At 38.6% G+C, this 143,538-nt stretch overlaps 8 protein-coding genes across 16 annotated transcripts; 5 read left to right on the forward strand and 3 right to left on the reverse strand.

The window, feature by feature from the left end:
- Positions 1-6,506: 6,506 nt before the first annotated feature.
- On the forward strand, positions 6,507-11,356 carry LOC148836809 (COP9 signalosome complex subunit 7b-like). The gene is made up of 6 exons (XM_088913864.1): positions 6,507-6,668; positions 7,333-7,408; positions 7,501-7,589; positions 8,348-8,553; positions 9,011-9,116; positions 9,357-11,356. Exons 1-6 carry the CDS (start codon positions 6,507-6,509, stop codon positions 9,507-9,509), a joined length of 792 nt encoding a protein of 263 aa, XP_088769990.1. The 3' UTR covers positions 9,510-11,356.
- Positions 11,357-15,402: 4,046 nt separating this feature from the next.
- On the forward strand, positions 15,403-26,929 carry prss56 (serine protease 56). The gene is made up of 16 exons (XM_088914536.1): positions 15,403-15,496; positions 17,465-17,623; positions 17,953-18,153; positions 18,549-18,602; positions 18,704-18,893; positions 19,190-19,298; positions 19,917-20,073; positions 20,452-20,594; positions 20,895-21,054; positions 21,924-22,112; positions 22,791-22,961; positions 23,769-23,953; positions 24,296-24,812; positions 25,861-25,920; positions 26,113-26,222; positions 26,693-26,929. Exons 1-16 carry the CDS (start codon positions 15,403-15,405, stop codon positions 26,864-26,866), a joined length of 2,673 nt encoding a protein of 890 aa, XP_088770662.1. The 3' UTR covers positions 26,867-26,929.
- Positions 26,930-29,588: 2,659 nt separating this feature from the next.
- Positions 29,589-39,025, forward strand: chrnd (cholinergic receptor nicotinic delta subunit). Of its 2 annotated transcripts, XM_088914793.1 has the most exons (12): positions 29,589-29,714; positions 31,312-31,457; positions 32,375-32,419; positions 32,917-33,026; positions 33,670-33,825; positions 34,349-34,464; positions 34,959-35,159; positions 35,912-36,023; positions 36,565-36,679; positions 37,172-37,382; positions 37,756-37,874; positions 38,241-39,025. In XM_088914793.1, exons 1-12 carry the CDS (start codon positions 29,657-29,659, stop codon positions 38,421-38,423), a joined length of 1,572 nt encoding a protein of 523 aa, XP_088770919.1. In that variant the 5' UTR covers positions 29,589-29,656; the 3' UTR covers positions 38,424-39,025. The 2 variants fall into 2 exon arrangements, with proteins under 2 accessions (XP_088770919.1, XP_088770920.1); XM_088914794.1 differs by lacking the exon at positions 29,589-29,714 and having other exon boundaries at positions 31,396-31,495.
- Positions 39,026-44,383: 5,358 nt separating this feature from the next.
- Positions 44,384-55,746, forward strand: chrng (cholinergic receptor, nicotinic, gamma). The gene is made up of 12 exons (XM_088913901.1): positions 44,384-44,435; positions 46,408-46,547; positions 47,463-47,507; positions 48,309-48,418; positions 49,271-49,426; positions 49,632-49,729; positions 50,659-50,859; positions 51,398-51,512; positions 51,990-52,104; positions 52,702-52,915; positions 54,673-54,806; positions 55,582-55,746. The coding sequence occupies exons 1-12, from the start codon at positions 44,384-44,386 to the stop codon at positions 55,744-55,746; spliced, it is 1,545 nt and encodes a 514-aa protein (XP_088770027.1).
- A 3,500-nt stretch (positions 55,747-59,246) lies between these two features.
- LOC148836813 (phospholipid scramblase family member 5) lies at positions 59,247-63,877 on the forward strand. The gene is made up of 8 exons (XM_088914203.1): positions 59,247-59,269; positions 59,740-60,155; positions 60,622-60,696; positions 61,075-61,267; positions 62,040-62,172; positions 62,807-62,906; positions 62,998-63,056; positions 63,193-63,877. Exons 1-8 carry the CDS (start codon positions 59,247-59,249, stop codon positions 63,217-63,219), a joined length of 1,026 nt encoding a protein of 341 aa, XP_088770329.1. The 3' UTR covers positions 63,220-63,877.
- A 425-nt stretch (positions 63,878-64,302) lies between these two features.
- Positions 64,303-75,542, reverse strand: eif4e2 (eukaryotic translation initiation factor 4E family member 2). 4 transcript variants are annotated; one of them, XM_088913149.1, is made up of 8 exons: positions 75,422-75,542; positions 72,236-72,350; positions 70,767-70,901; positions 68,340-68,444; positions 67,741-67,893; positions 66,999-67,135; positions 66,255-66,333; positions 64,303-65,594 (listed from the first exon to the last, which is right to left on the reverse strand). In XM_088913149.1, exons 1-7 carry the CDS (start codon positions 75,535-75,537, stop codon positions 66,285-66,287), a joined length of 810 nt encoding a protein of 269 aa, XP_088769275.1. In that variant the 5' UTR covers positions 75,538-75,542; the 3' UTR covers positions 64,303-65,594; positions 66,255-66,284. The 4 variants fall into 4 exon arrangements, 3 of the variants coding, with proteins under 3 accessions (XP_088769275.1, XP_088769273.1, XP_088769274.1); XM_088913147.1 differs by having other exon boundaries at positions 66,259-66,333; positions 66,999-67,153; XM_088913148.1 differs by having other exon boundaries at positions 66,999-67,153.
- Positions 75,543-78,332: 2,790 nt separating this feature from the next.
- Positions 78,333-89,089, reverse strand: capn10 (calpain 10). 5 transcript variants are annotated; one of them, XM_088914543.1, is made up of 13 exons: positions 89,001-89,089; positions 87,582-87,795; positions 87,065-87,196; positions 86,778-86,974; positions 86,332-86,552; positions 85,057-85,189; positions 84,270-84,436; positions 83,193-83,504; positions 82,865-83,063; positions 82,275-82,533; positions 81,775-81,968; positions 81,290-81,335; positions 78,333-79,595 (listed from the first exon to the last, which is right to left on the reverse strand). In XM_088914543.1, exons 2-13 carry the CDS (start codon positions 87,708-87,710, stop codon positions 79,566-79,568), a joined length of 2,019 nt encoding a protein of 672 aa, XP_088770669.1. In that variant the 5' UTR covers positions 87,711-87,795; positions 89,001-89,089; the 3' UTR covers positions 78,333-79,565. The 5 variants fall into 5 exon arrangements, with proteins under 5 accessions (XP_088770669.1, XP_088770666.1, XP_088770668.1 ...); XM_088914540.1 differs by having other exon boundaries at positions 86,778-86,992; XM_088914542.1 differs by having other exon boundaries at positions 86,778-86,992; positions 88,974-89,017.
- Positions 89,090-100,806: 11,717 nt separating this feature from the next.
- LOC148836816 (uncharacterized) lies at positions 100,807-128,029 on the reverse strand. Its single transcript, XM_088914204.1, has 31 exons — positions 128,020-128,029; positions 127,507-127,638; positions 126,584-126,843; positions 125,615-125,696; positions 124,112-124,713; positions 122,832-123,396; positions 122,313-122,512; positions 121,531-121,911; positions 120,801-121,084; positions 120,226-120,497; positions 119,738-119,875; positions 118,943-119,202; positions 118,711-118,795; positions 118,132-118,299; positions 115,802-115,939; positions 115,018-115,274; positions 114,336-114,414; positions 110,456-114,013; positions 109,696-109,940; positions 108,949-109,113; positions 108,592-108,719; positions 108,052-108,320; positions 107,080-107,288; positions 106,614-106,767; positions 105,449-105,795; positions 104,866-104,995; positions 104,165-104,333; positions 103,582-103,776; positions 103,103-103,233; positions 101,223-101,422; positions 100,807-101,088 (listed from the first exon to the last, which is right to left on the reverse strand). The coding sequence occupies exons 1-31, from the start codon at positions 128,027-128,029 to the stop codon at positions 100,948-100,950; spliced, it is 9,954 nt and encodes a 3,317-aa protein (XP_088770330.1). The 3' UTR covers positions 100,807-100,947.
- Between the last annotated feature and the right edge of the window lie 15,509 nt (positions 128,030-143,538).

Consider the following 143,538-nt stretch of genomic DNA (forward strand, 5'->3'; position numbering starts at 1 on the left):
AGAACATCATTAGAGGCATTTAATATGAATCAGTAGTCTCTTCTAGTTTAAGATTTTTATGTTCTAATGTCCTGACAAGTCTCTTAATTGCATGACACAGTTTTCCAAATCATGTTGTGATCCTGATCCTGATAAGGCGTACGCAGGAAACACCTGGGTGAAGTTCCCAAATGAATAACCCTCTGACAATAGTATCAACACAATGACCCAAGTGGTTCATTTTCAGTTGTTATTCTTCTTCATGAATATCACTTTAAGACTCAGGATGTCCAGCTGGAGGCGTCTCTGTGTCTCTGTGCCCAATGGAAGGCAGCACACTGTACTTATTGAGGGAGGATGGGATATGGGTCATGAGCACGGACGGGCTCTGAATCGGAGGTGAGGGGGTTTGTGGATTGTGGGGACGTTCCCAGGGTTGCTCTTTCTCCAGGGAGCTGTTTCTGCGCTGCCGGCACTGCCAGTCTTCCAGAGCTGGGACGTCAATGGCCGGGGGAAGCTGTCTAGCCTGGTAGTTCTGCCCGTCGGTGCTTCTGGGGGCTCGCCCTCCCAGGGTAATGGGGTTCTCTGCCAGGTTATTGCGGGGCAGCAAGTTTGGGAACCACTGCACTGGGCTGGACGTCTGCAGTCTGGTCCGCTGCCGTCCCTTGGCAGATTTAGGCCTCGCCGCTGGGGCTGGGCTGCCCTCCTGACCTGAAGGAATGCTGTGGAATGGAATGCTTTTTGAGCGAGGCCTCTCCATGGGCACCTGCGCGGTCAGAGAGAAGTCCGAAGTTAAAACGTGCAATTTCACCTGGTAACAAATGGTTACCTAGTAACACAAGTTACAACCTGCGCTGTCACCCAATATCACATTATAAATAATGTGAGATATTGAAGTTTATATCCCACAAACATTACATTTCTGCTTTTATAGCTTTTAATCACAGTAGGCACACACAGATTAAGTCTGTCACAGCACGTAATTAATCTGATTTCCATTCGTTATTCAAGGAGCAACCCAATGAAATAGGACAGACAGGTCCGAATAAATCAGTGGCCACACAGAGTAAATATATTTCAACCAGGCATCTGATTACAACCAGCATATCATTTCTTTTGTTATTGCATTCTTATTGCTTTATTTCTTTATGGTAGCTTACTGTCAAGGATCCTGTCAGGATTTGTTATTGCATGTCCCCCCCCCCCCCCCCCCCCCCCCCCCCCCCCCGTTATTTGCTGGGTTAGTAATTGAGATGCAAGGCCTATATTGCCTTGCTATATTGTTTGTCAAGTCATCTCTCGGTTGGCACAGAGTAAACAAGAGGCAATATACTGTATACAACAGTAGCTGGACAAACACACTCTGTCACACATGAGGCAGTAATGGTTACCGTTAGCGTAAACATTAAAGGCCCAGATAATATCACTGGCTGAACCTGGTCCACAGACACAGGAGAAGTATATAGCCTTAGCAGGATATTTCACTCACACTTCAAGAACTACAGCTTAACATCTACTGGGCTGGGCTCTGAAAGTTGTGTATGAAGAGGTGTGCACGGGAAATGCAGAATACTTCTCATTTTCCTCGTGCTGATACCACTGTGACTCCTCCCACTCTCTCAATTTAATCAACAGCTTCGAAAGGTCTTTTAAGAACAGTTCTTTATGAGCATAACAGATCATCATGGCAAATAAAATGAGGAATTATTTCATAATACCTGAATGTCAATATCTCAATTTCAATACAGTACATGCAGTAGAATAGAGTGCAAGTGTTTTACAGAGTTGGGAGGGAAATAGTTCATGATGTAACAAAAAATGTCTGGTAACAGCTCTGATTGATTTTCATGTGTAAATATTGTGAAGAACTTTATCTGCGCTACAGTAAATGAGAAATCATTTCAAATTAAAAATGTTAATTGCTGAAACTGCCAAGCTTAGCTTATATAGTTTTACTTTTATCCCTACACATACAGTACGATTTTACTTTTATGAGCCATAGCACAATTAGCAATAAGAAAATTATATGAGGCACTTAAACCTACTGTTATACACCTGAGAAAGTTCATCTGTATTGAATACTTCCAAGAATTTGACCTAGACAGACAGAAGCTTGTAACTCTCAAACACTAACAGTAGATGGAAGACAATATAAACATACAGTCAATAGAGTAAAATAGACATTTTGTCCAGCTGCACTAATCAATATTAATAATCCATTAACTTAAGCAGTGCCTTTCTGGACACTCCACTCAAAGTGCTTTACAGATGATGGGGACTCCCCTCCTTCACCACCAATGTGCAGCACCACCTGGATGATACGACGTCAGCCACAGTGCGCCAGAACGTTCACACATCAGCTATCAGTGGGGAGGGGAACAGTGTAATGAAGCCAATTCATAGAAGAGGATTATTAGGAGGCCATGATTGGTAAAGGCCAAGGGGAAATGTGGCCAGGACACGGGGGTTAATACCCCTACTCTTTTTGAGAAACAACCTGGGAGTCAGGACCTTGGTTTTACAGTACGTCTTGTCTGAAGGATGGCACCTCATTTTACAGTATAATGTCCCTATGACTGTACTGGCACATCACGATCCATACACTGGAGGGTCTCCCTACTGGTCACACTAACACTTCTTCCAGCAGCAACATTAGCCTTCCCAGGAGGTCTCCCATTCTCGTACTGGCCAGGCTCACACCTGCTTAGCTTCAGGTGGTTACCAGTTGTGATATAGATTCTTTGATCTATTAGTTATTAACTACCAAGTGGGCAACATGTGCAGATGGTCCTCATTTTATTTTTATGTGTACTTGTGTTCTTAAACAATATCGTTGAGCAAGCATCTTACAATGATGTAGCACGTTTATTGTTTAACAGTTTTGCTATCCAACTCTAAAACATCTGAAAATAATTGGCTGTGCCAACAAATCTAATGAAGTACTGTATTATTAGCAGAAATAATCACTAAAAACCAGAGCCTTTTTATAACTGTTGTTGGCCTGGGTTTGGCAGTGGAATCAGTATTGCTTCAGGTTAATCATTAAGCCAGCCTTCCTGGAGTTATTGTTCAGCAAAATGTGGTTTTCTAGCATATAATACGCTGTTCCTGGGCATATAACACACATTAATCTTCAAACTGTTAATAGATCACCCACAGAAATTCAAGCAAGCTTTGCTGGTTACTGCAAAGGGAGAGATTGCCATAATACAATATTACACTTTTAAATGTCTGAGCAATGGCAAAGCTACATGTCTAAAAACTGGTAGGACAGTGAGACAAATCTTTTCTCCTTTAATCAAAGAGTAGCTTGTTTGCATTAAGTCCAGTGCATAGATTTCCCAAAAGTAAACAAGTTTGAAGACTATGTTGTGAATTGAAAGCTTCACAATGTCTGTAAAAGAAAAAAGGAATGCTTAATTTTTAAAAGCTAAATTTGTCATTCGCCTTACAAATAAACTTTTTATTTACAGTGTGCAGCTCACATCCAGTCAGAAAATTATTTTAATAACCGATTAAACGATCTTTTCCAATGTATTTGCCTTTTATTTTTCTCAAGGGAGGAAATAAACAAAGAAGAAAGGTTTGTTTTACATCCAGCATGGTTTTGGGATATCACTGTATTTTAGAACATTGTTTTGGATAATATTATAACACCGACACTCATTAATGCAAATCTCCCTGTGCAATTTCAAAATGCTTTGGCTGGGATATAAAAAAAGAGAGGTTTGCTAAGGAAATAAGTAAAAAAACAATTCACCTTTGTTTCTTTTCAATTCAGAAGTTCTCTTATCCAGTTACAGTCGCTCCATTTTGTCTTGATACCTGAAAGTGGCATAAAAAAGTCCTTAAATGAGCAAAAGACAACACCTTGTTCTCTCTGACTTAAGTGTCTCCTCTCCCCTGTGCCCTCACTGATGGAAAAGCTTCCTTGGATACTCTATTTACCTTAAGTAAACCCAAGCAGGTAACTAAATAACTATCACTGTGCACACACTATTAATAAACAGGGGCATTCTGAAAAAGAAAGGAAAATAAAATGTAGCTCCTTTTATTGTTATGGTCACTAGTTCAAGCTCTTCTATAAACTATAGTAAAAGGTAGCACTGGTTTCTCCTTCCATTTCTTATTTATCATACAGTAGCTGTGCCATGGTGTCAGACCACTCAAGTACACAGTAAAGGAAGATGGAGATGGAATTTTTTACACACAAATCAAAATGACAGGAATTCCAAATCTACACAGAAGACATCAGCAGTGGGTGCAGACTGTGTTTTTACTGATGAACAGCACTTTCACTTTGGTGCAGATTCTGTGTTGCTGTAGAAAGCAGGAGTTGAACTGCTTACTTCAATATTTGTATTGCAATTTGAAACACAGTTCACTGTGCACAGTGTTGTCAGTTTATACTCAACAGGAGGGATTTTAATTGCCTAGTATTCGATCATGATGGTCTGTGTTGCTTGTGGAGCACTAACCATTGATTACAGCTCTTGTGTTTTCTCTGGATTACCGTTTTTTTAATGATTCAAAGAATTTCAGGACAGAAGTTTGACTGAACCAGGTGGTCCTGTTTGAACTGCTGTTAGGGACCACTTGTCACTTGCTGATGTTATTGACTAAAAAGATTGACTAAATCTGGATTTAGACATGGTTTTAACTTATACAGCATGTCATTTTTATTTATTTGCAGCAGAAGTGAATTATATTGAAAATTTCCTCAGATTTATATTTCCATAAATATATAAACTTTTTCAATATATGCACTACTGTGGCAAGCAAAGCATAATGTAATATATTTTATGTACATTTAATGCTAAAATATCTTGAACATATTTGTTATGTTTGTAAAATATAAACCATCAATGAACATATAGAACACATAAAATTTAGTTAATATCTAAGCACTTTATAATCAGATATTTTGTTGTGTACTTGAGATATCAATTTATGTACCTATTGTCAGCAGGCACTGAATATTAAATTTTAAATTACCATATGTTAATTATTTGAGGTATTCAGGCACACATAATAGTATTTAGTATTAATTTCCTTTTTAAATAACTAGAATAAACAATCAGAAAGGAGTAATACAGAACCTACAAATATTTAACCCAAAAAAATAAGCTTGCAGAAAATAAAAACAAAAACAGGTTGTTGTACTGCAAATCTCCAGAAGGCCCGCAAAGACGTGCAGCCGCTTTTGCGCATGCGTCCACGGAGTACACGCAAGCTGGAAGCGCTGAGCGGTGGTGTGCCTGCCTGCCTGCTCTGGAAGAAAAGGTATAGGAGGAGATTCTAGAAAGATCGTCATAGCCGCTTGACAACCGGTAAAACGCTAAGCAAAACAAAACAAAAAAATTGTTAAAAAACACGAAGCACAACACAACACGAGGAGGACTTCAGGTAGCTTGTAGATTTATGCGCCCTTTAAACGAATAGGTGAACCTCCAAACCGTTGCAGTGACCAGTGAAATATTAGGTCGATTCCGTTATGTTGAAGCTGCGTTCAATCAATAATTTATAGTTAACATATAATTTCCGTATATATACAGACACCATAGGTTATGTTGTTACACGATATAAATGTCATGTTGATGGATGGATTTATTATACTATGATCCTGAGTTACCTGAGTGAAGGGAGATGAGTCTTGCGCTGTTGCACGGTAACTGTGAGCATACCTCATTAACTCGTATTTAACTACTGCCTCCCGTTTTGAATGGAATCAAACTAATTCTGCGCTCTGGTGTTGTGCTTTGATGTTCTTCCTTTGATATCTTCAAAACGTATGTCCCACAATCAAACAATATGTGATTAACCCTGCTTTGGACTTGAGACGAGGCATTTTCGCGTTTTTCTTAGTCAGGGTCTTGGATTTTACAATATAGTACAAGGACACTCAAATTCTGAAATAATATTTTAGTTTGAGGGGGAAAAGACCAGTCTTTCATACATCAATTTTTAGGATTTTTGAAAAAGGCCTCTCCAGTGCTCCACCATCCATTTACTATCCTAACTTCCCAGCCTTCCACACATTGTCCAGTACTTGCTGTAGCAAACTATAGGATGAGGTGTTGAGCTCTTGTCTTTCCATCACAATACAACCTATGCCTTTGTGATTAATCTGTGACCTGATATCTGTATTTAACACCCTGCTTTAATATTGCTGTACTGTACCTTGTTTTAAGTAGGTACATTATTTTCCATTCATTTTCACATGCATTCACAATCATCCATTAGAAGTGTCTCACCCAGTTTACCATCAAGACGCTGTCAGATCTATCTGCATACAACCTGGGGGGCATCTTGGGAAGTTCTGGTCTCCAATGTTGTAATCACTAAGTGGCATAAACAAACGTGGCACTTACTTTAATTTCAAAGTGGATGTGACTTGCTCTGGTAATATTAGGTACGGGTGAAATAAGATAAAGCTCGAAATGGAGCTCAAGATGAATTATTGACTGTCCATCACATGTTTTTGGTAACTCTTGTCATTTTCCCACTGTCTGTAGATTTTTCCCATTATGGCAGGGGAACTGAAATGGCCCAGCAGTTCTTTGGAGCAGTTTATTTTACTAGCACAAAACACTAAAGGATCAGCGTTGATTGCTCTCATTAATCAGGTGCTAGAAGCACCTGGAGTGTATGTCTTTGGAGAGCTTCTGGATTTGCCCTGTGTTCAGGAGGTGAGTCTGGGAAAGTGTTTCATAGGACTTTGTGAAATAATAAATACATGTCCTTGTTTTAGCTACTGTAGATTAGACGGGCCATTTTAGAATAAAGAGGTGATAAGCATTGAATATGGATAGGACGGTCACAAAGTCACAGCAAACAATATAGGAAAGGGACACATACTGAGAAGAACCCAGAGTAAAACAACTAGATCATGATCAGAATTGAGATCTACAGTAGGTGATTAATGAAGAAGTATTGAACCTTTACAGAGGAGGGTACTGCTAATATCCTAGGACATTAAGTGCAACCACATTCCAAACTCAATAGTAACCTCTTTAGATGAGAGAATATCCTCACTAGGAAAAACATGTTTTCTGATGATGGTTGTATTACAATTGTGAATCAAAATAAATTCCCCACCTTTCACACTATGTTAAAAGTGTTTAAAGTTCAATATGGTAGTGCATTTCTCTTGAGATGTTGTCATGCACTACAAGGTTTAAGCAAAAAGTAAGGGAAGGTACAATTTACTGTATGTCAACAGTGCATTAATGCAGTTCAGAATAAATATATTTGCATTTGCTAATAATTATAAGATCTCATCTTGTAAATTGAGATTCCACTGCTATGATGTAAAAAAGCTTCAGGTTTAAAATGTTTCTTATGTTTCTACAGCTTTCAGAAGGTCCCAACAAAGGATATTTTCAACTCTTAAACGTGTTTGCTTATGGTACTTACCTTGATTACATAGGTAAGATACAACCTGTAGTTCACACTTTCAGTAGATGTACAGAAAAGAAAGCATGTAGTGCATTTTCATCAGTATCTCTTGTGTCATTTCAGCAAACAAAGAAACACTGCCTACCTTAACTCACACCCAGCAGAACAAATTGAAGCACCTGACCATTGTGAACTTGGCAGCACGAATGCAGGTAAATTTAGTTGTCAGTAGGTGGCACTGTAGTATGGCTTTTTGTTTTTTTTATTGGTAGAGATGTTTGTTGCAATTGTCCCTAAGGCACTCAATTCAACTTTAAAATCTCAATGTGTTTGGGCTAAATAACTAAAACAGCATCTTGACAGTTGGCCTCTTAAAGGTAAGTTAGGAGACTGTGTTCTGGTGTGGGGAAAAGAAATGTTACAGCCCTGGATTCATTATACTGAACATTAAAAGAAATGTATCCTTCTTTTATGCATGTATATGTTTAGAAACATAAAGTTTACATATTTTTTATATTGGTTAAATGGTATTGTATCTATTTGGTTAGTTGGTAATTGATACTTGACTATGACAAGGTATGGCTTTGTTGCAAGACTGTTGCATAAGCCACTAAATCACCTCATTATTGAGAGAGTGGATTGGGCACAGGTAGTGAGGGGATTTAACCTATTGTATGTCGCGCTTAGTGTGAATCATTAAGGAAAAACACAAGGAGCCAATATGTGGCACTCATCAATGCCTGCATGCCATCGATATGCTTTTTTATATTACTTGATGGGCTTGCTTATTTAATCTTTTTAGTATTTAGGTTTTGTCATTGAAACATTGGGGTATACTGTACATATTTTTACTGTTAAGAGTGTGATGGAGTTCAGCGCAGCAATGTTTTCAACACTAGTTTTGTAATTTACAACAAAAATACAATTTGACCTGCAGTGTTACTTTTTGATTTTTATGTGTGATCTTTAGCAGAGCATTCCTTACTCAGTGCTGCTGAAGGACTTGGAAATAAAGAATCTGCGCGAGTTAGAGGACTTGATCATTGAAGCTGTCTACACTGATGTCATCAGGGGAAAGTTGGACCAACGTAGGCAGCTCCTTGAAGTGGATCTCTGTGTCAGCCGGGATATCCAAACCAAGAACATCAGTAGCATCGCAGACACACTCCAGCAGTGGTATGTATTGATTTTTCCCCTTCACCCTTTTCTGTGCTCTCCTGTCACAGCCAGACCCATAATTTTTAGTCCTTTTTTTACTTGTTCCTTCAGAAATGTGAGATGTAGCAGATCCATTCTAAATATTTATACGGTATGCACCCATACAGTAATAATACATGTGAATGATGTGCACTTGTGCAGCCTATGAACATGCACTTCAGCTGGATCTTGGAGACTCAATTTCAATTCATTAGAAGTATAATTTAATGCCTTGGTTTTTTACCAGTGTTAATTACTTAAGTTCATCTTTGAAAATGTATATATTCTTCTTTAAAACTAATCAACAAAATGGTAGTTTTTTACACCATTGACTTTGAAAACAATGTTTCTTCCCAGCTGGTGTGCCTTATGTGCATTTAATTTCTTGGGGATTACATTGTCCAAGTTTCATTGCTGGCTTCCTGCGTTTTTGCAGGTGCAGTAGCTGTGAATCGGTCACATCAGCGATCGAACTACAGATCAACCGGGTGAATCTGTGTCGAAAGAATCATCTCAGAGCTCAACAGCGATCTGAAACAGAAGTAGGTTCATCATTAGGGACTATGAATGCTAATAAAAGAAACATGAAATGTATCTTCTGGAGAGTAAATAATTTTACCTGTCTGCTCCTTGGTTTTTGGTTCAGGCTCATAAGGATATACTCGAACAATGGTGCTTTTTTCTAGAATAAGTATGTTGATGAGAAAAGTTTTGAAACCCTAAAGCCTAAGGTTTAGGTTTGCTGTCATATTGCAGCTTGTTTTATAAAACATATATTTTAGGTGAGTAACATCAAGAAAACATTGAAGGCCACAGCCTTGCCCTCCTCACAAGAAATGGACTCCTCCTCGCTGGATTGGGAAGGCTCCCAGCCCAGCGAGCAAAGGCCGCTGCCGAAGATGATGTCCAAGACGAAAGGACCAGTCCAACACTAAGGTCGCGGATCAACCTGTGCTCCTCGCCTGTCCGTAAGCCTTACTGATGGGAATCTTGCTGCACCACTGTGGAAAACCCTGAGTGTTTTTGCGAAAAAATAAAATAAAAATTGTAGCAGTTAGAGCGATTTTGTTTTTCCCCCTCCTTTCAAATTTAATTTGTTCCGTCCCCATATTTTTCTTCAGTGTGCTACAACGGACTAGGAGTTACAAGAGTAAATGAGGCACATTGTATTCTAAATTTGCTGGTTTCAGTAGGATGGTCAGTAGTTTTTAGTGGAACAAAAAGGTGTGGGCATAAAGGGAGGAAATTGAAGGAAGTATAAAAAATACAGGAATGTTGTTGTTGTGTTGTGTTTGTTATTGTAGGAAGCTAAACTCATATGGATTTGAATTAAGAACATTTTGTCACTATTCCCCTCAGGGAGAAACCCTGAGTTAGTCTGAGGAGTTTCAAAGATCAGCAGTATAAATATTGTACTGCATATGATTTCATTTTCATACTGGATTGTTTTGTTTATATGTGGAAGTCTTGGTGTCTTAAATTAACCTTTAATCAATGGAGAATTATTTGATTTATTTTTATTTCATGAAATACAACTTTAAATAAAGAGAAAGAAATAGACTACCTAATTTAGTTTGACAACTGCAATACTTTTTTTTTTCTTCCCTACAAAAGGTATTTACACCTTGCAGTTTTCTAAAATTGACCAAAATGAAAACCTGTATTACAGTACCTGTTTTCAGAGATACAGTTTAAAGTGGTTAATGATGTGTAATTGTAATGTGCCACTATATCTGTCAAACCTTTGCTTTTTATTTAATACAAACTTTGTAGTTGCTTGGCATGCAGCTCTGTCTTGAAGAAGCCCTTTGGTCAGTGGTTTCCAATGTCTGCTTTATTCACATCTTTAAAATGAAGTGTTGCTTATTCTTTTTACAACTTGCTCTTATGTGCTACAACCTATTTTGTGTTGGCACTCAATGCCGTAAAATGCAAACTAATTTTATTTAGCACAATATTTGGTATGTACTGTACGTCTAAAATCCATATGTGACCACTAAGTTCTTTTAAAATTAAATGACTGCTTTTCAGCTTTACTCAGGCAGTGGTCCCTGAGGAAAGAGCCAATGTTATAAACTAACAACGTCTGGTCTTTTAACATGATTTTTTGTCTACGTACCCCAGTGACCTACTTTTGGTTTCATTCGCCAGATCACAATGGGAAAGGGTTCCATAACTGTTGACAGTACCTGGCTGCTCTTCATCATGGGTGTTGAGGTTTTCGTAAATGTGTGCGTCCGTTGTGTTGTTTTTTTATGTAAGACTCTGATACGCCTGAGTCGTACAAAACCCTGGCCTCTCTGTGCGACAGCTGCAGCTGGCTTGAAATGTGCGTCATCCCCCACACTGTGAAGATATGAGAGTTATTTTACTTTTCAGGACCCCTTCAGGGACAGTACAGGGAGACTGCCTGTACGGACAATCGCCAAGGCCCAGACGCAGCGCCCCCCTGCCGAGGGTTAATCACGGGAATAAAATAACGATCTGCACAATTAGCTCAAGTTCAAGCCTGCAGGCCCCGGGATTTTGTGGACCCCTTAAATGAGGGGAGGGGGAACGAGAGACCCCTCACACTGAGCCGACGGCTGTTTAAAAAAAAACAAAACGTTACAAAACCCATTACTTTTACACAGCTGAGTTGAGTTTGGCAAAATAATAATAATGCTTTTCCCTTGGGAAATATGTATAAAATGTGGAGTAATTGAAGGGAAATTTAGGACACTTAGAAAGAAAAATGTTTAATTAGAAACAGTTTATGAATATATGTGAATTGCAAGGGCAAGCAGTTAAAGGCTCATCTTTAATTGAAGTTTACAGAATGTTGCATGTAAATAAAACAAATCTCAGATGCTATGCGAGTCTTGGTGAGTAATGGGATGGGAGACCTCCAGGGAAAACCAGATTGGTATTGTAAAGAAATGTTGGTAGACCAGTAGGTGGCACTATTCCCTATGCATCATAATCTCTACTGAGAACAGTGTGCTGCAGAAGGTGTTATCCTTTGGATGATGTGTTAAACTTTGGTTGTGATCCCATGGTCTAAGAGTAGGTGAGTTAACCCAAGTGTCCTTGCTAAATTTCTGTTTGGGTTTGCGAAATCTGGTCTTTCTAAAATTTCTTCTTCAAATGAAATGGGACAGCTGGCAAATTATTATTAGTGAATGAATCAGTCTCCTATTAAGAAGACAATTATTACATTATTTTACCAGCCCTTGCTTTTCTTTAAGTTCTTGAACAGAATTACATGTAATTTTGGGGAGTTGTAATTGAATTGTAAGTTATCACTTAACAGTCTTTTTACCCTATATCGGAAGCCTATATTTAGTTTTTCGGAAATACTGTGACAGAAGCTGTGCATGAAAGCAGTTTTTTGTATTTGTAAATAGAAATCACCCAAAGTCATATTTTTGTATCTCTTGAGCAAAGAGTGTTTTTAATTAAATCACAGCAGAACAAAAGAGTAAGCCACCTGTCCCTAACAGTGATTGTCATTAAGCTGTACACCAATTTTTGGATTGAAATGTTTTTAAAATACAGTGAACAACACATGGCTCTTGGGTGTTTGGCCCCAGGGGTTCCTACAGTACTTTGCAGCTGAGCTAGGATCTCTGCTGACTGTGTGTGACCCAGTGCTAGTCAATCAAGACTTGTCAGCTCCTCCTGGAGTACATTCTAATGAATAAAGGGCTCTTTCTGTAATAAGAGAGGAGAGTTTCACCAAGTGAACTGCTCTGGAATGATGATGGTTTTTATGTGTAATTTAGTTTCTCGTAGTTATGGGGATTTTACATTATGGTAATCCTTTTAATCTCAGGGAAAAATGTGAATAGAAATTGACCCGAGGCACCAGTAACTTTAAAAGGTAATAACATTTGTTTTCAAATCCATCAAAAACTTTTATGCTCAGGGACCAGTAACCTGTAAGCAGTCATTACAGAGTCACTGACTTGAAACTTCTCTCAGGAAGAGTTTGAATAGGAAAAAAAAACAGACGTGTGATGAGGACAGTTTTAACAGACTTCTGGAGAAGTACACGCCTGATATGTAAAGGGATGTAGCCATCTGAGCCTCTTTATGTATTTTTCTGATTTCCTTCCCCTAAAAAACATAGCAAGACAACAGCGTGACAAAATTCAACCTTCTCAGTAAGAAGACTGGTGACTTATCTCCTACTTTACTTAGCATTATTCACCTTTTGCTCATTTTTGTTAGCATATTCATTACATACTCTCCTACAGTGATCCCTTTGGGGACAGAGCACAACAGCTTGGCCCTGGAACAGGCCTTCAGTGCCCACAACATTGGGGAACAATGGAGGACAGTTTAATCAAAGCACATCAAAGGCGGAGGGATGAAAGACGCCGCCCGCGTTTTCATGCCATCTCGCTCTGCCTGGGTTAGCTAACAGTTCTGAACTCCATTGTGCAGTGTGGGTGCACAGAAGGGGCTGGAAACAGTTCAGTGTTTTCTTACACAGTCCCGAACCGGGGTGGGGAGGCAGGATCTTCTCTACAAAAGCATCAGCCGACCATTAGGAAGCGTGTGTTCTTCTTGATGTACAGAAAGATTGGCGATGAGCTGGTTACACACACTCCCACACGTATGTTGGCATTGCAGATTATGCTGTCATCATGAGCCAGTCAGCACTCAGGGGATTTTATGTTTCTAGTTGCAATATTTTGCTCGTTATCAATTTTGTACTGGTGTTAACAGCACAATATGCATATAGGCAATTTTTTTAACGTTGACTCCAATTTACAGTGTATTTTGCATGCACTTTACAGTGCGTTTTATACAAAATGTGCGACTGGTACCGTATGTAACTTGACCTCAAAGGTAGGACAATCCCTTAATAATTGAATATCAAGCTGATGCATACTGATGTATATATTTAGAATGTAATTGCCTGCTAAGAATCAAAAAGAAGAGTGAAGCCTTCTGTGCCTTGATAGGATGGGTTTTTGTAATATGAATGACTTTTTTGACTCTGGATATAGTTGACAGTTCAGATGTCAGCAGGATGACCGATACTGTTCCAAATGACACTGGCTTCTCACACAGGTTACCACAAGATCAGCACGGGTGCCTAGAAGAGGCAGAACCAGGTATCCATCATCCCATCACTAAGTTAGCCAGGCCATACATGGTACAGGTGGGATTTTGCATTGTCGACTCCATGGTGCAGGAAACTTGTGGTTTGAAAGTAATTCTGCATCCCTATCCTTCTAGTATAGGCTTTAGGATCCTGCCACCTTTACCAGAAATAAATAACTGTCTTATAATGAATGGACAGATTATGAAGTGGTCTATGCTTTAGCTGAGTGCAGTAAAGTGAATTTGAGAAACCTATGTTTATGGAAATAACATCCCATTCAGACTGTATCCTATCTTGAACCCATTATCTTCAGAACTAGGTTCTAGGTACCATGACTCTATATTGGACTAAAAACTATTGAGTATGAATGGGTGTAACATACTTTTAAAGGAAATATCCAAGACAGGAAATCCTTACCTGACAGGAGCATTACCACCTTCTGATATAGTCACATCAAATATCAGAAGCTAAGCAAGTCTGGGCCAGGTTGGTTCTGGGGTAGAATTTCTCAAATTCACCTCTAATTTCTCTAAGGGTTTTGGAGAGCCCTAGTCCAGCAGGTTTTCTAGGCAGCCTCTAAATCACCAATTTCTAAAGGCATGGAACAATTTTACTCTCATCAATTAAACAGGTGGTCTCAAATAGGTAGAGATTATTTTGATAAAAAAATCTAGTATCGTATGAAGTTCCCTTCATTTAAATGTTACTATGATGTTAAACTGTATACATCTCCTGGCACTTCTTTTAAAAGTAAAAGTGTTAACCCAAGTGTCCTGACCAATTTCCACTTGTAGAATCTTGCTTTACCTACATTTATTCAATTGGTGGAGCAGTTTCTCACTTCTCCTCCTGACCTGCCTTGTAGCATGGCTGCTGGTGCCGAGTGGCTAACGTGTGTCGTCCAGATGGCTCCTTCACTTCAGTGAAGATTGAAGTGGATCCCCTTAGACTAGTGAAGCTCCTTGGGATCCAGAAGGATGAAAAGTGCAACATAAGAGCTAGGAAGAGTTGTTGTTAGTATTACCTGAATGTATTATTGTTTTTGTGAAACAAAATAGAGCTGTGTTGAGAAATACTACAGTAATCTGACCTGGCAATATTGTATTGTGAGAGAGAAAAGTATGAAAATGATCAATTGGGGCGGCTTGTCTGTGATCGTTAAGGGACAGCTTTGAAGTGGGGAGGCTCACAGGGACCGGGAGACAATGCCTCCTTTGAGAGACAAGCAGAATAGCAGACGTCCCCCCTTTCTCTCATTCTCTTTCCAAGCACTACAGACCACAGCCATCTCTTCCCTAACTTTCTTTCCAGTGCTAATGAATTCAAACAACAACTTCCCCCCCTCCTTTTCCACAGAACCAAGCCCCTTTTTAATTTCTAGCCTTGGCAAGTTTTAGATGGTTTGCTGTCACCGTCTTAATGAATTCAGCTGTTTGTGCATTGGCGATGGAAACACCCCCTACTAACCAAACAGCCCCCCTTCTGCTGTACCCCACTGGACTCTATATATACCCCAGGCAGCTACACGCACCTCCCTGTCCATTGTTCTTGAAGTAAACTTGTAGACAGATGCCCCTCAAGCAAGTCTGGGAGAAAGCTGAGAGACTAGGGAGCTGGGAGACTGCTACTACAGAAACCCTGAAACAAAAAGGCCCTGGGGATTCCTAAAGGCATCAGACTTCAGACATAAAGACTTAGGTTCCAATTTTAAAACTTTTTTTTAATAACTGAGAATGTTGCTGGTCTATCTTCTGCAAATCTTGGATTGCAGTTTTGCTGCACCTACAGGAAGAGAAGTCTATAGGCTGCCTCAAAGCACTTTACAAGGTAGAAACATTTCCTACTCTTCTCTTGGGTGGCGTGTCTGCATGTGTCGGCTATATCGTGTGTGTTTTAGGATTTCTGCTGATGGGGCAAAGGTGGTGCTGTGTTGTCACATAAATAATATGGATATTTACTGGATTTAGCAAATAAATTAAATGACCCAAGAAAAAATCATATTGAACATTTGAAAAAAAATCTTGCAGACTTTTCCAATTTATACATTGAATTACATGTGAATATTAAATTTCACTGCCTACATTGACTACACTGTTTTACTTTGATCAGTACAACTACAGTATGATCATTCTAAGTAAGTGAATTCTTAAAACAAAATACTATGCAGTTTTTGAAAAATTAAATAAAGACGTAATAGGATTAGTTCTGGGTGAAGAGTTTATCTCCGTAGAAACATACAGTTGAATATTTCTATTCATTAAAATCCTGTTAGTGCTAGGTTTAGACTCAATACATAAAATCTTTGTAAATGTTTTGAGACCTTATAACACTACTGTCAAATACTGTAAGCAATTTAAGTTATCAGCATAGTTATTTGAAAAGTCAAGCTGCAACAATACCACCAATTCTGGAAATCAAATAGAACATCTTTAAGTAGTGAGCTGCTGTGTGAGGTGAAATGATTCTCAGGTTCAAACTTGGCAATAGTATTCATCCGGTACACTTTCCTGTCATTTGTATTTCTTACATGCTGATCTCTTGTTAAACTAATTTTGTGTATTTCATTTCTGTATATAGTCTTTTCCAGTCTGCAAACAATTACAGCAAATATACTGTACAGTAGTTTCCAAAATACTTCTCAACACTGAATGAAAGTTATAGACTGTGGAAAGCATGGTAATGTCACACTGTAATACTATTCTGATAGCGCTGGAGTATGATGTTAATGTGTCTGGCAATGCGATTTTGCAAGTGTTTTTATGGAAACTGTGATAACTGGAATAGTACTTCAACAAAGGAAAGAACACTAAGGTAAATAATCATATACATAGAATTATAATAATACAAATACAAATATATATCAAATTATGCTTCTAAATATTTACTGTGATACAACATGGTAAAAGCAGATTAAAGTAAAGTTCAGTGATATGGTGAAAGAATAGAAAGGCAAAGGAAAGTTAAAGCAAAATAAATGCAGGAATTAGAAAGTGAGATCCTTGTGAACATGACTTGCAGATTTACAATGGTTAATTTGCAAAACTGTGCCTTCTCCATATTATATTTCCCATAGAAAGTCCATTCTTGGATTTCTATTTTCTCTTCTGTTACTTTTGAAATGAAATTGCATTACACTATTCATTGCATTGAGAAGAAACGTCCAGGCTCATCAGAAAGCCTTGTCCTGGGTGTCTAAGTCTTGAAACAGCTCAGAGGATGTTAATAACTTTCTGTTTACTTGGACTGGAAGAGCTGTATTTTAACAGTTTTCCCTGCTTTTCTCTGCTCTATGCAAAAATAGCTCTCCTGTGAAGGTTTATTACACCATAGTGCAATGGAAATAACACCGTACGTGCACCATACTATGAGCTTTCTTGTGCAATATCTCCAATGTAGACGGAACCATCTAACACTTCAGAAATCTTTCACTATATCTCTTATCCCTGTATCTCTCCTTATCTATCTCCTATTCTAATGGCTCTGAGACTGGACCTCAAAGGCAGCAGTCCATTAGGTTTGGGACATTACCTTTAACTGTCAAAACACAAGACCACAGGAACAGGGTTAAAACGGAAATAGAAGACCCTTAACCTACAGCAGCTTTTCATTTGTGTTTAAACTCGTATGTCTGATTTGTGCAGTGAGGCATAAGGATTTGTTCAAAACAGCCTTGCCTTTCCCGTTGAGACCTCTTACCTTCCTAGTACGCAGTATTTCCAAGTAGTCAGTGTCTTGTGTCTGAGCCCCACTGCTGACAGCTGCCACCCTGCTTTCTCTCTCCCGGTGCCCGGGCAGCCCTGTCAGAGCGCGGTACGGTGGTGCTGGAGGCGGCCCTGGCCAGTGCCCTCTCCGCCTTGGAGCTGGCAGTGTCGGAGCGGAGCCGGGCGGAGCGGGGCTGCAAGGGCTGCCCGCCCTGCCTCTTTCAGGACTGTGGACAGCGCACGGGACCTTGCGGTAAGAACACGCTGTTGGACCTCGGGGTGTGTGTGGGGATTAGGGCCAGACTTCAGACTTCAGACATCAGACATGGTGCCTCCTGGTTTTGTTTCTGACTGATCTCTCAGCTGCTCAATTAATCTACTTGCTGGAAGGTTATATGCTCCCCCCCCAAAAAAAAAACTTGATAAGAATTGCAATCAATTGTAAGGATTCCAGCTAATTGTAAGGTATGTAATTAGCAAATTAATTTGCTAGAGAAACCTGTTAGCTCTTAAGGCTCAAAGTCTCCACACATAGTTCACGCTAAACACATTATCTACGTGAGCTTGTACTTTATTTTGCAGATGCATTACAAGCTGGCTCTTCAGAGCCCAGCTGTGAGGTGATTGACCAGGCACAGAGGCTATCGGATGAGAGGGATCGTAACTGGGCACTGAGCCAGGCATGTGGGTACTACCAGCGACGCTGCCAGGCTGGAGAGGTGGGGAAGGAGAGCTGTATCAGGATCATGGGAGAGAGCTGCAGCGCCCGTGTCCTGCAGTGCAGTGAGTAGAGTTCTGATTAGCCTTTTGATCACTGGCACCGATTTCAGTGGACAACATGCAAGTAGACAGATTGTTTTTTCAAAGCATTAAAGAGCATGAGCTCCAATTTAGTAACCAATCACTTATACAGTATTGTACGTCCATCATACAGATCTAATACAGTCAAAATAGTTAATATATGTTGCCTTGATGAACAGGCATGAGTCCCTTCTCTTTTATTTAGACTGCATATCTGTTAAGAGTAAACAGTGAAACACAAAGACAACGATTATTATCTGTTTTGCCCATTAGTGTTAGGAATCAAATGTAATTTATAGTTAAATGCACTGGCAGGTAGATGGAGAGAGAGACTGACAGCCATATCTTTATGACTGACTGGGTGTTTCGTCTGACAGGATTGCTGAACACCATGCAGAATCTGGATACGGTGTCTGAGACTAAAGGCCTAGGTACCTTTGCCTGTGTTTCAACTTTCACTTCTGATAATCATCTGAGCAATTTGTGGGACATTACTTTGACCCATTCCACTTTTCTGGTTCTGTTCTCCCAGGAGTGTGTGGGAGAAAGATGGTGGCAGTACAGAATGTCACTCAGCCACGCTCAAGAATAGTGGGGGGCTTTCCTGCTGCCCCTGGTGCTTGGCCCTGGCTGGTCAATCTGAGGCTGGAGGGAGAGCTAATGTGTGGTGGAGTACTTGTGGATAGCTCCTGGGTCCTGACAGCTGCCCACTGTTTCACTGGGTGAGTTCCTTGCCATTCTTGTGATGTTTATTGATTATAAATCAGCACTAGTTACTAATTTGGCAGCGCATGAAAGCAAAAAGAAGTCAAGTGGAATGTGCATGCATATTTATACAGTATGTGCTTGTGCGCTTTAGTGTTTTGCGTTGTTGTATGTGGGAGAAAATGCTACATTGAGCTAAATCTGGAGGTTGGAATTTCACTGATTGCCTTTACATCTTGCTGTGGGATTGCCTTGTTAGGCTAGTGTTTTTTGCTATGGTAAGTTTGCGAGCAGACTCTTATTTTTCTTGCAGGAGCCGTAGTGAAAATTCCTGGACTGCGGTGGTGGGGGAGTTTGACATCACAAAGACTGACCCTGAAGAACAAGTCATGAAGGTCAACCGCATCATCAGTCACCCCAAGGTCTCGACCAGTCTCGTCTCAGTGTGTGTCAATGTGTCTCTGTCCTGTGTGTCTGATGGCAGTGTTTGTCCTTTCCCTTTCTGTCGGTGGGTCTGGCACACCCTTCAGTCAGGTCTTATCAAAGTCTCACCATTGCTTGACAAGGTTACCATTTAAAGGTTAAAGATTAGACAGAATCAGCACGGTGATAAAAGGCACGATTCTGTAGAAAGTGGTACTTGTAGGTGAAAATATTCCCAGACAGTCCCGGACATGACTACTAAAGATAACCTTGTCACAGCAAAACCAAAACTGTTTAAGAAAATGAAATCTGGATAAATGACCAGTAACCTGATTCACATCAGTCATTTTGTCATTTTTGGCTGCTTGCAGAGTCTTGCTTTTGTGAGGTGTACAACTGCCTCCGTGGCCTGATTGCAGTTGTGTTTAAAATCACTATACAATGTGTACTGTGATTATTGTCTGTTTTCTGTACATTGGGTTAGTGCGCACTTTACACTCTGTTAGAATTAGAAATCCAGTAAGCTCAATTCTGAACACTGGACTAATACAACATTAAAAGATTTTCCAGTGTTGGGATGGAGGTGACTTTGTCTGAGAGTTTTCTCTTTTCTGCAGTTCAACAAGAAGACCTTTAACAACGACATTGCCCTGGTGGAGCTGACGTCTCCCGTGGTGCTCTCTGACAGGGTGACTCCTGTGTGTCTGCCCTCAGGGGAGGAGCCGGCCGTGGGGACACCCTGCTCAGTGGCTGGCTGGGGCTCTCTCTATGAAGGTAAGGGGGCAGCAGCCTTGCAGGGCTTTGAAACTAAGGGTTTTAGAAAGATTATTACTAAATGCTTTACTAAATTGTAAACTAAAGACTGAAGTGATAAACTACAGATCATCACTAAATGCTTTAAAAAATTATTTATATTTTATAAGCTTATCAATTATTATTTAGATCCAGCTTTATACTGTTGCATACTATGTAGTGAGTATATTGATTTTCTCATTTGAATACAGTTGAAATCTGAGCTACTGTATGTTTTCTTAGGCCAACTAGTTGCAGGGTCAGTGGGAGGTTCATTTAGCTCTAAAATTTCCCGAGTCTCCTCTGGGCACATGGGCACTGATGGGAAAATGACTGACCTCACCGCTCCTGTCTTTCTAGATGGCCCCTCTGCTGATGTGGTCATGGAAGCCAAAGTGCCCATTCTCTCTCAGAACACCTGTAAAAGTGCTCTTGGCAAGGAGTTGGTCACCAACACCATGTTCTGTGCTGGCTACCTCTCTGGGGGCATTGATTCCTGTCAGGTGCGTTCTAGCTGTACTTGTGCACCATAGATTCTGCCAATATCACTGACCTGGAGAGTGGAAAGACTGGTATGATAAGAGTTTGACATAGCATGTGAGATCTATACAGCCTTCAGAAATGCCTCCTGTTCAAGGTAAAAAATGTATATAAGGACATTTTTAATGAAAAAACGTTAGGAAGCTTTGCTCATATAATATTTTATATTGCGTGGTGTATGTGTTACAGATAGATTTTCCTATTGAATTGTGTCGCTCAGTTAGAGCTCCTTTCCCAGCTCTGTGCGTGCTCTTTTCGAGCAGGGTGATTCGGGAGGCCCCCTGACCTGCCAGGACCCTGTTTCAGGACGGTTCCAGCTGTATGGCATCACATCCTGGGGGGATGGCTGTGGACTGAGGGGGAAGCCTGGGGTGTACACCCGTGTGACCGCGTTCTCTGACTGGATCCGCAGTGAGATACAGAGTAAGGCACAGCACTTGATTGTGGAGATGTGAGATGATCTCTTGGGGTTATTCTTATATCTAGTGTTCTGTGCTGTAAGGTAGTGTATGTTGTATTTAAATAAATTGCTTTCTCCTGTCAGTCATCTTAGAAAGCTTGGATTTCTATGTGCATATTGATGGTAGGGCTGCATTGTCACCAGAGTAAAACTAAAGCTTTACACCATAGCACAAAATATGTGATGCAAAATTCAGTAATATTATTCTAAACCCAAGTCTGGTAAGGCTTCAGGATCATTAACTGTCCTTAGCACATTAGTAGCATAGATCTAACAAGTTGTCAGCAGCTATATCACCCTGCAACTCACAACTCGCCACCCACTGAAGCTAAGCAGGTGTGAGCCTGGCCAGTACCTGGATGGGAGACTTCCCAGCTAAGGTTGCTGCTTTATGAGGTGTTAAAGGTACCAGTAGAGGGCACTCACCCTGCGGTCTTTGTGACTGCTAATGCCCTAGTATAGTGATGGGGACACAATACTGTAAAAAGGCACTGTCCTTTGGATGAGATGTAAAAGATCCTGACTCTCTGTAGTCATTAGAAATTCTTCAGTGTCTCTTGAAAAGAGTAGAGGTGTTACCCCAGTGTCCTGGCTAAATTTTCCCTTGGCCTTTATCAATCATGCCCCCCCCCCCAAAAAAAAACCCTCTATGAACTGGCTTCATCATTCTCTTCTCCTCCCCACTGATAGCTGATGTGTGGTGAGCATTCCTCTGCACTTTGGCTGCCATCACATTCAGGTGGATGGTAGTGGTAGAGTGACCAGAAAAGTGCTATATAACACTGATAGTGTAAGGAATTCTTATGATAAGTCCCATACTTTTCTTTTTTAGAGTCCATGGGGAGTAGGGAGCCTACCTGTCCCGAGCTGCTGCGCACATCAGAGCTGTCAGAGGAGCAGCAGAGGTCAGAGTTCAGTGCCCTGTGCCGCTTTTATGTCAACTCCTGCTCCCCGCTAATGGGCACTACCGCTTGCACCCACCTGGCCGAGGACAAGTGTCGCACCCGCTACAAAAAGTGCCGTGAGTGTTTCTGCACACACGCCAGCTCACCCCCGCGTGAAACTTGCCGTGCTATCGTCAGAGCAAAGCCTGGGTCCCGCCACTCTCCCTTCTCAAGGCAGGGCCAGACGTGCACGTTGAGGCGCACTGCTTCATTTCACCTGCTGTGCCTACTGTGCACTCATTCGTTTGTACAAAGGGCTTCTCTTGGCCCAAACATGACCTCACTTCATATCCACAAGCACTCATCCACATTTCTTAAAAAGGAAAGTCAGGAAGCGCTGCTTGACATTTGCCTGAGCTCCTGACCGTAAGCAGTGAATTTCAGCGTGATGGCCACTGTCAGGGTTTTTTCTCAGTGATTCAAGAAGGACCCTTAGGCTACTTTGACATCCTGAAAGCCATTCCTCTCTTGATATATAATGCTTATGGTGCTCTTTACTTTATTTTCACTGTTGGCCTCAGATTCCTAAAATAGCAATAATAGCTTTAAATAATAACATTTTTTTTTCCACAGTCAGTCTTTACTGACACTGACACTCAGCTAGAAAAATAGATCCTACAAAGCAGCATTTGTTCTAATGCTTAGAGGTGTCTTCCGCGGATAATCAAACTGCCAGCACTGCCCATTTGTGAGGCCTGGTTGAGCGCAGGGGGTGTGTTTGTGCTCACTGGTGCTCTCTGGTGTTTTGTTGGCAGAACTGCGCTCCTTTCTGCAGACTCTGCTGGACCTCCTGCAGCGAGCAGATGACTACATCAGAGAGAAGGTGGACCTGTCCTTCTTCACAAAGACTCTCCCTCAGCTGGTGGAGCACATCTACAGCACTGCCTTCACCACACGGGAGCGCAGGGAGGCGCCTTCCCAAACAGGTACAGCACTCCCACGTTTACTTACTCTGACTGTCACAGAGCTGTGTGTGGCCGACTTGAGACAGTTTATACTAACATCTGCTTTGATATGTATTTACATTTTTTGCTCTTTTGAAAATTGTGCAAACCCTGAATATTGATTGCCTGAAGCCATACATTTTTTCCACCATGTTTTGAGAACATTTTGCCTTTGACTGCTTCCATTTTGAAATTACAAAATAAATTCCCCGAGAATTGACACAGATATGGATTTTGGTTCATGTCACAGATGAGCATGCTGTTACACACAGTCATTGATTCTACTACCAGAATGCAGCAGTCTGGAGCTTGTCCCTGAAGTCAGGACCTCACCCTTGACATGGGTGTCCATGAGTCCATCACAGCGCTCACAGACAGGAAACACGTTAGGGACACCAGTAAACCTACAGGAGCTCCAGTAGCATGTTGTAAGCTTGGGTGTTAGGGCAAAGGCAACAAGATCCACACATACTGTAACAGCAAATGAGATTTTGCTATGCCAGGAAAGGGGCCTAAATTCATGTCACAATGACAGCAGTGGCAACAGCTCGGCAGGTGGACCTTATGTCATGCTGTCTCCTCTCCTTCCTCTCTCTCTCCTTTCAACTGGAACAGGAACTAAAATACTACAGACTCAACAATATAACTTCACCGTGCTAAGCAAGTGCAACAAAACAACTGCGCAACTCAATTGAACAGGACGTACAGTACACACATCTTCCCTAACATCCAGCTGTATTGTCTTTGGAAAAGGCCTTTCCCTTGGCTAACGAAGGTATTATTTTAAAGAGCAGGTAGCGCTGTCTGTCCGGCCCGGAGATGTTGCTGGCCGCACAATCCCCCTTTTTAAGGAGGTGGGACCTCTTGTGGAGGACTGGGCTGAGTACCTCAGGGGGATAGCTGAGGATCTGGATAACCAGACCAACCATAAGGACCACAAATCACCACACCAGGAGAAGACCTTATTTCTACAGGTACTGTACGTGCATCAAGTGCTGAGACCCCTACACCTTACAGCTCAGTACTTAAGTCCTTTTCTTAATCCTTATTTGATATAATACATCATTTGGTGTGTATAGATAGTTCCTGGTTATGTTCTTCCTTAACTGGACAAAAAAACTGAAAAGCTTCTGAGATTTCAGCCTTGGACAGAAATGTAGTCTGGTTTGTGAAGTGGAAGTCCAGTCCTGGTTCAGAGTGGAGGATTAAAAGGACATTGTAATTTATATAAAAAAGAAAAAGCTGCAATTGATATCATTTACCTTTTCATTTTATTAGTTCGTAGCTAAAATGTTTCTCTGCCATTTGGTTTGCAGGCTGAGGCCCCTGCTGTACACAAGCTGGAGAGGGAGTATCGCTCTCTCATTGAGCTTCTGCACTCCAAGCTGGGTTCTGGGGTGGCTTCATCAGCAATGGACAAGGACATAGAGCTTCTTCAAGAGAAAAAACCTCTGCAAGGTATAGATGGAGAGCCAGGCCTAAAAAGGACATCAACACTCACTGCTTCTCCCGAACTTCAGGAACCTACCCTAATATCCGCCATTTCTGCAGCAGGGGAACTCAAAGCCAGGACAACGAAGGGAAGTTATGGAGAGCTTACTACTTCTATGCCCCTGGGGTCTGATCTAGCACATGCAACAGCTGCATTTGAACAGCATGAACCCACTACAGTCAAGGCATCTACTGTAGAATATAAACCAGCATTTTTTGAGTCTTCAACCCAGGCACCCGCTCTCACAAGAGGTGGATCGAACACATTACCCTCTTCCCCCACAGGGATTGTTTTTGCTGCATCCCAGCCAGCCACAGAGTCATCTTTCACAAAACAGATGGGTAAGATTCCTTTGCAAATGTGGATAAACAATGTTGAATGTATTTAATTTCACATTCAAATGAATTCACTCTTTTAAGACGAGACCTGGCAGATCTTAATGGACTAGACCACTCACCCCTCAACATTTCTAGCACGGGACCCAAACTCACAAGTTATTGCCTTTCTTATGACCCATCTTTCCAGGGGAGAGGGTGATGAACTGTACTACTCTCCAGTCCTCCCACATACTCTAAATCAGGGATATGATCTTCTACTCCACTACCCCTAGAGTCTTCTTGGTTTGGTTCCACCTGAAGCTTATTACATAGTTGGGCTAGTTAATTAATTAACCACTTAGTTGTAATACTTCAAATCTGGCTTAGAGGTATTTCATGAATAACTGTACCTTTAAGGAAGTTAATGTTTTAAGTAATCAATGGTAAAAGACCTTAAGAATTAATCTATATTTCTATCAGAAAATAATTGTTAATTGTTAAATTGACTACTCAGGTTGAAACAAAGCCCAAAAAATATACTTCCCTTAGAAACTGAGTTTGATAGCCCTTCGCTTTCTATAAATGGACTATATGAGTTTCAATATATAGTTTAAGAATGTATGGTCTAGAAAATACCCAATACTGTTTACCCAGACTGCTTTCCATACTGTACAATGCAGTAACTGCTACTGAATTTCAGAAATTGAAGTGTAGTGCTGCCTAATACCATTTTAAATTCAAATTATGGATTCTTATAGACTTGAATTAAACTTTTAAAATATTTAAATAATGTCAGACCAGTGTTTTATTGGTCGGACTGTGTTGATGGCAGTATTAAGAACTATTATTAGCTTGCCATTACCTCAGATGAGAGAATGTATGAAAAATTGTTGCAATGTCAGTGGCTGAGATCCATTATCATGAATTATGATCCCAGTGGCCCTAGGCATTTAGGAGTGCAGGGTGTCAACTACTATGCCATTTGTCTGGGTTTCTGCAGTGTTAGGTACTGAAGATTGATCTCTCTGGATTCCCAGATGTAACCCTTACCCAATGAATATATTGTTTTCAGAGGTCTATACGAGACATCGAAATCTGCGCAAGAGACAGGTGTCTGGGACCAGCAACAAAGGTAAGAAACAAATAATATAAGAGCTCTTTGAGTCTGATTTTAACAGGAAGGAATTTGGACTGTAGTTTAGAGTTGAGGAAAAGGCTATGTGTGAGTATTAAGAGATCAGAGATGAAAGATTGGAAAGCTGTTAGTACTAAAATAATAATAAGTCATATGGCTAAATGCTAACAGCTTGCTCTGATGTTGCAGCACTGTGCCCTGGTGTGAGTGAATCTGCACAGCACGTTAATATGGTCAAAGAGGCATACCGCTGGATACTGGGAATTCCCAGCAAGAACCTCTGTATGACCTTCCAAGAGGTGAGCTCCCTGTCATATCTCTCTGTGATACAGTTTCTCTTATTTTTCTTTGCAGTTGATTGCCAGTTTCCCTTTAGGTCCCAACCTCACATGGGACCTAAAAAGAATCAAAAGCAGCTCAACTCTTTGAAGTGAATAAGAAACCTAGAAATATCTTTTATATTAAATTGAATCCACCGAGTCGTGTAACCTGAGCTCATGTGGAGCTCAGTTTGCTGCGCTGTGACTATCAAGCACCGGGATAAATAAAAATATGTTCACCAACTGTGATGGGAAACCTTTTGTGGAGAACTGGACACCTGTTGGCTTAAGTGATAGCGATTCCACTGTGTCTTACCGCAAGCTTTTCTCGGAACTACAGTGCGTCCATTTTGCTTCTTTTGGTTTGGTGGAGAAGTATTGTTTTGCAAACATCATGAAAGACATTTAGGTTCTGCAGCGCAACAGATGTGTGTCCTGCTTGTTAACAGGTGCTTGTGGACATCGCCTCCAAGAATGAGAAAGGCCTGTATGAGGCGCGGGTTCGAGCCACAGTTGGTGGACGGCCTTTCACGTTCTACAGCCTGGTGGGATTGGAGAGTGAGTCGTTCTACCGCAGCATGCCTCGGGTCATTGCTCTGGCGCTCGATGCACTTAAGACATAAGGTTAGAATGGCCAAGCATGTCTAGCAGGCATGGTGCAGGGAATCTCAGCCTCTCCATGTGGCCTGTCTTTGAACGACACAGTCCCCCGACAAGCCAAAATGATATATTAAACATATATGAAACAGCAGGTTTATGAATGTGGATTCCAGCTGTGTGGCAGAGTCCGAACTTTATCTTTACCCAGACATCTTCCTCAAGTTTCACAGCAGGAAGATGGACAACAGATCTTGGTTTTATGCACATTAGATGTTCTTATTTGTATTTATAATTGTCCCAATCTGAATTGATCTACATGGAATCCTTTCTTTGAACCCTTTGAACCCTTGACTTTCTTCCTGTTGTCCTGATTTGCTTTGATGGTTGCTTATGCCTTGTTATAGATTTTTGTTGTGCCAACTCTTAAATATTTAAGGGCAGTACTTTTTCAAAGTACTGCAAAATATATGAAACTGTTTTAGAAGAAAACATCATTCACAAGAGCCACCAACTACTAATACAAGAAAAACATTGATCCTGAATTTCAAGTTCTGGAATTTCTAGCCAGTGTTGAGTGCTGAAGTGAAATTCTGTAATCAGAGTCTACCAAATTAGGTGATCTCGCCTGTCTTTAGATCCAGTTCTCAGTCTTATGTTAAAACCTGTTTATAGATATGTACAGACGTCCACATGATAAGTTAAATAATTGTTTTGACAAAGGTTGAACCTTTAAAAAAATACAAGACTGTAAATGTAATGTAATTCTTAATTTTTATGATATATTTATTTGTATAGAGAAGAATGCTTTGTATTTTTGTTAAAAAAAATAAAACCCTCATTTTTAAAAAAGTCATGCTGTACAGTATTTATGATGTTGGAAGAACTGCTAAATAATCCTGTATTTCTATTGTATAGTCATAAAACAAAAAAAGCCCCAGCCACATTTTACAATTACTGGAGACCTGGAGGAGTGACAAGTTAGAAATATGTTACCTGTTTCAAGTTTTCTTATTCAGGTGAAGGATTTTTCCACTGGTATCACAACAGAGTTAGTTATGAAAACTAATCTTTAATTTAAGACAAGGCAAACAAATGTGTTATAAAATATAGTGTAAAAATGTAAATAAAGTGAGATATTATAGGTTTAGAAATACAGTACATTGCTTATCATTCCATACACTCATCCTCATTTCACATTAGTGTTCCTGTTATGTGGTTCCCAATTAAAGACAACTTAACATTTTTTATTCACTATCCTTACTAGAGATGGTAATGTAGGGGCTTGGGGAGTTAAAAATGAAAGCTGACAATTTGAAAGTGTCTTTGTACAAACCTCACTACAGGGGTTTAAGTTGAAAGCTCTCACAAAGAAACTGAGAAAAGGAGCTGTTCTTAAAAACTTGGCTCAAACTATAAACGTTAGTAAATTACTGGACTTTATTAATGTGAATTGCAACAATTACGCACACATTCAAACAGGAAAATGAAGTGTTTGAATGTTCATGCTCATTTTGGCTTTATTCTGCTCCTCCCATCCAGAATACACAATATATGTATTGAACTCAGGCTCGTTCTGCTGCCTTCCAAGAGCAGCTGTTCTGATAGGTGATTGACAGCATGGTGCCCATCCCCCTCACTGATGCAAAAAATAGACAGAAGAGCATCAAGCAGGCACACACTCCCACTGACCTCTGACATGTTTCCCTCAAGTTCAGCAGGAGCAATGGAGAATTTTAGTCTTGTTTTATTGGTATACAGTATGTTGGGATGATTCCTTTTTTTTCTTGCCTAAGTTCTTAAGAAGACATTTTAAGACTATTCTTTTCCATTTTGTTGTCCTGTAAGACAGGACAAAGAGCTGCATTGATCTTTCTCTGTTGTTCTGTGATATAATGTGTACTACATGAAGGAAATAGGCTGGATTCTAGGATTTTTCTGTAACATCTCTACCAAGAAACAGCTTTTTGTTTTGTTTTAAATCAGATATGAACTTAATAAGAGGGCCTGGTATTCACGATTTCAAGGTTCCTGATTCAAATGGAAGAATAATTGTAGAACTGTAAGATAATCATTCCCTGAAAGGTTTTATGTCTTACAATTTTTTGGAAGGTTTTTCATCCATTTCTATGATCGGTAAGCCATGCGTCCTGGTGAGTGATGCCAGTCCTTCACAAGATCATGTGGAAAGGAGAAAATTCAGCCTCCCGAATGCCTGGAGAATACTCACATGAGCACATGCAGGGAGAACTGGCAATCTGCTTGGTCATCCAGGCCATAATCAAACAGGAACCAAGACTCATGAAGCAACAACACTAACTGCCACTCCATAGCCTGGATGTTTTTAAAAATAAAATAGATCTCTAATGGGATTTTATAACACTTCACAATGAAAAAAGCAGACTATGGATGTCTTTTTCATTTCCTTCCTACAGTAATAATAGCTTAATTATACAGAAATTTGAAAGACCAGAACATTGTGTGAGATTCCTGGAGCATCATCCATTGGACACAGCTTGGGAATTTCTTCCAGACACCTGTAATTTAGGAGATACTTCCTATTTCTAGGAACCCAATCCTTGCCTCATCATTCCTGCCACAATTCCAACAAAACCCCTTGACATGCTGCCTATCACTCACAGCAGCCTGGGCCGCAAGTGGAAGAGAGAGATCACATATCTGTTTTCTCTCCCCTGTTTGGCACCTGTTTCCTTCCGTCAGAGCAGGATGGATTTCAGGGCTCATGTTCTTCAGTAAGCAGATCGTTATAGAGTGCAAGAGAGAGTCTTTGCACACTGGAATACTAGGAAACAGCCATGAGCAGTTTCTCCTTTTCTCTTCATCTGCTGCTTGTGCTTGTCCTTTACACAACAGGTAAGTCTTAGATATGACCATCATGGATTTATACTGGTGAATGAACCTAAAAAGGGAACATTTTGTAGTTTTCGTGACAGGAATTCCAATTTAAAAAATGGTCTACGTAAATACTAGAGTTAAAAGATTCAGAAGACCCTCATAGGCTTTTTTATTTTAAGAAGTTATTTTCAACTTTAATGTTAGAGTAATATAAAGATTTAGGTGAAGTCTGATTTTTACTTGATTACACTTGAAGTATGATCTTCTGTAGTAGAATCATTCCTGTAGATGAACCTTGAAGAAAAAAAACAAGTTTTAAACACCTGCAAATCCTCTTTATTAATATTTAATAATTGAGCTGTGTTCAAAGAAATATTTCCTGGTCCAATTCTGTTACTCTCGTTACGTACTCTTTATGGAGAAAAAAAAAAGAAAGATTAAAACATTTTTAGTTAACTGCACTACAAAGCCAAAGGCAACAAGTGTGGGCTATCACACAATTAATTCTTACATCCACTCTCACAAGAATATAGTAAATATTTAGAGTAAGAAGATCAGGATACAGGATTTTAAGAGATCATTTGGTGTCCTTTGGCAAAAGATGATTCTTTTTTAATTATCATGTTGTAAAACGAAGAATGTTGGAAAATGTTAGAGAAATATCTAATCTTTGAAACTTCATTCCCTAGAAACTAAGTTCATAACTAGTTTAACTAAAGTTTAAACAAAGTTTATGATGAAAGCTGCTACATAGAAACAAACTGTAGGCCTAGAAGCAACTCCTTGTCATGAGCTCAGCTCAACTGCACCTTAACTAATAATACTGGATCTGATATGTTTAGTGGAGAATGTTTTCCTTGCTTTATTGTATCTGTCATTTATCCGAGCTATATTTACTCAATTGACTTCAATGGATGTTTTGCTTGGAAGGTAAGATGACCTCTCAGTGTATACTATGACCTTATAGTCAGGGAGGTCAAACTTTTGTCCTGGACGGTAAGCATTTCTGCAGTTTTTCATTCCAACCCAGCTGCTAATGAGCTAAAGCAATTTGTTATTGAATCACACTCCCATTAGTGAATGTCTTCTTCTATTCCATATTAAATATTCCTCTTGGCTTCCCTGAATGCTGTTATGTTGTCTTAGAGGTTTTTTTTTTGATTCTTCAAAATTATTTGAATCCTTCACCTTTTAAATCCTTACCGGTTTTTAATGAAGTGCTCAAATATTTTGATGTGAACACTTGGTTCTACTGTGCCTTGCATGTCCTAGTCTTCCTTGTAAAGAAGATCTGGTGTAAATTATAACATTCAAACTGAACATAAACCTATGATTCCTATGATCCCCTTTTGTTGAGGAATCTCAAGGACATAAGTATGTCTGACCCACTGCAAAAGATAACTGATGGTTCGGAACACCTGCAGTTGTAAATGCAGGAGCCCTTGTGCTTTTCTGGTGCTAATGGAAGCAGGACAATACTAACTGTAACTAGTTCTATTTAATTATTAAAAGCACTAACTACAATTAAGTCCACTGTCAAAGACAGCTGGCAGCTTTTGCAAGGACATGTGATGCATCTGTCCTTTACCTTGTTGTGTCTCTGGATGCTTCACAGATACTTGGGGCCGCAATCAAGAGGAACGCCTCATCCAGCACCTGTTCAAGGAACGTGCGTACAACAAGGAGCTCCGACCGGTCAAAAACAAAGATGATGTGGTGAAAGTCTACCTTGCCCTTATGCTCTCCAACCTCATCTCGCTGGTGCGTCAGATTGTAAACTAGCACACACATCTACAATAGTATGCATTTATTCATTTTTCATCTCAATGCCATGTAATAAAAACTGTCCAGAAGTATAGCAGGGTTCAAAAGTGTAACCAAAAGTTTAGAACTCAGTATATGTTAGACCAGAGCTCCCTACTCATTAGAACTTAAAAATAGTTGTTGTGTACAAACAAGAGAGGCCACTCGGTCCACCTACAGTAGATCATTTGAAACTTAATTGCTAATTCATCTAAGAATATCATTCAGCTGGGTAGCTTTTGCCAAACTGTCAGAGCCCTTTGTGGATAGACATGGCTCCGAGTCTTAATTGCATTTCTACATAGTGTCATTTCCACTTGTGTCCCCTGGTTTGTGTTTCATTGTACCCCCACTCCACCAGCCAGTCACCCATGGCCCTGCAGAGTTTATAGGGTACTCCCAAGCAACTAAAGACTTCAAAAAGTTGAAATTATGACAAGTTAAGTCAATACGTAATTCAATTAAGTAATGAGGAGTTATGGAAGAATATAAACTAGAAGACCCTGTGGTTGTCTGGCACCAGGAGTAAGGAGCACAAACTTAGTACAAAAAATGAACTCAGAATGAGTGGTTACAGCCTACTATACTGTATATATCACACGCTTACAGTAATTCTGTTTGATTTTTTACTTTTTACTATTCCCTTAGCAAATCAATATTTTTAAAATCTCTTCCTACGATCTGTAAAGTACACTGATTTGATTACTTATTTTCCCTGCACATCAGTTTCACATTCACAAAAGTTAAAAGCCAGCCACTCAGAAATTTACCAGAGCTGATACTTTTTCTAAGTTCCCTTAAAGTTCCTCAAATGTTTTTGAATAATTTCTCTACTGGGGGAAATCTATCATCTATTTCTTTTGGCTATCTTTCAGAAAGAGGTAGATGAGACTCTCCTTACAAATGTATGGATGGAACATGTAAGTGAAGAAGTCGAAACACTAAAATGCCATTTAGTGATGTTGTACTCGTACTTGGCCAGCAGCCATATCACCCTGCAGCTCACAACTGGCAACCCACTGCAGCTAATACAGTGATGGGACACTATACTGTTGCAATGCTCTGTAGAAAGCAAAGGGCATGAGAAGGCACAGAAAGGTCCACTGCAACCAAGGGAGTCTCCAGTCATGACGACTACTCGTACTACTGGACCCAGGCTTCTGAGGTCGAGACAGTGGGACTGCCCCAGTGCAACAGTCTCCCACTTCAAGAAGCTCTCCCGCACAGGTTTCTATGTGCAGCTCATCTTCCAGACACTTCCTGTGGTCTTCTTCCGCATCTTGAAAATACACTATATTGCGTGTGAATTCAAGAAATGTAAATGATAAAATACTCAAAACTGTTTTTTTTTCATAAATGGTTTTATTAATTTTTTTATCTGTACACAGTTTTGAAGTAATTCTTATGTGTCTTCAAGGGTTGGTATGATGACAGGCTGTCGTGGAATGCCTCAGATTTTGATAACATCTCAGTTCTGCGTCTACCACCTCAGATGGTCTGGTTACCAGAGATAGTTTTGGAAAATAAGTAAGTTTTATATTAATTGAAGTGAATTACATTCTTGGTCTTCATATTTCTGAATGGCCCCACATAAGATGTGAAACCAGAGTTCTTGAACCAACTACATATGCAGCATAGCCGATATTTACTCAATATTTGGCCTCGGTGTTTTGTGTGTCATGCTAAATACTAAATATTATCAAAAGTATACTAAGATAGGTGTTTTATGCATGTCAGCTGCACTGAAAACATACTGTATGTAGAAAAGCAAAATAATCTCTGTATGTTAAAACAAGACCCTGGAGTTTCTTTTGTACATAGGGAAGTCTGCATGCCTAAGCACTACTTTGTTCACAATGTTTTATAACGTTGTGAGAGAAACAGAGATAAATAAGCAATGAGTCAGAAGATGGACAACCTACTTCAGTAGGATGCATGTGTAGTTACATTTTTAGTAGCCCTTAAAAAAGACCTTTATAAGAGTGGTGAAATTTAAATATGCATCCTTTAGCAATTTTTTGTTAGCTTACTGTATATTCACCATATAACTAGAAAGGTTTAGAACCACTGTTTCTGCATACAGTATGTAGGTTTTTAGATGACACAGGTACTCTGCTTTGACAATTTTCATCATCAGCACTGAAATAGATATGTTTTTTTTTCCATGTAGTAATGATGGACAGTTCCAGGTGGCCTATTACAGTAACGTCTTGATCTACCCTAATGGATATATGTACTGGCTCCCACCTGCAATTTTCCGTAGTTCCTGTGCCATAAATGTCAACTTTTTCCCCTTTGACTGGCAGAACTGCTCCTTGAAGTTCAGGTACGATAAAGGAAACGGAGGAGAAGGCGAGTAGATGAAGATAACATGTCTTGAATCACTTGAATGTTGTGCGCTGAATTCAAGTAGCCTCACTTTGACCTAATGAAAGAAGCCAATACATTTTGATAGTCACATTCATCATTTAAAATCTTAGATAATGGTGTTGAACAAATTCAGCTCAAATGTTATTGATCGAATTTTAGATTAGTATAAACTAATGGACTAAATTTTTAAAAAAGTAAGTTACATGCAACTTAATATTGCTGGCAGTTGTCTTTTGCATGCTTTTGTTGGCCTGTGATTAGTTTTGGTAAGTGTCCTTTCAGCTTCACTCTGTAGTTTTTTACTTAGAAGCTTTAGAAATGCCAATGTACTTTTGATATCTGAATGGAACCACATTTCCACACATCTTTGTCTTTCTTTGAGCTAATTTCTTAGTTTTTTTAATGCACCAGAATAAGACAAGTTTCACTGCTGCTTTGGACTTTCATTGTTGACATTGCCTCATCTCTTCTCTCTTGAGCTCTCTAACCTACAACGCCAAGGAGATCAGTATGCATCTAAAAACGGAAGAAGACCCCGAAACAAACAAGAGTTACGAAGTGGAGTGGATCATCATCGACCCTGCTGGTTTTACAGGTAACCGCAAGGAATCTATCTCAGTACCGATTTCACATTTTCCTTTATTACAGTATACAACTGTTATACCAGTACTCCAACTCTACAATGACCTGAAATATGACCTGGCATATGCTACCAAGCTTATTCCTTTTCACAGAATCTTTGGCTTTCAGTCCTGAGCACCATGTCCCAACTTCAAACAAAAGCATCCAGGCATTCTGAGAGCTTCTTTTTCACTAAAGAGTCCTAAAGTAGTCTAAACTCCAGTCCTATTCTAGTTCTAATACTAAACTCTAGGAAACAAGAGTCTAATCTGTTTATAATCTATTAAAACACAAAGTAATACAACTCATTGTATTCTTTGAAATTCTATGAGCTGTAGCTTAAACCAAATAGGCACAAAGATCTTATGACCTAACCTTGATTGTGTCATGGCAAATCCAGTCCAGGGGCCTTATGCTTCAATCTTGTTTGAAAAGTCTTGAATAACTCTTGCCTTGTAATTTGTGCAGAAAATGGTGAGTGGGAGATCATCCACAAACCAGCCAGGAAGAACACTCACAAAGATGTCCCTCCTGAGAGCTGCAAACACCAGGATATTACCTTCTACCTCATTATTAAGCGGAAACCCCTGTTCTACATCATCAACATCATCACTCCCTGTGTCCTCATTTCATTCATGGCTTCACTAGTCTACTACCTCCCTGCAGACAGTGAGTATCCTGGCTTCTCTTGGTTAGTGATTTTTCTCAACATTATATAAGTGAAATTATTTGCATGTGAGAAGAGAAAATCCGGTAAAGCTTTTGGTAATTTTATTTATTTGGTAATAACATTAACTATTTGGAAAGCCATCCTGTAAGTTCTTGTTTTATATTAATTGCCTGATACATACTGTGAATAGAAACTGGTTTAGACATTCTCGGGGAAATGGGCTTGGAATTTAATACCTGAATGTCTTCACTTCCTTGCTAGAGGATATTTTCACATTTCCAATCAGAGGGCTCTATAGTCCTTCCCATGATGCAGTAATACAGTAGGCTGATAGTAGTGCAGAATCCTGGATTCGGTATAGGGTTTTAGGCATTCATGTGAAGGAAAACAGAGCTGGCTGATTATCAAACTTTATTGATAAAAACAAAACAAAAACTAGCAGACCAAGCAAGAAGAAGAAAAAGTATAACGGACACAGCGCGAGCCTGCATTCTCTCCTCAACCCTCCACACCACACTTTTCCCTGGGTCAGAGATTAAATAAAACTTCACTCGCACCAAACAAATTTCCACACACAACACACTGAACATGTTCACACTATCTCAATACCAAGCATTCAGGTGTAAGCACTTGGGCACTTACAGATCTTGACTGTTTCTGCAGTCTTAGCTCACATTGTCTTTGGGGCGTGTGAGGCTGTCTCTATGTCCCTGCATGCATGTGGCTATTAACCCCCTGTGTCACTGTGCAGGTGGGGAGAAGATGACCTTGTCAATCTCCGTGCTGCTTGCCCAGTCTGTCTTTCTGCTTCTGGTTTCGCAGCGTCTGCCTGAGACATCTCTTGCCATCCCCCTCATTGTCAAGTAGGTGCCCACAGAGTCTAGTGAATTTATCTTTGTGCATAGGTTAAATCAATATTCAACACATCTGTATGCTGCAAATATGAAAAACAGCAAACAGCAAATTGAATTCATCCAAAAAATCATTTTAATGTTTGTCAGCGGTTATTGTATTAGTTCAGGGAATCGTCACACAATGCTGTTAATCTAATTTAAGCATTCCCCCTCAACAGATTTATTTCCAAGTTTATAAAGGTAAAATTAAAAAGGAGGGGGGTATCATTGCAACATGCTGGTCACTTGGGTTATTCTCAACATTGAACATTGAACATCCTTCAAATGTCTTTAGAAAAAGACGCAGATTCTAAGGAAATAAATGGTTTGGTCTGGAGATTTTAAGTTAATCCTTTTCTAAGTTCAGTTAAATGTAATGATTTAATTATTTAAAAAAAAATTTTTGGGAACTTTGCAGTACGCTCTTTATACTGTATACAGTACGTGCACAATAGAGAAGGAAAGAAAAAGTTGTCATTTCTCATGTGGCTTTGATTTTCCCATGATTTAGGTACCTAATGTTTATCATGCTGATAGTCACAGTGGTGGTCCTGAATTGTGTCATAGTCCTGAACCTGCACTTCCGAACTCCCAGCACTCACATCATGTCAGATTGGACCAAAGAGGTACAGTACTGTATGTCTCTTTCTGTAGGAGTTAGGAGAGAAAGAGCTGCTCCAACCATTCCAGCATTCAGTTCAGAGGCTACTCCTGCCTGGCTTGTCCTGACAATAAACTTCTTGACATAATACAGTATATCCTAAAAGGTTTTGTGTTGGTCAGTGTCCATAAAACATCTTCATATCCCATTATTGCCCATTATACAGTATATAGAGTTTCCTTTTAAATCACAGAAGAATAGCAATTCAAACAACATTATTTAAAAAAAATAAAATAAATGCAAATACCAATACACGCCACATCACTTCTTGAAATTTCAGCACGTTTTCCAGGCTTTGTCAATGCCTTATGTATATGATACAGGAGTGAAAGGAAGTGATACTTTGGCCTTCTCTGTCTTCAGAGCAGTCAGGACACAGGAGAGGTAAATAAGGTGGGTGAGTCTTGGGGTGTTCAAGTAGGAATGTTGTGATTTCACGTCTCTGTGCCTTGGTCAGTTCTTCCTGGAGAGGCTGCCAAGAATCCTGCGTATGTCCAGGCCAGCAGAGAGCGAGTCCCATTGGGAGGGAGCACTGCCACGGCGCTCCAGCTCTGTGGGGTACATTGCCAAGGCTGAGGAGTACTACAGCGTGAAGTCCCGCAGCGAGCTCATGTTTGAGAAGCAATCTGAAAGGCATGGGCTGACCCCCCGGTCCACACCTGCTGCAGGTCAGTTGGACGCTGTCAGGCCTCCTTAAAACACATTGTTAAAGTGAATCATAGGAGGAAAAGCACTGACTTTTTGTTTATTGTCATTAACAATATGAGAAAACTATACTACTGGAGAATTAAGTCAAGATTTCTCCTTTTCAGTGAACATTAGAATTTTTGCCACATTGTACCGTCTGCTATAATAAATTACCTCACAATCTGTTGATGAAGGCAGGTTTAAGTATTATGACTTGGAATCTGAATTAATTACATTAAAGGGAAGCACTGAAGCTTATTCAGTCTTAGAATTATCTTTTTTTCCTTAATGGAAAAAGAGTGTAAATGAACAGATTGGATTCCCACATGCTAAGGAACTTGTGTTTCCTTTCAGTCTACAAATCAAGCAATGAAGCTGATGTTGCTGATCAGTTATACGCTGAAATCAGGCCTGCAGTGGATGGTGCCAATTATATTGTCAAGCACATGCGGGACAAAAATGACTACAATGAAGTAAGTGTAACAGTACTCCTAAGCAGTGTTGGATGAAGAATCTTTTAAAAATTAAAAACACTGAACTGTTTCTTTTATAGAGAGGAAGACACAGATGTTAGTTGTTGGTACTGTAGTTAAACGTTAAAAGGCAGGTTTTTTTCTGCATTTTTCCATTCATCCTTTTATGATATCCCAATAATTTAGACTGCTATAAGGGTCTTTAAAACAGTCTGTGTTGCAGAGGTTTAGACAAATTTAAGGAACACAATCTATTGTGAAGAGACACATCTATTTTTCTATTTGAAACTGCTGTTTCTCAATGTTGAGAGAGCTTTTAAACCCCCTCTGTATCCTAACTCCCTCTCCTGTGACACCTCTTCACAGGAAAAGGACAATTGGAGTGGGATAGCCAGGACAGTTGACAGACTTTGCCTCTTCATTGTGACCCCCATAATGACCCTTGGGACCTTGTTCATATTCCTGACGGGGACGTACAACCACCCGCCCCCCCTGCCTTTTGAAGGGGACCCTTACAACTACCTGGAAGAGAACAAGCGTTTCATCTGATGGCCTCCTCCCTTTTAGCCAGTCGTCTCCATCTCTTGTCTTCTTGAAACGGTCATTCTTTGGAACGAAATGTGGTGGTCCGTGTCCAGCCAATACAAGAGCATGTACATTTTTTTTTAACAGATAAGAGATTTTTTAACAGTTAGAGTTGAACCATTCTTTGAATGAATTCAATTTTCATGGGTTCCCCAATACTTTGCTGTTGACCAAATCCAAATCGTACTGACAGACACATGTGGTTGAACAGCAGAAACAACACTGTGTGCTACAGAGGCATTGCAGCAGGCCAGTTAACATGTTACTTTACTTGATTCAAGGAGTTCATGAGGTATGTTTTGAAAGACATTAAATAAAAAGCAAATACTGCTGGTTTCATAATAGATTTGTGGCATTTTGATGCATTTCCATACGCAGTATGTTTAAATTAATGCCTTGAGCCCTATTTGTGCCAGCAATGTATCAATATTAAATATGACCTGTGTGCTCTTGTGCTCAACTTGTTAATTTCATTGAAGAAAACACGGGCTGCTGTATGATCTTCATCAATTCTTCACTATTACACTGTGCCAAGAGGAAACAATAAAATTTGATATCAACAAAAATAATTCTTTTGAAAGTATTAAGTTTGTTTGGCAAATTCAGTACATTATGTATTGTCTTGGCCCTTCTTTTTCATCATCCATTATTTTGTAGCATTTCAGATGATGGCTGATGTCCTGGAAACAAGATAACATTTTGATCTGATGATCTAATACCAAGATATTCTGCTACCAAAAAGATATACTGTAAGTTTTATATATAAATATAATTTCTCTCCCACAGGTTACGGCTGAATTATTTTGGTAAAATTTGCCTTTTCCTTTGGTTTAATTTACTTATTGTGCTTGCAGAAGGACTTCCCAGACGTAAGTCCATAATATCAAAGTACTATTATAAATATAAAATTATTTACTGTATAATAGAGCCCGTCATGTCACATCTTATACAGTCTGATTCATTTAATTAACTGACAGAATGACATGCATCAAAAAAGCACTGGATAAACTGAGGAAATGCTTATCAACATTTCCATCTAGAAAGAAAAAATGCTACTGTTAGGTAGCTTCTCCAAAGAGAAATTTTTGGAGACAGCAACTGAGCTTTTGAGACAGTATAAAAAAGATTAAATGCTTTCCATATGACTAAACAGCTATGAGGAATATTCATACCTATTTATATCAATGGGAACCTCTCAGTGGAGAGGGTCAGCAGTTTTAAGTTCCTGGGACTTAATATCAGAGCGGACTTAACCTGGACCCACCACACCAACATCGTGGTCAAAACAGCATGGCAGGGCCTATTCTTGCTCCGCAGGCTAAAGGAGTTCCGCATGCCGTCACATATCCAGGCCAGCTTCTACAGGTGCACTATTGAGAGCATCCTGACTGGTTGCATCACTGCCTGGTATGGGAACTGCTCCACCCGGGATCGCAAAGTACTGCAGAGGGTGGTGAAGTCAGCGCAGCTCATTAGCGGCTGTGAGCTACCAAACATCCAGACTGTCTACTCAGCGAGATGTCTTAGGAAGGCCAGGTCCATTCTCAAGGACCCCAGTCATCCCAGTCACAGACTGTTTTCTCTCCTACTGTCCGGTAAATGGTATCGAAGCATTCAGTCAAAGTCCAGCAGATTACAGAACAGCTTCTACCTCCAGGCAGTAAGATTGCTAAATAGCCAAGCTGCAGTTCCTTCAGCAAATCACCTGTAATGGCTACATGGACACACAGTTTTCACTGTATTCAGCATACTGCACTACTTGGACATAATATATTGCATACACCCTGGACACATAGCAGCTCTATTTATATTGAGTTTTGCTTGAGTTAATTTTATTCAATTTCTATTGCACTATTATCTATTATTATGTAACATTTTTGTAACCTTAATTTTGTGATTTTTATCCCCCTTCCCCCCGGTGAGCTCGCAGGAAAGACATTTCATTGCCAGCAATTAATGCTGCACGCTGTTTTCTTGTGCATTTGATTGATTGATTGACTGATTGAGTAATACAGATAAATGATAATGATACCATTTATCTGTTTAATGCAGCTGTGATTGAATTACATTAAGAAAAAGTGACATAGTAAAGTCAGAAACCTATACAGTAGCTAGTGGTGGATCTTTTTGTTACTTTTAAATTATCAAGTCTGAAGTTTTTTTTAGTTTAAAAGTTCAGTAATATTTGCAGTTTCATTAGCTGTTACTGTATATTGAAAAAGAACAGTGGATCTTTGTTACCGAAAATATATACAGTTAAGGTTATACAGTGTACAGTATGTCAAAATTCAAAGATACTTTTTCTTTCCTGTTAACCCCTTATAACACATAACTTAAGTTATGATCCTCTAAATTACTCATGGTTTACGTTTGCAATACAGTGACTGAAGAAGTATTGCATTCTTGGCTTGAATATTATAATTTTTACTGTGCATCTACCCTTGCTTTAATTTTAAGAGTCTGAACTGGATGTTATCTTTGCAAATACATATATATATATATATTCAGTAACATTTAAATTTTGCAGTTAAATGGCAAAAACCTATAAAATAAGTGCAGTGGTATTCTTAGTAGAATCAGAGGTAATTTCTTCCAACAATGATAGTTTAATAGAATTCATAAAAGGTAAAATGTTTAATCAAGTTGTGATAAATATATTAAATAAAACACTAAAAGCACCTTTTCTGGTGAATATAGTTATTGAGTTCTTAGCTGTAGGCTTCCACTGTAATTAGGGACTCAGAATTTCCACGTGCCAGCTTTCTCAGATTAATATTTTTGTGCTATTCATTTAAATTCACAAAATATAATGCACTTTGATTTAGGCTGGTTCTTGGCTTGTCAAGGAGACATTGCTTGACCAGCCTGAGAAATATTTAAACAATATGGGTTGCATTCCCTTGAGAGAATTCTTGTCTGTGCTTGTAGCTATCAGGATACCTTCACAAGCGCAAATAATCCAGCGATGTCATTTGCACTTACAGCTGTCTCTGTGGTGACAGGGTGTGAGGGTGCTTCATTATCAGACAGTACAGTACAGTATATTGCATGTAAGTCAGTTTGGTAACACTTTATCTTATGGAGTGCGAATCACACTTTAGATTATACAATTTACAGCAATACAACATTTTGCACTAATGTAATCAATAAAGAATTATTTACAAATGACCAGATATTCTTAATATTATTTATAAATGTCCTTTTACAAATGGTAAGCAGCCATATCACTCTGCAATTTACAACTTGTAACCCAATGAAGCTAAGCAGGTGTGAGCCTGGCCAGTACCAGGATGGGAGACCTCCTGGGAAACACTAAGGTTGCTGCTGGAAGAGGCATTAGAGAGGCCAATATGGGGTGGTATGTGTGAGTCCTAATGTCCCTATACTATGTCCCCGTCACTATACTGTAAAAAGGCGCCATCCTTCGGATGAGACGTAAACTGAGGTCCTGACTCTCTGTGGTCATTAAAAATCCCAGGGCACTTCTTGAAAGGCCTAGGCGTGTTACCCCAACATCCTGGCCAAATTTAGCATAGGCCTTTACCAATCAAGGCCTCCTAATAATCTCCATCTATGAATTGGCTTCATTACTCTGCTCTCCTCCCCACTGATAGCTGATGTGTGGTGAGTGTACTGGTGCACTATGGCTGCCGTTGCATCATCCAGATGGCTGCTGCACATTGGTGGTGGTGGAGGGGAGTCCCCATTACCTGTAAAGCGCTTTGAGTGTCCAGAAAAGGGGTACATAAGTGTAAGAAATTGTTATTATCAAATGACAATTATTTACAAATGACAAATACCTGACATCTGTTAATAATCATGCAATTTATATTTAGTTAGAGTAATTCATGCTGTATTTGTGCTCTCTCCATGTATTATGATTATAAGGGGTGAATTTGCAGTCCCTATACTACTGTGTTACATGAAGGTCTGAATGAATTCAAGACTCTTGAAAGGTTGGGAGAGCAGAATTTAGTCTGATCTAAATAGAACAGAATGGAACAGAAATTGGTACACATAGGAGCTTCTCTGCACATCTGAGCCTGGGCTCCACTCCTTTTGGAGTTCTGTGAGCCTTTTCCCATGCTGCTCCCAGACAGACTTAATGCTTGATGTCATCATGGTTGCTAACAGTAAGAGAGTGCAACATTGTCGTTCGTTAGAATGCAAACAGTAAGCGCTGCTGTTCCAAAATGCCTTTTTAACTAGTGCTCACTTATTGAACACTAAGGACTAGTAGTTCACATGGGTAGCTACAGTACGTCAGCATGCGTAGGCTGCAAAGGAACAAGTAATAGGTTTATTCCATGCTGAAAAGAGAAGAAAGGAAACACAACGTTTCGGCCTTGGAGCCTTCTTCAGGTGTGAAGGTTCCTCACACCTGAAGAAGGCTCCACGGCCGAAACGTTGTGTTTTCTTTCTTCTCTTATCAGCATGAAATAAACCTATTACATCTTACTAAGGACTAGTTATTTTTTTCATGGCCTGGATATTTCACTTTTCCTTACATCTATCGGAATACACAGACATACAGGGTTAATGAGATCCTTCTTCGAAACAGAGAAAGAATCATATTTTATTGTTTCATAAGAGACCCACTTCCTATATCTGGCTCTTTGTATTGCTCCGATTTGTGTCATTGTCTATTCCTCTGCAGTACTGTTGTAGACAGGGTTATAGATAGCAGTTGGCAACAGGCAAGCAGCTGCTTAAACATGTCCCTCCACAAAGAACATTCCGCTCAGCACCTGCAGTCAACTTACGGTAACACTGTCTATAAACAGTGAAATAGTATCTCTCTTGCAGGCACACATGGGAGTACTCTATTATAAAAGTGCGGTGGCTTGTATGGGGAAGAAGGAAATAAAACAGTGAAAAGGAAAACTGGAAAGCAGGTCACCTAAAATCCCAGAATTCATCCCAATATGTTTTGAATTTTCACTTTTCTCTGTATTGCTTGTCACCTGGAGTGCTCTGTAAGCCAGATCAGCGTTGGGATTTGGGCCAGAATTGCAGCCTTTTTGGCTTCCCGATAAAGGCTGGTGATAATGAAAGGCTCAAGCTAGTGTTAAGGTCTTCAGTGAAAGGTGTTAACACTCTCCTAAACAATAATTGCAGTGTGTCCACATTCCCATTTCAATGTGCAATATTTTGCTATTGTAGTGCCAAGTATATTTCTTAACCTCGTTACAGTCAAGAGCAATATTGTTGATACACACGTATTATACAAGTATAAATACACTCTACACATATAAAAAATTCTCAAAGGCAAAGACAGAGCAATCCAGAGGGTTTCCTTAGAATTGACAATTTCTTAACCCAAGCCAGAGGACACATGTGGAAAGACATGTATTCACTATGACAGGATTTCTTATCTCTGGATTCTGATGACTTGGACATTTTAATTGAGTACTCAGTTTATTAGATTTATATTTTAAAAAAACTCTTAAGGTAGTGGATAGGTGTCTTAGATTTATGCAGCTGGGCCTTTGCAGAACTAAGAATCCTTATGATAGGAGTGTTCAACAAACTCACACAAGTGCCCCTTCATCTGTTAAGACTTGTTTGCAATCAAGAGGGCAGCGGCAATGTATTAATTAAATTCAGAGGAAACCGGAGTTTGTTCACTTAGTTGATTTAAGCAAATATGCTCTTCAGGTGATCCAAGCCTTAGTTAAACTGAACACTCCTCTGTTTCAGTCCTTGCTCTCCCCCTGTGTCTGCCCATCTCATTCCTACGACAGCTGACAATGTAGAGGAGGCCAACTGGCTAAGGCACTAACCACAAGCTTGGGCTCCCAAAATAACCTTCCAACTGCGGGACAAAGGCTCCGTCTGCCTGCCCTCTCATAGCCAGGTGCTCCCTCGCAGAGAGAAGAAATGAATACTCACAAGTCCTTGGCAGCACTCTAGAACACACAGTCATGGGGATCCCGTTATTGTCTGCTCTGATATTGCTTTTTTGTGCTCCTACAGGTAAGACTGACATTTTTTTCCCCAAAATCCTGGCTTGAGAAAAGCTAACCATTGTTATTTTATTTATTAAGTTTCTTCAGGGCAACCTGAACGTCTCCATACCCTATTTACAGTATATACTGTGATGTTTGAACCAGCTTCACCCTCTAAAATGAAACTAGTCAATTCCTTGTGGAATCAGAAGCTACACCACCTTTATGAGTATGGTGACAGTGACTTCAATGCAGATCTTCTTTGTCATCCTGTTTTGAAAAAAGTGGGCAAATCTCGATGTCATGATGTCATGTACAGTATGTTGCTTTACAATACAGTCTTTTGCTGTGGTATTTCAGTATTCTAGTAATATTCTGCATTGCTTTTGCTTTTTAAATTGCTCTATAATTTAAAATTGAATGGCTCTATTTGAATGAGTATTCCAAATTTCTTGAGCAGTTTTGAAATGAATTGTACAGTAAATACCACTACACATTCTGTTCACATTGTGCATCTATAAATGCTTCCTTTTTTGCTATTGATGAATCTACATTTGTTTTTATCATCACTTTAGAGCAGGAAAAATGTGTGTAGAAAAAATCCCATTTGATTAAATTGAGCAAAAGCAAGTGAAGGTAGATAAAACAATTGTGTTGTTTTGTTTTTCAAACTAAAATTACACCTTGTTTCTTCACATATTCTTCACTATATACAGTATAATTTTAGTCAGTTCATACATGGATGCGTGCAATCGCATATCGTAAAGATCACCCAATGTTCGCTTTTATTCTAACAGGATGCAGGCTAACCGATTTATTCAGAGAATTTCTTGCTTCTTTAAATATTCGTACACTCCATGCCCAAGAATATAATTTACTAATTCATTGAATTAATAAAATGCTTATTTCCAAAGTATTTTGTAAGTTTTATTGATCACTTATTCATCTTAGCAAGTTCACATTTCTAGAGGGTATTTTAAGAATAATTACTTTAAGGGTTTATAGTTCTGCGAATCTGTTTAAGTCTATGATGTGTGAAAAATATTACGGTGGCCAAGCACACTAGAAAAAATGCACACACAAAGGTAGGCACACGCTATAAAAGGATCAGAAATTGCGCAATTGCGTTAACATATTTCCCATTTCTTTTCATTTACTTTTGGGAGGGTGACTGATGGCGAAAGGTCATTAGGTTATTTAAATGTATTACCTACAACATGCAAAGTATTTTCGTGTGAGTGTTGAACACTACCGGGACTGTGAAGTTGTATTTCAAAGACAGCTTTAGCTACATATAAAAACCGTACATTTAAGACGAGTAGTTGAGTTAAAACTAAACTAACCAGTTATACAGTACCTGCTGTACGATCACTAGCTAGCGTGCAGTACAGTACATGCCCCACAATCATCTGTGCTTTTTAGCCAGCTAATAGAATAACGGTTGGGGTTTAATTTAAAAAACATTTAGAGATGGAAATATTCGCTACATTCAACACAATGGAATCGTATTAAATTAAGAATTGAAAGAGAGGAAACCTATTAGTTACCAAAGTAACATGAAAAATATACAGGAAGTTACCTTTCGCCAGCTTTCAATTCAATTCAAGGTGCTTTATTAGCATGACCGATGGGTACAATCAGTGTTGCCAAAGCAAATAAAAATAATAAAATTAACATGGAAGCTTTCACCCTTCCGAAAGTACGTACATGATTGAGAATGACTGCGCCTAGAAGTGGTGGGAAAAATGATGATGCAATTCCACAGTTACTGGTCTTTTTCTAGGGTGCTTTGCACTTCAGTGCCAGTGTAAAATACGGATATTCATGCATACTGTATGTTCTATCTTACTTTTTATACCCCGACAGTACCCAGGAAAGCTGGAGACTGGTGAAACAACCACCATCCTTTGAAAAATAATCGTCTTGTTGATTTCTGTTCTTGATTTGTTTGTCCGACATCCGCAGCAGAAGAGACCTATTGGGGTTTATTGTTCTTTCAGGTGTGCTGAGTCGAAACCAGGAAGAGGCCTTGCTTAAGGAGCTGATGAGGGGCTACAACAAGAAAATACGCCCCGTGGAGAAGGAAGGAGATGTGACCCAGGTCACCCTGAAGCTGACCCTCACCAATCTCATCTCACTGGTGAGCAGGGGATTCACATCCCTGTTACTGACATATAGCTTTTTTTTTAAAACATGTTTTTTATTTTTTTATTTATGCATAACAAAATGACAAAAATTACAATACAAACAAGAGTACATATACTGTAACATTTCAAGACAAAAACATCGTCGGGGTACATCTTACAAAATAAATTCAAATTATGAAAAAAGATTAAACAAATTAAATAAAAATAACGTCCGCACCGCTTTCCTTTTTTTGCATTTTGAAATAGTCTGCAGATACTCCTTAACACTGACATATAGCTTTGAACAATTTTTTGACATTTTGAGCCTTTGTTGTAGTGGTCCTGACCATTTATAAAGCATGGGAGACCTGATTATGTTGATAGTTTTCTGGTCTCAATATAGAGCTTTGACCAGAGCAAGTCTAATGTAATAGGAAAGACATATGCATGGCTCACAGCACGGCTGTAACATTTACATTCAGTTAAAATCTGATTATTATTTTACAGGAACAAGTTAGAACAGTTCAAGACTAAAGCCTGTATTGTTTTACTAACACCTCTTCATTGACAAACTGTTTCTTGTGGTATTTCAGATGAGGCAATCCTCCTAAAGAGTAGTTTATCTTTCTAAACTCTACAAGGTTGGCATTAATCAATAAAGCACAAAAAATGTTTCCAGAAAACACATCCAACAAAAAGTGGTGTTCTTTGTGTGAAATTGGTCAGGCAGCATGTACATAAAATTGCAGAACAGTTCTATTTTGTATGCTCAGTGCTTCATGCATTTACAATATTGATTGCTGGGTGTTAACATAATCTGATGAACTGATTAATGTAAAAAATGAAAAAAAAAGTGGGACAACTGTCTGTGTTACTGAAATTATTTTTCTAAAATATGTAGAATAAGCAAGATTTTGTTTCACCTGCAGAATGAACGTGAGGAGGCTCTTACAACCAACGTCTGGATTGAAATGGTAATTCTGGACACCAAGAAGTATGACATGCTTGGAGACTGCATCTCTTTTATGTAGTTTGGACAAGTTAGCAGTGACCTTTAACTGACAGGCAGGATTGTCTCATCATAATGATCTGCAAGCACAGGTGAAAGAAGGATATTAGAAATATAGGAGGCAGATGGAAAGTAATATTGCAATGCTAAAACAATAAAGGGCATTTAATTCCAAAATTAAAAGTACAGTAAAAAATAAAGTTTCTCAGAGGCAGAAATGGGGAAATTTTAGATTAAAGACCAGTGATTATTTTATTCAGGTGTGTGCTAAGGAATAAATCAGAAACATGCCTCAGTCTGAGGAAAGACAAAGTTCTACATTAAAGTAGTAGCACAGAGAAGACAGAACTGTCACAGGTTTTAGAAACATTTAAGCTACTGTAATGCTCCATCAGTCATTCAAGACAGGGATCATAACCTTTGACTGGAAAATGCAAGGCCGATTCATCAAAAGGGTAACAAAACTGAGCCTCGAGTACTTAGGGATCAATAAGTCTTACTAATATTACAAGTATGATTATAGGAACAGTATAACTAAGCTATGGGTTAACTGTAGGGTAGTAGGATTTGGGGGGGTGGTAATCATATTTTAATAAAAGGTTGGTCCTGCTTAGTGAACTTGTTAGCATTCTTTCAACAACCAGCGGTGGATACAAATAGAGCATAATACGCGATATATTTAGATTTTCAGAAGACATTTAATTAAGTTACTTGCAGAGTAAAATGATAAATTGTAGGCTAGTTAGAAACTACTGTTCTTTCTCAGAAATGGTGTGACTACCGTCTGAAGTGGAACAGTTCCCTGTATGATGACTTCGAGCTCCTGCGTGTCCCCTCCAAAAGCATCTGGCTCCCTGACATTGTGCTGGAGAACAAGTGAGTGCATATAGAGACGTTCATCGCAGTGCTTGCTAGAGAGATACAATTGGTTTTTTTTCCCATGTTATGAACATTACTTGTATAAAACCGGAACACTGTGAGACAATAATACACTAGATTCACTACAGTACACTACAGTATAATGTAGCGCTCTCAGGTTCACGTGGGTACACGCCCTCGCTGCTGTCGCCTCAGGTCGGCCCCCTGCCGCTGGGGACTCGAACCCGGGCCTCTGGCATCACTCAACGGGGACCCAGCCAGTTGAGCTAAAGGGAAATCTCCCCTCAGCCCGGCGGCTGTGGTCCCTGCTATTCACAGGGAAGGGTGGTGATGTCACCGCGCTGGTAAGCTGGCTTGCACAACCTGCAATGGTGGCCGTATGCGTTACACTAACAAATTCAGCTTTTACAATGAGAGTCATTCAAAGTTTTCTTCAAAGAGTCTAAAACTAAGGAGAAGAAAACACATTACAACAAAGCCATTACCAGACATCAAATTACTATAAATACCCAAAATTACACATTATTTTCTAATTAAATTCTAATATTGAGTATTTTTATATTTCAGTGCATACGAGAAGTCAGGGCACATTTTGAAAGGGTTTCTAATCCTGTTAAAATCAGACTATTTGCAGTGTTCAAAATCAGTGGGTGCTATCTGTCTTTATAATCCTCTTTTTTTTCTCTTAAGGACTCTTCTCCCTCCCAAATATTGTTTCTAATATTAAGGATGATGGTGTTAGTGTGAAACAAAGAAGTCCACTTTGAATTACTCTACTAAACCTTTGCAACATAAACATAACATGTACACTGAGTGAATCTTACTTTGTGTTGTCTTTGTGTTTGACAGCGTGGATGGTAAATTTGAGATCACTCTCTATACCAACGCCCTGGTTTATTCCTCTGGTTGCGTTTATTGGCTGCCCCCAGCTATCTACCGCAGTGCCTGCTCCATCAAGGTCACCTACTTCCCCTTTGACTGGCAGAACTGCTCCTTGGTTTTTCGGTCAGTCTCTGCCTCCTGTTTCGTTAGGAGTCATAATGGAAATTGGTCTAGATTTTAGCCATTGTTCTCTGCGTAAGGTTTTTAAGAAACAAAGATGAAAAATAATTCCAATAATTTCAACATTTCAACAATTATCACTTTTTTTCTTTCAGCATTTTAACTTTGAGTTTTGCTTTTTTTTTCAACATTGCCTTCACTGTTCCAGCTCACAAACCTATAGTGCCAATGAGATTGACCTTGTCCTGACAACTGAAGATGGTCAGACCATTGAGTGGATTGTGATTGATCCTGAGGCTTTCACAGGTACTGTTCAAGCAACTGCACATCAACAGTCCTCAGTGTTCTGATGGGTCACGTTAGTCTGATTGCATTTACAGGGCACTCCTCACCAACAGGCATACCTGAGGACTTTGAAACATTCATAAAATGATCCTATATGACAAAACTGGGAATCCAGTCAAAGGAAATATCTCTTTCATACAAACAGCCTGTGGTTGCTAGCAGCATTCTCACTCTTCAGCCTGCCCCTTGAGAACGAGACTGGGATGCTTTTCCGTCAGGCTGCTGTAGCTGTCTGTCAATCAGGCAGACAATCTGCAACACAAGCCACCAGTTGATACTCCTATTCGGCATTCCTATCAGGCTTGATTCTCCGCTAGACTGGTGCTCTGACATTGGAGCTTCTGTGTGCCATCTAGCAAGCAGCTCTTTGCTCGTCATCTGTGCACAGCTAAATCCAAGTGTCAACACCTGTCCGATACCGGTCCAGTAGAAACGCTCAGCTGTCTGATTCCTCAGGTAGCTCTCGTCTGCACAACTCGGCAGCCTGATTCACAGGGCAGCCAGTGTCCCAACACCTTGGCGTCCTATTTCCCCATGGCAGCCCGTGTCCTACTTTCTAGCCTGCCTGATTCCCTGGGCAGCTTTTGTATCCACAAACCAGCAGCATAAATCCCGTGGCTGCCTGCTTCCACATACCCCTGCAGCCTGATCCCTTGTGCAGACCTCACTACAACATTTCGCCTGCCTGCTTTTCTGCCCACCTAGCCTGCTTTGTTTTCCAGCTCTTCTGAATCCTCATCCCTGTAGCCTGGGGTTCATTCTCTTAGTTTGCCAGTAGCACTGCCCTGCAGCAGCTGCACTGCTCACACATAAATCGTGAAAGGAGCGCTGTCTAACTGCTCGTGTTGATGGCGATTCAAAGAACAGAAATCTAATGGTCTCTGTTTCAGAGAATGGGGAATGGGCGATCAAGCACAGACCAGCCAAAAAGCTAATCAATAATCGCTACATGAAGGATGACTTGGAGTACCAGGAAGTGGTCTTCTTCCTCATTATCCAGAGGAAGCCTCTCTTCTACATCATCAACATGATTGTGCCTTGTGTGCTAATCTCCTCTCTGGGTCTGCTTGCTTACTACCTGCCTGCCAAAGGTTAGACACATGGGCCTTCCTGAGCAGATTTAGGATGATGTGCAAACATCTTTTAGTCCCTGCTCTCTGTTTTATTTGAAAATACATTTTATACTTCTTGTAAGCCTTGAGCTTATAGCTAAACGTTGAGCATGAATTGGACACATGATATTTGCTTCTCCTTGGACATTACCTGCAGTTTGTAAATTGGTTCTTACACAGAATAAGGTCTGTGGACTCAGAATATAGTACATCACAGAAAATAATCTTAGAATTACTGAGCTTTTAAAAAAATGTACTATTTCTGTTTGTCGGTGGAAATGATTAGTTTATCAGGAATATAGCTTCCTCCCCTTTATATCAGCTTCATGATTGGAAGATGTTTGGTTATTGGTTGGAGCACTCTTCCGACCTTGTATATTAATAGCTAATATAACAATAGGTGATTATTATTTTAATAATCTGTTGTGTTGCATATATTAATATTATATCTAAGTGAAAATATGTTTGTTATGAGAGTGTAATTGTTGTTGGTAATGTTTGTGGTTGGTTTCCCCAGCGGGTGGGCAGAAGTGTACGGTCTCTATTTCCATCCTGTTGGCACAGACAGTGTTCCTGATCCTCATTTCCCAGAAAGTTCCTGAGACCTCCCAGGCTGTGCCACTCATTGGCAAGTAAGATCCACTCTCCTTTTGCCTTCACCAGCTTTCGGTTATTTCTTGTCCTCAAAATTTCTTTGCTCAACTAATTCTTGATTAAACGATGCTGGTATGGTGTATTCCAAAACCACCTTGCATTTGCATGGGTCTTAAAATCCCAATCAAGACCCTTTATGCACTCTACAATAAAAGTGTGGTAACATCTGCCACCCTTCACTGAGAAGTGACCACCTTTAGGGTGTGATGTAGCACCTGTTCCTGGACAAGTGAGTCCAGAAGGAATCTACTGTACCTTTTAAATCTAGTTCAGATTGGTTGGATCTTCTAGACAACTTACAGTATCTTATTTCCTCCACTACCTCTGTAACTAACCAGAACTACAGTTCTACCTGGAAGAATGTAACCTTTGCTTACATGACAGCTGGGAACACTAATTTAGAAGAAACCTAAAACTGATAAATATACAGTAGCTGTCATTTTCTGTCTCTCCAGGTATTTGATGTTTGCTATGACAGTGACAACCATCATCGTGATGAACTGCGTCATTGTGCTAAACGTATCTCTTCGGACTCCCAACACTCACATAATGACCAACCAAGTCAGGCAGGTACAGCAGTTCAGTTCACAAGTGAAACTTGATGAATGAGAAAGCAAAGTATGTATTTTAAACTCCTTAGAGGATCTGGTTCTGTGTTTCACACAATTTCCTAAGTGTTTTCAAACTAAACAGGGACAAAAAGGCTTCTAAAATAACCTCCCAGGTATTCTTCTCAGGAAGTGTGTAGAACAATCAAATAAACATACCGTACGTCAACTAAAGACACTTTATATACAATACAATTATATACCTCCCTATGGAATTTATTTAGTGCTTTAAATCTTTTCAGCAACGTATTTTGGGGAAGAGTAATTTATTCAGCAGTGAATACAATTCTCATCAGGAACAACATCTAAATGGGATTCCAGAAAGCAAGAAACCAAAGCAATAGGAAAAGGATTCATTAAATGCAACTGATTTAATGCAGCCTGGTCTGTGATGTGAAAAAAAACAACTTTTATATTTGTCTAATAACTCATTCTCTGGCCAAGGGAGAGAATCGGGTCGAAGCGGGGGATGTCAGTAGCATAATATAAGAGCAGTGCTGGCTCCTTCAGGATATGTGTTTTCCAAATGGGAGCTGTGACTGGCTCTTCTCTTCCCTAGATCTTCCTGAACATCCTGCCACGGTTCCTGCGGATGCACATGCGCCCCTGGTCACCAGAGCGCGACGGAGCTGCCCCCACTCCTCGGCGCCGCAGTTCACTGGGCTTCATCGCCAAGGCGGACGAATATGTGCTGAAGTCGGCCCGGACGGAGCTGATGTTCCGACATCAGAGGGACAGAGAGGGGCTCATGAAGGCTGTGCTGGAGAAGATCAGTGGGTGTCTCAGGGCCGGGATGCCCTTGATTGCTAGAGTACAATATTTCATATCTCAGAATGAAAACAACCTCGCATTTTCAATAGAACAGACTAGTGGGAGAGGATTTAAGACAAACGAGAGTTGTAGGAGCTTGTTCATCCTCTCATTTGCAACTATTACTTGTTCTAATGGAATGACTGTGTGGTCAGTGTCTTCATTTTCTTTGTTTTCTTAGCGTCAGACTGCTATTTCACTAGGAATGACAATAGGCAGGAATTAGGCGTCCTGGACCATGGGACAAGGAGGCTAGAATCCCCATGCAGAAGAGGAATGACCAAGGGCAGATGCAGAGATGGAGATGGGATAGGGGTAGGACCCAAAAGGCAAATGGGAGGAGAGAAGGGGATTACGTGTAGGGAGTCATTCAATAATTTGCAAAGGAACAAGTAATAGGTTTATTCCATGCTGAAAAAAAGAAGAAAGAGAACACAACATTTCGGCCGTGGAGCCTTCTTCAGGTGTGAGAGAGACAGGGCAGTAGGCAAAGGTAAAGTAGCGGGAGAACAAAGGTTGGGAGGGAGGAGGAGTGAGAGGCAGGAGCAGGGGACAGAAAGAGAGGCCAATCAAGAGGTGTGAAGTCAGAATGGGTGCAAAGAGGTGTGAAATGAAACTTCCAATGAATGGAGAAAATTTAAAAGAACAGTAGTCTGTCGTTAAGGGAAGGGAGAATGTGTGATCCTAGCTGCAGAATAATTTTAGTTTCGGTGGTCTTTCTGATGTATGAGTTCGGAAAACTGTATTTGAGAACACAGACGGAGAGATTAGAGTGGTCGTGGCCGCTCATTCAATAATTTGTCCACCTCAAAGCTATTGTACATAAGGGTAAGGGCATGTATATTTCGCATACAGATATTCCTTGCCAAAAAGCTTATTAAAGTTTTAATCAAAATCAATGTGTGATTACACAAAATAACAGTGCAGTACACATATTTCTCACACATTAAATATTTTGCAGTTTTTTTAAATACTAGGCATAAATTAGAATGATTTTATACTGAGATTTCCTATAGTTTAAAATATATTACATTAGTGTAATATATTAATATCATATATTATATTAGTGTCAGCTGGACCTCAGAAAAGTGGAATGAAGTGCAGTAGTTTATTGTCATATGTACACCTACATTGGAATTCTTAATCGAGCTGATCTCTCGGGACATACACAGTACAACAGACAACAGGAACAATAAATATGTTGTGGAAACTTGTGCCCTCAGCAGGAATCAAACCTCTGAAGTGCAAGAGGCCTACACCAAACCCACTGCACCAACGTACCACTCATTGGAAATGAATTGGAACTAATTGGAAATGAATCTGAAATTTCTTTTTGCATGTTAGTTTCTCCTCATTCAGTCATGACACACAGCTCCTTTATAGATTACATTTCTAACCATTTGCCGTATAACTGTATTTAGATGTCATGTGTATGTATGATGAATTAAAAAACATTCCTAAAGAAAACAATGTCTTTTGAGGACACAAGATGGACACTACACAATGGATATAACCACTTTCAAAACTCATGTTATTTAAACTTACCTGTTACATACTGTACTAAAAATGGTCCATATTAATGTACATGTTTTTCACTTGAATTTCATGTTTTATGATGGAAGAGCATTGAATTTCACTATTTGCTGTTGTAGTGAAATATTGCATTTTCTGTGGCTGTGTAAAGGGGCTCTTATTCCTTTCTGTGCCTTTGTGCCTGCAGGAAACGGTCTGGAGGGGGGTACGGCCCAGGACATCGGCACCAGCCTGGCCCAAGCCTCCCCCGAGGTGCGCTTGTGTGTGGAAGCCTGTAACCACATCGCTGCCAGTGCCCGCGAGTCGAATGACTTTCAGAGTGTGAGTCACCTGGAAAAATACTTGCTGAAGCATTTCTGTGTAGATAGTATACCATGTACCCGTTTTCTGCTCAGACACCAAAAACCTGCACAGCGATTGAACCATGTCTTCTTGAAATGTAATTTGAGATTGTGGATGTCCAAAATATCGAGCAGAATGCATGGCTATTATTTTTCGACCTGTACCAAAAAGCTTTTCAAAGCACTTGTACCCTTTTTTACCCTGTGTTTCTTGCAAGCAGTCAATTTTTCCTGCTGCCAGACTTTCCAGTCTTTTTCACTATTTTTTTTTATTATCACTGAAACCTCTTCAATTCCATTGAAATTTGACTTAATATTCTTATAGCTACAGGTGGCTAGGAAGTGTCTTTAAGATTATTGACTTAATCACTGATACTTAATGATACTTAATCATTTACCCACAACTAAATTAACTAAGGTAAACCATGGTACTGTAAATTTGATGATGTCCTTTGATCATAGAATCTGGAGCCCCAACATTCCCTCTACTACTGTATGAAGCTAGAAATGTTTACACTGCCAGGTGTCACACACTTCATCTAAACTCAGAGACTTCTTAAACACCCACTGCATAGCTGTAACAATTGCAGCTGGTCGCACAAAACTTACTCAGTGGAACAGGTCACTAGCTTGAATCTCCTGCTTTAATACAGTATGTGGGAGGAGCAGTTGATGATGTCTGCTTTCTTCTTATTTGCTGTTATGTGCTTGACGTCTGCAATGCAATATAATCTCTTTCCGCTGCATGTTTGCAGGAGAATGAAGAGTGGTTCCTGGTGGCTCGAGTGATTGACAGGGTGTGTTTCTCAGTGATGTCCCTGCTCTTCATTTTGGGCACCATCGGCATTTTCCTCATGGGGCACTTTAACCAGGCACCGTCCTTACCCTTCCCTGGGGATTCCCGAAATTACCTTCCTTAACAAGTGGTGGAAGACAGCGCTCTGCTGTGGAGAATACAATGAGATCACTTTGAGAGCTGCTGTTTGGTGGTATGATCATCGCCAACAGAAGGAGCTGGGTACTAGGACTGAGAAATTGGGGAGCATGTGGTTTGATCATCAAGTATGTTTCAGATGCCGCCATGACATGACACCCACTTCACACTGCCCTCTGCAGGATCGTTATACAGTAGATATCGGATGAATTGAAAGGGATAATATCTTGAGATTGCAATGACATGATTTTCTTTCTTGGGCTTACCAGTGCCCATTTGCTCGTATTTTGGATGGTGCAATGTTAACCCATATTGAATGGTTATGTGGATCACTTTTAAATATTAAATTAAGAATATTATAGTTAAGATTTTCAGTTCTAAAAAAGACTGTTCTGCAAAACAAACTTCACATGTTTTCTTCCAAGCTTTCCTCAATTAGGAGGTGAGTACACCTTAAAAATGTGTCAGCGCTTTTGAAATTCCATGAGAAATTGACAAGCAAACTACAAGAAACTGAAACACTGTACCTGCTTCTAATGCCCATCTATATTTGTGTTGTGTTTTTTTGTAGGTTTCCTAATGATATTTCCTAATCAGATAAATAGACTCGTAGTTTGTATCCATGCATGTTTCTTTTGCTCACTGCTCACCCAGGTGAACAATTAAAGGGTTATTATCAATTTCAACCCATAATGTTATGTGAAAAAAGATCACAAAATCTAATTGCAGATTGTTAGGATGCTAGCAGACAGTGTTTGCTGTTACTGTGGTTGAAGTGGGCATGTTGGAACCTGTAAATGACTGTATTTGCTTCTTGATGTTTATATAGAGCAAGCTAATGTTGTTTTGATGAAGAAAGACTGGCTGCTTCACAACAAGTGGCAGGGTGCCAGTGTCAATGCAAACCCCCTACTGGGTTGTGTTAAGTTACTGATTGGAAACCCATTTTCTTTCACAAAAAGCTTAATTTATTCACTGTTTGCTGAGTAAACTTTCTCTGACAATCTGAGATTGGAGTTCTGTTGGTTTTTTGGGATGCCAGAAAGCTGACTGGGTACCAAGCTGGCTTTTCACCCCAAACCACAATGAAACCAGATTTGTTTTTACACTGGAAATGTAGTATGATGGATGGGTGTGCATCGTTTTCCTTTTTTCATTTATTTTGAGCTGTCATGAAAAAATAAAATCCAGTCTTAAGAATTTTGGGATAAATATTTTGGAGTGTTACCGATAAATATGCTGGATTTAAACTAAACATTTTATTGGTTTTATTTATCATGTTTTCAAAAATTGAAAAGGAATAATTTCAAGGGAAACAAAGCAACAAGCAATGCATCAGACATCATGTGCATGATGATTATATAAACTGTATTGATATGTATGTGTATTTTTAGTTTCCTGGTGCTGGAATTTGACAGAGATGAGTTAAAAACACAGTGAAGACCCCCTGTCAAAGTTTTACAAATGATAATTTACTGTATGTTCACCCCTCCTCTGTAAATATCTACACACTTCTGTGTGTTTCATATACTGTACAAATATTCCATGTGAAAGCCTAGTCATGTGTCCCACCTCTCGCACCAATGAGGTTTTGTCATCCTCCCTGTCCAGAAATATAAAATTGTCTGCATATCTTGTAAAGTGACCCTCCGTCATTTTACCGCAAAGGGTATAGAAAGATGTGGGGTAACTCTCTTTACGAAGGAAGAGGGACCTAATTACATGGGTGAGTGCTCCCTTTATCCCACAACAATGCAGGGATCCGGCTGGTTGGGGTGGAAACAAGGGACTGAAACAGAGTCCAGGGAAACGGAGAGAGAGACAACAGTAGCTGAGGGACAAGAGGTGACTCGTCCTCAGTTACAGATCTGTAGCCCACATCTGCTCCTGGTTCTGCTTTTCAGCGCATAGTTTCAGAGATAAAACAACTTCTAGACAGCAGTTAATTACAGCAGAGATAAAACTTCCCATGGTAAGAGATACATTTTCAACATTATGTTCATGCAAACTTGACAATTTGTAGATTTACATTACACGGCAGTGAGGAATTCTTTAGTCTCCTGCTTTCTTTATAATTGTATTTGATGGTATAGGTCTTGTTATAGTTTGAACTGATCTGTCAGAAATTCTGAATATTATTTAGTCATTTACAGTACAACTTCAAAGAATCAGAGAGGTATAAAAGAAATATTTTGAAAATTTCTCATTGTAATGAGAAAATGTTGGTATTTAAATTAATCTGGCTTTTGCCCTGAAGAATGTTGAGTGTTCAGATTAGTTTGTTCTGTCTATGCTACTTTTGAGGACACTGTTGTATTGCACTCGAGCAGCTCATTTCTGTTCTTGTACATTTGAAATGCTTCCCCTTTCATTTTTTTAAACTTAGTTACAGTATTCAGCAAGTAATTTCCTCAACCATTAATTAAAGCTAGACCTTAATTTCTGTGTATTTAATTGTGATAGAGACACTAAACATGTTTATGTTCAATTGATAATGCTGCTTAGTATTTGTTAAAAATTGCTTAGTAATGTTTTTATTTTAAGCCACCTTTTACTTCTCAAAGATTAAAATATCCTCTACACCAATTTCCACTGCTCCATTTCGTCATTTGCATGGTAACATTTAGAAGTGGATTTCATTGCTAACAATAAGATTAGAATATCCTCACCTCAAGAAGGTCTAAGAAAGCTAAAAAGAGTTTTCATGAATATTCAATGGTAAAGCATACACTGCAAAATTCAGTTGATGCTTATTGTATTCAAGTCATCACCAGTTGCTATGTTCTGTTTTCTGTTTGCATTAATGCTTAGAAGATTTTGAAAGAAATTATTTTTGCTTGCAAACATATATTGGTATATTGTTACACTATACTCAGTGACAGCAGAAAAAAGACCAATAAAGACTACTAGTGGTCATACAGCCTGGATTGCTTTAATTAATTTTGTGTGACTGCCAAGTTGGTATTTAGTTCTTTAACAGGCAACCGGTATTCAATTAGTCACTCATTTATCATTTATCTGTATATTGTCCTCCTTTTTTATTTCTCCTGAAAACCCAGTTGGAGTTTGGAGGTATATTTTCAGCCTGGTGCACTGGTAATTGTAATCTCCTGTACCCGACTGGTACGATATTTCATTTAAATAATCCTTTTCGGAATCCAAATGTAAATGTATTTATCCAAATGTAAAATTTAGCATAGTCATCACATAACACAATACCAGTTGTTACTATTAAAAATGACGAACCAAGAGTATTTCACATTTTATAGAAAAAAGGACAGAATATTTGCAAAACATTCCAGTAATAGTGAAAGTAAACTGAAACGTTGAAAGATTTTCTGCTACAGCACTAAATTGCTCTATAGTGCCTACAAGATTTTTGCCATAGGAGATAATAGTTTGGCATTTAATGTTATGCATAGGTTGAAAGTGTAAAAGATTATTCAAGACTTTTGCCCTGATGTAAAGAAGGGATTGATTATGGCAATGGCGAATTTGGCTAATGTCTGGTGAGGGATTTCTATTCTGTTTTTATCTATTGGCTTTGCCTCTCACCACAGGTACAATTAGTTCATGGAGCAAGGAGCCGACTGTGCAGACAGCTCTTTGCTCCCACTTGCCTTGGCTATGTCCATCTGTGAATAGGAATTGTGTCCCAGAAGGTCACACAACACCAGCTCTTTAATAAAGACATTCCTGTAGGGAGTAGATGTATGTCAGGAGCAGACAAACAGCCACTCCCTTCCCCCACATGAATAAAACTACTCCAAATTGTAACTGGTACTGCAAGATTGAACATTTATTAGTTTGTTTTCCTGGACTGAATTGCTATTTTCTGCGAATCATTTATTGTTAGAAGTTTCCCGTCTTCGTTTTTTTTTTGTCTTGGCATTCCCAGTGGCAGTGGGAGTTTTCATTAGTCAATGACAAAAATCAAGCATTATAAACACTGTAAATCAAAATGACTGGTGGGAAAAAGGAGTGAGTGTTTGAGGAAAGAGTCAGACCTGCTGGTGCTGTTTCAGAACGTGTCAGCTGTGACTGCGCAGCCAGTTCCCTTCAGGCCACTGGAGAGGGAGAAGCACATCGAGTCGCTGTTCAGAGCCTTCACTCGAGGGAGGAGGCATGCCCCAGAGCCTCAAGACACCCCTGTCTCTCGCTCTCTGGGGGACGGACTCTCTCCCCGGCTCACAGAGGACCACGAACACGAAAACAGCCAAGGGGGCACAGAGAAACGTGCTGCTCTGGAGCTGCACAGCCTGAAGGAGGCTGAGCTACATGCTGGCCTCTCCAGCATACAGGAGCCAGTGATGGCAGTGGCTGGAGATGACCAAGGCCTGGCACTGCTGGAGACTGTGAGCCAGCTGCGTATCATGGCTAGGCCAGAGCTGCAAGGTAAGACACTTCAAGCATGGAAGTCAAGGAAATCTGATCTTTGAAAGTTCAGTGGACGGTCAAAGTAAAAGACAGGTGTGTGGAAGGAAAAGGTATTACATTTTTCGCCAGCTCTGTGTTCTACTGAAATATATCACTATAGCTAAATTGTAGAACGAGGCAGATCATATAGACTACTGTATATGTATGCTTCCATGGAGTTTTTACAAACACCATCCTTTTCATAAACAATGTTTCGTTTATAAAGTTAACAATGAAATGCTAGTTTATAAGTGTTCGTTAAATATGAGCAAGCGTGAACTGTGTAAATTCTCAAAGGAAATTGTAAAATTTAAAAATTGAAAAGTAAACTGGAAAAGTATGAACAAGAGTACTTCAAATGTATGCATAGGGGACCGTGGAAAGGTATTACTGTATGTGTAGGGATGCCTATGGAAAGTCGAAGTTATGTCCTTTTGCTTTCCAGGTCCACACTGTGAGCCTGGAAGATCCTACAGTATCACTACAGAAACCAGGAGTCAAATCTATGTAGCTGTTGAAGGTGAACCAACTTAGGATTTTAAGGTTTATTCCTCTACAACAGCCAAGTCTATGGTTTTATTTTTCAGTGAGAGTTCCAGAAACTTAAGTGAGCCAATTAACTACTTGTTTGGGGAATTCTTTTAGTTAATTGGGATGATTAATGCAAGATTATTATGGATCTAAACCATATGTAGAATAGTCCTTGAAGTTGTAACGTACTTTGAAAACATTGCTTCTTTAAATTATCTACAGCTTTAGTCAAGGAGAAAAAGCTGTGATTTTCCCTATGACTAAAAAAGTGACAGTCCAGAGAAAAGGTCAATTTGCCAGCAGAGTGACACCCAGATATTAATGTTAACCTGTGGCACTGGTTTCATTCTTTCTCCTTTCCTTCCAGAGAGCTCTTGCCTTTGTCTGCAGTGTTGCGGTCCTGCGCGCTCCTGCTCTCTCAGGGGATACAGCCGCCAGGCTCAGGAGGTTTTCCTGCTCGAGAGGCCGCTGAGGGCGGACGCGTGCTGCCTGGGCTGCTGCCTGATGGAGATGAGGGCCTTCGATTCTCACCGGCAGCTGATTGGCACCGTGCGCCAGAGGTACAGAGGGCGGCACCATGTGAGCTGCAGGACTTGGTATTGGGTACAGGCTGGCTTCTGATCAGATCCCAAGTTCAGCGTAAATGAGATGCCAACACCCTCTGCCCTTTCAACCAGACCTTTGATAAATGTGTGTTTAATCTCAATGAGCTTTAGTTACACTATAGTCTTTACAGTACAGTATATCATCTTATAATTTAACTGGGTCAGTGCACTCTTGACGTAGAGGTATGTTTAGACAGCTGTAGATTCAGCCACAGTCAGGCAACATACAGTACAAAGAATTAGAGACATGTTGTTCAGGTAAAAAAAAAAGTAACATTGCTGCCTATTATTCCAAAAACATTTTTCTGGTTCAATATTAACCTTCTGTTGGCCAATAACAATCACTACAGTATATAACAAAAGGATATATATATATTGCATTATAAAATATCTTGCATCCATCAAAATAGCTAAGATGAGTAATCGCTAATATCAGTAAGTCCTGTATTTGTAAGGTTAATTTCTTTGGTCAGTGTTATCTCCAGGCATGTTAATTTGACTGCTGAAAACTAAAGGGCTGCTTCATCTTTCAGTTACCCATACCTTATCATACAATTAAACACAGTTTGCTTAAAGTTTAAGAAGGAAATTATGTGCCTCAGTAAAACATACGGCTATTTCTGTTTGTATCCGAGATATTTTATCTTTGTGTGCCATGCTGCCTTCAAGAGCACAGTTGGCAAGGGTGATCCTGATGGTTTGTTTCTTTTCTTGATAATACATCAAGATGTATGAAAATACTTTGCAGATGGAGCATGTTCACCCCTCTCCTGGATATCTGCGACTTAGACGGAACATCAAGTATCCGAATCCTGGGCCCATGTTGTCCGTGCCGCTGCTATTCCAATCAGGAGTTTCAGGTATAGGAACTGGGCCATAGGAATTTCCATTGATTAAAAATTTGCAGGCATTTTCAAGAGGAGTTATACACTAGGAGATTGGTCATTATACCATGCATAAAGAGCACTATTTCACCAGAGTTTTCATTACACAGATTTCCTGAGTCTTTTGTAAGTAGCAAACACCAGTCACAACACTACATATTAAAAGCTTCTTTTGAACATAAGAGATTGTATTGAAGAATACATATACCTTTCACTGGATGTCAATACAGCTTTTTACAATTAGCAGTGTACTGTATAAGGGAAAAGTAATAACAGTTAATGACTTTCCAAGGGCTAATTGAAGTTGAGTATCCACTAGGATATGAAGAAAGACATGACTCAAGATCATGGTTTGCAATAGCCATCATAGACTTGTTTTACGTCTGGATTCAATCTAGAGGAATGTTTAACTTCAACGGTAATTTTATATAAAAGAACAAGAGGTTTATTCCCTGCTGAAAAGAGAAGAAAGAAAACACGTTTCGGCTGTGGAGCCTCACCCCAAGAAGTGGAATAAACCTATTACTTGTTCTTTTATATAGAATTACCATTTAGGTTAAACATTCCTTTAGATTGTATCCATCCAATTAACCAATTGAGAAATTATTAGGTGGTGTCCAAAACTGGGGAGAAGCTGGGAAAGATATGGAAAAAGTGGCCTGGTTATAATGAAGATTACAACATTGACCATGAATACTTTGGGGTAGATGGTAAGAACTAGTCTTAATTTCCTTAATATGGAACATTACTCAGTTTTTCCTTTCACCATAATTACAGAAACCCCTATTCTCTTCTCTACAGTGCCTCCAGAAATGAATCCAAAATCTAAACTGCTTTTGCTGGCTGCCACTTTCCTGTTGGTAAGACCATCAGATGTAAAATAAATGATGTGATTCATACAATAAAACAAAATAATTTTGGACTATTAATACTTTTTACTAAACTGGATTTTATGGATGATAAAAAAATAACATTTTTCTCTCTCCTATCCTGCAGAACCACATGTTTTTTGAGATGAGCTAAGATGCCTCTAGTGTCTGGAAGACCACAAGGTAAAGCTGTAACAGTATGAATCACCAAGAATCCAGCATGTGGGACATCTCGATACATTGGGAAAGATCCTGTTACCTGTGAAACACTCTTTAAATATTGTACAACTACCTACCTAATGGGCAAGTGGTGTCAAAGACCGGACTGACACGAAATCACTTCATCTGTTTTGAGAACAAAATAAAAGTGGAAATTTCAACAAACAGTACGGTAGTACAATGAACTGTATCTTTGACATAAAACTTACTACCAAATAAACACCTAATTTGGAGAAAAATACTTAGTAGTAACATAGCAGAAATTCTTTGTTAGAAGATAATTAAATATTTTTGTGTAGGCTGGCTAAATGGGGTATGAAGGCTTATGTAATTTGTTAAATGAGGCCCTAGTAGCAAGTTCAGGCCCAGTGTACTTCCTTGCCTAGAGATCAACTGTTTGAAAGCTCTGAGGGAGAACAGGAGAAGTAGAGATATTCAACATCCAAGGAAACAGACACTGAGATGCTGAAATAAAAAAAACAAATGCAGGATTTGAACAAAAAGCCCTCTGCAATTCACAGTTCAGTGTTATTTCTATGCAGAAAAGTATTTTAAACTAGACATTTATGTTCCCATGGCCTATTAATCATTTTATGGTAATTTATTAAGATTATATACAAGTAGGATATTAATTCAAGGATCAACATTACTATATTGTATTAACCCATGTGTATTGTTCCACTTGGAAAACCTACATATATTTCTTGTAATGTTATTTAATAAACCAAATTTTCCATTTTTCCTTAAACCAAATCTTTTCATTGTGGTATGAACACAAAAGGAATATAGTCAAAACACGCCTTGATTAACAGACCTGTACTTTGGTACAAATATTTTATCACCCCATATCCTTTTTATGTGTAATACTGGACTGAGCATCAAGATATTGAACTTCAAGGCAGCCCTTCACAATGCTTGTTGGCAATGAACCTCATTAAATAAATAACTGACAACTCCAGGTCTGTCAGTATAAATATAAACTGAGGTACTTCAGACATTCATAGAACAAACAAGAAAATATCTTTAAAAACCTTTTATGTACAAACTATCAACAGAAACACTTTTGTAAATATCTGAACATTTACAATTATTCACAATATATTATAAGCATTAGTAAATAAAACCAATCTGTATTCCTCAACGTCTAACATTGGATTTGGAATATTAAAATTGCCATAGTTTAAGCAGTAGGTAATTCTAATATTACAAATAAGACTGCTGTCAAGTCAGCATTTTTTGGAGGGGGGCATTATATTGAAAACACATAGTAACATCACACAGAGAGACAACAAAATGTAATTAGCAGCAGGTGCATAATTGCCATTTATTGCTATATTCAAGCAAAACATTGCTCTTTTTGTGGCAGTGTTGTCTGCACAACAGCACCACCAGCTGACCCCCAATTAGAACTGCCCAGCAACACATACAGTAGCTCTCTGAGGTGACAATACTGTTTGTTCCCCTGCTTTAATACTGAACCACCAAACCTTCTTTTAAAACTTCATCTCAAGAAGTAGGTTAGTCAGGGGAAAGACCAGGCACAGCAATTTAGTCAGCATGGTAGCACATCATAAAAATGTCCTAGTAATTGGAAACATAGATCCATGTGAGACCATCCAATCACCAATTTAGGTTACACGTCAGTACCGTCTATTAAAACGGTCTCATATCATAAGGATCCTTTCCTCAGGTGTACTGTAAATATAATTACTCAGATGTTATTTTATTCACCTTTGCTTAAAGCACACTTCCTTCAGCTGGATCAATGTTGTTCTACCTCATTAGTTTTATGAAAAATAACCTTTAGGAACACCTTCTGATTGTACAGTATAATCCAATAATACCTCTGTAGGAAGGTCACTACTTAAATGAAAGCAACAGTTTTAAGGGGCATCAAAGAAATTTAATTTCAGTTGCTTTCAAATCAGCTGCTTCCCATCTCACAGATGACTGATATTTCATGTTCTCCTTTTGCCACTGCATCCTTGTGCTGGAGAGGCACAAGAAGTCTTTTTAAGACACTGACGTTAAACCGTCCCAAACTCTTTCTCCAAATTGTCTTTTCTAAATATCTACCAAACCGCTTGCTTCTTCATTCCATTTAGCATGTAACCAGAGATACATGGCCGAACCGTATGTGGATGTGTGGCCACAAGCTGTCAGAAGTAGGCCTTGCCCTTTTCTGTCACTTCTCTGCTGAGCAATGATTCAAGTCCAGGAATCCTTCACCCTGCAACTTCTCTGACTTCTTGAGGAAAAGCATCACCATCCACATGGCTACTTGCGTTTTCTGAAAAGCCTCAACAGTCTCTACAGAAAAAAAAATGCAAGGAAGTACACTGTTATTTTTTTCTTTTACAGATGTAAATTATATTCCATACCTTCTACTTTACACTATAGCTTAATTTTAATACTCTAATGCACTTATGCACATTACCATACTACTGTATACTGATAAATATGCTACAATGAAGATGTTTAGCAATTAATGTTATAGTGTAATCCTTTTAATGTGTAAATATTTAATAAACAGCAGAACCCCCGTCAGAAAAAGCAATAAAAGACAAAATATTACACAATTACTGTACAGTATTGCTCAACAGAGCTCAAAATGTGTTTCCAATTGACTGTTATCTTATATCCTGCACAATGTTATAGTGTTAAGAAAAAGAAAAAATGTACCTAAATACTGTACTTCTTAGGCAAGTGTGTGTTCTACTTGAATCCCAGAACATAAGCCCCATGCTGACCATTAATCTATATGGGCAAAATATGGAACACAATCCCAGTCTATACCAGGGTACAACTGTATATCTTTTTTTAAGTGGATTATTTTCCCATTAACTATTTCACCATTCCTGAGCTCTTCTACATTACAGTATACACAGATAAGAATACAGTATAAGAAATAATATAGAAAGGCATTTGGTCTCGCACAATTTCTGTGAGGTGCAGATGGAAAGACAGTACCTACTGGGTTGTCAAACACAGGATTCATGGTCAACGGCCACCACTGGTGTTCACAAGCCCATGGAATTCTTCCCATGCCCTGACAAATCACAATCAATTAGTGCCACCAACACCCGACTGGCAGATCCCTATCCTGTCACCCGATCAAACGCTTTGATTAATCATTCAATCTAAGTTGCAAACTTAGTCACAATATACACCAGTTAAAAGTTTTTTATTCAGCAGCAGAAAGTAACTATAAAATGTAAATATTACTAAAAATAATAAGCACAAAAATAACTATAAAAGCCTCTTAAAAACTGATTTCCAACACTCCCCGCTAAAGACATTACACAAAAGGCGTGTGAAAACTGAAATATACAGTATTTGTTCTCAGATTTAGAATTTGTGTGGAGAACTAATATCAAATTCTGCTCAGTATTGGCAGTGCAACTAGACTATTTTAAAACAGTCATGACATCCCAAGCTCACTGCCCTGTTATTATTCTCTATAAGAGAATAATTTGGTCAGATGTACTGTTTTGACTAGAAAGCCACATCTTTCTTCTGCTTTGTACTGTATGTCTTTAATAATACAACTTAGAGAAGATGTTGGTGTCTTCCTACATAGCTATAAGTAGTGGTCAGCTGTTTTTACTACTTTTTGCAAACAAGTTGAGTACCTGAAAGAACTAGGATTAAAAAATAGGTTTGTCACAGCACTTACAGTATATGCATGTCACCCAATGTCACTATCCCACTTACTTGATACTGTCTGTGTGAGTCTTGTACTCCATGATGGTGTTTGGTGGCAGATTGAGGACTCTACGTAGGGTGTCTCTTATACGTGCTGTGGTGGCCTGATCACTAGCTGTCTTATTCCAAATGGAGATAATATCCTCCTGCAAAATGCACACAACCTAAGACAAAAACCACAAAAATTCATTCCAGTAGAAACATGGGGCCTGGTCTCGGGCCTACAATATGTGGTGTGCACTACCAAGTAATAAATGTTATTCTAATCCTAGCCATATACAACAAATATGGAAGTATTTCACAATTTTCTGAATATGCAATATTATGAATAAAGCACACATTACACTGCTGAAATAGAATTAGCTAAAATCAGCCATAACAAGGTTAAACTCTTATTGACCAAGCCCATATTCACAACAAATATACAAATAAATACAAAACTTTTGTCTTTGTTAGTTTCTGCATAAACAGCTGTTAAATCAAACTTGAAACACAATCTGTTGAGACTTTGACTTCATTGTTGTCATTTGTTTCAGTGCAATAGCAGGAATGGAATACGGTTTTACCTTTTGCAGTTGCTGGTGAGGTCATTTTCATATGTGCTATCATCTAGGTTCTGAGGAACTCACAGAGAAGCTCACAACAACAAGCTCTCCTCATAACTATCTCTTTCTCCTCTGTCCTACCTGTGCAAGACCTGTCCACCTGTGGTCTGATCTTGCTAACAGCATGTGTAAAAATGCATCAGTACCTGAAAACGCACAGAGACAACGGCACCACAGATCTCCTCCCCCACCATGAACTGCTCCCCAAGCATGGCCAGAATCAGGTTCTCCCAGCATCGTGATGCCAGGCCCTTCCGCAACCGAATGATCCACTTACCCCCGCTCTTGTTGGCATCATCCTGGGGATAAAGCAAGGCAGGTTGTCACTAATGGATTGGCAAAGGCTAAATATTTCATATTCAGTGGTCGCTGTCCTGTTTTAAATATTGTACATACAAGTCCTCATGATGACCTTTTGTTATGTATTCCCATAGATCCCATGTTATAAAACTGTCAGTTAATAGAAATTCCCAAAATATGTCAGAGAAAGTGATGTCAGCAGCTAGTACGAAGTAGCAAGGAATGACGGTTTACAGTATAATTCACATTTCCAAGTGCATTTCCCACATATCAGCATTGTTATTTGTCTTTTGAAATAGAACAAATTAATGTATTCTGTAAGAAGAAACTAGTTAAAAGTCTTTGAAGTATTACAGTAGTTTAATTTGCTAAGATAAATTCACACAACACAGAATTAAATGGCTTTAAATGGCACAAAAGCGATTCACCAAATTTTATTTTATACCTCCCACATAGGTTTGATGCCTTCTTTGAAGAGATGGAAGTCGCTATGGCCTGTTAAGTCACCAGGTCGAACCATATGGCTGTAAAAACGCCAGAACTGCTCCACCTGGAGTAAAGAGCATAGTTACATTCAGCATCACACTCAATAACTGTGCCTTGGCATCTGAAACAGCTACTCGGCACATCAGCAATACTCATGAGGAACATGTGATGAAGTATGAGAGAACTGATGGGTAATATGGAGGTAAAAACACATACAAAAATTTCGAATTGACCGTCAGAGATGGTCCAAAAAGCGTTGGGCCTTTGAGAACGATCTATGAGCTTCAAGAATGCCTCACAGGCCAGGCTTGCCCTGACAGCGCAAGTATGTGAAACTGCTGATGAGGAGGAAAGGTCACTACCACTAATGCATGTTGTGGGTCTATAAGTTTTAAAACTAAGTCACAAGGTGCTCTTCACCTAAATGCATCTAAACATTGGTTTATTAGTGGTAAATAAAAGGTACTGATTTTAACATTTATTTCACTTTAACAACATCAGTTATCAGAAAAAAAAGTTTTTTGTACATTTTTTTGTAAAAATAGAGATTGATGAAACTAATGACTTTACATACTATGTGGAATGCACTGAGAAGGTTAAAAAAAAAGACAAAACTGTACACTATATGTTTACTTGTGAAGGTGCTGGTTCATGTTCAGATTCCTAAAGCCATGGTCATAAAAATAAACTGTTTACACATTCTTTGCAGCTGAAGGAAGGAAGATACAAAGGCAATGGTTTACGAACTCCACCCTTTCCCACTTCAGAGTTTATTGAGGCGGCAGACTGTTAACAGTTGCCTCTATTTTCCTGGCACTCGTCTGTTAGGCGGGAGGATAATAAATAACATTGTTTCTTTTCAGAACATGTCATTAAACAGAGATGTCCATTTAAAGAGAGCACACATGTACTTTATTACCCAGGGATGTGTCTGCCAGGCACTCAGCCTTTCTCATGTCTCTTGACAAGAGGTATGGGACCCGCTGTCAGTGCAGAGTACAGACTGCATTTTGAAACACCTGTGACCACACTAAATTAAGACATAAAAGGATGATTTTACAAATCCAACCCCTGTCAGGACTATACATTTTATCATAAGCCTAAATTATTTTTCCTAACAAATGTCTTAGGCTTTCCTTGAATATAGTTCTAGAAAATGTGAATTATTTTATTGTAGAACAGAACCAGCTGAACCACAACTTTACTAAGAGTGTTTACGGGAAAGCAGTGTTAATAGTAAATGAAGCCTCAAATGCACTACATTACCATTTTGAAAAATCACCATCCACAGTTTCAGAGTACCAAAGGTTACAAACAACATTTTAAATAAGTCATTAATTCTAAGTGCCATCACTCTTTTAAACTCTGGTGTACTGTATGAACCCCTTCACAAAACAGTATTGAGAGCATATACTGTATATGCATGCTGCTCACACTTGAATCTTATGTTTTTGTATTGTACTGTTTGGTATTTATATTACATTGCTTGTATAAATCTGTAAAATCCACTGAATGGTTTGTGCACTCTGGTACAGACACTGTTTGTTTATTGTTGTCTAAGTGAGGCCAAAGAAAACATTCCACTGTGGACAACAAAGTAGTTTCTGATTCTGAATTATCAGTAAAATAAACAGCATGATGGATTGTCATGTATAATTTGTATTTTTCCTTGACCCTTTTAATGTTGAATAAAGCCCACCATTTTTGTGCAGACAAGGACATGTGCAAGGATATGGAGTAACAGATTTCAGCATTATTCACAAGAACTGAGATAAGCCTTTTAACTCACAATGCAAACATCCTGCGTACTACGATCTTTTTCATGTTTATAAGGACATCCATTCTCTTACAATAAACCTGCTCAGAATTTAATCAGTAGCCTGGATTTTGAAATGGCAACCACTTTCTACCACGATTCAGCACATGCAAAGGGAAGTACAAATATTCTATTCCTGATCACCTTAAACCCAAAACGAAATAACTTCCTTCTCCGTGAAATGAGAGAAACATCAATATACCTGACACTGTTACACTCATCACAATGTAGCTCATTAAAAATAATGTTTCCTAATCCTTATCAAATGTTAAAGGAAAAGTATATATTCAAAATTATTTCACGGGCTATACACTGGGTGCGTTTCATTGCTGGTTAAGGCTTTTGGCATAGTAAGCATTCCACTGTAGAACACAACTGCCAACTACTGTATATGTGAAAGCTCAAAGCCTGCAAATATTCAGCCTTGCACTACTGCTGCCGTCTACGAGTCCATACAGAATAGACAGTGGAATCACCTGCGACGTAGCTGTAGATGCAGATATTACGAAGTAAAAAAATATATAAAAAGACAGTTTGGGAAAGGAACGGGGCACGGTAGGGGCAACTCACCGAAGCGAAGCTCCCGATCTGTTTGATGTTCTGCTCGTAGCTCTGAGAGCTGGTGGGGCGGCCCGGGGTGCGCCGTGAGTACCAGAAGGTGTAGTTGTACTGCAGAGGATGCTCACCTGCCCCTGGGACAACTGTCTAGAGAGAGGCAACCTATTTACCGAGTTGCTCAACTGCGTACAGAAAAGGGTTCACCCTGCACAGTCTGACCATTTTTAAAAGTGCAATTCAAAATCTTGAACATCGCATGTAAATTCGGTGATTTCAACTATACTGTGATTTAGCTGTGCCTCTGTGCACAAAAAATGTTCACCCCTCCATTTTACAGCCCCAAGAACAGATTCACACCCATCCTGGCATCAGCACAAAGAAATTTCTGCTGGAAGTGCAGGGCATTGCTTTTACAATGATCGTTTTATTCAGCACACATCAGTAGTTTCAATAAAAAAATAACAGTAGTTGCTTTAAAATAAAGATTAATCTTTTTTTTTATAATTGGTGTCAGGAAAATTAACTGCTTTAAAATACAAACAAAATGGGGGAAATGGTAATTTCAAAAAGAAATGTCCTATTCCTATGAACCCTGTAACTGTGAATGGATTTCAAAACCGCAAATGAATATAAATGCCTTGGCATTATTATTGATTGTAAATTAGTTTGGACCACCAATACAGGGGAGAGGTATTTTAAGGATGTATTTAAAATAAGAGGTATTTTAAGGTTGTATTTTTTAAGGAATTTAAGGAGTTTTAATGTAGAAGGCACAACGCTGACAGTTATCAATAAGAGTTTTTTTCGCAGTATTCTAACCTTTTGTGTTCAGGGCTGGGGAGGTGCCTTGCTCTTGCAGAAGCTGAACAAGGTGATCAGGACTGGTGGCAAGATTACCAGTGCATACACAGACTCAATATGTCTAACAGAGCAACATACTATTGATCCTGCACATAAAACCTTAGAACACCCCTCTCATGCACTCTTTTAGAATATACTCTCCTACCATCTGGAAAAAGGTACCAGATCCCCTGTATAAAGACTAAGAGATAATATACATCAATTACACCTTAAAGCATGCAATTGTATAACAATGAAAAGATTGTTTGGAGGTAGGGATCTTGTTGTTGTTGTTTTAGATTCTTTATCAGCTAATTGTCCGTTTTTAATCTTATGATAATAGATTGAGTTGACTGACTGAGCAATGCTGTTAATTGTTGTTTCGTATCATGGTATTGTACTGTTGCTGTACTGCATTACTGTTATGTGTGTTTGATGTCATGAGCTCTTGATGTGCAAGACAAATTCCCTTAGGGGCAATAAAGCTTATTTCAATTGAATTAATTCAATTAATTCAACATCAAAATCAGAGACAAAGTGAAAACTGTGGGAAATGTACCTTTGGCATGTCTGTATTTACCTAGCTGTCGACACTGATTTGTCAGGCTCTGGGACTGAGGGCGTTAGCACTGACCCCTCACCTTTTTCTTAGCAGTGGCCTGGCTCTTGTCCTCCTCAGCTTTTTCTTTCTCACACTCTTTCTGTGAGCTGCTCTCCTCATTCTGATCATGGTCCCCACTGTCGTCATCCTTCAGGCTGTGAGAGACAGACCTTGTCATTCAGCCTGTGTACTTCCTGCTTCTTACAGCCTCCTGGACATGACTGCTGGATAAAGTCTCACCAATGCCTGTTTTGCTGCATTAAGTTTCAAGACAATTAGATTTTTTTCTCCCTACGAGTGTCACAGACAAACATGGAACCAAAGCTGAAATTATATTGGAAAAGACAATTGTGGCATTATGCAGGGGTGTGCCCAGTGTGGAGGTAGAGCTCTGGTACAAGGACTATGTCTCGCCTTTGTAGTCCCAGCTGTCCCGGCTTCTAGATGATGAGGCACAGCTGGGCAGATCCTATAAAGGCACACCGGACAACCCCCGATGGGACGAGCAGGGACACCCCCGGAAGGGGGAGTTTGACACCAACAGTCCTAGGGGGGCTTGCACCCACATAAAGATTTCTTTTTTCTTTTCCTGTCCCATCATGCACTTTCACTGGGGAAGGTATACACACACTTTTTTTTTACGCACTAAGGCGTATAAAGGCATAATTAACTTTAATAATTAATTAATAATTAACAGACTGGACCCCGCTAAATAGGGTTAGTCCAGTCTGTTAAAGTATATTAAATACAAAACAATACCAAAAATACAGTAGTTCAAGTACTGTAGGTAGCTGCGTCAGCATGCATAGGTTGCAAAGGAACAAGTAAAGGTTTATTCCATGCTGGAAAGAGAAGAAAATAATCACTTTTTTCTCTTTTTCTTTTCTTCTCTTTTCAGCATGGAATAAACCTTTACTTGTTCCAACTATAAAGTATCCTATGTATTATTTGAATTGGTTTAGCCACTTTTTTAGTATCAGTATCAGTTATCAAGTTTTAGGTAAAAAGACACAAATCAACTTTCAGTGTTGTTTTTTTTCACAAATGTAACTGAAATTTGATCCTCTCCTGGCAGTTAATAGCTTCTTATGAACCATCTCAGTACATATCCTTGGTAAGCTTACTGTACATGTGTAAAGTTGGGCCTTGCTTCGCATGATGGTTTCAGAGAGGTGTGAATATCTTTGAGAAATCCAATGTGACTGCCAAACCGTGTGACTCCATATGTGACAAAGCATATCATCTACAAACCTCATTTTCACTCACAAAACCTCCCAAAGGGCTCTTGAAGCCCAAGACGTTTCATGAGTTTTCTTGGCTGCAAATGACTGAAATTCTTGGTGGACTCATTACCGGTCACACTTTTTTATGTTTCATAGGCCTAATTACAATAATTGAAACAAAATACTTCATTAAGTGAAATGTTGTTTTATTACCCTTGTTAGAAAATTAGATTTAGTGTCAGAATCACTCAAACTACATACTGCTTTAGCTTCTAAAGGACTAGATCTCAGACGTTTCCTGCCTGCGAGACCACTTCAGAGCTGACGGCCTTGTCCATAGCTTCTTTGGTTTTTAGTAGAAAGACTCTTTCTACTAAACATTTTTGAGACAGGCAATGTTACTCCATTTTTGGTTTTGATTGCCGCATTAAGACTGTGTATCAGTACCTAAAAAAATTACCTACCTATACAAGTGTGATTCTAAGCAAGCATTCCAGTGTAAGGAAACTAAACTTATCTCAGAAATAAAAATCATCCAGAATATGATTTATATATGGCTTATCCTAATTTCTAACAGCACCTGGGACTGCTTTTGATGCGTGAAAATGGGCATTCCTTGTGGACCACATAAAAGATGAGCTTATGCGATTTTTTTTTTCTCATCAAGAAGATGTATGATCTCACTCACATTATTGCAATTCAAAGTCTTTACTGCACTGTGCATGCGGTAGTCGGTGAGCTAGTGGAGGATGATGTTAAAACAGATGGTTCTTCTGTGGTTTAAATGAGACAACCATACAAAATCCACACTTCAAGCCTTGTGCCAGTTTAGGATTGCTGCCTCAAGGTAGGTAATACTATTTATGTATACACTACTTCAAAATCACACAATTGATGCTTAATTATTCTGCTGATATCGAAATCTCCAACACAGGGATCTAGTTCTGAAACAAGCATGCACACATGGGTGAACCCTAGGAAGTCTGAGTAATTTTGGTATACTGTACTTCATCCAGTGGCATATTATAACTAATCATGTCAAGATAATCACCAGACATACTGTAAATTAATCACTTAATCCTTCAGATAACAGATTCATTTTTTATCCTCAACTTAGTTTACCAAAATGAAAAAAAAAAACTGTTGGTATTGAATTCGGAAAAAGATCAACACGAAGCAGAACTAAGATCTTGGATTGTTTTCAATACAATATAATTAGCTAAGCCAAGAAAATACACAATTTAAACTGATAGGAACTTCATTCGAGACTTGATTAATCGAGGTGCACTTTCCCATGCAGCATTCTTTAGATATGCTTTAGTCTCAACAGTATCAAGAGTGTTTTTTGATTCAGAGTTGTACGAGTTAGAAAGGACCGCAAACTATGACATTATTCCATACGCTTCACAACTTGTTTTGATGAATTGCTCACTTCTCTGGCTAAGAATCAGTCCGTAAATGACTATGACTCATGCAAACTTAGAAACTGCATTCGTGTGAAATAAACGTGGCTTGCACAAGACATTTCCGAGCAAGTTTGTTTAATTATTTAATAAGTGCTGTGCGTTACGGCTACGAGTTGAGTTTTTTTTTCTTATACCCCTTGCGCTCCCTCACACCTTCTCCTGCCAAATCCTTCAAGGACAGGAGGTGTAGTTCCCACACCGGGTCCCCCGCACACCTGCCCCAGCCGTCCTCAGACTCGTAACCCGGGGATCCACGGCCTGGGGGGCCTTCTCCGATCGCACTCCAAGAATTTCATTAACGAATCCTCAAAACAAATTAAAAGTCGGTTCAGAGTCAGTGCAGCGAGGCTATACTTGGGACATGACAAGCAGGGCAAAAGCCTGACCTCAGCTCGTACAGGACTCGTTTAGACACGCCTCTTTGCTAATGCAGCAGCTAGCAGCAACTACTTTGCTCTACACCTCAGCAACAACTGTGCAGCTCTTATGGAGGACCCCCTTCGGCACATCCCCCCAACGGTGGATATATTTACTCACGCATCAAATTTGTTGTTCATTATTTTCCAGGCGGGTTTCTGTCTCCGGAATCTGAATACAGCCCCCTGTATTCCGCAAGACCAGCGACGTGCACAGCGGGCTCCGGGAACGCGCATTGAGCGGTGTCACTGTCAGCGCGCACTGAGTTGTGGGAGTGGAAACAGTTCATCAGCATTTATTAAAAATTATATGTAATCACAATAATCTGAATTTAAAGTAGTAAGGCTAAAACGTTTAGAATGAATGGACAAAGTGAAAGTGTTTTCCCTGTTGTAATAGTTGTGTAAATACTGTATGGCAATATCATTGTCCGATTTTAACGAGAAATAAAAAACATAATGCCTAAAATATACAGTAGTAATTTGATTAATAATATTGTGAGTTGATTACACCCTGTAGGAAGCGCTATGCCTTTCTTTCACTAGTCTGCAGTAGTCATAAAACATGCATTTCAAGGTCACGTTGTACTACTAACTACAGCATTTTTTTATCTCAAGCGGTTGCTTAGCAAACCTGTGCATTCTAGGTTTCTCTCATCATCATCATCATCATCATCATTATTCAGCTTTCATACGTTTTATTCTCTTATTTTGACTCCTTCTGCATCCAATTAAATAAGGTAAAACAAGATACAGTACGTGAACTAAAATCTGAAGAGAACCCGTATAGGTTTGTTTTTATTGCAAATGCGCAAAGCAATAGCCTGCTTTAAACAATGTTTATTATAAACGTCTCTTTAACATAAAAACTCACTATTCACTGTTCACCTTTGTGCAGAAGTGTCAAGTTCAGTTCCTGACAGTCTGAGTTTGTTTAATCTATGTCCTAAATATACATACTCATTTGTAATAGCAAGTAATAAAATGTATACATGCACAAATTAAGATTTGCCAAAGAAATGATTTAATTTGTTTTGGAATTGACAGCTGTCATCAGAGGATTCTTTTTACAATCTATAATCATGAACTGCAGTGAACTTTAGCAGCAATTTATGCCAAGAGGTCTCCACATAAAGTACATTACCATAATGAGCAACAGCAAAATTTTTAACAGTCAAGTATAACAAATCTTCTTTTTAATTGAGTAATTTTCTTATTTGGACTTTTGTTCAGCTAACTGACTATGAAACAATGCAAGATTGTAGCCTTCACTTGTGAATTGGAAAATGTTAAATGTCTCCAGCAAAAGAAACAATTATATCTATTAAGTAACAGTGCTCGGGCTGAAAAGAAGCCAGAAACAGCCTTCAAAGCTCCAAAAAGTCCCAGGATATTAGGTAATAATTTGTAGGTGCCTGATTGGTTTCCAATGATTAGTGACACTGAGTTAAGCAACTGCCCATTAGAAAGCCAGAAAGTTTAATAAACTTCTCTCACTTCAACAAAACTCCTAAGCAGTCCGCCTTCCTTACCCCTTGGTAAAAGGCTAGTTAGGGAAATCAGTAAAATGAAATTATTTTGAAATGGGAACATTTCAGCTACTTTCCATGTTGTTTTTTTACTTTCACATTATTTGAGTTCCTGTTAAATCCATATTGGCCATAATTATGACCTTATCAATTATTAAACTATTGTTTAACTTTGGCAGTCCTTAGACTTTACCTAAGGTAAAGAATTACACCACTAGTGGAAATTCAGTGTGGTGGCATGTGTTGTCCAACATGTTGTTAGTTTACCACAGAGGTGCAGCAGTTTCCCAGACAGAAATACAGTACACGGTGAGCTTCCTGCTCCAGAGCAGACATTTGGACCTTACAGACTGAAAGAAATTCTATAAGTATGAAGATATCAATCTACAGTAGGTGAGAACAACTAAACGAATGTTTTCCCAATTAAAAATAGTTTGGCACCTTTAAATGTTTCTCTGCAGAAAGAAATCTGTGAAGCTAATTTTCCCTCCGAGTAAAAATACTTTGGAAGTTGTCTTTTACAGTATACTGTATGCTTTTGTTCAGCACTACTACACTTCTGACATTTCAAACGGTGCTCGGTCTCAGTAGAAGCTTATACTGTACTGGTCAGAGCACAGTTATTCTGGAATGACTGGGTTAGACAAGTTTTACTGTTGTCTGTTCAAAGACTTTGTTAACTTTGGAGTTAGCAAGATTATTTCTAGTAGGAAAATAATTCCTTAATATAGTAGTTTATGTTTTTTTTCTGTAATTAATATGGTATGTTTTATCTCCTCTTATGCTCCATTTGATCGAGTTACTGTTTCTCTTAGTTTTGCTTTGGTTTTCGTTACTTTTAGCTTTGCCAATATACTGTAAATGACTATTTTATCAAAACCATCTCCTTAAAAGGCTTCTCAAAGATAAACAAGGAATTGTTTAGTGAATGACAGTCAGTCGTGTCATGTTATGAAAGCACTGGTGATGCTTTAGAAATTTAACTGCAATACTGACACAATACTCTGCATAAAATATTTGAGAAGCTTTCCACCTCTGCTACTCTGCTCTTCAACACTGCAGATGTCTTTTTTGTAAGCTACAAACTGTCTAATACAATGATTTTCCCTGTTTGTCCCCCCCACATCCCTAAATTTGCCAATGCAAATGATCCTAAACCCTTAAGTAACAAGACAGTTAAGTCCTGAGAATTGAAATTTATGCACCTTCCACTTATAACTCCCAGAGATAATCTCAGTTTCTGTTTGTCACTTAATTTTTCAAGGCTTCAGGACTCTCAGTATGACTAAAGGGTCTGCATTCATGGGGAATAAAGTGAAAAATATCCACAAGGCAGTTCTATTCTGAAAAGCAAAACGAACCACTTAAAAACAAAAGGTGTTTTGCTATATTGTTCTTTTAAAGTAGTTACTCTTGCATAAACCTTGATCTATTTGTTTAATACTCCTCCATTAATAATCACTCAAGACCTAAGATCTAAGGAAAGAAATTTAACACTATAAAACTTCAGAGATTTATTGTAAAGTTGTACAAATACAGATCAACCAATGTTCCACAAACTTCTGAAAACTTAAGGTTTAACTGTTTTGCCTTGATATGGCTGCACTGTTACATAAGCTATCTGACCATCATGAAATGCTGAGAAAACACACCAGTGTCCTTTTATACAATACAGAATATTCAGCAAATATTCTGAAAGTGTACAACAAACTATTTGTCAGTTGTAAAAGTGACAAAAATATCAATGCATATTAAATGTCAAACAAAATTTTCATTTTTGCATTTTGACACATCATATCATAGAGGAGACCTGCTCACAAACGCAAAAGCCAAGAGTGTGAAATTCTCTTTGAAACTTCCTTTTTTATTATGTTCCAGTTAATTAAGGCTTATCTTGTTCCGACAGAAAAGAAAAAGAGGCAAAAGACAGATGAAAGAAAACTAAAGAATACATTACCTAACACAAAGGAAAAAGAACACAGTAAAAATGGTCAAAAAGGCAATGGAGCTCCTTACAAAGCCTAATTAACATGAGATGGTAAACTGTAGAAGCTGAATTAAAATAAAGCAGCATCATCTTCAGCCGAGTGGGAACCTCTAAAACTGGCCTGGGTATTGCAGGTATTGCATCCCGAGCCTCATCATGGAAAAAACAACATCTGAAATGAAAGAGAAGTGGGGGGGGGAAGCGTTTTCACTGCAGTTGCACGTAAATTCCAGCCACACATGGAAAATTCCCATCGATGACTGCCGCCTTTTCCACCAATGCGTGCGGCACCCAGTGTCTGGCGGCCACTTTCAAGCGTGGCGGCCCCGTTTGGAGTGCCGGAGGCCGGACTCTCTGCCTGTCATCTGTCCCTACGGCGGTGCCTTGAAAGCCCCCCCTCCCTCTGGTTCAGTAAAGGGGGGTGTCCCATCGCTTGGATTGAGGAGCCCAGGGGTGCGGTTTCTCGCTCTTGTTTTAAGCTCCTGGGCGCTCCATGAGTGCTGCCTTTGTTCGGGTCGCGGATGAGCAGCGCAGAGCGGGCCTCTTCAATCGGGGCTGTTTGTTTACACCACCGAGTCACGTCGCCTCAGATTAGTGCCAGGGCAACGGACGGGCCTGCGATGTGCTAATCGCTACAGCCGGACCTTGGCAGCAAATAAAGGCTCCCGGCTTCGCTGGCCCAGTTCCCTTTCATCCCGAGCCAGAGGGCTGAGCCCACGTCAGCGGCCGGGCGCGCTGGTGCTCCGGTGCTAGCTGCGCATCACAGAGATGTAGGAAACCTGCCGGCAAAAGGAGGAGAAGCTACATCCAGTCACTCTCTGGAACGCCCTACTTCTGTGAATTACAGAAGAAGGTGGAAAGCTACTGAAATATACATATACTGTACACACGACCTGTATAAGAAGAAGAACGTATATTTAGAATAAGAAAGGGTGGCTGCCTTGCTGCGGTAGGGTTCAATTCTGCTGTCTGGAGTTTGTATGTTCTTCCCTGGTTTGTGTCCTCCACGTGGTCCGGTTTTCTCCCGCAGTCCAAAGACATAGTAGGTTAATTGGCTACTGGGAAAACAGGCCCGTGTGTGTGTGTGTGTGTGTGTGTGTGTGTGTGTGTGTGTGTGTGTGTGTCTCATCCTGTCCAGAGTGTGCCCCACCTTGAACCCTTTCCTTGTTTGGATATACTCTGGCTCCCTGAATTGGGTGAAGAGGTTACAAAATGGATAGGTAGAAAAGTGAAGTAAAACATACCTGGCATTGTATAGCACGTTAAGATTTTTTTATCAATCCATGTGTAGCTGTTCTGAAGCATGGGTTAAACAATAGTGCTCACACAACATGACGGAGCTTTTACTAGCCTCAAAGGGTTTTTTATCTCATTATAATCATTTTACTAACAGCTCAGTTTAGCTGCATTTGTTGACAGGTTGCTTTTAGGAATATTCACATTATAAGCAACAATCTATCCTTAGCCTGCCTTAAGTACATACAGTAAAGGTATGTGACCTATGACATGAATCTGATGTGACAAAAGGAATGTATTATTTTGAATGAAAAAAATCATTTTTCACTTCATACTATGCTTCTTTATGAAGATCCATGCAATGGCTTGGAAGGTCCTCCCCTATTTAATATCTTTTCACTAATGTCTAATTCAGCAACACAAAGTCCTTAAATGTAATGCAGCCAATCAGATCAAGAAACAGTGACTACACTGGGACAGACAATAGCAGCTACACTACAGGCAGCCCATCAGAATGGGTGTAAAATGGTCACAAAACAGGAAACAGAAATGTAACCTTAGCTGGGACAAAACAGCAATAGCTGGAAAAAAAGACCTTGCTAATAGATCCTGTTTCAAAGGTCAATTACTACCATTTTGCTTTAATGAACAAGCTTACCACACCAAGTTACAAAATGCACCTAAAAGGAATAACATTAATCAGATTTGCAAATCTCAGAGATTCTCATTCTATTTCACTGGAAAATAATTCTACTGTATGAATTAAATTTTTTTTTTTTTAAATAATTCACTAGGAGTAGGTTCTGAGAATGTGGTCCACGTGCGGTTGGTCAATACTGCCACCTACTGCAGTACAGTTTTCTCTACACCTTAACCCTTCTTAATAGCAGAAAACAACTAATGGAGAAGGATAACTACTGTATGTTTTTCAACATAAAAACAAGAACTCCAATGCAGCTCACAGAAGAATAGCTGTTTATGGAAATTAACAACAACAATATCAGGTTGACATATGTTAATATTTAAAGCCAAAGACAACAAAATTCCAGAAATAAGAAGGCAGAGCCATATTCCAAACTCGATGCACCAATTAGATTCCTGTAATTTAGGATATTCTTTGTAACAAGTTCTTATCTGCCACAAACTTTTATATATATTTATAAAATGAAGATTTGTTCATCTCTACATATTGTAGAAATAGTACAAATACAATGTACATGCAAACAGATGGACATACCTCTTGTATGATTCTGCCCAAGTTCTCTTTACTTTCCACTGCTTTTCTAAACAGACAGAAAAAAAACATTCCGTTATCTTGTGCCCAATTACTTAAAACTATGTGATACTGGTTTCTTCACATTTTGCAGGTGAAAGTCCAGGCATTTGCAATGTGTTAAAGTAAAATAAGATGCATCATGATGCACAAATGTTTGTCTCCATAACTAGCTTTGCTTGGACTGTTCTACAGTTATAGTATATAACATCTGTGCTTTACTATTACATTTTACCTACACTCTATTACTCTATACTATTGAAAAAAAAAACCCTTATTTGAATTTTTCCATAAACACACAAACAAATTACATGAATGTTTTATTTTGCAGAACTTAAATATATTCTAAAATTTAAAACAATTGACCCCAATAAGGAACTGGACTGACTGCTAATCTATCTTCTGAGCAGTACGTTCCTGCCCTGAGGAGCCATCTCAAGCTGTGGTACCTGTCTATTTTGCGAGCCACAGTGACAGTGAAGCAGCCCTGGCAGTCAGGTTGGTAGGTAGAGGGGACAATGATGTAGTGCCCTGGGGCCAGGCTGCAGAGTAGGCTGACTTCCTGAGTGTAGCGATGGGGGACACAGCTGGCCTGAGGCTCTTGATCTTGGGAGATTTGTGGTTCTCTGCTCTCTTCTGAAATCTTCATCCCAGAACATAACCATAAGTAGAATAATACATCGGTTTTACAAAGTCATATGTACCAACGGATGTGATGCTGACATAACATAATGGAGCATTTTCCCATTTTGCAAAACCAGTGCTGTTAGGCCTAACGAAACCACACATCCTTAGTATTTTAAAATAAGATGTGCAAATGAAATTACCACAAGCTGTACAGAAATCCTCTAGTTTCTTTTTGAATAAGAATGTCACAGGATGATTAGGTCAGGTTAATATGAAGTATTTCATACCCTATCCCCGTCAGAAGCAAGACTGCAGCCCTCACCTGATAAACATGGAAGCCAATGGGCTGGCAGTCTTTGGCAGGGCAGTGCTGTTGCAGAGTGATCCTCACGTTGGCCCCTCTGGGCTCACAGTTCACAGTAAACGGTACACGGGGGTTTGACAGGTGAGAGGGGAAATTCCTGCTGCCCCCTGCAGTGGCCCCAGGGATCCACTGGCCCTCGGAGCAGCTGGTCTCCCACTCTCCCTCCTGGACCGAGGCTGCTAGGTCCCCTGTAGGGGAAGGGGGGGCTTTCAGTGCACTAGGAAGAGAAGGGAAGGCAAGTGAGGTAAACATCACGCTCCTCTTCAGAACAATCAAGCTCACAATTTCATCCCATCCTTTGTATTGAATGAGCTGCTCCTTTTTAGGATTTACTTTATACATTTTTATTCAACAGACAACTTTAATTAAAATTGCAGAGAACAACATTACATTTCCTAAATAACATAACTGAATAGACAACCTTGCAATTCCCAACCTTACTTTGTCAAGCAGGTTTAACGGACATTGCATTAGTGTCATTCCGTGACCACTGTTGTGGAGTGAAGTGTTGCCCTCATAATTCTTAGGAAATTAAAGATCCCACCCACCTTAGAGACACGGGGGCAGTGGAGAAGACACGCAGGAAGAAGCTGGCTTCTGCTTCCTGCAGGAAAGTGCTGGGAATGAGGAGGTAGAATCCGGCAGAGAGCTGGGTGTGCAGTGTCACTTCTCTGTCATAGGCATGGCAGTGTGTAGAGGCACAGGGGGGTGTATTGAGGGTCTTTGCCAGATTAAAACGCTTCTTTTCTACCTGGACATGTGACACATGAATGTTTAGACACATGTTAAAAGGACCTGTAAACTGAAAAAATCACAGCAGTACTTATGTAATTTATATTGTGTTTAAAAAAACTCATAGGGTGTTGTAGCTTTAACCTACCTTCCATAAATGCAGGCCTATAGCTTGGAGGTGGTGTTGTTTGTGACTGTCCATCGGCATATTCTCCTCTCTACCTTCTCTTTGAGAGTTGAGTGAACAAAAGTCAGGCCGGGCAGTGCCCCTAACACTGAGAGCAGACAGTCTCCATCTTTGGTGCTGCAGCAGGGACAGCAGTATTTCTCCTGACTCACTAATGCGCAGCCAGAACTTGGGGTTGGTGCCAAAACTGCTGTTGTTACGGCAACCACCTGCAGAACGACCTTTAACCCAGGAGCCACACACCTGATGGGAGTGAACTAACTCCTTTCCTGTGAGACACACAGAGGAGTAATCAATCAATCGTCAAAACCAATCCCATCAGAGAGCGCCCATTTCAATACATTTTGCAGATTACCAAACAGGAGTCTTGCTGTTTAACCATAATTTATTATAGGAAATTGATTTAAGCACCATCTCAATTTAACAGTTCCTACTCTGAAACTCTAAAGATGTGTTCAATAAAGTTACTGTATGTCTTGAGATCTTAAAGAGAACTAATAGCCCATCTTTTGAAGCTGAGACTGGACTTCCCCCCATGAGATGGGTATAAGCAGCATCCAGGTGGATGCTGCATATTGGTGGTGGTGGAGGGGAGTCCCCATTACCTGTAAAGTGCTTTGAGTGGATTGTCCATAAAAGTGCTATATAAGTGTAAGCAATTATTAATTATTATTATTATAAGCTAAATATAGTTTGCTCTAAAAGATTTAAAAGATGTGAAAGTTTAGTAATGTAATTAGAATCCAGCTGACCCCAAAGAGATCTGCAGATTTTCAATAATAATAATCTGATTCCTTTTAAAATAAAACAAATTGAAACCATTTTAAAAAGGTAATACATACATAATGAATAGTAAAAATACATAATGTGGAAATGACAACTACTGTATGTCAAAGTGAATATATTTTTCTTCATAACTCAGCTAAAACATAGGTCATTTCAGACCTAAAAAACTCAGAGAGAAAAAAAAACAACCAATGAAAATTCTGACCCTAAGCAATCTGCACATTATGTTACCCTCCATGGAACCTTACCAGTGTGAATACTCTGAAGAAATCCCTGCTCACTGATTGGATATGCCACTGTGACCTCATCAAATTCCTTGAGGAACTCCCCTTCTTCTATCCAGAATTCCCCCTCCTCAGTACGGCCTAAGAGCTCTTCAGTACAGTCTGGTTCCAATTGGTTCCAGCCCTCACCACTGTGAACAAAACACATCCCCAGATCCAGGCAATTACAGTTTACTTTTCCCTACAGTGTTTACATTGCACTCTTGCATTATTTTCAGCAGGCATACTGGGCATTGAGAAAAACCATACAATCACCTTCTTGTAGATCAAAAGTTGATCTTCTCACACATATTTTAGTGCCACTAAATTTAACTGATACGGTATTACTGATTTTCATCATTTGTATGTATCTATCATTTACTCTATCTATGATACTCTCTGAACGCAACACATTGCATATTATCTCTTGAAATTCGGAATATAATGTACTGTACACCACTGCTCGTGAATGGCCTCATGGCCTCATGAAAATCATACAGTACATGTACATCCACATTACTGATCTTCAGTATTGGTCAGATGCTACAGTACATTACTGTAGGTCCTCGCACTGCAGTGAAGAAACTATTGCTCACAACATGCCTTTCTGCGTTTCTGAGGCGGAATTTCTTAAAGCACTAATACATTTAGATACTGTGCCGGGCAGCAATTAATAAAACTCAAAGATCTTCTTCTGAAACTTTGCAGGAGTTCCAACAGGAGAAATGATACAATAGGGTCCATTTTCTCCTATCGAAGCCCCTGAACTGACCCCTCGCTCCAGATACCACCCCAGCAGCGGCGGCCCCAGGGGTTTCGGATCCTCAACAGGTGAATCCTGCGGCTCTGCACCTCCACCCATTCCATCACACTGAAGGCGTGGAACTGCCCCAGCTCACCGGCACCTCCGACACACAAACACACAGCACATGAGCGTCACACCGATGCAACAGAAAAGCTCGTTTGTTTCTCAACAGGGCTTGAAGAGACATGTTATTTTAGGCATAGCCTGTCTTTTCCTTGTGTATTACTCAGATTCTTTACCAATTACAAATGCTCACCGACTGCAGTAAGCTCAAGTTTCCGACTTCTGCTCAAGTATTTCATTCTTGTGTAAGCTCATACAGTGGTGCAATCTATGAACCAAATTACCCACAAGCAAACTGCCAAGAAACACTCTCAAAGATACTTTTTTACAGAAAGGAGGGGACATCCTATTGGGTTTTCAGTAAAATTTACTGTAAATAAATAAGAAGGATAAACTAATATTTATATATTAGGAAATAAAAATAAAAAATATACAATATCTAAAAATGTACAATAGTTGTTAAAAACTTCTATAAAATTGCTAAATATTTTTCTGACATCATTTCTTTGATACTTAAAATTATGAACTGGTTTCTTTAGACCATAGCTGTTGGAGCAAAGAGCATATATCCAGGATGCAAGCAGTACAATAGTTGGATAAAGCTTCTTTAAGAAAAAAGATGCCCAAATCCTTATAGGTTCACTTACAGTACATGATATTCAAATACAGTACCCTCTTGATTCTTAAATGAAAGACTAGACAGGCCTATATTCCTTCCTAATAATAAAACCACCTCATATTACAGTATCTGCTGTGCTCAGAAATAGCACAAACATTCCAGCAGTCACAAAGTACAGTCATAAGATTTGTCTAGTGTAAGACAATGGGAGTTCCTGAGATTCCAGTATCATTTAGAGTACTCTGCTTGCTGATATATACACAATTTCTCATCTTAAAAGGAATTATGTAAAAGTGTCACAAAAGTGTAAAAGTGTAAAAGGCACAAACAGAAGGATAGATGTGATAAACAGAAATTACATGCATCTTCTTTTATTGAAAGCACCGTTTTTACATAAATGGAACAGAGAAAGTAAAATACTTTGAAGCCAAGTAAGCCTTCTGTAGAGGCCTTTTCATTACATCCTTTAGCAGTAAATCATGTAGCCTGAGGAGGGAAATAACAGTAGAGACAGCATTGTTACAGGACATCCCAAGATCAATGCCAGTTATTCAACTCACCTCCCGGAGAGCTATGAACTGAGCAGCTCATCACACATCTGTCGCCCACTCCCACCAGGCTGCTCAGACTGAATTTCTCCTGAACGTTGTCATTCTCTCCCTGCTGTCTCAGCTCCTTCCCCGCTTCCTTCAGGCTCCATCGCTCGGCCAGTCCCCCCGAGACATCGACCAGAGCTTCTGCCACTTGCCCAGCCCAGAGCTTCTCGTACGAACCATGAAGCCTGGAAAAGGTTTTGATTTTAGTTGCATGTGGAAAATGAACAGTGTGCCTTTATTCTGTGTGCATTAACACCTGCGTGTACTATTTAAAACCCCTTCATATGACATAATACATCACGGTTATACAATATCTGGCTTCTAACACAGAAAATAATGATGGCTCCTCAAACAAGCTACAAAATAAAGCTTTGCGGCTCATAACATCTCCGTTTTCAATGCACACTTACTTGGCATAGGCTTTTTCCAGCAAGGCCACCCAGAAGGCACTGGGAGACTGGCAGTGAGAGAAGCAGAGTCTGGCACCAATGCAGGGCAGCTGATCATCTATCTCTACATCTATCCAGCACCCAAACTGCCAGAAGCTGAATCTGAATCGGCCCGTGTATCCACATTCTCCCCACTGAGGCTGCCCGAAAGGGACCACCTGAAACACAGCATCCACCTTTCAGATAGACTTGAACTGTTCATTCTAATAAAAAGAACAGAATTCAAGCACAGACGTCTCTTCCCCTACCTTGTCCATCAGGAGCTTGTTCTTCAGCAGCATGCTACAGGCGCATAGGAACCAACAGTCTCCCAAAATCCCTTGCTTTGCATGGCCATCCTTGGGATTCTCAGGAAACAGTTTGGGTGACTGACAGATTGCCTGGATTACAAACAGAACACAACATGCTGTCACGACTCGGCAATATACTGTATGTTTTCTATCAGCACAATACAACAGAATGAATAACAACCATTAAAGAATTTTACTGCAACCAACTAGAATTAGAATATGGCCCTCAGAAAAAAAAAATTGCAGCCAACTTTTTTTAATTACACCTTAGCACAGAACTCAGGCTTCACTCCTGACATGGACTATTAGTAAAAGATCCATGTTGTTATATCCACGCCATGCATATTTCTCACTCCATTGAATAACGGGAACAGCCCTTTGCCTTTTAACCTTTTGCGTCTTTTGTTTGACACGAAAATACCTGGACCAAAGCAGTTAGGAAGTACATGTTCGACACACGTTGGGAAAGTCCCACCTGCGGGCGCATCCATACGATATCCCCACAGAACTTGGAGATGGGGGTGGTGTAGTCGGAGAAGAGGGAGGACTCCAGTGGGGGAAAGTCTGGATCCTCAAAGAGTCCCTGCCCATCGTCACGTTCCATCGCCAGCCTGGGTCTCCCCTGAACGCCTACAATGTCCTGCTCTTGGCCGCCATGTACCCTGGCCTCTTCATAGTGCTGGCATTTCCTAAAGGCAAAAAACACACGAGTTTCACTCTGCCTGCTGCGTTACTCCTCATTGCTTAATTGTTTCTTGCAACTGTGGAGATGTGTCTGGGGCTCTGGACTTCTGAGAGGAGCACTGTGGGTGCAAATCCCAGGTGGGCCTCTTGCTATCTACCCTTGAGCAAGGCTGTTTACCCATTTACCCCAACAAACCAGATGTACAAAAGGTACTGTACCAAGATTTGAAAGCAATAAAAAACAAGTTAACTCTCATTCCATTAAATCTATAGAGGAAGTCCTACTCCAAAACAAGAATAATTTTTAAACATGTTATTGTTGCGTGGAAAAAAATGGTTACACAACATAGTTTGCCATCTCATTCTTAACGAAAACAGCACCGTTTTTTCTGGACAGTATGATTAAAAAATAAAGTTTTTTTAACAGACCTATATTCATATTTCTATAGTTTCGGAGATGATTTAGGCCATCAGACCGACACTCCACATTATGCATGCAAGCTGTTCAATTAATTGAAATGGAAATTTACTAAGCAAAAGGTTTTTCTAAAAAACGTTTTCACCACACAGGTACTGTATTTTGAAGACACAAATCTTACGTTTTGACTTTTGTTGTTATTATCGTTGTGTGCAGAGACAACCCATGATGTTTCAGTGTACTGTCACTCGGTACAAGAAGTTCCATATAAACCACTGCGATGTAAGCTGTTTATGCAGACCAGGTTTAAGAGCTGCGACAATCACATGATGACTTTGAGAATAGCTTGCGTACTGTATGCGTTATTCTTCGAGTACAACAGATTTCTAAAACAAGCGCTGCTGACGGTACTTCAGTAGAATTAGATTTTATACCAGCTCTATGTTCCAGACACCAGGCGTCAGTAAGCCCCACATGAGACACTGAAGAACGAGGAACAGATAGCAACTAGCTACCCTTTTAGTGGGTACCAACAAAGAAGTAGCGATGTTTCAGAATTTATCCTCAATATATCGCACATTGCCCTGTGCAGATACATGGGAAATTAACGCACAGATTAATCGTGAGTTTCCTGTGTAGCACAGAATGAATTACCAGTCATGCATTTTCTGTAATTTAGCTAGTATAATGTATCCGACAACGATGTCGGCGTTGCTTTATTCTGCAATGCACGAGGCGCACACATTAGAAACCAGTCAACAATACCAGCAAGTGAAAATTCTCTGTTCAGACCTTTCAGGCTGTTTTCTTCCGGGAAGAAGGTATGAGGAAAAGACGACATCTGCTTTCCGTCAAGATGTGTCTCAGCTTCTCACAGCGCTCTTCATTGATGACGTTACCCGCCGCCCCCATCCAATGCGGCAAGATAAACGTTTATGTGCCACACCGTGGCCACTGACGGAACTGCACGCGAAGTCAAGGAAATTTAATCATTCTTTACATTTACAGTACGTAATGCTTTTCATCCTTTCATTCCACAAAATCCTAAAAAGCGTTAAATGTTGGCTGGGACCCACTTCCCAGAGGGCTTGGTGAAGAGGGGATGTACGTTTTATCCACAAGTTAAGGTGCAGTACTCAGATGGGTGACACGATAGCCATTATACACCTGTATCAGATCGACCTACTAATTAAGGCAAACTTTAGTAAGACCAGATTGTCCAAGTACGGAGAGTGTTTCCTCTCATTATACTTGCATATTGGTTTGCTACCGTAGCCCAGAGAGAAGAGTTTCTCCTGCTTGTCCACCAGCTTCGCTTGTAGGGGCAATCTGATTTTCCTTGGAGGTCCTCCATTTCAGTACTCAACAATCCCAGCCTTACCTAGCTTTTCACATCGGCCTAAATGGTACAGTAGAAGTGCTTTCAAATTTACCACTTTGAAATGCTCTTTGCTTGTGTGAACTACATTAATGTTTATTTTAAAAGGCAAATTTTCTATCCATTTAATAAAATGAAATAATACCTTCCCTCTCATTTGTTCAAGTTAATTTAATAAATACATTAAAGCCAATGATAACACATATTTATTATTTTTCCATAACAGTTTACATTAACAACACATTTTCCCTGGGTTTTGCTTTGTACGAAAATTATAACAATTCAACTCCATATTCAGTTGTAGTTATACTGAAGATTAAGAACATAAAAACGAGTATGTTTTTAAAATAACATCTCATATAATTAGCATAGTTTTATGTTTCAAACCACATATCTAGGAAAACTTCAAAAATAATGGTTATTAAGAGATAGAAGTTGCTACGAATTACAGGAATTAGCGCTTGCCATTTCACAACACTACTAAAGTATTGAGAAATCTATAACTATTGGATCCCAGAGTGCAGGCTTGTTGGTGGAATGGAACAGTCTCAGCAGAGAGTTATATCAAGCTGTTTCAATGCAATATAATAATAATAATAATAATAATAAGAAGAAGAAATTAATATTATAAGGAAGAATAACTGTTATAAAAATGTTTCTTTTTATAACACATTGGTCTGATCATGGCTTTTTGATAGTTTTCACTTTATAGCCTTTCTAAAAAGGCCGACTGGTCTTATCCACTGTGAATGGCAGAATCGCTCCAGCAGAGAGCAAGGCTAAAGGGTGCAATCTGCTCAAAACACTGCATTTCATTTCAATTTCCATAGTTACACCTGCGTCCTGGGGTTGCGGACTAGACATATTTCATCTTCTCCTTGGTGTGATTCCTCAATAATAACATTACAGGATTGTGCATTGGGACATGTGTTGTGCTTTCTTTTCGAATGGCATATTTGAAAGTATACCACCAGTTTCCACATTCATAGTCACAGTGAAGGCTGTTGTCCCAAATGCAGTTGGGTCTTTGTTTTCTATGTGTCATTGAATAAAGGAACCGGTAAAAAAAGAATGAAGCACTTATTGGAACAGAGTCTGCACAGCAGAAAACCAAAAAGCAGGTAAGATCCTGAGTCATGCCAGTGCTTTCACTTCTTGATGACTTTCACAATCTTGAAGGAACATTCTTCATCTTTGAGGTGATTTTGCATGACGCTAATGAGCTGGAGAAAAAGGTACAGAAAATAAAAGTACATATGAATACACTGTAAGTGTGTTCGCCAGATAAATTCATCAGGTAGGATGGATGAAGTAACTACTGTATGAAGGAAGCTTTGCCTGATTTAAAAAAATCTGTTTTCACAAGTTTCTCTTCCCCCATCAAAGAAGAAAAAGAACATTTAAATATTTCAGGTTTTTTACTCTTAGATTCAGCATTTGTTATACATGTCGATTTGAATCCATTGTGCATCTGCAAATAAAAAGTAAAAAAAAAAGAACTTCTGCAAGAAGCTGTTTAGGATGGAAGGTTCCGGTTTTTATCTACAAGAAGAATACCATGAAAATACAGAAGAAACAATTTGCTTTTTCACTGCAAATTATATTAATAGAAATGCTTTTTGTATATATAGTAAGTGCCTCCTTGTGGCTGTTCGTCTTAAAAATGTGAGATTTGTTGGTTAAGACATCATGTTTTACAGTACATTTCATTAAATTATATCCATTAATTTCAATCCACTTGTCCTGTTGAAGGTCATGGCTCATTAAATTATAATGTGTGTTCATATGGGTTTTGTCAGGCAAAAAAGAAACAGTGGGACTTACATTTTCTAAAGCTTCTGTTATTGTTTTATTCTCCATAGACACCGGGGTAAGAAGAGACACGTTCATTCGCAGAATCAGTGTCTGCTTGCCTATAAAACAAATATCCTTCAATTCACATTTGTCACATCACAACGATGTGTACAGAAATGCAAACACTGTATCTTCATGAAGAAAGCAATCTTTTCTGGCACAGAAAACAGCCCATTTCCCCTAATAGTCTTTAAATGAGCAAGAATGGCTTACTAAATCTAATTTCAATATAGCAATAGCAACATACAGTACGGTAGGAATCTGTCATTGGAAAGTTGAAAATGTATTTTATTGTTAGCATTCAATATAATATACTAATATAATATAGAATATACTGTGATATTGAAAAAGTTCAGCAACGGCGTCAGTGTCAAATATAACTACATTTTTAATCCTCCTAAATCTTTTTATTGATTTGTTGTACCTTTTGGATCAGTTCTTGGGGTTTGCTCATCTCTGGCGGTCATAGCCAATGTGGACTTTTCAGTCCTGGGTGCAGGAGGAGCTGTTGTCTCTGGTTTGATGTGCTGGGGTTTAGCTGGCACACTGGGCAGCACATTGACTGGTACAATTGTAGAATGCAATGGCTTATGGGCTGTTGTACCATGGCTATGGAATGTTGTACCATTCGGTATGGATGTGCGTGGCTTCAAAACAGATACTGGGATTTTTGTAGTGAGGGTCTCAGCATCTGGAAGCACTGTTGCCTTGATTTGCTGGGCTGTGTTTTTCATATCTAGGGCCATCTTGGTTTCAGTTACGTTAGATATTATTGACGAAACAGTAGGCTTTGTTCTTTCCGAAGAACTTGTTCTGTTTGGAAAAAGAATAGTCATGGCTAGTGAGGTTTGTTTTACTTTTACAGACTGTGTAGAGTTATACTGTGGTAATGTGGTGGTTAAATCAGCAAATTTCAGTGATGTTGTTGCTGAGGTAGTATGGGTTACTGTGGTATCGCCTGCAGATAATGACTTTGTGGGGGAGAATGGGATCACAGTGCTGTAATTTGTTAGAAATGTGCTATTTTGCTTTGTATGAGGAGGGGTTGCACTTGGCAATGATGAGCCACTGAGTGTGGGTGAATTGACCAGATTTGTTGGTGGAGTGTGAATAATATCTGGGATCATTGTAGATGTAACTGTTCTGTTATTAACTCCCATTACAGTAGACGTTGCTGTTGTGGCTGCAGATTCAAGAGTCACACCAATATTTGCGGACGTAGTAATGTGTGTTAAGGTTTTTTCGTTAATTGTATTAGTTATATTCAATGTTGTGTGCGTGATTGCAAGTTCTGTCACATTTGTAGTGTCTGCCACTTCAAAATGTGTGCTTTTGTCAGTCGTGGAGTGAGTAGCTCCATCCATGGATTTATCATTTAAAGTGTGGGGCACAGAAGAAGAAATTCTGCTTGGTTCTGTCATATGAACAGCAGTATTTGAACCTACAGTAACTTCTGTCATGTTTACATAGAAGGTTCCATTCCCAGTGATACTGGCTGGTGAAACAGTTTGTATCCTATTTTGTTCCACAATAGGCAGATCAGTAGGAACATCAGTGGCAGTGTGTGCTGTGGCTGTTAATGAAACTGCATTTTCTGTAACTAGAGAATGTGGGCTGTCGGAAGTATCTGAACTTGAAGCTGTGATGAATTTAATTTTAGGTGTCAAATGTGACATTTCTGTGGTTTGTGTGGAGTCTGTAGTCTCTGCATAGTTTTCATCTGAGGAAGCTGATAATTTATTTGCAAATGTAGGTACTGTATCTGTATTAATTGTCATTGCATCTGCAGATAAAGTCTTTACTGTAGTGATATGTAGATGTACATTATGTATAGAAGTTTTCATATCTGAACCATCTGTTGCAGTTTCCTTATTTGTGCTGAATACAGTGGTCAACTCTGGGATACTTGTCAAACTTGAATTTTCTGTTGCTCTTACAGAGGATGCTTCAAAATTCGAATTAGAGTTCATTAAAGGTTCTGTAGCAGTTTTTGTGTTTGCCAAAGGTTCATTGGAGGTGATGTGGATATCTTCACTTGAAGATACAGCTATTGCAGAGTCTTGCCCAGAGGTTGAAGCCCGAACTGTTGGTGCTGCAGAAAAGACACTTGAAGGTGATATATTCACTGACGAACTTGTCAAAACCTGGGGGTGTGAAACTGAGATTTTTATGGTGGTCTTTAACATTTCAATCACATCGTTTGTTGTGTCTGACACTGCAGTGCTAGTTAATGTTGTAGTCGGGTATGAGATAGAAGATGTTGTTTTTCTCCCATTTGAATCTATCCCTCCAGTGATTGTATTGGTCTGTGGTTCCAGTGGAGCAGAAACAGGTGAGTTAGTGGTTGGCAAAAGATTATGGAGGGCACCTGAGTTAGTTACACTTCTTCCAGAAGATGCAAGGATCTTGTTTTCCAAAGTGCTGGCTTGACTGACTGGTAAAGTTGGAATAAGCACAGGTGCATCGGTAGGGTTTACAGAAGATGTGGAGGTAAAACTTGAATCTGCTCCACTGCTTCCTTCCTCTGGATTGATTGATGTATTGTTTGGTAGTAATGTCCCTTTATCTGTATAGACTTCTCTGACATTGGTGGCAATGGGGTTTAGAGGTGTTGCAGTAGCTGAAGATGAAGCATTTAGCAGGATTCTCATGCTGCCACTAAAAAGTGTTTCTGTTGTAGATGAGCTAGATCCAATTTCTATCCTTGCTGAAGAAGTTGCCGGTGAAGCTGGCAATTCTGTGTGAGATGTAATATTTTCTGAAACCATTAATGTCACAGAGTCTGTCATACTTGTATCGTCAGTGGTTGGTTGAGTAAATGACAATGATGAGTTTGAAAAATTCCTTGACAGTTGCCCTATCATAATGCCTGTGAATCTTTCCAATACAGGGTCTGATGATGACCTTTCTGAGAGAGGTGTCCCAGGTGTAAATGGTTTAGCAGTATCGGCTTGAGGAGTGGAAGGAGTGGAGGCCACTGTCATGTTAGCTACAGTGAGCAATTCAGGAGAAACAGTAGTAAATGCATTGGACGTTGATATAACCGGAGTAGGTGTTGTCATGGTGTAGTCATTTTGAGAAGCAGAATCATCTTGAGGTAAAGCAGTCTTGTTAAACATATGTAAAGGATTTACAGGAGTTGAAGAATTCTTTAAAGGCAAAGATGTCTCATCTGCAACAGATAAGCTTATACTTCTAGATGACATATTTAGAAACACATCTTGTGATGTGCTAGATTCTGTAGACTCTGAAGAATACACATCTCTTGATGTGCTAAATTCTGTAGACTCTGTAGACTCTACAGAAGTAATGTATTCCAGTGTATCTGTAATATTTTGAAGTAAATTAACTGATGTGTTTGGGCCTTGTGTGGTGTCCGTGACAGATGTCATAAGTGAACCACTGCTCACCACATTTGGAAAAGGTGCAGTCCCAAAGATGTTAGTTGTATCCTCTGCGGTTGTAGGTACTGTACTAGTTGCCATGTTTTGGCCAGATGTTGTTGTATTGACATTTGTAGAACCAGAGGTTAGAGGCTTTACTGGAGTTGATGTCACTGATTCTGTTATGTTCATCAAAGTGCTAGAAGGAATGTTTGTGGACAGCTGATGTAATGTTGTGGAAGAAATATGGCTTGTTTCAGGAGCAAAGGTACTTCCTGTTTCAGACACAGTGGGCAAAGGTGACAGATCCATTTGGAAACTGGAACTGGGTGGTGTATTAGTTTGGTTAGTAAGATCCAAATTAAATGGAGATGTATTGGGCATGGGGCTCATCGATGTAGCTGAAGTTATATCATTTTTGATGTTGTATGTGCTGGCATCTTCTGTCAAAACTGTGGAGATCTGTGGTCCATTCGTTTTTGTTAAGACAACAGTAGAAGCTGTCCTTTCTGAATCAACCGGGGTGCTGGTGCTGGTACCTCCTGTAGTATCAGATGCTGGATCCACAATTGTAGTCCTAGAGGAGCTGATATAATTTTCTGATGCTGTTGTTACTGGTGAGTTCTGTGCAGGTGTGGTTGCAGTTGGCAGAGATGGATTCATTGTCATGATTGTAGTTCCTGGTAGACTTGATAAAGCAGGAGTAGCACTCTCTGAGAGTCCAGAATTTTCTGTTTCATTCCTGTTTGTGATTGTGTGGTCAAACTCTGCAGACGTAGTCTGTAACTCTGCCACAGTAGTGGTTGTGTCAGTGAAAATCACATTTTCTGTTGTTAAATTGTTATGCAGCAGTTTGCTATTTTCTGTAGAAAACATGGCTGTCTGAGATGGAATTGGGGTGGTGCTGTTTGCCAGATGTGTACCATTCTGTGGCATTTGAACAGTAGTCACATCTATAGTCTCTGTAAGTATGGATACATTGGGCAGAGACCGATTGATAGACATGTCAGTGACACCTGATAGACCTGTAAAAGCAGAGACAGTACTTTCTGATAGTGTAATGTTCTCTGTGGTAATCAACGTTAGTGACAATGTTGAGTTACTCACAGAATGTGTCACAGAATTATTTGTTGAGCTCATTGAACCTGTGGAGGCTGAGCTACTGGTCTCAACTGACTCTTTTCCATTGCTGACAGTGAACGTATTGGCCTCAGAGGTGGCAGTTTTTGCTGAGTCAAAGAGTACACCATTAGTAGAGCCAGAGGTTGTCCTTCCAGTCAGTAGAGCCAATGTGCTGGAGTTCAGAGCTTCCGTATGGACTGGTGAGGTGTTTGGAGTGCTGTTGGTGGCTGGTGGTCCTGCAGTTGTGCTAGTACTAATGGTCCCTAGATCTGGAAGACAAGAAGAGAAATCAATATTTAAAATATTCCCGTGTGATGTTCAAAATGATACCTCCACATTCAAAAATCAGAGACTGCATTCACAAATTTGTAGGCAGCTAAATACTGTGACAACTAATATACTGCACATAACATGAATGACAACATTTCTCAGAAATGGTAGAATTAGTTTCTAAGATTTAAAAAAAAAACTTCATATTTGGAGGTGGTTAACAAGTAATCAAACTTAAAAACAATAAATATTACCAAACAAACAAGAAAACAAAATAAAGGAATGAAAATACTGCCAAATCGTCATATCAGTTGTACACCTTAATAACATTCAGCAATTGTAATCTGCAGAAAAGGCAATGAAAAATTATGAGGCATCTTACTGTACATACTTGGGTAAGAAATTTAATCCAATGCCTATTGCATTCATGTACGGTATTAAGCAGAAAAACATGCTTGTCAGCTTAACCAGACGATAAATGTCTTGTGTGCAAAAGGTGTGATGTTACATTTAATAATTATTACAGAACAATTGTTGTGCTGTTGGAAAATGCATACCTTTCAGGACACAACCATTTGTTCTTGTCAGTTTCCGGATGAAAACAATAATGTCTTTATGACTTTTGAAAAAAAAGCACATCCTGTCAGATGCTTGTCAGTAAGAGCAGAGATCATAAAATACAGCTATTGTGTATTGGACCATAATGGTTATGTTAGTAACTATTTCAATAATAATATAATACGTATTGTGAATTGGACCATAATATCTCCAAAATATGACTTTGGTGAGGTAATATGTTTTGTTTAAAATTAACACAAAAAATGTAACCAATCATTAAGTATTCATATATATATATCAGCAATATATGTTGTACCTGTACAGTACATAACATATGTATAGTAATATAAATCAAATAATAAATAATGTATCTTTACCTAACTTGGCAGATTATATTTTATATGATTGCACTTGATTTGTATCTGTGCAGAAGTGTTCACAATTATTTTTAATCTGATGTATAGTCTAGTTACAATAATGACCTTTTCACTTAAGGTTTAGAGAATCTGTACAGTATCCGTATTTCAAATGCTGAAATTACACATTCCATAGATAACATGAGCATTGCATGTAAACTTAGCATACAGTATGTACGTAATGTGTTCTCATTTAGCGTTCATCATCAGTTATTGTCCTGCTATTTCTTAGTTTGTTAAAAAAGCATAAACTTTGTTTATCTCAATGACAAGTCAGCCAGCACTACCAGGACGTCTCTGAAATATTAAAATGAAATAAAATGTTCCACGATACAAAAGGAACATATAAAGAAATTAAATGACTGGTGTTAAACTTTTAGATTAAATGAAATGCTGATCTTACTTTTAAAGTTGAAGACAATCCAATTGTTCATTACTTCTGACTTAACAATGTTAAGCTTTAAGTAAGCAAAATTATAGAATGCCATTCATATCCAGAGGTGATCTACTTTAATAACATGATTAGTGCAAACCAATATCCTTACCTCCTAGACAAGTGCTTTGATAGTCAAGGCAGCAGTCCTTGTTCACAACACAGAACGCATCACAGAAGCAGTTTTGTCTGTTACAACTGCTATTCAGACCAGAACAGCAGAGTGGGGGGTAACTTGAACATTTTCCTGAATGAATAAAAGAAAAGCAACACTGTGAAATTATGGATACTCTCCCTGAATTCATGTACTGTAGTTTTCCTATTTATTTTGAATGATTGTTACCATTCAGCTGTCTTGTGTTTGTATCCTTTAATGAGTTTCAGATTTGCATCTACAGACTATTTGACTTACTACAAGGGTTTGCTACTACTTTTTCCCACTCTAATTGTTTGTGTAATATTTTAAAATATGACAAAAAAGGTGATAATCTTTTTGTTAGAAAACACGAGAGTTAATTCTGTTTTTCATCACAGCTAAAACTTTTGAGACCAGTACCAAGATCCATACTAACGTCCTTGTTTGGGGGAAAATTTTCCAATTATTGTTTCATTAAATAGTGTTTTTTCTTTGTGAAATTATATTTTTCTAAAATTGTTGCTCAAATATCACTGCAAATCCTTCTAACCCCCCCCCCCCCCAGATATTTATACTTTCTATAAAGACATTGGTACATTTTTCCATACCTGTAGATCTCTGACTTTCCATATACTGGATGAGCAACAGGAGCAGCAACAGCCATAGCGAGGTGGAAGTGGAAGAAGGCATCCTTGCTTTCCAACACTGAGTGCATTGTGAAGGCTTTCGGAAACAAACCTGTTTATATCACCTGAGAATGCGCTGCTACTCCTCCTCTCACAGAGTGGTGTCAGTTTGCGTTAACAGACTATTAAACGGGTGAGTTCCATTTATCCTCCTATTGATACAACCAAGGTATTCCAAATAACTGAAAGGACAAAAGAAGTCTGAAACCACCAGAAGTTCTCATTGCGAATTGCAGGCATTGAGTATTATCTTAACTGTTCTGTATTTCTTGCCAGTAAGATGATGTTTGTATTATAATATGTACTGAAAGTATTCCACCTGAAAAATGTATGTCATTAAAATAATATTTTGTTATTGACTAAGTGTAATGCCATTTAGACCGTAGGAAAATGCTGGCAGTGTTTGGGAGCTGTTTACAGTGTGACAGATTCTGTAAGCCATTTGTGAAAGGCAACCTTTACCCACCCTTATCTTTGATGCTGTTTTCTTTTTCCAAAAAGGTGAGTTGTGAAATGAATGGTACTTTTCAAATCTCAAATTTCAGTGAGTAAATATAATATCATTCTCTAGAACTTAAGTCAAACGTAGAGAAGTGTTTTAAGTCAGTTAACATCAGCTTCAAAATGTCACAGAATCTGAAAAAAAACATGTTCTGTATCCCAATGAGTTCCTTATCTAAATTGCTTTCAGAATGTGTGCTTACTGTATATAAAACACTTACTTCTCAGTGTAAATAGACAACAATGAGAGTGGTGTGCTCCATAGTGATAGGATTTTAAACCAGAACATCTTGAATATTAATGTTCTTAGAATATCCTAAGCCCCATGACCATTTTGGAATAATCAATTGTTATATTATTATTATTAAATATTGGAATTTAAATATTGTATGTATGCTGTATTGCAAGTCAGGGCCTGCATTTTTTCACTGCTCTAGAAGATCAAGCACAGCAACATTAAGTTGGATACTGGATTCCTTCTCAGTAATTGTGGCTATCCCAGTCAATTTTAAAGAGAAGTTTACTTCTCTTAATTGGATTGATCAGATCTCTAGGTAGAACCTTACCATAAACTCAGTAGTACAACCTGTCACTGCTGAACAGTATATTGTTTAAGTACAGCTTCCGTACAACAGGAGGGATCTGTGCATGTGGTTTAATATATCAACCCACTTTCCATATCTTTACTCTGGTTGTCATTCACTGTCTCTAAGGATAGCAACTATTTTCTTTAATGCCTCATCTTCAGACCTGCTACACAGAAACATACTGTTACTGTAAGAGTTAGTGTTCCACTAATGAATGTTGCGTACTGTTCACAAAGACATTAAAATGATTTAATATTGCCAAAAGGTAAAGCAGAATAGTTATTTTCTGTAGACCTTATTAATGATCAGTGCAGTAATTTAGAGCAAAAAACTAAATAAAATGTATATGAAAATGCGATATTTTAATATAACATAGTTCTTAGTTCCTGCTTCCTCCTGTGTAAGGTTCAGTGTGATAAATAATGCAAACAGGTACAGGTATTTAGACACCCTTTTGAGCACATACTTTTCAAAAACAATTGTGTTACCTTTTCATTAAACATACATTTATCTATTAATTCTTTTCATGCACATTTTGAGAGCATCAGAACTTTAACCACCCTTATTAGTTTCCTCATTGTTTTTGTCTGTGACACACCTGAACTTAATCTTCCATATCTTGTAAAACCTGTTATTAACCACAAAGACTGTGTGACAGATTACCAATTGATTCAAACAGCTACAGTACATGTACATCTCTACTTGTAAAAATCTCTGTCTTTTGAAAAGCAGAAGAAAGTCCAAAAATCAAAAGAACTTTTGTCTGTTTAATCATTTCCTTTTAAAAGATGCAGCCATTGGTTAAAAGAGATCTATCAGTCATTATACTCTTATTGGTATACCTCACAAGTGGCTTTGAGAATAAGCTATTATAGAAATGAAATGGAAAACACACTGCTAAGATCATGCTGTCCTGGCTTTTATCACTAACAGAAACATCATTAAATGATAGAGGAAATCTTTCTGTTAGTTCAAACGTGGCAATGCAAGAGGTATCTGGAATTCCCGGAAGTTTATGTGACTGCTGAAATCTGCTGTTACGATTTGTTCGAAATAGGTGGCCTTCACCTGATACTTCACCTGATACCTAACCTAAGGTACTGCATTTCATCTCCATAAAGTGGGAGCTAGTTTGTTCTTAATTCCCCAATGCTTTGGAACAAAAAGAATCAGAGGTTTTGCATCTTATACAGGCTACAAAACAAACACAAACCCAATAATGGAGTTATAACCACATGATTGCAAAGCAGGCTTTTACTAGAAGAGGCAAAAAACATTATACAGTACTCACTTCATGATCCTCAGGAATCAAACACAGATTGAGAATACATACAATTTCTGAAGAAAACAAACTCAGGCGGAATGTCCAATTTATCATTATACAATGTGTAAAGATAAACATTGATGTGAACCTTCTAAGCCTCGTAGCAGCCTCGTATCATGTTTGAAGTTCTGCACACAAGCCCTGAGGGACACTTCATTGGCCTGCAGGTGACAGATGTGTCTGAGCAAGTGCAGTTCTGTGCGCAGTCCTCCGTGACAAAAGTCTCACCATCCTGAAGGAGAAAGCCAGTAGAAGTTAAACAATGGAGAATAGCTGGCGCCCACAAGTAAAGGAAGCTAATGCAGGAAGCACATTTCTCACACGCCACTGGGACAGTAATGATACAGGATGACAGATAGATCTAACCTTGTGGTAGACATTGTGGTAGAAGCAGCCACACTCCTTGTAGGGCACACAGTCAAAGTTGCTATGCACAAAACCTGGCAAGCACTGGCAGCCCTCTTGACAGGGGGCTTCACAGTCCCTAGGGTTGGCCGGGTTGCCACAGGATGGCGGGCAGGCTGTCATGCACAGCTGGTACTCACTGTGTGAAGGACACGTCATTTCTGTGTCAGGAAAACAGAGAGCAACCTTCACAAACTCATTGTTTTAGCTACAAACTCTGAAAAAGGCAAATGATGAATTATTACATCCATTTAAATATATTTTTTTTAACTTGAAGGGCATCAAAAACTCATTTATGTCACATCAGGTTCTTTTTTGGCTTACGTGTTCACTGATCTCCTGCATTTTCTCAATGCACGGATAATCTGAGCTGTCATTTACTTTATTTTACTAATTATTTTCAACAAAACTCTGTTTTTTTTTCCTGACAGTAGCTGGAAGCCTATTGCAATTGTGAGGTTTTTTTTTCACTTTTTAAACTGCTGGTGTTCACAGACTGGGCAGCCTGAGAATGTAATACTAGACAGGTATACCGGAACAGATAAGCTATTACATTTGTGACAAAAAATGTGTTATCCAAGATGATAGCTTGACCCGTGTATGTGAATACCTTTTCAGAGTGTTCTTCTTTCGAGCTGCAGAACGCATTGAATTGAAACTTGGCAAACCTTATCAACAACTGAAGCTTTGTAAAGTTTTCACTGAAAAGTGGATCCGTTGATTTTTTTACACCTACAAAGGGGTCATGCTCCTGCTCATAAACAGTTTGCAAAATTAACTCCAAACTCTCCAAGAATTATAGGTAGAATTACAGCGCAAATATAAGTGAAAATGAGGATACTTGCATAAAACAAGATCCATTCGTTTTTTTTCTGCTAAAACTTGACCCATAACACTAATTACAAGTACAAAAAGTATAAAAATTATTAGAATCTTTCTAATGAACACACCATTAACATCTGACCTGCTGTTATTTCTGCATATGCCAAAATGGCTGAACTACTGCCATTTTGTTCTTAGTAAAACCTACTGTATTTCAGACTTAAACCTTGCATACTGCAATGCTGTTTGCTCTCACAACAGGCCACAGCAAACCACACCTGCAGTATCCTCACTCCTGATGCTATACTACTAACCGCAAAACATGCTTAGCAAAGAAGCTCCAAATTTGGATGGCATCATTCTAGATTCCCCTTAATTTACTCGCAGTGCACTCACTTGCACTCACTCCATGAAAGTAAATGAGTACCGACCTGCTTTGAAGTCATGAAAACTGTTTCCCATTTTCTACTGTCTTTGAGTTGACACTGAATGCTGGTATTAGGATTTCCCATTTAATTCCAGCATAGGGCTGGCTTTATACACTATGTTAGTATAGAGCTGGTTGTATAATATAATAACTGTAATACAATATACTGTAATATGATATGATATTATATAACAAATACATTTTCATTATCTGTAGTGTATGTGATGGCTATGGATCAATAAGATTACATATAACCAAAATTGTCCCCAAATTTCTTCATATCAGATTCAAAAGCAACATTTCTTTAATTCATCTGGCACTCATCTGGCAGTTATTGACTTTCATCAAAGGTGTTTTGCTTTGCAGGCTGTCACCCAAAATGCACTGGACGCTATCCTGCAGCATTCAATGTAATCAACATTCCAAAGGACCATTGTATTTTTTTGCAGAGCTGAAAGCTAACCTAAAACTTTTACTGCTTTTTCTAAAGAGACTATCAATCAATTTCTTATCAACTCCTCAGTCCATACAAAATGCTGTTTGTCAGTTTCCCCCACGAGCTGTCAGTTCAGCAAGAGTGATTTCTTATTACCACACAGAGTGCTTGCCCTCCAGTTTCCAATGGAGATTCCTCTTTTCTGACAGGCCTCTGAATAGCGTTGCAAGCTTTTACACAGAAGGCTTGTGTTGTTAAAAGATGAACACTGGTCAGCGACACAGTTTCTGGAGAGGAAAGGAGTAGCTTAGTTTAAGTCACTTTTAAGCTCTTACTCAATTTTCTCTCACACTTGTGTCCACCTTCACAGTTCCAGAATGTTGAGCAATGATCAAACTCACAGCTGTTTTGATCAAATTACTACAAAGCTGAATAGATAGTGGAGGTGCAATACACACCATATTATACACACGGCACAGTGATCACAAGATCCTTAAAAAAAGAAAAGAAAACAAAAACATTGAAGTGGGTTGAATTCAAAGGAAGGAAAGTGAAGCTGACGATTCAATGGCTCATCTGTCAATCCCACAGGACTAGTATTGAAGTAGAACAGAAAGATGGGAAAATATACTCACTCGAGATGCTTTACAGGTGGAATGGCACCATGACAAGTGGAAAATGGTCCCTGGGGGTCAGAAATTATGCCACAGAAACTCATGCTATTTAGGAGGGTCTTCTGTTGCTCTGTGCATTGAAAGGATATTGTAGCACTCACACCTGTGTTATTGTAGTCTTGATTTGCAGCATCACTGTGGCTTGAGAAACTTCTTCTACAAGATGGGAGGATAGAGAGAGGTAATGCTTAGCTAAACCCACACATTTCTGTTAATAAAGATGTCCCAGCTGCTGCATTTATCCACATATGGTGAGAACTTGTACTGTATCTTTAGATTCCGTTACGTAAACGTGACATAATAGCTTATCCAAAACAAAGTGACAAAAGTTACTTTATATATATAGGTTCAATAAGGCCTGTTATCTTCAATTGACCTGGGGTGAATGGATACACCATGAACAGTAGAAAAAGAAAGATCTGGTTTCAGTTTTGCATGTTGGTGGCTGTGTTGGAGTTTGGGTGGCAGTGGTGTATGTGGGTTACTGCTATAAATTACAGTATTTTGGTCACATTTATGAATCACACAGTTGGAGTAGATATACCTTTCTCTGTAATTTAACTTGCTTGTCTGTACTCGCCAGCTTTCTCCAAATTCATTTATATTCTTTGCCTGGCTTCCATCCGGCTTCATGAAATCATTATTCTTATCTCCATCATAATTCCCACACAATCCCACTATCTTGTTTTGGTATGTATAAGGAAGAGTTATCTCTAAATAAAAGAGATAAAAGATAAATAATATATACCATGATGACATTTTACATGGAATTGCATTAGTAGACATACAGAAACATTAATATCTGAACTATTTACTATAACTTGAAATATCTGAATATTTATCTTCTTCAAAGATATTTAAAAAATAATAATGAGCATGTTAAAAAGGTAGGATGACTCTGTGTATTTACATCAATGTTGCTGTTCTGATATTTGAATTATTTTATTGTTCAACTCTAAATGAATACCCATTTAAAAGAATGAAAAAGGAGTTTATATTGTACACCTAAACTGCTTCAGACAAAATATAGTTTAACAGTTCAGGATATATATTTTCCCTGTTCTTTTTTGTGTGATATGGTGTCATTATTCAAAATAAAAACACTCAATAAGTAATAAAAATGGTAATAAGAACATTTTAAATCCTCTTTGCATCTTGACACAGTGTGAACCAGTAATGAACCTGCCACTCTCCTTCATTGAGGTGCAAAATTAAATTAAATGTCTCCACAGAATTCCATACTACCTGCGTGGTCATGTCCATCAAATTTCACTGACAATCCGAAGTCTGTCTCCAAGAAGAGGAGTGAGGACCGCTGTGTGATTTTCATTCCTCTGTGAGGAATGGTTGGTGGTTTTACTTTTTCACCATCCAGCTGAATATGTGTTTCATTAAATATTATAACAACAAAAGAAAAAAAATATCTTTAAAAACTTAGTTAGAAGGCTTCTGTTATCTGAAAAGAAACACTAATCGACAATGAAGAATTTACAGTGTTTTATAATTTAGTCTAATGGCTGGTTTTCCCACGACAACAGAATATAACATTTTTATCTAGATTGGGGATCTAGTTTCAAAATAAAACTTCAAGAACAAAAAGTATAGAAAACAATACAAACATTGATAGACTTTTAAGGACCAAGTAATAGGTTTATTCCATGCTGAAAAGAGAAGAAAGAAAACACAACGTTTTGGATGTGGAGCCTTCTTCAGGTGTAAGATGTAACATAACCAGAAATAACATAATCAGAAATGCATCCTAACTCACAACTAATTTAAACCTACTATAGGATTTGATATAAAGGTGAAAAGGGTGAAACCTATTTACCACAAGCTTTCTTTTATGCTTGAACTTCACTGTATGATTATAAACTCTGATTTTGATCTCTTTCAGGGTTGTGAGGCCTTCTTCATCATCTTCATTGTCACTGTCGTCATCATCATCATCATCATCCTCATCATCATCATCATCATCCTCATCATCATCATCTTTGTCATCCTCATCATCATCATCCTTCACAAGTTTATTGATGCCTTCAATATAGATCACTGGAAGATCCTTTGGAATGTGAACCGTTTGGACCAGAATGTAGGAATGTCTGCCTTCAAAATGATGCTCCATGTTATCAAATGTTTTATATTTGGGATCTCCAGACACCGAGCACTCACTGAAATCTGGAAGGAAAAGCACACTGCAGTTACTCTGAGCTAAATGAGACATACACAACACTAGATATGTTTTCTGTAAAAAGAACAATAATTGTTATTACTTTTTTATATTATTATTTAAGATATTATTTTTTTCAGAATTACCAACAATGAATGTTTGGACTGAATTAAAAAATGAAATTTACATAATGGAAAAATGAACATTTTCACTTAAATTACATATGAACAAGTTTGTAAAATATTGGTCTAGATGGGTTAAATACATTAAGGTGTTTTAAAGTCTGAATTTGTTGAGATACAGAATAACTGAAACTAGAATTAAGAATATATATGTACATTCTTTTTCCCACTTCATAAATCATAAAAAACATGAATTATTTCTATTTTGAATGTATACAGTTTGGATAGAAGTAAAATAATTGTAAAATATTAAGGGGATAGATAAGAAAAGACTAAATTTTCCATGTATGATGTATTTTGGTAAATTTGTATTATAAATGGTTATTCTACAATGCCATCTGTATTTAAAAGGGTTTTCTCTATTCTCTAAAATAAAAAAATAAAGAACAACATTTTGCCTGCCATTATCCAAAGTAGAAAACTCCCACAGCACTGTCTTTACATTTTCCAAGAAAATTACCTGTAGTTTGCATGCAATATATAAATATTGCAGTGACAAAATATTTAAGACCTAAGAGAAGAGTTATTACAATGATGAAACGAAACAAATACTACAATTCTGCATAACTACACTTCAGCATAACATGTAGAAAACCTCCATCTACAGGGAAGATTAGATTCTCAACTGTGCCAGTACAGCTTACCTGTAGACTTGCACTTGTATTCCCCATTGTCACTGAGAGCACACACCGAGTCATCATCACAGCCATAGTCGTCACAGTCAATTTCTGCATGATCATCCTCTTCTTCACATTTGCATTTCTCAGAGCAGTGGTCAGTGATCCAAGACTCACCTAGCTGATAGTTGCATAAACACAGTGTATCTATAAAATGCTGTAGTTTCCATCAACTCACATTGTTGTAGTGTAAATTTCCTATCAACTGTTACAGGTTTCTCACAATACAGTTTCTCAATGGAACGAGACTCTGACAGATTTTTACATTCTTTAATATTCATCCTTGGATCACTGCTCCAAATAAAATCAAACACCAAGCAGAATTAAGTTGGAGTGGCTATGTGTATATCGACTAGAGGTGATATTCATGACCATACGCGGCAAGAATAAAAGATCAATGGGAAGAGAGGAACTGCAGAAGAAAAATACTTACTTTATAGTAGTTACCCTTCTTGTCCTGGCACCCACATTTCCTTATTGGCACACATTTGTCTTCGCTCAGCACATAGCCGTTGTTACACACACAGCCTTCCACACAAGACTGGACTTTATCACAATGCACTGAAGCATGGAGATCTGCGCAGGTGGGCTGGCAAGCAGGGACACAAACTGTGTAGTGGCTGTTCTTTGGACATGAGAGAGCTGTAGGAGAAGAAAGTGCATGAGGAAAAAATAATTACATTTGTTGGCAGGTTTTAAATTAATAAGTAAATCCAGCAGCAATGCCACTTTTGCTCTGCTGCATGTATTAACCACTCTTAATATTAGCAACAACTTCACCAGCTTGTATCTTGATCTAATCAGATATTACAAGCAAAGCAAAGGTGGGCTTGGTCAGTATTCGGAAAGCTAGAGACATAAAGACTTGTGTCCCGGCTCCATTCTAAGTTGTGCTTGCACAGTTTATCTTATCTGTGGTTCCTCCTTAATTCAACAGGTGAAGTTGAATATCTCCACCTGATATATTGAGTAGTGGTGACATTGCTGCATGATGGCTGCCATACGTCACCAGGTAGGTGTTGCACTTCAGTGGAGGATGAAATAGGGGTACATTTACAGTATATATAAAGTCCCTGGGAATTCTTTTGGATGTAACTTTTTATAAACACAAGGAATTATTAATTCATTCTTAATGTCATTCACCAAAATAATACTGTCACCTAAAGCAAACGAAAACCAGTTCCCAAACATATTTAATGCAGGTGTAGGAAAAATGCAATCCTAATGGTAGAAAACAAAAACAAGTGGAATGGGAATATTATTCCATTTTCATACTTTTGAGGTAAAATTTTGATTGTGAGAAATGCAAAGAGAAGCATTGGAAACAATGGAAATCTTAAAGGCTTCCAGGTGGAAAATCTCTATTTTATAAAAAAAACCTATATAAATGAGTAAATATACTTATGACAAAAGTCCCCACGTCTCCAGTTGATGTGTACTCCCTCACTTCTGCAAGCACTCACGTAGGCCTGGATCATGTCACACAGAGTCGATATCATACCGAGGTACTTGCACATATCATAAACACAGCTTTCAATGAAATGCTCAGGTGGAATTACAGAATGACAAGGTTTAAACGTTTCAGAGAGCAAGACCTCACACTGCTTTTCAATTTCAGGTTTCTGATCAGTCTTGCAGGGAGAGCCTAAGTCTTCTCTTTCATCTGCAAGGCACCTAGGGCAATTCAAAAGTAAACACAATTAGATCATTCACTCTTCCATATACACATACAACAGCATGCATACCTGTATAATGGGACATCGTCACGAAGCTTGTAGTCAGTTGAAATAAACATACTTTCACAGAAAAAAATGCCTTTTTTAAACAGCTTTGACACTTTGACAGCTAAATTTCTGTTTCTAGTTCTCTTTACTTGCAGTAGAAATTGCACTTTAGGTGTTCTTCTGTTTGTTTAGTGAACGTTTGTATTATAATAACTTCTTACTCGGGTGGACTGTCTTCATCTATTTTCCAGCTGTTTCCAAAATGGGACACGTTGTGAGCCAGCTGCCCATCTGGCAAGAGCAATTCATCATCCTGACGGTTGTTGTTGTTTCCACACATGCCACATACCTTCACAAATATGAAAAAAAACCCAACAACTTACAGCTTCTTCACTTCATGTTTCAAGAGCACACTTTCTTCCAGTACAAAAAAATGTTAGAAAGTGTTTTGAGTTATTACCAAACATAACTTACACTTGATCAACTAAGTTAGCAAAGACAAATATACTGTACACCAGTGCCAAACCTCCTACAATGGTTGTCAGGATATGTACAGGAAATATATTGACATACTGTACCTTTGAAAAATATTCAGGTGGTAGTCTGATTTCAAGGTGCTGTTTTCCATCAAATTTCACAGATACTCCAAAGTCGGTTAACATTGCAGTATACAGACCTTGGGAGGTGACAGTAATTCCTTTTGCAACTGGCTGATACACATTGCTGATTTCCTTGCCATTCAACTGTCACAACACAAACGTAAGAAAAACAAACATGTTCTGAATCGCTTTGGGTTTTACGTAGTTTCCAATGCAGTTCTTTTCCCTTACAATCCAACGTGTCCAATTAAAAAAAATCACTGTGCTCAGAATATGGAGTAGTTTACTGGTATCCTCTAAACTCAAACACAAATTTATATCTACATGTTGTACCCTTGTGGATTTTTCAAGATCACTCTACAGTATGTACTTGATCAGCAGAATTCACAGTAATAATAAAACTAGATTTTACTTTTCTAACCCAACTGAGTACAGTATATCCTGCATAACTCCAGGTGTGGTTTATATACAGTACTAGTAAAAGTGCTTGCTTGGATCATCTTGCAATATTCTTGCTCTGTAATATGTTCTACTTGAAAGTTAATGACAGATATTTTTGAAAATGTAGTTAGAATTATAGAATTCTTACGATCTGTGTCTTTTATACAGTACCTTAGTCAAAAGAAATCAATATCTCTTTGCACCTGCAAAATCCAGTATACTGTATGCACTATTACACATATTTGTTTTTCACAAAGACAAAAAATAATGTTGCTTTTAACCTACCAGGAGCTGTTTGTCTTTCAGAATACTCAACTTGTTGTTGTACACTGTGATATCCACCTGTTTAAGGTATGTGGCCTCTGGTTGGCCATGGGCTTCATTCAGACCACTGATAGTTATTGGAGTAACACTGCCATCGGTCTGACAAACCTTTACCAGGGTGTATGCACAGGCACCCACAAAAGTGTGCATGACCTTATCAAAGGTAAAGTAATGGGGGTCCCCAGCAATGTGGCAAAAAGAGGCACCTGAAACAATCACAATGATTGGAAATACAATCAGTTGATCAGCAAAAAAAAAAGGGTTTATACAGTAATTTGGGGAGGAAGGTTAAACCTTCATCTCTCACACTTCCACTTGCCTAAGTAAATAATTCTTGCAGCCAGGACTTTCTTTTGTGCATCTATCTCATCTTCCCGCCTCCCCATCTACACTCTTGCAGCAAATTCCCTACCTCACTCCTCGCAATACTGAGAGAGGAGTGGGGGCAGCCTACCCAGCCTCAGATAGGCTATTATTCCCTTAGGTGGGGAGTCATACCAAATACTTTATACATATTTCTCTCTCTCTCACATTCATTAGAACATGACTGAACTACTGCAACAATAGTTATCCCTGTCAACAAAATAAGGAAATGAAACATATACTGTATTTTGCCTTTGCATATATTACCAGTAAAGTATTGATATACTGTATATATATATATTGGTACTTCAGACTAATATACAGTATCTTAAAATGGTGACTTCTTATTCTTTCTTACCTTGTGCTTTGTTGGTTGTTTGCTCAGGTTTTCTGGTTGTAACCCCTGTGGATGCTGTGATAGATGTAGGTGTTGCCACTTCTGGATGTCTAGTGGTTGGTAGTAATGGTTTAGTTGTGTATGTAGTTGTATATGTTATGGGTTGTTGGGGTGGTTTAGTTGTTGATATTGGAGGCTGAGGCATATTAGTTGTAGATGATAATGGGTGTTGAGGTGTTTTTGCTGACATAGGAGGTTGAGATGGTTTAGTAGGTAAAATTGGAGGTTGTTGGGATGGTTTATTTATTGATATTGGCGGCTGAGGTGTTTTCTCTGATTTTGCTGGTTGAGTAGTTGGTTTTGATGGTGCTGTTGGGGGCTGGGGTGTTTTACCTGTCAATATTGGGGGTTGAAGTGATGTAGTAGTAGATGATACTGGGGGCTGATGTGTTTTATCTGATATTGGGGGTCGGGATGGTTTAATTGTCGATATTGGTGGTTGGTGTGGTTGAGCTGTAGATGATATTGGGGACTGGGTTGGTTCAGCTGTTAATATTGGAGGTTCTTGAGATTGTTTATTTGTTGATATTGTGGGTTGGGTTGGTTTATTTGTTGATATTGGTGGTTGGGGTGATTTCTCTGATATTGGCAGTAGAGTAGTTGGTTTCAATGGTTTAGCTGTTGATATTGGGAGTTGAGTTGTTTTCCCTGATATTGATGGTTGAATGTTTGGTTTTGATGTTGATATTGGGAGTTGAGGTGGTTTTGGTGGCGATACTGGGGATTTGGGTGGTTTGGCTGTTGAAACTGGGTGTTGTTGAGATGTTTTAGCTGTTGATATTGATTCCTGGGGTGGTTCAGTTCTTGATACTGGGGGCTGAGGTGGTTCAGTTGTTAATACTGGGTTTTGGGCTGGTTTAGTTGTTGATACTGGAGGTAGAGGTGGTTCAGTTTTTGATACTGGGGGTTGGGGTGGTTCAGTTGTTGATACCAGGAGTTGGGGTGGTTTATTTGTTGAAACTGGGGGCTGGAGTGGTTTAGTTGTTGATACTGGAAGTTGTGGTGGTTTAGTTGTTGATATTGGTTGCTGGAGTGGTTTAGTTGTTGATACTGGGAGTTGGGCTAGTTTAGTTGTTGATTCTGGGAGCTGGGGTGTTACAGTTGTTAAGACTGGGGGTTGGGCTGGTTTAGTTGTTGATATTGTGGTTGTTTTCTCTGATATTGACAAAAGACTAGTTGGTTTCAATTGATTAGTTGTTAATACTGGGGGTGGGGATGGTTTATTTGTTGATACTGGGAGCTGGGGTGTTACAGTTGTTAATACTGGGGGTTGGGCTGGTTTAGTTGTTGATATTGCGGTTGTTTTCTCTGATATTGACAAGAAAGTAGTTGGTTTCAATGGATTAGTTGTTGATACAAGGGGCTGAGATGGTTTATTTGTTGATACTGGGGGCTGGGGTGGTTTAGTTGTTGATACTGGAAGTTGTGGTGGTTTAGTTGTTGATACTGGGAGTTGGGCTAGTTTAGTTGTTGATTCTGGGAGCTGGGGTGTTACAGTTGTTAATACTGGGGGTTGGGCTGGATTAGTTGTTGATATTGTGGTTGTGTTCTCTGATATTGACAAAAGAGTAGTTGGTTTCAATGGATTAGTTGTTGATACTGGGGGTGGGGGTGGTTCAGTTGTTGATACTGGGAGTTGGGGTGGTTTATTTGTTGAAACTGGGAGCTGGAGTGGTTTAGTTGTTGATACTGGAAGTTGTGGTGGTTTAGTTGTTGATATTGGTTGCTGGAGTGGTTTAGTTGTTGATACTGGGAGTTGGGCTAGTTTAGTTGTTGATTCTGTGAGCTGGGGTGTTATAGTAGTTAATATTGGTGGTTGGGCTGATTTAATTGTTGATATTGTGGTTGTTTTCTCTGATATTGACAAGAAAGTAGTTGGTTTCAATGGATTAGTTGTTGATACAAGGGGCTGAGATGGTTTATTTGTTGATACTGGGGGCTGGGGTGGTTTAGTTGTTGATATTGCGGTTGTTTTCTCTGATATTGACAAGAAAGTAGTTGGTTTCAATGGATTAGTTGTTGATACAAGGGGCTGAGATGGTTTATTTGTTGATACTGGGGGCTGGGGTGGTTTAGTTGTTGATACTGGAAGTTGTGGTGGTTTAGTTGTTGATACTGGGAGTTGGGCTAGTTTAGTTGTTGATTCTGGGAGCTGGGGTGTTACAGTTGTTAATACTGGGGGTTGGGCTGGATTAGTTGTTGATATTGTGGTTGTGTTCTCTGATATTGACAAAAGAGTAGTTGGTTTCAATGGATTAGTTGTTGATACTGGGGGTGGGGGTGGTTCAGTTGTTGATACCGGGAGTTGGGGTGGTTTATTTGTTGAAACTGGGGGCTGGAGTGGTTTAGTTGTTGATACTGGAAGTTGTGGTGGTTTAGTTGTTGATATTGGTTGCTGGAGTGGTTTAGTTGTTGATACTGGGAGTTGGGCTACTTTAGTTGTTGATTCTGGGAGCTGGGGTGTTACAGTTGTTAATACTGGGGGTTGGGCTGGTTTAGTTGTTGATATTGTGGTTGTTTTCTCTGATATTGACAAGAAAGTAGTTGGTTTCAATGGATTAGTTGTTGATACAAGGGGCTGAGATGGTTTATTTGTTGATACTGGGGGCTGGGGTGGTTTAGTTGTTGATACTGGAAGTTGTGGTGGTTTAGTTGTTGATACTGGGAGTTGGGCTAGTTTAGTTGTTGATTCTGGGAGCTGGGGTGTTACAGTTGTTAATACTGGGGGTTGGGCTGGATTAGTTGTTGATATTGTGGTTGTTTTCTCTGATATTGACAAAAGAGTAGTTGGTTTCAATGGATTAGTTGTTGATACTGGGGGTGGGGGTGGTTCAGTTGTCGATACTGGGAGTTGGGGTGGTTTATTTGTTGAAACTGGGGGCTGGAGTGGTTTAGTTGTTGATACTGGAAGTTGTGGTGGTTTAGTTGTTGATATTGGTTGCTGGAGTGGTTTAGTTGTTGATATTGGGAGTTGGGCTAGTTTAGTTGTTGATTCTGGGAGCTGGGGTGTTACAGTTGTTAAGACTGGGGGTTGGGCTGGTTTACTTGTTGATATTGTGGTTGTTTTCTCTGATATTGACAAGAAAGTAGTTGGTTTCAATGGATTAGTTGTTGATACTGGGGGCTGTGGTGGTTTATTTGTTGATACTGGGAGATGGGTAAGTTTAGTTGTTGATATTGGTTGCTGGAGTGGTTTAGTTGTTGATACTGGGGGTGGGGCTGGTTTATTTGTTGATATTGGGAGTTGGACTAGTTTAGTTGCTGATATTGCGGTTGTTGTCTCCGATATTGACAAAAGGGTAGTCGGTTTCAATGGTTTTGTAGTTGATACTGGGAGTTGGGGTGGTTTAGTTGTTGATTCTGGGAACTGGGGTGTTACAGTTGTTATTACTTGGAATATGGCTTGTTTAGTTGTTGATACTGGGGGGTGGGGTGGTTTAGTTGTTGTTTGCATAGGTTTGTGGGATTCTGTGATTGTTAATATATCTTTAATATTGATTTTCACTGGCTCTATTAAATCTGTGAATAGAGCAAAGGAAAAAAATATTGGTATTATTAGTGAATTGAATGATAGGAAGTCAAAAATGTTGCATATAAAGTTTCCCAGAGTGCTAATGTTTTCTTGAAATAGATCTTCTTAAAAAACATTACTAATAGATTTATTTTCATTAACCTATTAAAACATAATAAATGAAAAGTATTTTGTACTGTATAACAATAGTTACTGTTTCAGAATCTCAAAAATGCTCTGTAGCATTACTTAAAAGTTAATAAAAGTATCCGAACTGTCAAATTTACATTGTCATCTTAAAATGATTAAGCCTGGGATTTATCTGAATACCTGCACATTTTCCAGGTTTAAGAGTTATGTCATCCACTGCAATGTCTGAGCCAGTTCCTCTTTGTCCTTCAAGAATAATCTAGAAAGATAGAGTGGAAATAGTGCTCTCTGAAACCATGGCATTTTAAAAGAGACTAAACAGAGAATTTGAATTAATTATTTAATTTAATTTGAATGTTACTAACAAGAATACTTTTTTAAATTGGTCTTCCAGATTACTGTACATAAATTATATTTCCCACAAGAAATGCTGTTTCATATTAATTAAAATAATTCTTTCAGTGCTATAATCTCTCAACTAGAAAATAGCCACATTCTGTAATATAAAAAGTACAATAAAACACAGCCTAGAAACAGCATTTAATTCCTTCAAGTACTGCTTCAGGTCCTTTTGTATTTGTAGGGCAAACTACTGTATGTCCACTTTGCCATGATGGAAACAGTTTAGATGGTTGTGATGCCCTAGTGGAAAATATAGAATCATCTGTCATACAGTATACTGTATAAATAAAAAGAAAGACATACAGTATAGGTCATTTTCAATTTGGAAGTAAAATATACTACCCAAGTCCTTTTCATTACCAATATGTTGCAAACCACATTAAACTCTTACAGCTCTTGAGACTCTTAAGAAAAAAATTACTAACATTATATTGCATACACCCGAGCAACAGTAAGTTACCTGGAATGGTCCAGGGGACTTTATTTCTATTCCTGCTCTGTGCCACATATCTCCATGATTTGTTGTCTCAGACCATATCCTGACAGTGCTTCTGTTCTCCAGCAAGTAAACATTCAGGGCCATAGTGCCAGCCACACCATACATGCGATACCAAAAATCCAGACACTGAGGCCTGAGATCTGTACACTCTGAGCTGAGCAGGCGAGCTCTACCTCCGTTATAAACACCATCATCCTCAATGTACATGTAGTAGCCATCTAAAGAAGTAAAAACAAGCAAATTTGGGAAGTAGGCACTAAATATTGTCCTGAATAATTGATTACAATATCTCTACAACTCCAAATCCAAGACACTCTAGGAGAACTAAGTGCAAGAATTCTTAAATGAAAGTCCCAAAGTATATTGAGCCTTACATAAATCTATCACTATCCTATCTGCAACAAATTCACAAAGATATTATCAGGAAAGTAGCAGTTGCATTGTTATTTTATTGAAAAGACAATAACATAGGTCAATGCAGTATACTTACCAGTTTAATAGTTTGGTCAAATCTTCATCAAGTTTATTAGGATAATGCCTTGATATCTTATTTGACTCAAATGAAATGACAGACAAAAGACAAAAGAGATCAAAGGAACCCCACGATACAGATGCAAAGTTCTTCTAGACAAAGGTTGTGTTGCAGAAACATTTGGTGGATTGGGTGGAAAAGCTTGACAATGTGTTTAAAAATGAGCAATTAGTTAATTGACCAGCAGATTTTGGAATACACACATTTCCTTACCTCTGGTAGTGTGATTAAATGATGGTCCTGAGAATGTGGAAGAGGTAGCCTCAAGATGCCTTTTCCAGTGTAAGCTGCCTGTCAGCGGTTGGGACCATCCACAGAAGTCCGTCTCAAAGTTGCAGTCCAAAAGGCAGACTATGACAATGCCATTTTTAAACACATTTTTGCGATTAAATAAATAAGCAAAGCAAATATCAAAATTAACACTATGAATGGGGCAGTGAGCATGTTGGCAAATCATTTCTGCATTTACAGGTCCAGTTCTTGTTTAGAATAAACAGACAATTTCCTACTTGTAAACATTGTATGAAACAAAAATTAAATACAAAGGGTGAAACATAATTAAACATTTCTTCAACAAAAATGTGGGCATGGGAAGACCATGAAACTGCATACAGGAGATACAGTGGCTATCAAAAGTATTCACCAGCTCTTTTTTACATTTTATTGTGTTTCAATATGGAATCATAATGTATTTGAATGGGAGTTTTTGCCATTGATTGACAGAAAACAATCTAAAGAGTGTCAAAGTGAAAACGAAATTCAACAGATCCTCCTAAAGTAATTATAAAATATAAAATGGAAAATAACTGATTACATAAGTATTCATCCTCTTTTAATATTTGGTAGAGGCACATTGCCATAAATCTTCTTGGATAGGTTTCTACCATCTTTGCACATTTTGACACTACAATGACTGCCCATTCTTCTTTGCAAAATTGCTCAAACTCAAGGTTGCTCACGGTTGGATGGGAAAAGTTAGTGATCAGCAATTTTCAACTCCTCGCACAGATTCTTGATTGCATTGAGGTCCGGGCTTTGACTGGGCCATTCCAGAACATTTTTCTTTTTTAACCACTCCAGTGTGGCTTTGGCTGTATGTTTTGGGTCAATGTCCTACTGGATGATGAATCTTCTCCCAATTGCAACGTCTCATACAGACTGCAGCAGGTTTTCCTCCAGCATTTCTCTGTCCTTTGCTGCATCCATCTTTCCAACTATCCTCATTAGTCTTCCAGAACCTAATGTAGCAAAGCATCCCTATAGCATGATACTGCCACCACCATACTTCAGAGTAGGGGTGGTGTTCTTGGGACTGTGTTCATTGTTACGCTTGCGTCAAACATAACACTTACCACTGAGGCCAAAAAGGTCCATTTATGTCTCATCAGACCATCTAATCTTTTTCAACTTGGTCTTAGAGTCTTCCATATGACTCCTGGCAAAGTATGTTCAAGATTTGATGTTAATTTTTTGTCACTTTCAGATGAAGCCCAAATTTGTGAAGCACCCAGGCAATTGTCATATGCAGAGCTTCTCCCATCTCAGCCATGGAAGGCTGTAATTCCTTTAGAGTTGTCACAGGTCTATTGGTGGCATCCCTGATTAGTGCTCTTCTTGCCTGGATACTCAGTTTTTAGGGACAGCCTCTTTTTCACAGTATCAAAGATATAAGCCAAATTTGGTAAATTTCTTTAAAATGAACTTTACTCTACTTTGTGAATTATGTAATGCCTTGGGATTTTATTTATACTCTCCCCCGTTTGGCACTTTTCAATAATCCTATCCCAGATTTACTTTGAAAATTCCTTTGCCTTCATTATGTTGTTTTTGTTTGTTGCCATACTAATTAACGGTGGAACCTACCAGAGATAGGGATATTTATTTGGAACTCATGTGAAACACCCTAATTGCACACAGGAGGACTCCATTCAACAATTTATGCAACATCTAGGCATTTGGTTGCACCAGATCCTATTCAAGTGTGTCATAGTAAAAGAGGTAAATACTTATGTACGCAATCACTTACTTTCTCTTTTATATTTTAATTATTTTAGGAGGATCTGTAGAATTCTGTTTTCGGCTTTACATTCTAGAGTGTTTTGTGCTGATCAATTGCAAAAATCCAAATAAATACATTGTAATTCCATACTGTAACACAGTAAAATGTGAAAAAGTCCAAGGGGGATGAGTACTTTTGATAGCCACTGTATTCTATCCCAGCATTGAATCCAGAACCAAAGAGCTTTGGATTAGCAGTACTAACTGCTACTGCATTGTCCTGCCTAAATGTATACAGTATAGTGTAAATACAGTATCAGTTATTAACATATTTATATTTAACCTGTCAATAGGTTATCTGCATCAACCTGACTATTATTAATATGAGTATCAATCAAAAATAAAAATTAATTAAAATTACAGAGCAAATTAATATTGTTAGGACTTTTATTATTTTTTGTACATTTAAATGACTGCCTTTAGTATCCTGACTCTTATGTTTTCACTACTAAGCTGCTCTGAGTATAATTAATGGTTTACTATACCTGAAGGTACATATCCAGGTACTTCATTTGTGTGCATTACAGAGGAAGTGGTTGGCATGGCTTTTACTAGTTTTACGATGGCTGTTGATTTATTTGTTGGTTTGCCAGCTGAAGTTGATGTCTTTGGAATTACAGTTGACATCATTTTCATCTCAAAGTGTGATGAATCTGTTGGTAAAAATGAAATATTTACCTGCATTATAATTATAAGATATGCTTCTTTAATAAATAAGAAGCATACTGCATTTTAATAAATGAACATGGAAAATGGCGACTCGGACTTGGAGCCAGAGAACGAGAGTAAGGAGAAGTGAAGACCGAGTGACACAAATATAGTGACACACAGAAAGGAGAATTTGTTTTTTTTTCCCTCTGTGATTTATATGTGAAAAAAATGTAACATTAGGCGTAACTCAGAAGAAGCTGGAGTTGGTAAGCTCCCAGTGCAGTGTAGTTTTAGGGATCAGGCTAAAGAGATCAAGTTCAAGAGTTCAAGAGTAAGTTCATCACGTTTCACACTGTACAGTATGAAAGAGTAAAATAATGTCTGCTTATAAATATACAGTACTGTTGATTTACCAGTGCAAGGTCCAAATTTTATTGAGATATCATCCACAGCAACATCCGTTTCAGTATCTGTTCCCCTTATTCCTTCAAAGATGAACTGGAAAATTAGATACAGAGAGTATGTTAAAATACCACAAAAACTTCCTTTCAGAAAAATAAATGTGAAATCGGGGAATTTCAGAATTTAACTGACCAAACTCAGATTACAAATGTGCATGTGATCTGTATCAGAGAGATACTGTACCTGTAGTGTCCCCAAGTCCTTTATTTCCAGGTCTGCTCTATGCCATATGTCTCCTTGGTTGTCTTTTCTTGACCAGATTTTTATAGCTCTTTTGTCCTTCAGCAAGTACACATTGAGTGCCATTGCATTAGCTGTCCCATACATGTGGTACCAGAACTGCAGACACAGCAGCTGTCCTGTAGCATTGCACTGAGGGCTGATCACTCGAGCTGAGTCACCAGTGTAGACGCCGTCGCCTTCAATATACATATAATAGCCATCTGAAAAGAAATCAAACAATTCATTAGGATTAAAATGTAATATTTTAAAACTAAGGAGAAAAGGTTCCTGAGCTCAGACTTACTTATAACATTAACCAGATACTGTGTGAAACAATGTAAAATAAAATACAATATCAGAAAGAAAAAACTGAATGTTATACATTGTCATACTTTTCAGGCTGTATTAGACAATATTTCACTCTAAAATTAATTTTATTACTATTTGAATCCTTTTATCTATTCTTCATGTAATCCATTTCTGAAATGTGTTGATTAAATGATTGTACATTTTACTTACAGTACATTATAAATGCTATCAAACCTTTAGCATGACATATAGTAAGACATCTTTTTGCAAATAACTTTGAAAACATTTACCATAGAATTAACAAATACAACTAAGCTGATGTAGTATATAAACAAAGATACAAGGACAATTATACTGTACAAACAATACAGACAACATTCTTTTCTATGGTCTATTGCACAGCGTGAAGAAAGCACTGCAGCTCATGTAATAGTTCTGGACTCTCACCTCCAGTGGTGTGGTCCTGTAAAGGCCCAGTAAATTCAGTAGGTGTGGGTCCGTGCTGCCTTGTCCAATCAAAGCTATCAGTTAACAGCTGAGTCCACCCACATAGATCACTGTCAAAGTTGCAATTCAAAGGACAAGCTAAATGGTAAAACATCCACAAAAAAAGAAATCAGTTTACTCAGAACTGCAGGATGGAAATAGTTTAGAACCCAATCCTTAGAAATATGGTTGGTTTACAGGGGATTGTAGCCCAAGGTAAGAAAAAAGTCTAATAACTCCAAATCATCCTCCATGATGCGGACCTACACCATCCTCTTTTTGGTCCCTGGACAAAAACAATAAAGTGGATTCAGCCTCCAAGATAGCCTCCAAGATAAAGTCCTCATCCTAATCTTCAAAAGGAAGGAAATAAAACACAGAGCAGGCTCCTTGATGTAACTAATGCACAAATGTTGCAGTTTGATACAACAGCTTTGCCACTGACTTACCACAAATTGTCTTCTCCCTCCAGTTCCCTAAATTAACTTTGGCCACCTCACAGGCAGCAGCGTAGGATTCCAGGGAAGTGCAGAGCTGGCGTACGTCACCCCCTGTAGCACAGTGGTCATACACACAGCTATCCACATACAGCTGTGGTGGGATGAACCAATGGCATTTTTCAAAGGGTCCAGGGGCTGCAAAAAGTACACTGCACTTCTGGAAGGCTTCGCTGTCTAGTTGTGGATTACAAGGAAGCACAGGAGGAGGATCTGAATTACAGCTGCAATAAAACACAAACACTTATATTAATTGAAAGGCAGAATTTTCTTACACTTAGCTGTAAATCATCACGACATGTTTGTACTTTGTGCAATCAATATTGCTCAATGCATAACAGGTGTAAAATTCTCTTGTTTAGATTTTATTGCATTCTATATATATATATTTTACGAGCCTTTGCTAATCAATGATTCATAAAGCCAATAAACATCTCATGAAAATCCATTTTCTTCACCTACAAAAGGGAAAGACAGACAAAAAAAGAAAAATTCAAGAGATTTACAGACGTCACTCTTACACTTACATCCACTCATCATCTTGAATTCTCCAGCTCTTCCCAAAGTCCTCAGGACTGTGGACAAGCGTGCCATCTGGAGTCATGAAATCATCCAATTGGCTGTCTGAGTAGGTGCCACAAAGCCCACAAATCTTACCCTTGTATCTTTCATCTATCTGAACAAAAAGGCTATGATCTCCGTCAAACAAGAGCCGAAGGCCAAAGGTAGTTTCCACATGAATATAGGACCCCTCATAAAACACATTTATTTTACTCTCCAGCACTGGCAGTGTCGCTAACATTCCATTTATCTGTATAAAGCAATGAAAATACTGTAAATAATTAGCTGTATGTAATTCAATACTAATGCATTCAAGAAATTTATACAGTATACAGGGCGTTCTAGTTAATCTTTCACTCGGTTAAAAGTAATTCACACTTACAGATGGGAATTATTTGCTTTGAGTCTCGAGTGTTTCAATTGCCAGAATTTAATCTCAGTTTTAAAATCTTAATGATCTGCCTTTGAAGTTCACAATCATTGAAATGCTTTTATTTACCTAGCTTGCTTCATTGGGTATTCTACATGTAATGGTTTTCAGTTATTAAGAAAGCAGTATGGTATTAGAAAAAACCCATAGAAAGAGAAGCACCCGGTGAAAGCTGACAAATCCTGGGAAACATGAAAACCCCACACAGACAGTCCTTCACTCTATGATATAATATCAAAGTATGAAGCACTGCATCATATACTCACATAAACCTTTTTGTCTTTCCTCAGTGCTATATGAAGGCCTTGGACCTCTAAGGCAACAGAGTTCAAAGCAGATAATCCAGGGATCACTCTGTGCTCATTTCTGCTGCTCACGGTGAAATGGACAGAGCTGTTGACACAGGTCTGAACCACAGTGTAGTTGCAGGAACCCTGTAAGTGGTACAGTTTGCCATCAAACGTGGAGTAGTGTGGGTCCCCAAAGATGTGGCATGTAGCTGCACTGGTACGGAAGCAGCCCAGGAAGCCGTCTTTAATTTTACACACTTCGTCCTGTCGACAAGATACTGGCGAACAGGTAATGTTGTTGTTTCCCAGGCATCGACACATGCTCTCACAGTTTCCATCCATGAAAGTGTCTTCCTTCTTTGAGAAAAGAAAGCACCAAGAGCTTAGAGAGAACAGTATGTTGTACATACCTGATATTTTCCTGTTTTGTTTTATAGATTGCAGTGACGTACTGATCATTAGTGTTCTGAATCAACACTGTTGTTTCTACTTCACCTTTCAAAGCGAAACACTCAAAAATCTTCATAATAAGGTACATCTTGGCTGCAAATGCTGTAGTGTTTTATTGACCATACTGATTTGTTTCAAGATTACAAACTCACAAAATATAATTCATAGCAAAAAGAAACGGAGAAAGTCTTAACATTGATTACTTTATACTGTATATTATGATACCAAAGGAGGAAAATATTGTATTCCACACTTTTAAGCACAGATGCATGCAATTCCAGCTCTTTCCCATCCTACAGTTTATTTACCTCATAATATTGACCATTCACCCAGCAGCCACAGTTATCAGGAACAATGCACCTCCCTCCACTGAGCAAAAAGCCATCATCACACTCACATCCTTCTACACAGGGTCTTTTACAGGTTGCTGGGGCATCACGATCCATGCAGGTTTCTGGACAGGCACTGGTACAAGAGTTGTAATGGCTATTTGCTGTACATGTAAGGGCTAGGAAAGAAAAAAAAATTGATGGCACATCACAAGAGAGTCTCGAATTTCAAAACTATAAGGGAATAAGAGATACAGTGTAACATGAACTTTTTTTAGATTAGTGTTTTCCCTATTCCAAATCTACCTTTAATGTCACCACAGCAGGTTACAAACTAACAAGCACCTAAAACGTAGCTAATACTTTGTCCTCTGATCCTCTAAAAATAATTTACTTATGACAAAAGACTCATAAGAGAGCTCATACGTTTTTGAAAAATAGAACTGCTGCTAGATAACTGAGAGAATACCATCATCCCTGCCAACAGCAAATACTTACGACAGAAGGAAGCATTTCTCCAAATTGGCAGGATCAAGCCAGCACTCTGACAAGCATCCGCATAAGCTTGTAAGACATTGCACAAAACATTCAAATCTCCATTTTGAGCACACATGTGGAAAACGCATTGCTGAAAGAAACTCTCTGGATTGACGACAGAAAGGCACTGGGAGAAGTAACCATTCGTTGATGTAATCAGACCACACATTTGATCGCCTTTGTAATTTTGCTCTTTACTGTGGGGACATGGATGGGGGGCCACCGTTGGCTCACAAGTCAGATCTCCAGGTGAGTCTTGCCAGCTGCTTTGGATCTCAGTTTTGTCCTTAGTTTGAAAGCCGGCAGGCATCATGTAGCCATCTTGTCTAAAATGATTGTAGTTGCCACACATGCCACACGTTTTGTTGAAATATAAGCTGGGGACTTTCACTTCCACCATATAATCTGCATTGTAAGAGAGCTTCAGATCAAAACCTGTCTTCAAAACAATTAACCTTCCTCTCTTGTGGATCCTCACTGACTCTCCAGACAGACTCACAGGCAGTCTTCTCCAAAGACCATTAACCTGGACATGGAGATAGAGAGTTAGAAAGCATACAAAAGATGCACAAAACACATCATGACAAGGCAATAGTTAATTTAAACTTCTTGCCTTTTTTAATGACTTTCTTTGTGTCGGTTGTACATTATTCCATGCTTTTCCTCTGCACTTAGTGTAGGTAGAAATATGGTCCCTATTATCTAGATATAAAGTTAAACGTAAAAACTGGCAAGCAGCCACCTGATGATGATTAGGGCATGTTTGAAAGTCACATGTCATCGTGAAATTTAGCAGCACCTTTTAATATATTTTAGATTAATATAATATATTTTAAGATTAATTTACTTGTTAATACTTTAATCAGTAGCAAGAAGATTATCATTAAGGTGTTTTAATGCAAAGATGCAAAACAGAATCTTTAATGTATTCCCAATTTATTTACAATATGTGCAAAGGGGCACATTCAGTATATGAGCTTGTATGGTGAGGTAAGGAGTGCCAAACTGTCTGTATCACATGACCAGTCTATTGGGCAACTTTGGACCATGAGGGACTGTGATCTAATTCCGATCGGAGAATCACAATGGTCAGATGCACTTTGCAACCCATTGCCTAACACATCTATAAACTGAACAGAATATTTATACAGAAATAAGTCTCCTTTTAGCAGCGATTCTATAATCACTTTTTTCTGATGAATGTTTTAAAAAATAGATAGAAGAAATAACGGTGCACTCACCATGACTTTATCTCTCAACTCTTTAAACATGGAGATGATATAATTATAGACATTTACATGGATTTCCTGGATGTAGAAATTGGAGAAATTGCCTCGATTTTCAATTTTCACTTTAACACTGAAGTAGGGAATTGAAGAAGATTTCATGCAAAGTTTAGCCAGTGTGTAGGTGCATGTTCCCATAAACTGATGGAGAGTGTTTTCGAAGGTGTTGTAGTGGGGGCCATTGTGAAGCTTACAGATGCCAAAGGTGGACGGGTAACAGTCAGGTACACCACTGGATATCCCACAGTAGTGATCATTTGGACAGGACGCTGAAGAGCATGTCAGCTGTCCACCCGAAGAAGGACAAGTACATCGAGTTGAACAAGTATCGTCTGTCCAGAATCCCGAACCAGGAGAATAATATACTCCATTATCCCAACAGCCACACTGGTTACTGGGCACACACCTGCCCTCATTGAGGAGATATCCTGTGTTGCAAACACACCCCTCAACACAGGGCCACTCACAAGAGAAGGGGGCATTTGGCAGAGAACATGTGGCAGGGCATGCTGAAGCACAGGAGTCATAGTGGCTGTTTGGTGTACACACAGGGTCATCTGTAAATTCCAAAGGGACAAAAATGAGAGTCTGTTCAAAAACAAATTGTAGCTGAGTTTTAATGTGCCTCTCGGTCCATGTTTGAATACTGAAGAGCTTCCAAAGTGTTCTACACCTTGTAAAACATTACACATAGTGAGACCAAATAAAACACATAATACACCAACTTCATAACAATAAACTCTGAACTGCCTCTCATTTTCATTAGCCAGAGGCTTCTTGCTTCGTCATAGTGAAATCTACCATCAAGCACCTGGTTTGCAATGTGCAACTAGCAGGTACAGTAGGTAGAAATTTTTATTTAATGCTGCCCAAACAATATGTACATGTACAGTAATTACTGGATACCAGGAGAAAAAAGAGCAAACAGAAAGTAGGCCTCTGGAAAGATGGCAGAATGAAAGTTTCCAGGAGCAAACACGATATTGATAGCCCAGACAGACATTTGCTGAAAAGTGTCAGGGAAGCCATAAGTAGATCAATTATAAACAAAGATGATCATTATGGTATATGAACTTTACCTGTACCTTACTTACACCTTACAATATACATATACTGATGTATGAAAGGAGCACAACCTACAAATATAACAGATTAGCAGAACATTTTAAACTGAGATGTCTGACAAAATCACCAAGAATGCAAATCAAAGAATGAATAGTCTTCATTATAAAATGTGACACAGTGTCAAAATGACTGAGCCCTTGGCAGGCCCATCACAGGGCACACACACAGGGACAATCCAAAGACACTGAATAAGCCAGCCAGCTTGTCTTTGGGACATAGGAGGAAACAGTAGCACCAAGTGGAACATTCACACAAAAAGAAAGAGTCCGTCTACCATTTCAATATTTATGAAAGAATATCATTATTAAATAGGAAAATAATAATAACACTTACTGCATGATCCATTTCTGACCCCAACAGTATCAATAGCTATATCACCAAATCCTGACAGCCCCTGCACAGCCTCAAAAATCACCTGGAAAAATAATATTTGTCATATGATTGCCCTGATTAAATACTGTCCAGGTATCATAGCAAATTAAATAGAATAAGATCTAATTTAATTTACTTTTAATAGTTTAATGTTGGGCTTGATTGGACAGGCAATTATGATAATGAATTGAGAAATTAAAAGCAATTTTTCTTTTTGCTTACTCCTTACCTTCACAATAATACTGATGACACAGAAGATGGCTCTTGGTGATTTTCTTATCAGTTAGGCATACATACAAAACCATTAAAAATCAGAATGCAAGCATGGTACAATGCTTTATTCATGTCTTTGTTGTTGTCCTTGGTTCCAGATATCATTCCGGATTACAATCTTGAGGGACTGCATTCTTTTCCCCTAACATGATAATCTTTTATCCCAGCAGGAGTGCTTATTTAATTTATAAAACAAGAACTTCAGTAACATCTGTGAAATTAAGGTTCATACTAAGGCTATACTGCAGTTAATATTTTATTAAATAGATTTAATAAACACTTTAGAGTACGATGAAAATTTCAAGGACATAAGAGTTTAGTTCGAAAGAACGAATGAGACAAAGTGCTTATCCTGGATTCTACACTGTGTGGCAGGCAGAGAGCACTCTGTGACTCTACCGCTGGCTGGGATCTAACTCCACCTCAGGCTGTTTTGAAGAATATAGGCATTCCCTCCTATAACGTGGTGAACTTAAAAGGAGGGCATTTGTGGATGGGGCACGAGCCCACAACATAATTACTACTTAGCAAATATTTCAAAATAATATCAGAGTCACTATATCATTGACATGGCACATAGTACTGTGAGGTTAAAGAGTTCAGTTCAGGTGTGGATGTTCTACATACTGTACAACAAAGAAATGCAAGGAGTATTACCTGTAGTGTGGTTTCTGTAAGGTAGTACACAGGAACAAAACCTTGCTTCCATGATGAACCATGACTCCCACTCATAGTGCTGATCTCTCTCTCTCCAGAAGTATCTTTGGTCAGCACTTTGAGCTTAGTGCTGTTTGGCCCAAGCAGGAGGTACCTGAACTCCACACAGACATTTCCGAGCACACTGATTGATGGACTTTCCAAACGAGCATTCACAGAAGGATTCAAAGGGCTGGTTTTGTGATAAAGATAGTAATCACCTAAACACAATGCAAAGCACAATATAGAAATGTCATTAACTGAAAAAAAAAACACCACAAAAGTAACCACATATTTATTAGACCACCAATTCCATCGCTGCTTCCACCAAACCACAGATTAAAAGATACCTTGGAAAACCCAATTAAATCTGTTAGTTTTTTTTTTACTGAGAAAGTGCAGTGACTCCACTGCCAACACACCACATACCATCATGAAGCTTCCTGTTAAGAGAATGGATTATAATGCATTTTTAGGTACAGAAATTAATTAGTGCTAATCTGAATATTCCATTCTAGTAACTTTCACTGTATGTGGCCATGACATTACTGTAGCTGTTTGTAGCTTTATGAAAAAAAATCTAAAGAGATTTTCATCTTTTGTACAGTATGTGGAACATTAGTTTATCATTTTATCTGAATAGTTTCTTCTGTTCACGTTTTGTGGATTTTACTGCCATGCTGGATTATTGATATGGACTCTAGTAAAGAGGAACAGATCCACTTGGTTGTTTCTCTCCTTCAGTATCATAACCTTCAGATTAAGGTGATCCTAATAGGTGTACTCCCACTGATAATTAAGTGTGAGCTAGTTTAGCCTCTAAGGCCTAAGAACAAGCCATTTAGATTCAATAATAAATAATGAATAAGAGGTTTGATTATTACCTCTTTGAACATGGAGAGCAGCTGGATGTGACGCTGGAGTGGATATAGTTTGCTGCATCCTTATCCAGTTGCTACAGTTCCAATTGCAAAATGGAGCCTGTTCATCATTGAAGTCACACTTTGCAGCATAAACTGAAACACAGAACAAAGCCAAGCGTGAAAACTGACAAAAAAAAAACTGAATTCTGCAAGGAAATGAAAGTGCAGAAGAGATCTCAACACATTCCATTCTATCTCAAAAACCAGTTTATTTCAGGTTTACAGTTGTCCACTGCTGCAAAAGAGCAAGAAGTGTTGAAACACAAAGTTTATTAAGTGCTGTAAATATGAGAGATATTTGAGTTGCGTTTTGTATCTATACAAACAAATGGTGTTGAATTGTATAAAGATAAAGAATATCAAATTTGAATGCCTCTAGGTACATTATACATAGTGGCTTTGCATTAGTATTACACTCCGATTGCTATTATCTTTTTGTTAACCTCTTCAGTCCTGAAGTCCACCTCCTCCTACCATCCCTCATCGAAAGCAGCTAAGATAAGCAAGGCTACAGTCGCTATACTGTAAGAGATGCTATCCTTGGAACACGATGTTAAATTTATATCCTGATTAATTGGTCATTTTGAGTTTGCTGTGTTTGTACCAGTAGAAGCGTTTACAACTGTGTCCTGGCTAAAGTCCACTCTGGGCTTGCACAGTCTGCCTTCCTAAATTCCCCATTTAATTCTACAAGTAATTTCACTATACTGGTAGTGGAGGCAGACTTTCTCTTATATGTGAAATGCTTTGGAATCCTTTATAATAAGTTTTTCTCTACAAATGCAAGTAAATATTAATTATGTATAATTATTATTTATTTTTCTTAATCAATCATACTGCCTAACCTTATAAGCCCTTCTGGTAAAAAAAAATGAATTAGAACTGATTTAAAATGCTGGATTTAATTAGAAATGCCCAGATTTAAGGAGGTCTTACAGTTTGCAGCAGTAACTGGAGACTGATTTTTAAACAACATACAGTAACCTGCTGCGCACTCAGCATAAAGAAATGGACAAGGGTTTACCAATAAGCATTGATAAAGAGATTGCAGCGATAAAGCTGAGTGAGAAAAGAACAGTAATCAGACGAGGAGCTTAAGTACTGTACTATAAATCATGATGCAGTACAATATCAGTATTATTAGTTCTAAATAGACAACTGTTCCTGACATTGGCATCTTTTAAGTTCAAAAGGATGCTGACCACAATGAGCTAGCAGCTTAGCTTAGGTTTTGAGCTTGTCACCTGCAGGTCATAGGGCATAACGTTCAATCCTAGCTACAAATCCTCCACAATACTATGTAGTCCTTGTATTTGATAGCATAGTGAAAATACTTTATCTAATTATTAACTTTTTAAGGAGTTAAAACAATTGGTAAGTGCTCATTATTTAACAGAACTAAGGAAAATAATAATTTTCCCTGAACTGCAATGATTAATACCAGAAATAATGTATAATTTCATATCACCATCGCCTTGTTCATTGAGTAATGGATATCACCTAGCATAAAACTGGGTGATATCCATAAAACATCGGGGCCATTTCATCAAATTTAAAATGATACACATTATGTTATTTGTTTGCTTTATTAATCCTCATTAAGAAATAAATCACTGTTTCAGTTTTTAACTACTTTGAAAAGGTGGTGTTCACCAATACAAGTTGCACATGTGTGTTTAAGAAAAGAAACACATTTAGTAGGTGTGCCAATGCGAAATAAATTAAAAGTTAGCGTGAACAAAGTAAGAAAAAATACTGAAGGAGAAAAATAAAGCTAAAGGTTTTGGTAGATGTTTTTAAACTTTTACAGTACCTGCATTTGGATTCCAGGGCAGTGGAATGACTGATGAATTTATACCAATACGTCTGCAAGAAAAACAAAATCATTGCCCTAAATGAAATCTGATATAAACAGTGCTGCTCAGTATAAGGTTTGGTATTAGAAAACCATGCTGAAGTCAAACAACTGTGGTATGAAGGACAATAAAGATGTTGGGAAAAGAGTGAAAGTGTAGAACAAGCTAGACCATAGCTTAGACTGATCATATGCAACTCTTGCAGAAGCACTAAATGGAAGCAGTAAAAGTTAAATATGAAGAAGAATCCCCTTAAAAGTTTTAAAAATCTGGAAGAGGAGAAGAAAGCAGAATTGGATCTAAAAGTAAAGGAACGTGGACAAGAGAAATGTGGGGAGATCAGTGATTTTAATGAACAAAAAACAAAACACATTCTCGCAACCATTTAAATTATAGTCCCCTGGGAATGTAAAGAAAACTAAAAAAAAAAACAAAAGAGGCAGTCTTAGCTTTGCCACTGTGATCTTCACTATGACCTACCTTTCATATGTTGCCGTTCCAGAGAGACACTGTACAGCTAAAAAAAGCAATGAGACAATTCTCCCTTTCATATTGTGTGCTTTTGCTCAGTATCCTGTTACCATTGCTGCAACTGTGAGGCTGGCCTGCATAGTGACTGCTGTTTTAAGGTTCATGAAAGGTACAAGTGATCATAAAGTCCCAGGCGCAGAGAACACTGGGGGAAGGACCGGATATTTGGTTATTATCCAAAGGAGCTACAGAATGTTCAATTAATAATTAATTGAAACAAGGGTGTCATGAGATAATGGAAAACAAAAAGAAAGTTAAAGATTTTCTATTTTATAACACCATTTCAAACAAACTATATACAGGTACATGTTTTTTTCTTTAAGGGACATACATAATATCAATTTCTTTGACTAAACAAACAACAGCATTTGTTTCAATGTACAGTAAACATTAAGGCATGTCTGCCGTGTATATACAGTATGAGGAGAATAAAATCCTATTCTCTAAGAAATACAGCCCAAAATGAAAGAAAAGGGGTTCCAAACTCTGTTAATCACAAATTGATCATGAAACATGTATCTATGTAAATAGAAGTGTTTTATTAAACTCATTTTTTACTTTAAGGCCTTGATTCTTTCCTTAGAATAATATACTAATCTCCTGATGCTAATGTTTTAGAGAACAACTCAATAAAAACAACCAAAAAAATTGTACACACATTAAATTTTATTGAGACTATGCGTAGGCCCTTTTGAAAGTTATCAGAAATAACTAACATATCATAAATGAATTCCACAGCAAAATGTATTTCTTTGTCAGATAATTTTGTTTTTGACAGAAACAAAATGATAAAATGATCACATAATACAATGCCAGAATTGTTATTTCCACAGGCCTGTATCTGAGTCTGGTGCTATCAGCATTTTTCTAGTTAACCTAGTAAGTTGAGTGAGTTTCTGTTTCTGCTTGTTCTTTGCCAAGTTTATTAGATGCTCTAGAGTAAAATATTTTTGAAAATAACTCTCATTTCTGGTTGGAAGTAGGAAACAGAAGTACATTTATACCTATCAAAGATACAAGACCTCTTGATGAAGTATTAAGCTGGCAGCACCAGTGCTGTGCTTCTGACCAGTGAGTCATTTCCAAGTCATTCAGTTGCGAGAGTCTCTTCACCAGCTGGAATCTTCTTTCTTTTGATTGCCCTTTGTTCCAAGGGATCATCACTTTAAATGCTTTTACAGTATGTCTCAAACATTTCTGCACTTAATGCTTTAAACTGTAGATAACCAAATTCAGAGACACTTAGTATAAAGGCTACTAGATACTGTACTGTATGCAAAGTCACTGATGCAGAGTTATTTGCAGATTGCCTTTTAAAGGACAGAATACTAGAAAGTTACAAACCTTGTTCCTGGCAGCACCCAATAGAGTTTATGTTATGTCACGTACCTGTAGAACTCACTACCCTCAATCAGCTCTTTCACATTCCAGTGTAGTTTCCAATCAATTAATCAGACACACCTTCTCCCACCTGCCTACTTAAACCAGCCTGACACACCATTCCAGTATGAGGTTTTTACCTAGTTAGAGTTGCATTGTTCCCCGTTTCCCCGTTTCCCCGTTCCCACTAGGTTTCTTGGTTTTTAGTTTTGACCCCTGGCTTGTTTTTGACTTGGTCTTCTGGCTCTTGACTTGGTTTTTGTGGATCTCTCTGGTTTGGACTCTGCTTCCTTTGTCAGCTTCCCTGAACTTTCTTTGTTTATCTACTGGTTTTTGACCCTAACCTGACATCCTGACCCACATTTCTGGACAAACCTCTACTTGTACTATAGAGTTCTGAGGATTCTGAATAGGGTCCTTCTGCTGGGTCGTAACAGTTTTTCCATTAAATTAAAACAGCTGATGAAAACTCATTGTCTTTAGCCTGAGGAGTTAATAGATGTGTGTGACAAAATGAACACTGTTCATGATTGCAAAAAAAGCCAACACATGGTTATTGATTTACAGTGTAATTTGGCTGTAACCTGTTCTGGTTTTCCTAGACCACCTCTTTAATTTCTCTCCCCATATTTTTATTATGCCTCCAGAAATACTTCTGTTTCCTTGTTAGATAAATCACAGGACAAAATTTCTAGAACAGACCAATAATGTATTTGGTGAGCATTTCAGGTTGTTAAAGATTTAGATCTTAATTGCAGCATTTGTTACATTAAGTATGGAGAGTACTTCCACCAATAAAAACTTTCACAAAGCAGTAGGAGATAGGATTAAAAAGCAAAGAATACAGCATATGTATCAGCGCTAAAGTGTTGAATCCTGCTTTTCTAAGTAACTACAGCCTAAAGAAAAGCAGGTGAAATTAGTCAAAATAGCAAAGAGAACAATCATATGAAAATTGCAGTGATAAAATGTATTTGTAGAGCAGTATCTTTGGTAGCAGAAAATTTTACTTAAACTTAAATACCGCATACCTCAGATGCAGTATAATATATATTTCATCTAACAATAAATCTAAACAATAGTTAGTCAGAATGCATGAGGTGCCTCATAATTTTCTTCAGTAATCTTGGGCTTCGCTAATGAATTGTGTAATCAATGTTACTTTCTATGCTGAAAGCTATCTCTCTGATAACACGCTGATAAAACGGTGATAATATTTCATGAATTTCCTTACAGGGTAGGCTTTTTCTTGGTGGTATTCCTGTCACAGGAGTTAGTGATATGTAGAATAATGCCAAAAACCAACATGACTAAATGACTGAACTAAACGACAACAGAGAGAGGCAGAAACCATTCTCCATACACTTACATTTATTACTATTATTAGTCACTCAGTTACCAAGATTTAGACACCATTCCCCAAAATTATGTTCATACTGTCTGACGTATGTGTTACTCATAGTTACAGTATATACAGTATCTGAAGAAGTACAGAGTGTACTTTCAGGATACATGACTTTTGAATTGACTGACTGACTTTAAGAGGTCTATTCATTGTTATAGCTGGTCTGAATATCAACTAACATAGTGAAATATTAACATCGTTAAAACTATAATGCACTTCCCAAAAAGATTAGACTGGCTCCAGATTCATAGTATGTCGAAAGATATTGGTAGATTATGTATTGTCACATAGAGTATCATATGAAGACTTTGGACATTCAACTTCAAAATAACAATATTCATCCTACAACTACTACTACTGTAGTTTTAGGATAAACATAAGACATAAGACAAGCAGAGTTTGTAGGATGTTGTGAGATGTCACTCTTTGTTTTATCAAAGGCAGAAACATTTTAAAATATTGTCATGTCAGTCACATAATTAAGTAGTTGTAACCATTTTTGAGATGTTTTTACGAATAGAACAATAAAGGGATATGGAGGGTTAAGGTCCACCTTAAAAGTAATAAAAGGGGATTTTAGATTATATTGTTCTATTACCCCAAAAAAACTGTAACTTCTCTAAAGCAATATCATGAATAATTCATTGTTAGTATATGTCTTCATAATGAAACATTCTTAAAACATGGAACTTTGTGATTCGTTGCTCAAAAAGAACATAAATTACTACATGAGCATACTATAGACAACGTAGCAGTATTATTATCATAGTATTCAGAACCGAAGTCCAAACACAGCAGTTTCCACAATACAAAATTGAACAGGTTACCCTGCTAGTCCTCCAGAGGGCAGCATGCCCTATGATCACACAAGAGCACATCAGGGGTTTTCTGCATCTTCTAGCTTTCTTGCTTGAGGACTCCTGTTCCAGCAACCTGTTTCAATAAAGATCTTTAATGTAACAGTACAAGCAAACTGAAATCTACATCAGCCTGAAAAGTGGTGCTTTTAAATACAAAGTATTCAAATCAGAACTGCAGTCAATGGAAATGTTTCAGCTGCTAGTGGCACTAACTTGCCAATATTTTTGTAATTATGCTTACAACTTTTACAGCTTTTAGAAAGTAAAAAAAGAAGTATTTAACCTGCTCTTAATGTAGTAATAGAACACATTTTGTCTTACAATTACTGGGTTCTACTGTATTTTTATTTAATTGATCAATTACTTTAATCCCTAAACCCTGGGGATGGGACATACAGTACTTTCAAATGTATCTTGGAAAAGCAAAGAAAGTACTGTAGGAAGAAGGAGATCAAAGCAAATCAGGCGTCTTACTGTGGAGGTTTTTCAAGGCAAACAAGGCAAGAACTGTCAGGAAAGAGCAACTTGAGAATGACCTGTGAAACCAAAGCAGGCTTGATTGACTGATAGAATAGCAGCACTCGGATACACCTTAAGTTTTTTGGCACTTGCCCATTAAAGGGTTAAAGCCAATGTCATTGTGCAATACAGCAAAGATACTTTGTGGCGTTAAGAGAGAAGCAACCACACTAAGTAATTGGTCTGACACATTAAGCAGGGGCCTACTTATAAAATTCCACCACTATCAGTTAATTATTTTATTATGACCAATAAGATACATGTCAAGGTAAGAATAAAATAAAGAGGAAAAAGTTGGAACCTTTGGTTTGCTTTCATAGATCCAGCTACTTTGTTAGTGGAGTTAAGGAGAGGTGTAACGTTGTGACATCAATAAAAGGAGTGCACATCCAGAAGTACTTTACACAGAAACCTCATTAGTATGCTGAATGGAGTATTGCACAAAAAAAGTACAAATTCTTAAAAGCAAAAAACTAAGTATAGTCCTAATTTTGCAGGTAGATCGAAAGTCACATGCAGGATTAATACATCCCGCATCCACAGAAAACATAGAGTACACTATCATTGAGATATTATCCAAACAACACTTCTCCTGTAGATTCAACTACCAGCCAACAAAAATAAAAGAGAAGTAAAAAATAAGCATTTTGTTCTTCATTTCTTCTTAATTTTTTGGTGTGTTTATTAATGCATTTTTAATAATGCAGGTCACTGATCTGTATGCTAAACAGATCTGTATGTCATCAACCAATGTTTTTTTAACATACCCATAAGTATACACAGATATGTTCTATTTTGTATTATATACAGTAGGTAAAGGATTGGGTATTATGTATAGTTATTATTATTTTTTTTCATGTGAATAGTACTATTTTAATCACTTCTACTATCTTACTATCTGGTTAGACCCTAGGAACTAGGACTCAGACAGTATTGTCCTTGACACTGACTGTGATAGAATTAACTCAATTCTCGCTCAGCAGAAACTGAATGAAAACAATCAGTCAAATTAATATGTTTCATTCAATTTCATTTTGCTATTAAAGATGCCTCCAGATGAAGGTGAAATGTAACTATAATTAAACATTAAGAACAAAACAAATTCCTGTTTCCAGGAAGAGGCAGGGAAATGAGAAGGACCTGGCATTCTGCTGGAAATGCAGTTTGTGTTGATAGCCTGACACAGGCTTTCATTTGGAGGGTCATGGAAAGTCATTTAATTGCAATTTGGGAGAGTACTGATCAATAGAAATAATTTGGAGGGAACTTAATTGATGTTGTTAAATACTGTTCGTGTAAGGCAATTAAAAATATTTCTTTTCAGCTAAATGATTCAAAAAGCAGATGTCAAGGCACAACATGTCTCTCTCTCCATTTTATCTCTGGGCACAAAAAGGTTCTGTGCAGTTAGAGGCCGCCCACAATTTTTGTTTTATCTGAGGCTAAAACAACATCTCTTTATGATGATCAACCTGCTGGCTTCTCCAGCTTTAATTCAGGTGACCTCCTTCCAAGTAGAAGACAATTGTTTCATTTACAGAGGGGGCTTGATCTGGTTTCTGATTTACTGGTGCTTACTTTTAGACATGGGTGTAACCTGAGTTTGAAATGAATTTGAAAAGTTAAAGAGCAAACTTTGTTTTAACATTTATTTCCTAGGTGACCTTGAACACTGCCTGTTGGTCACACTAGACAAGAATAAACAGTATAAAAGACAGCAATAATACCAGCAAGCTACAGTGACAACATCCCTGAATGAGCCTGTTGCAAAGGTGAGAACAAGAGAGTAGGAGTAGTCATCAAATCAATTCAATACAATTTATTTTTATATAGCGCCTTTCACAACAAGGTTGCCCGAAGGCGCTTAAAACACCATGAAAATCACCCTTTACTAGGATCTATAACTTTTATATATAAAAATATAATATATAATATTTATATACTGTATATAATTATAACTAATAAAAAATGAGAAATATTGCTGGGAGACATTCACCATGTCTTTAAAGAAAGATCAATCAACTCATCGAAGAACTATAATTTTTCAACATGAAGAGTATGAACAATAAATAATTAAAAGCTTCACAAAGAGGTACCAATTTTTTGTGAATTTAACAAGAGCCGTTACTCAAATAGTCTTAAAGTTTTGTTAGTATGAAATATTCTTGTAGTTCACATACAGTATTCTGTCGATTAAGCACAATCTTTCTCTTTTCATATTCAAACTTTATTTTTGTTGACAGACTTCACAGTTTAAAGAAAACTCTGTATTCTGTTCTGTGTTCGATGAGCATATTTCTACAGTATGTCTCTGTCCAGCGGTAAAAGCAACAGAGATTTTTTCTTTTATGTTTACTTTGCTGCTGCTGCTTTGGCTTTGTGAGGAGACTTCAAAAGAGGCCAATGGCAACATAAGTCAATACTTTCATTTTTTTCAGTTACACTGCATTGAATTAACTCCAGTCACTTCATTGCGCAAAAGCCTGTTCAATATTTCATTATCCTCTTAGTTTTTATTTTATTTCACTTCCATCTAGTCTGAACGTTTAAGAGAAGCATACGTTTCCTCTGATTATTTTTTTTCATCTAGAACTTGAAGCTCTAAATTAATACACTATTTTACTTAACAGCTCCTTACTTTAGCTCCTAACAGTCCAAATAATGGTAACTTAAGGTGCCCTCCAGGGCTCAATGATCAAACCAGTCATAACTTTCCACAGCACTAATCCGGGCAAAAACAGGAAACCTGAAGTTCTAACTGAAGAACAGGCATGGGTGAAGGTCACACCATACAGTAGAGCAGAATAACAGGAGCTAACAAGAAAAAAAAATCTCTTCTTCCTTTTTCCAAGCCTTGTCCTCCATGACTATAACAACCATTCACAGTTGCTTTTGGAGATTATACAAGCTTTGGAAGTTCAATTTCCAGGTGATCGAGTTAAAGTTCTACTCATACTAAATGTTCCTCTCGGAAGTAACTTCCAGCCACAGGGCTGTCTGCTAACCACCTGTGAGTTTGGAATTCTCTTCAGAGAGACCGGATCCCTCCTAGTAGTAGTTTGCTTCAAAAGACCGTGGGTTCATTCAAATAACTGTAATGGGGAGCCTGTCACATGGGGCCCTGAATTTTGTTATAATAATAATAATAAACTTTATTTTATATAGCGCCTTTAAAGGTGGCTTCTCAAAGCGCTTTACAGGATGACAATAACAATAAATAAGAAGACTACAACAATAAATAAGAAGATTTCACAAGACAGGACACAATTATAAATACAACAATACAACAATAACAATAGAGGAGACCGTGGAAGGTGGTATTAAGAAGAGCAGAGGGGTGAAGAATGGAACCAGTTAAGTAAAGGCTTTTCTCAAGAAGAAGGTTTTGAGTCTGGATTTGAAGGAGTTTAGAGAAGGTGACTCTCTAATATCCTTGGGCAAAGAGTTCCAGAGCTTGGGGGCATAGCAGGAGAAGGCCCTGTCGCCCATACAATGTAGACGGGCTTGGGGGACAGTAAGGAGGGCAGAATTTGAAGAGCGGAGGTTGCGAGGTGGGGAGTAGGGCGATAAAAGTTCAGACAGGTATTGAGGTGCCAAGCCATGTAAAGTCTTATAGGTGAGCATGAGGATTTTAAAGTCTACGCGGAATTTGACCGGAAGCCAGTGCAAGGACTCCAGGATAGGAGTAATGTGAACACTTGCACTAGACCTGGTCAGGATTCTGGCTGCTGAATTTTGGACATACTGCAGCTTGTTCAGAGTAGATTTAGATACCCCAGGGAGTAGAGCATTGCAGTAGTCAATTCGAGAGAATACAAATATGTTGATCAGCTTTTCAGCCACAGTTAATGATAGCATAGGGCGTAGTCTTGCGATATTTCTAAGGTGAAAAAAAGATGTTTTGACAGTATGCTGTACATGTGGGTCGAATGTTAAGCCAGAATCGAATATAACCCCAAGGTTTTTCAATTCTGATTGAAGCTCAAGTACAGAGCCATCTACAGACAGGGTTACAGGACTGGCTTTACGAAGTTGATGGGGGGTACCAATAAGCATGACTTCAGTCTTGTCACAGTTAAGATGAAGGAAGTTTTGAGTCATCCAAATTTTTATGTCAGAGATGCAATTAGATAGAATAGAGACAGCCACATCAGTGTCAGGTTTGGTATGGATGTATATTTGAGTATCGTCAGCGTAAAAATGAAAGCTGAGGCCATGTGATCTTAAAAGCTGACCAAGTGGGAACATGTAAATGCTGAAGAGCAAGGGGCCCACTATTGTTGCTTTTACTTTTGAGTTGGAATATGGACAGTGACAGTTGACCACTAGAAAGACTGCAGATTCTACTTAAGTTCTAAAATCATCAGCACCTCTGCCTTAACAGCTTAATCTCTGTAATCCCTGCTGTTTGTGTATGCAATTTCAGTGTTTCATGAATGATATTGTTTTGATATAGCCCTGTAACTGATCCATCTCTGTGGTAGCTGTGTGGCAGCCAAAGTGCGCCAGTATCAGCTATCAGTGGGGAAGAGAACAGAGTGATAAAGCCAATTCATAGGCGAGGATTATTACGAGACCATGTTGGATTAAGGCCAGGGGGGAGTTTGGCCAAGATACCGGGGTTAACACCCCTACTCTTTTTGAGAAATGCTCTGGGATTTTTAATGACTGCTGAGAGTCAGGCCCTCTGTTTTACATCTCATCCTAAGGATGGCATCTTTTTTTACAATATAGTGTCCCCATCACTATTCTGGGGCATTAGGACCCACACAGAATCACACACCATTAAGTCAATGTTGTTCATTTTCAGAACAGCCATAGAAGAGAGAAGGTCATTTGGCACATGAAATGCATTGGAATTTGAAACTCTGTAATAATTTACTTTCAAGTCTGGCGTCACAAAAAAACTCTTGAGGCATATCCAGTGTAGACACCCATAATGACGCAGGATGACGGCAGAAGCATCATTTTAAAATGAATGAACTACAGTAGAACACCAACTACTAGAGATATCAGAAGTGTTTTGAAATCTTTCATCTTTGTTCATACTATAAGTATTTAAATGACATTTTGAAAAATCTTCCATGAAAGATGAATATCACACTGGACTGAATTTCAGCACAAATCCTAGGTTTTTTCTGTATTGTTGTTCCTAGGCATGCATATTTACTGTACTTCTGGCCTCATTTAACAGACATTTGCAGTGACACTGCAATATTTAACCAAAAAAGCCCATTACACATTAACAATCGAAATAATGCTAACTAAAGCATCCACCAGGACTCAATGATCAAACCAATCAAAACTTTCCACAGTACTAATAATGACAAAAGCAACAAACCTGAAGTTCCAACTGAAGAACAGGCATGACTGAAGGTCACACCATACAGTAGTGCAGGATTACAGGAGCTAACATGAAAAAAAAACCTCTTCTTCCTCTTTTCAAGCCTTGTCAGGAGACAGGAGGCGGAGTACGGGAAGACACACAGGTGTTTAATGGTGCAGTAATGTAACAGTGATAGTCTGTGAGATGGTGAACGGGGGGAGACAAAGAGGCATCCAAATCCGAGCAGGTCCATAGGCAGGTCAGGGCACAGGCCGTGAGTCCATCAACAAAAGATCCATCCTCTGACGCGACAAGGTTAAAATCCCCAGGAAGGGGGAAAACACGAACACACGGAAAACATGGAGGTCCTAGGATGACAGGGCGAGTTCCTCCAGACCCTGGGCTCAAAAAACGTGAGGTATTGGGGATGAGGCCTATGCCCTCAGGAGACAGACGTATGGTATCCTGGTGCTAGGTGGGCCTTGCGGCAACCGTACCCTAATGCTGAGCCTGGGGCCCTGGAGGAGCTACTGTAAGAATAAATAAGGGGAGACACAACAAGGCACACCTGGAACACATAAACAATCACAGGGAACTATTGACAGGAGTAAAATGGAGCGCCCTCTAGGGGAGGGATGTCAACCGTAACAGTCCTCATTATAGACCCCATTTTACCAACGGATACACCATTTTTCCTTCCTACAGCTGTAAGTGAGTGACTTGGACTGGACTTGGATTAGGTACATGGTTCCAATTTTAATTATGTAAAGTGATGTTCCTGTTATATTTGATCCATAAATATGTTGCTGAATAACTATTTTAAAATTTAATTCCATAAATCTCATAAGCATTTTTTGGTTATTTAATGTACTGGCATGATTTTGATGAGCCTTTTACTGTAGTGTATTAGAAGAGATTGTCATGTTTTAATCATATTTTCATTTTGTCTGTTTTTTAACACAGTGATTTGCCCATTTTTGGATTAGAAAGATCTGTTTTTGTATTGTTTGTACATTTTAAAACTTTTTTCATGTGTTTCTCTTAACTTGAGAAAATCTTGTTACCTAAAGACATACTTCAGTTTGTTTGTACAGCTAATCCAATAAATCTAAATCATATGTAGTGTTGGATTTGTAGAACAATCTGCAAGAATCTACCTTTTACAGCAACCATTTAGGGAGGTATTTTTTGTTAGCCCATTAAAAGCAAGACATAAATTTCTCTTTTCCAGTTAACAACTTTGGAGATCCTTTTGAATATTAAAGTTATTGCATTTATGGAGTAATACAAAGGCAGTTTCAGATTTTTCCATCTTGTATGTTTAATGTATCAACCACATACAATGATTTACTGTACGTACTGTAAGTCCAGTTTAAGGCCTTTGAATTAGTAATTGTGTTTCTAAGAGAAATTGCATGTTTCTGCAGGTGAATTCAAACAAGACAATGCGAAAACAGGAAAGCAAAACAGCACAATTGTGGTTTCCCTATTTTTAATATGACACGTCAATTTCTGTCTGCATGCTGCGATCAAGCTCAGTGGCATTCTGAGCTTTTAATGTGAAAATGTATAGACTCTGAAGATTTTGTTTTGATGCAGTAAGAAACTTTACTAAATTTTCTATGGTCTTACATTTTCTCAGGTCCCCTATAAAACTGTTAAATATATCAATATTAATGTAAATTAAAAAAAATCTGTATATGCACAGCAAGAATAAACGTGTAAACACCTACTCACACAAGTGGCATGAAAATAGCTTAATCATTTGATAATCTCTGCAATGTGAGATATCAAATAGGTTGGGGGGAAAAAGCAATAGAATATAGAAATATAGCAATAATCTGAATAAGCACAGGCAGCCTAGTTGCAGAAGCATGCAAGAGCTGTACAATTTCTCCCAGATAGAGGATTGCACATCCATTTTTCCCAACCTATTAAAGAATGATTAAAAACTGTCTTCAGAAGCCTCTTATCTCTCTCAGACAGGCTAGGTCTTCAAAGGAGTCAGTGTATTTTTGCACTTTAAAGAGATTCTGAATATGCGGAAAAGCACTCTGCAAAAAAAAAATACAGAGAACTAGAAAACGTAGGGGGTGAGAGCAGAAAACAGGAGACAGTAGAGCAATTAGTAATACTTCATCACATAAGTGTGGACACTTACAGAGAAGCATTTAAATTTAACAAGAGCTGCTCATTTTAAAACCCATTTTACAATAGGAGAGAAGTATATTTCTCTGTATATAAATCCTGCAAACAATCCAAATTCCTACATTCTCTCACATTGGAAATATTCCTTATTTTATTTTAAACAACTTTGCATAAAGCAATTGTGTTTGGTATATTCAGTCTCATCATGCAGATATTAGTTTTATTTTTAATAATTACCTGATGCATATGCATTCCATATGCAAATTAGGTCAAACCTGCATATGAGATCCACCTTCCTACATTAGCTACCCTATTACCACTTAGAGCAGTGTATTCTCACACTAACTCCTAAGGTTTAATGCAAATCTGCAACAGGAGGCGGAAAAGTGGATTCTAATTTGATGCATTGACTAACTAAAAAATAATTGAAACTCAGGGAATTTTAGATGTTCAACTATCAGTGCATTGATTAATTGTTGCACTACCTACTAATTACAAAGAACTGAATGCCTTATGCATAACAAATAACAAAAGTAAATTTTAGTAATTAGGGCTCACTCTTATGCCTAGGGCTATATTGGTTGGTCCCAAGGCATGGAGCCTGCTGTTTTACATTGTTATTGAATGCAATGAATAAACCAAAGATTTTCTGGTTCAGACATTTCTTGCTTAAAAAGCCAGGCTGCAAGAGCTGCATGTATAGGTAAGTGAATAATTGAATATCTCTATGAAAAAATAAGAAAATTAAAAGTCTTTAAATCTGGAAAAATTACTTGTCCAGTGTTAGCTTCTTGGTGATGTCCTCTGCACTGCAGAAATGGAAAACAATTTGACAGAGATCGGACATATATATTCATATATCCTCCCACAATTCAAGCAAAATCAATTAGCTTCCACACGTTGGCTTATTCAATAGAATTCTATATGATTCCTTCATACTTGGATCTAACACGAAGGGCTCTGCTCTACCAAGGCTAAAGTTGTTAGCATCTGAAGTGTCTTCTCCCAAGATCAATAATCTTACATCTGGTTGCCTCCTTCTGCTGCAGTGCACAGTTTCAAAAGATCACCAATGACAGCATCTGCCGTCTGCTTGGTTTCAAAGGTTCCTCTTGGACATGGGATTGAAATTTTGGCAAAGTTTCACCACTTTTCACCCTTTCACTTCATGCAGGATGTGAAATTCAGAACAAGGACACAGATAAACCCACATTTTCATGATTTCAGCTCATGAAAAAGCTCATTTTTCATGAGCTGAAGTTGGTCTAGTTGTCTTTGTTGAAAATTCAGATGTCAGAGAAATTCTACAAAATAAGGGTTATGCGTGTTTAGAAGATAAAAGACCCTCAAGTGAAAATATGAAAATATGCATTTCTAGTATAATCTACATTAATTCAAGAAGCCTCCTCACAAAAAAAAATGCTAGACTGCATCCCAAGATTGCCGTATTAACATATTTATTTTAAGGTATTTTTTACATAGGCTATTCCTTCAAAACCTCATAACCCTTCTTAAGGAATGTCATGTAATTAAACCATAGGATTCCTATAAAAATAAAAAAATCCACTTTTCTGTACCTGAAGCCAATTAAAAATATTCCATTAGGATTTAAAATCAAGATTATAATGAGGAAAACATTCATTTATGTGGAGGTCTCATGGGGTGTGCTGTCCACAGGATGGGTTTCAGTCTTGCCAGAACAGATTACAGTTCACCCTGGCTGAACTATGCTGATGGTTTTCTATGTATCTCCAACTGAAGTGTAACCATTTTAATAAGCTTGTTAAATGGGTTACTAATTACGATAATAGAAAATCAATCCATCACACAAATGAAGTATGCATTAAATGTGCAACTGTAACTTAAGGTTACAGATCTCTTTTTCCTTTTAGTGTCTCTGGGAAACCCAAATTGCTGACTATGTTGACCATAGTCAGAACTTTACAGCACTGATGTGTTGATACTTCT

Source organism: Atractosteus spatula, chromosome 4 (genome assembly GCF_055471065.1).
Source record: "Atractosteus spatula isolate fAtrSpa1 chromosome 4, fAtrSpa1.hap1, whole genome shotgun sequence".
Classification (NCBI taxonomy): domain Eukaryota; kingdom Metazoa; phylum Chordata; class Actinopteri; order Semionotiformes; family Lepisosteidae; genus Atractosteus; species Atractosteus spatula.

Bases quoted from the DNA above. Each gene is read 5' to 3' on its own strand.
- LOC148836809 (XM_088913864.1), top strand. From the start codon at position 6,507: ATGGCAGGGGAACTGAAATGGCCCAGCAGTTCTTTGGAGCAGTTTATT. The intron at 7,590-8,347 runs GTAAATTTAGTT...TGTGATCTTTAG, and splicing joins ACTTGGCAGCACGAATGCAG to CAGAGCATTCCTTACTCAGT. The intron at 9,117-9,356 runs GTAGGTTCATCA...CATATATTTTAG, and splicing joins AACAGCGATCTGAAACAGAA to GTGAGTAACATCAAGAAAAC.
- prss56 (XM_088914536.1), top strand. From the start codon at position 15,403: ATGTTGCTGGTCTATCTTCTGCAAATCTTGGATTGCAGTTTTGCTGCA. The intron at 18,154-18,548 runs GTGAGTAGAGTT...TTCGTCTGACAG, and splicing joins CGCCCGTGTCCTGCAGTGCA to GATTGCTGAACACCATGCAG. The intron at 25,921-26,112 runs GTAAGAAACAAA...CTGATGTTGCAG, and splicing joins GTCTGGGACCAGCAACAAAG to CACTGTGCCCTGGTGTGAGT.
- chrnd (XM_088914793.1), top strand. From the start codon at position 29,657: ATGAGCAGTTTCTCCTTTTCTCTTCATCTGCTGCTTGTGCTTGTCCTT. The intron at 33,027-33,669 runs GTAAGTTTTATA...TTTTCCATGTAG, and splicing joins GAGATAGTTTTGGAAAATAA to TAATGATGGACAGTTCCAGG. The intron at 37,383-37,755 runs GTCAGTTGGACG...GTTTCCTTTCAG, and splicing joins CCGGTCCACACCTGCTGCAG to TCTACAAATCAAGCAATGAA.
- chrng (XM_088913901.1), top strand. From the start codon at position 44,384: ATGGGGATCCCGTTATTGTCTGCTCTGATATTGCTTTTTTGTGCTCCT. The intron at 44,436-46,407 runs GTAAGACTGACA...TTGTTCTTTCAG, and splicing joins GCTTTTTTGTGCTCCTACAG to GTGTGCTGAGTCGAAACCAG. The intron at 48,419-49,270 runs GTGAGTGCATAT...TGTGTTTGACAG, and splicing joins GACATTGTGCTGGAGAACAA to CGTGGATGGTAAATTTGAGA.
- LOC148836813 (XM_088914203.1), top strand. From the start codon at position 59,247: ATGGCGAATTTGGCTAATGTCTG. The intron at 59,270-59,739 runs GTGAGGGATTTC...GGTGGGAAAAAG, and splicing joins GCGAATTTGGCTAATGTCTG to GAGTGAGTGTTTGAGGAAAG. The intron at 62,173-62,806 runs GTATAGGAACTG...AGAAATTATTAG, and splicing joins ATTCCAATCAGGAGTTTCAG to GTGGTGTCCAAAACTGGGGA.
- eif4e2 (XM_088913147.1), bottom strand. From the start codon at position 75,537: ATGCGCGTTCCCGGAGCCCGCTGTGCACGTCGCTGGTCTTGCGGAATA. The intron at 72,351-75,421 runs GTGAGTAAATAT...TGTCTCTCACAG, and splicing joins ATGAACAACAAATTTGATGC to CCTGAAGGATGACGACAGTG. The intron at 66,334-66,998 runs GTAAGTGGGATA...GTGATTTGTCAG, and splicing joins ACTCACACAGACAGTATCAA to GGCATGGGAAGAATTCCATG.
- capn10 (XM_088914538.1), bottom strand. From the start codon at position 88,475: ATGGAACTTCTTGTACCGAGTGACAGTACACTGAAACATCATGGGTTG. The intron at 86,553-86,777 runs GTAAGTGTGCAT...AACCTTTTCCAG, and splicing joins CTGGAAAAAGCCTATGCCAA to GCTTCATGGTTCGTACGAGA. The intron at 79,596-81,289 runs GTATGTCCATCT...TTTTGCCGGCAG, and splicing joins TGGGCAGAATCATACAAGAG to GTTTCCTACATCTCTGTGAT.
- LOC148836816 (XM_088914204.1), bottom strand. The intron at 121,085-121,530 runs GTGAGTATATGA...TGCTTTATACAG, and splicing joins GGAAAGACAAAAAGGTTTAT to ATAAATGGAATGTTAGCGAC. The intron at 109,941-110,455 runs GTAAGAAAGAAT...TGATTGTTTCAG, and splicing joins AACAACCAACAAAGCACAAG to GTGCCTCTTTTTGCCACATT.